This window comes from Heptranchias perlo, chromosome 10 (genome assembly GCF_035084215.1).
Source record: "Heptranchias perlo isolate sHepPer1 chromosome 10, sHepPer1.hap1, whole genome shotgun sequence".
NCBI classification, from domain to species: domain Eukaryota; kingdom Metazoa; phylum Chordata; class Chondrichthyes; order Hexanchiformes; family Hexanchidae; genus Heptranchias; species Heptranchias perlo.
Genome location: NC_090334.1, coordinates 14468881 through 14613059, shown reverse-complemented (window position 1 = coordinate 14613059; position 144179 = coordinate 14468881). Strand labels below are relative to the sequence as shown.

At 46.9% G+C, this 144179-nt stretch overlaps 1 protein-coding gene across 1 annotated transcript; it reads right to left on the bottom strand.

Moving 5' to 3' along the window:
* Window positions 1-41770: 41770 nt before the first annotated feature.
* LOC137326296 (bcl-2-modifying factor-like) lies at window positions 41771-109628 on the bottom strand. The gene is made up of 5 exons (XM_067991247.1): window positions 109539-109628; window positions 83893-84276; window positions 74825-75009; window positions 56431-56540; window positions 41771-46330 (listed from the first exon to the last, which is right to left on the bottom strand). The coding sequence occupies exons 2-5, from the start codon at window positions 84206-84208 to the stop codon at window positions 46327-46329; spliced, it is 615 nt and encodes a 204-aa protein (XP_067847348.1). The 5' UTR covers window positions 84209-84276; window positions 109539-109628; the 3' UTR covers window positions 41771-46326.
* Window positions 109629-144179: the final 34551 nt, after the last annotated feature.

Below are 144179 nucleotides of genomic sequence, written 5' to 3'. Positions count from 1 at the left end.
TGCTCTTTCAAAACTGAGATGAGGAGAAACTTCTTCACTCAGAGGGTGGTCGGTCTGTGGAATTTGCTGCCCCAGGAAGCTGTGGAAGCTACATCATTAGATAAATTTAAAACAGAAATAGACAGTTTCCTAGAAGTAAAGGGAATTAGGGGTTATGGGGAGCGGGCAGGAAATTGGACATGAAGCTGAGTTCGGATCGGTCAATGCCCTGTGGGTGGCGGAGAGGGCCCAGGGGCTATGTGGCCGGGTCCTGCTCCGACTTCTTGTGTTCTTTAGATTTGTGGTTGGGATCAGATCAGCCATGATCTTATTGAATGGCGGAGCAGGCTCGAGGGGCCGATTGGCCTACTCCTGCTCCAATTTCTTATGTTCTTATGTTCTTATAAGAGTAGGGAGGTTATGCTGGAACTGTATAAACACTAGTTAGGCCACAGCTTGAGGACTGCGCACAATTCTGGTCACCACATTACAGAAGGATGTAATTGCACTAGAGAGGGTACAGAGGAGATGTTGCCAGGACTGGAGAATTTTAGCTATGAGGAAAGATTGGATAGGCTGGGGTTGTTCTCTTTGGAACAGAGGAGACTGAGGGGTGATTTAATTGAGGTGTACAAAATTAAGAGGGGCCTAGATAGAGTGGATAGGAAGGACCTATTCCCCTTAGCAGAGAGGTCAATAACCAGGGGGCATAGATTTAAAGTGATTGGTCGAAGGATTAGAGGGGAGCTGAGGAAATATTTTTTCACCCAGAGGGTGGTGGGGGTCTGGAACTCACTGCCTGAATGGGTGGTAGAGGCAGAAACCCTCAACTCATTAAAAAAGTACCTGGATGTTCACCTGAAGTGTTGTGACCTACAGGGCTACGGACCAAGTGCTGGAAAGTGGGATTCGGTTGGATGGCTCATTTTCGGCTGGCGCGGACACGATGGGCCGAATGGCCTTCTTCTTTGCCGTAAATTTTCTATGATTCTATGAGATAGAGAAAGGAGGGAGACAATAATAGATAGAGAGATACGTAAAGACTGAGATAGAGGGCCCGATATTAGGAGTGAGGCAGGTTGGCAGCGGGGGGGGGGGGTCGACCGGGCACGTGGGTAATGCACCCAGTGAAATCGGGGTGCTCCGCACGTGATCGCAGCCTAATTGAAGGTACTTATGTGTGGCTTCTGGGTTTCCCATTGCAGACCTGTGCAGTGGGCGCACTGCACACCCGCACCACAGCCTGTCAGCAGGAGGAGCTCTATTTAAAGGGGCAGTCCTCCAATGCTCCTCCTGCAGCAAAGAACCAAAATAATAGAATGGAGCAGGCCAGAGGCAAGGCTGCTCCAAGGTTCTCTGACTCCTCACTCCAGGTGCTGCTTGATGGGGTGAGGAGGAGGAGGGAAACGTTTTTCCCATCGGATGGGAGTAGGTGGCCTGCCTCTTCCGCCAAGAAGGCCTGGCTCGAGGTGGCCGAGGAGGTCAGCAGCAGCAGCAATGTGTGCCGAACCTGGGTCCAGGGCAGGAAGTGCTTTAATGACCTAACCAGGTCAGCCAAAGTGAGTATACTTACGCATTCTCCCACACTCCGTCTTCCACATCACCTCCACCACCACACAACTCCTTCTGCACGGCCACCACAATGCTCCCGCATCACTCCTCACATCCACTCAACCACCATCCTCACCTTGCCTGCATTTACTCACCGCCCCAGTTCCCATTCGAACACTACCACGCAACCCAATCCTCATACAATCTCATGGCTATGTCTCACACGCACCCTCCCATGCATCTCCCTCACGTTCAACCCCACCCACACCAATGCATGCAGTGGGTCACTGTGCAACCATCACCCTGTGTTTTGCCTTGATAGGAGAAGAGATGGCAGAATGCCCGGGAGAGGGCAAGGACCGGAGGGGGCCCACCACACCAGGTGGTCCTAACGGATGCGGAGCAGCAGGCATTGGAAATAAACTGCATGCTGGGGTGCCTGTCCGTGGCGGACGCCAAGACTGGGAGCGCACAAGCGGCTGGTGATAGAAATCTAACACTCAGCACTCATGATAGTGAATGATCTTAGCATCACTTGGCATCTGCAGCACCTCAACATCTGTCCACATGCTTAATATTGCTTTCTGTTCTCTTGCAGGGCCATCTGTGAATGCCGGGGCTGTGGAGGGCGATTCCTCAGAGGACCTGCCGGCCTCTGAGGGTCCATCGTCACATCTGAGCCATCCACCCACACCTCGGTGGGTCCCTGTCCTCAGTTAGTTGGGGTGGCACATGATGAGTCACCACACACATGTGAGCACGAGTAGACCCTGGTGGCAGGGGCAGCCGTGGAGAGTCCATGTCGGTGGGAGCACTCTTCTCCAGGCTTTGCTCAGCTGGACCCAGATGCTGAACCCTGGGGGCCAGCCATGAAAAGGAGAGTCATCGAGGGGCAGCAGCACATTGCCGAGGGACTGGAACAGTTGCCACGCGCACTCTCCACAATCGCGCAGAGGATGGAGGAGTCCAACTCCTGCATGAGTGGAATACTGTCACAGGGACGTGAAGGCATCTGTGAGATAGTGTCACGGGTAGGTGTGGGAATGTCTGCGATGGAGGAAAGGCTAGCCTCCATCGAGCGTCAAGCACGGCTCAACAATGAGCCCATTCAGGCCCTGACAACGGCCGTTCGGATTCAGTATGAGCAACATTGTGCCGCCTTAAATAGGCTGACAGATACATTACAACTGGCCGTCCAAGGCTTCACACAAGTCCTCCAAATTGTCGTCCAGTAGGGTGGAAGGAGTGATGAGGGCCTGGGCCAGGAGAGGGATGATGGTGAAAGGGGACATGGAAGTGGGGACGCCACTCAAAGCGCTCCCACGTCTCACCCGTTGCCCCCCTCTCAACCAGTATCCGCAAAGCTGCCTCCTCTCCAGGTGGCCAAGTCTGCCCATTGTGTCACTGAAGAGTGGGTGTAGGTGTGGGTGTAACGGGAGCAGCTCGGCATCAAGGAGACTGCAGATGTCCATGACTACATGTCGAGTGACCCTGAGCCTCCGTGTGCACTGCTCCTCAGAGAGGTCCAGGAAGCTGAGCCTTGGTCTATAGACCCTGTGGCGAGGGTAGTGCCTTATGCGACCCATCTCTGTCTGCTGTTGCCCTCCCTCCTGCTGTACAGGTGGATGTGTCACAGCACTGTGTTGTGGAGCTCCACGTGTCAGAGGTGGACGGCGTGGCCGGCGAGGCTGGTGATGCTGCTCGTCCTCCGATGAGGACATGACTGCAGCTATGGCGGCTCCCATCCGGAAGATGTACGTTTGAAGGGGTCCGCAAGGTAGGTAAATGTGTCTGCACACCGGGGTTGAGGTTCCAAGTCTGTGAATTTTATTGTTAGGAGGAGGGTGGTGGAGGCCAAACTTTGTCCAAAGTGATTGAGTGGCCTCCTGCAATGAGTGAGGGTCTCCCCCCAACCTGTCAAATGGACCTTTGCAGCTGCCACAGGCTGGTGGCTGCAACACGTCTGTTTCAACTGGGAGTGTTTCCCCCAGTACGGGAAACACGCTCAGTTGATATGAAAATCCCACCCCTCCTAAAATATCCTTCCAATCAGGTCTGCAAACAACCTGAACTATCAAAATAATCGCTTTAAGTGGGATCCCGCCGCCTTTAATTGGCGGTGGGAGTCCCGCATGCGGGGGCTGCGCACGCATCTAAGCGCGTCATTAGGGAACCCGGAAGTGGGCGGGTTGGAGCCGGGCTCCAGACCTGCCCCGGGAATCCCCAATTTTAGCAGCCCCTCCGCCACGAACGCACCCACTCGACCATCCGAAAATTGACCCCAGAGAGACAAACACAGAGATAGAGAGACAAAGGCAGAGAGACACACAGAGAGATGAAGAGATAGAGGTAGATAGACACGTAGAGACAGAAATAGAGGAAGAGACACACAGCCAGACAAGCTCATAGAAACAGAGCTAGAAAACAGGGAGAGAAACATACAGAGATACAGGGAGAGAGACACAGAGATAGACAATAAAAACAAAAAAGCAGAGAAGCTCAGAGATAGACAGAGAGAGAGACAGCGAGAGAGAGAGAGAGAGAGAGAGTGAATCAGAGAGAGAAAGAGAGAGAGACAAAGGCAGAGTCAGGGATAAACACACAGAGTCAGTGAGAGACAGAGCAAGAGAGAGGGACAGAGACAGCGAGAGAGAGAGAGAGAGATGAGTGACCAAATCCAAACAATTTTTAAGTGAAAAGAATTGCTGAAAATAACATACAGGGAGCACAGCATAATACAAACCACAACATAGCTTGGAACCACCACAGGACAGCCTGTCCTAACAAAACCCACAAACACCTAGCAGTGTTAACTCTTTGAAGGCTGCAGCAGCACATCACTATTGAGATTCAGGTTCTGAGTTATTTTGCACCAGCAAGCATGGCATGGCAAGAATTGACCGGCGTGGGGGAGACCAAAACCAGGGGTCAGGAATATAAGATGATCACTAATAAATCCAATAAGGAGTTCAGGAGAAACTTCTTTACCCAGAGAGAGTAAGAATGTGGAACTCGCTATCACATGGAGTGGTTGAGGTGAATAGCATAAATGCATTTAAGGGGAAGCTGGATAAGTACATGAGGGAGAAGGGAATAGAAGGATGTGCTGATGGTGTTAGATGAAGTAGGGTGGGTGGAGTCTCGTGTGGAGCATAAACACTGGCATGGACCAGTTGGGCCGAATGGCCTGTTTCTGTGCTGTAGATTCTATGTAATTCCAAGTAATTCCCACTTCCCATCATTATAATGACCACCGCCCACCCCCCCCCCCCACCTCCCCCCCCCCCCCCACCCACCCCCAAGCCAGAAATGAGCAAGTGTGAGGGCAGGAACAGGTTATGAGGCCCTCCACAGTTGAATAGACGTCCTGTGCATCGGTGCTGTCCGTGGATCCCCACCCCGGCAAGAGATGGCAATTCAAGAGGGAAAATAGGGGAAGCAAAATTGGCAAAGGAGAAAAATAAATAACCACTCGAGGGAAACAGCTGAAGGTCTCTACAAAGGAAGCGTCTTAAACAAAGAGCTTTAGATTTCAAGATTCTGCTGACGACACAGAACAGAGTGCACCAATACCTCTCCTCCCCCACCTCACTGACCAAGCATAACATCAATGGCTCAAGAAAGCATTGAGAAACACTCTGAGACTTGGCATCACATGGGGCTGATTAAAGTTAGAATCCCTGATGGAGGGCCTCCTTTAAATTTCACAGTAGTAATCTGTACAATTCCCTTTATGGCCTCAGCTCTCTCTCGCTCTCTCTCTCCCTCTTTCTCCTCTCCCCAAATCACACACACACCAACACAGACTGAGCACAACTGCATTGCCCAGGAGGAAGTGCCTGAGTCAGCTTTTCCCTCAATGCCAGATAAAAATAGACGACCTGCAAATCTTTGTCCTGCCTCCCGTTTTGTGATTATTTCAACCATTCAGGCCAAACAAAGCCGGCAGACAACACTGAACAGAAATCTGCCTTGTACACGCATCAATCAGATTTTTGACAAGTGCTACCATCCCTCAGTGAAGTTTGGCAGTGTCTTGTGTTTAGTGAGACGACAGAAGGGCATCCAACTCATCTAGATCACGATTGGGTATTTACAAATTTGAGCGCTTAAGAGATCTCTGCACCACCTACCCCCTCCCGCCCATGGCTCAGTGACTAAATCAACAACAACTTGTATTTATAATAGCGCCATTAACGTAGTAAAATGTCCCAAGGCGTTTAGTCTCACAGGAGCGATTATCAGATAAAATTTGACACTGAGCCACATAATGAGATATTAGGACAAGCTTGGTCAAAGGGGTAGGTTTTAAGGAATGCCATAAAGGAGGAGAGAGTAGAGAGGTTTAGGGAGGGAATTCCAGAGCTTAGGGCCCAGGCAGCTGAAGACACGGCCGCTATTGGTGGGCGATTAAAATCGGGGAAGCACAATTGGAGGAGCGCAGAGATCTCGGAGGGTTGTAGGGCTGGAGGAGGTTACAGAGATAGGGAGGGACGAGGCCATGGAGAGATTTGAAAACAAGGATCAGAATTTTAAAAAGTAGGCGTAACTGGACCAGGAGCCAATGTAGATCAGCTAGCCCGGGGGGGTGATGGGTGAACAGGACTCGGTGCGAGTTATGATACGGGCAGCAGAGTTTTGGATGAGCTCGAGATTACAGTGTCAACATACAGAACGGGCTGGTCCCCCTGTTTGATTCCTGGCGGTGATTTTAGGAGGCAATTGCAGGTGCGTTGACGGCGGGGCGGGGCTCCGAAAATTGCAAAAATCCCGTAAAGCTGGCGGGATGACAGTTAAAGAGTCAAATGTACTTAAGGCACTTTACCTGTGACTGATTAAATACTTAGAAAGATTTTTAACTTACCTGGGCGGCTTGCCCACTGCTTCTGATTCACGCCTGGTGAAACCAGGCATAAAGGGCCAGATCAGGGAAAAAGAAACTTAATAAATTAAATAAAAATACCATGGAAGGAAGTGAAAATACTAAATGAACTTACCTTTGAAACCTGCTCCGAAGTCTGATGTCTCCTGCTCCGATGTCCACTTTTCACCCTCCCAATGCCCCCCCCCCGATCATCCCTCCCCCCGATCTTCCACTCTCCCCCCCCCCGATCTTCCCCTCTCCCCCCGATCTTCCCCCCTCCCCCCGATCTTCCCCCTCCCCCCGATCTTCCCCTCTCCCCCCCGATCTTCCCCTTTCCCCTGATCTTCCCCTCTCCCCCCAGATCTTCCCCTCTCCCCCCCGATCTTCCCCCCTCCCCCCGATCTTCCCCTCTCCCCCCAAATCTTCCCCTCTCCCCCTCGATCTTCCCCTCTCCCCCTCGATCTTCCCCTCTCTCCCCCCAGATCTTCCCCTCTCCCCCCCGATCTTCCCCCCTCCCCCCGATCTTCCCCTCTCCCCCCAGATCTTCCCCTCTCCCCCCGATCTTCACCTCTCCCCCGCGATCTTCCCCTCTCCCCTGATCTTCCCCTCTCCCCCCAGATCTTCCCCTCTCCCCCTCGATCTTCCCCCCTCCCCCCCGATCTTCACCTCTCCTCCGCGATCTTCCCCTCTCCCCTGATCTTCCCCTCTCCCCCCAGATCTTCCCCTCTCCCACCCGATCTTTCCCTCTCCCCCCCCGATCATCCCCTCTCCCCCCTCGATCTTCCCCTCTCCCCCTCGATCTTCCTCTCGCCCCCCGATCTTCCCCTCTCCCCCCTGATCTTCCCCTCTCCCCCCCGATCTTCCCCTCTCCCCCTCGATCTTCCTCTCCCCCCCCCGATCTTCCCCTCTCCCCCCGATCATCCCCTCTCTCCCCGATCTTCCCCTCTCCCCTCGATCTTCCCCTCTCCCCCCGATCTTCCCCCTCCCCCCCGATCTTCCCCTCTCCCCCGATCTTCCCCTCTCCCCTCGATCTTCCCCTCTCTCCCCCCGATCTTCCCCTCTCTCCCCCCGATCTTCCCCTCTCCCCCCGATCTTCCCCTCTCCCCCCGATCTTACCCTCTCCCCCCGATCTTCCCCTCTCCGCCCGATCTTCCCCTCTCCCCCCGATCTTCCCCTCTCCCCTCGATCTTCCCCTCTCCTCCCGATCTTCCCCTCTCCCTCCCGATCTTCCCCTCTCCCCCCGATCTTCCCCTCTCTCCCCCCGATCTTCCCCTCTCTCCCCCCGATCTTCCACTCTCCCCCCGATCTTCCACTCTCCCCCCCCACCCCAGTCTTCCAATCCAGCGCCGGATGACTCTCTCTCTTTCTCGCCTGCACCCCCCCCCTCAGCTCCTGACGGCAGTCAGCCTGTCAATCAGGCTAGCTGCCGGGCGGGAAACCAGGAGAGGACATTAATCACTATCAACGTGCCATCGTGACGGGAACGGTAAGTTTTGTTCATGCGGGTTTGCCACGTGCACCTTCACCCCCCCTTCCCCCCACCCCGCTGCCAACCTGCCACCATGGTAAAATTGAGCCCCTAGTCTGTGATCTCACCCAGGGGCAGGACATGGAAGGAACAAGAAATAAGATGACATAATTACTCCTTGAGTGATGTTGAAACACCTAAGGTTGAAGTTGAAAGATCTCTAGGCATTTTATATCGCTCCTTTCAAGACCTCAGAAGTTCCCAAAGGGCTTCACAGCCAATGAAATACTTTTGAAGAATAGTCACTGTTGTAATGTAGGAAACACAGCAGCCAATTTGCGCACAGCAAGATCCCACAAACAGCAATGTGATAACGAGGGATACCTGTTGGGCAGGACACCGGGGAGAATATTCCTACTCTCCTTCCAATAGTGCCGTGGGATCTTTACGTCCACCTGAGAGGGGGCCTCAGTTTAACGTCTCATTCGAAAGGCGGCACCTCTCACAGTGCATTGCTTCCTCAGTACTGCACCGGGAGTGTCAGCCTAGATTATGGGCTCAAATCTGGGGTGCAAAATGGGTGCAAAGCATACCAATTTAGTAATGGGACAGCCTGGGTCCAATCTCTAAATTCAAGTGCTCCTCCAACTCCACAGGAGGAACATGGGAACAGGAGGAGGCCATTCAGTCCCTCGAGCCTGTTCTGCCATTCAATTAGATCATGGCTGATCTATATGTTAACTCCATCTACCAGCTTTTGCTCCATATCCCTTGATACCCTTACCCAACAAAAATTTATCAGTCTCAGTCTTGAATGCTCCAATTGTCCCCCAGTATCTATAGCCTTTTGAGGGAGAGATTTCCAGATTTCACTCCTAACCCTAACCCTGAATGGCCTAGCTCTAATTTTAAGGTTATGCCCCCCCTGTTCTGGATCGGCACCGGCAGCTCGCGTCGAGTGTGCTAATGAGGCCTGAGGACCAATATCCATCGATCCTCGTGCCTCTTGGTTTGGCCCACACCTAAAACTACCCCTCAGGTTTTGTCAGCATTGAAAGGAGGTGTCTGAGTGGTGGGGGGGTGAAATTGGTCTTTTCAAAACAGGCCAGAGTGTAAGACGGACTGTCGATTGGTCACTGCCCACTCTGCATTACTGCCGAAGACCAAATTCACCACCTGTGATCTTATGGAAGTGTGTAAAATAGTAAACATTACCGAAAAGGTTAATCCAAAAAATTTCTTCAAACTAAAACTGTGATAGTAGGACAAGGGACACAAATTTACAACTGAGGTCAGGATGTTCTTCAGATAATGACAGCTTGCCTTTAATGTCGTAAATGTCTCAATGTACTTCACCGAAGAGAAACAGATGTTGAGCAGTGGTTGGAGAGTCAAGGGAGATAGCCAAAGCCTGGTTGAATTGATAAAGATTGATTGCTATGAAATGTCAGCCATGGCTCAGGGGTTGCACTCTTACCTCTGAGCTAGAAGATCAAGTCCCACTCCAGAGACTCGAGCACAATAATCCAGGCTGACACTCCAGTGTAGTACTGAAGGAATGCTACAGCATTGGAGGTGCCATCTTTCGGATGAGGCGTTAAACCGAGGCCCTGTCTGCCCTCTCGGGTAGATGTAAAAGATCCCACAGCACTATTTCGAAGGTGAAAAGGGGAGTTCTCCCTGGTGTCCCAGCCAATATTTATCACTAAAACAGATTACCTGGTCATTATCACATTGCTGTTTGTGGGAGCTTGCTATGTGCAAATTGGCTGCTGCGTTTCCTATATTACAACAGTGACTACACTTCAAAAAGTACTTCATTGGCTGTAAAGTGCATTGTGATGTCCTAAGGACATGAAAGGTGTTATAGAAATACAAAAGAACTAGAGGTGAAATGAGGAGAAATTCTTTCACACAGCGAGTTGTTCTGATCTGGAATGCACTCTGAAAGGGTGGTGGAAGCAGATTCAATAGTAACTTTCAAAAGGGAATTGGATAAATACTTGAAGGTGAAAAATTTGCAGGGCTATGGGGAAAGAACAGGGGAATGGGACTAATGGGATAGCTCTTTCAAAGAACCAGCATGGGCTGAATGGCCTCCCTCTGTGCTGTATCATTTCAAAATTCTAAGTTCTTTCTTTTTTTGAGGGAAGGAGTGGGCTGTAAACTGGCCACTCCCTCTGCACTGCCGAGAGGCATGTTAAAAGGACATACACTCAGGGTTCTAAGAATGGATCAACTACCTACCTGTGCTCTCAATTTGCTGTTGTCATGAAGCTGGAGGCAGGGGCGGGGAAACCAAAAGGTGGGGGCACCAAGTTTTGCAAGGGGGGGTGGGCGATGACAGGAGTGAAATATTGAATATCTCAGCCCAGGAGATGGTGGACAATCTATAATTGGCCTCAGTATTGGGCTAGTGAGGAGGGGGGACCAAAAATAGCAGCCAGGGTCCCTGGTCATGATCACCATCAGTTGACACCAGCTGGAGAGTGCGTAGGTAGACATGAAAACAGTATTGAGCTTGGCTGCGCTGCCCCTTGCAGACGAATAGCCCATTGACGCTGACTGCTTCGGGTTCGAGCTTAAATGACATGGCTGAGGTGCCAGGAGGACTGCCGCTGCCTATGGAGCTGCAACTCGAGCATGAGCTAGCATCTTCAAGAGAGGACGTGAAGGGAGGTAATGAGACGATGGTATAAGGAAAATAAAGAAAAAGAAAAGAAAGAAAACCTTCAAAAGTGCCTTTCACAACCTCACGATGCCCCAAAGCACCTTACAGCAAATAAAGTACTTTTGAAGTGTAGTCACTGTTGTAATGAAGGAAATTTGCGCGCAGCAAGGTCCCACAAACAGCAATGAGATAAATGACCAGATAATCTGTTTTAGTGATGTCGGTTGAGGGATAAATATCCAGAACACCGGGGAGAACTCCCCCCCTCTTCTTCGAATAGTGCCACATGATCTTTTACGGCCACCTGAGAGGGCAGATAGGGGCCTTGATTTAACGACTCATCCAAAAGACAGAAAAGAAGGAAATTAATATGTTATCAGGGTTATTTCGGTGAAACAACGGGTACTTTCTCAACTGCGTGGAGCTGCTTCTTGTAAACACTTGCCACCTGTGCTGTGGGAAACAGATTGTAACCCCAGCCCATTTATTGAACTGAGAGACATTGCTCATCATATCAGTTGTGGTGCTCAGGGGTCTGGTTGCCTGTTTTGGAAATCCCCCAACATCTCCACATCCACCAGCGTTATTAAGACTGGGTTAACCCCTTCTCACTTGAGTAGTGCTGATAAATTCATTGGCCTCAAACTAACTTGAGTGCACTATCTAGGTTAACTCTGCAAAGGCACTGCCTGAAGATGCCGTTCTTCAGATGAGACCTTAAGCTGAGATTCTGTCTGCCCTTTCTGGTGGATGCTCAGGTCCCACAGCACTACTTGAAGAAGAGCAGGGAGTCCCCCAGCGCTCTGCCCAGCATTATTCCCTCAACCAATACCACCAAAACTTGGCTGTTCACCTCATTGTTTTTTTGCGGGACTTGCAAAGAAGTTCTCCCCAGTGTCCTGGCCAACATTCGTCCCTCAACCGACACCAACAAAAACCGAGCCCCTGTCTGCCCTCTTGGGTGGACGTAAAAGATCCCATGGTGCTATTTCAAAGAAGAGCAGGGGGAGTTCACCCCGGTGTTCTGGTCAGTATTTATCCCTCAACTAACATCACTAAAACAGATTATCTGGTCATTATCTCATTGCTCTTTGTGGGACCTTGCTGTGCACAAATTGGCTACCGCATTTCCTACATTACAATAGTGACTAGGCTTCAAAAGTACTTCATTGGCTGTGAAGCACTTTGGGACATCCTGAGGTCGTGAAAGGTGCTATAGAAATGCAAGTTCTTTCTTTCATCCATGACGCGGTTGATCCGAACTGAGGTGGACCTAGGAATGCTACAATTCAGTATCCCTAGGGAAGGAGGGGGACAAAAATTAGTTAGGGCTCTCAAACCTCATCTCCATCCAGAAACACCTGCTCGAAAGTATGTGTGTCTGGACATCTGCCAAATAGTCTGCTGGCATTCACTGTCACACCTGAAGAATAGTCACTTGGACTGGGTACTGGAGGTCAGCTAGCACGGGAAACCATATCCCAACATGAGACCTGAGCAGAAAGTCGAGAGGGGGGAGGTGAAACATTGATTAAAAATAGCCAGGTTTTTAATTAATATTTCAACCAGGATCGATCCTGGTGTGATCCTTAGAAACTGGCATTGTGCTTCGGCTGCAAAGAATACCAGTATAGTGAATAGTTCTCCAGTGCAATAACAGCAGATTGAATAATTGGCCAGTGCAATAACAGTATGCCGAATAGTATACTGAATAGTTGCCGATACTGTGAATAGTTGTCAAGGGCACTGCCGGTATATTGAATTGTTGTCCAGTGCACTGCCGGTATATTGAATTGTTGTCCAGTGCACTGCCGGTATATTGAATTGTTGTCCAGTGCACTGCCGGTATATTGAATTGTTGTCCAGTGCACTGCCGGTATATTGAATTGTTGTCCAGTGCAATGCCAGTATAGTGAATAGTTGTCCAGTGCAATTCCAATATTGTGGATAGTTGTGCAGTGTAATACTGTTATAGTGAATAGATGGCCAGTGCAATGCCGGTATTGTGAATAGTTGCCCAGTGCAATGCCAGTATTGTGAATAGCTATCAAGTGCAATGCCAGTATTGTGCATAGTTGTCCAGTGCAATGCCGGTATTGTGAAAAGTTGCTCAGTGCAATGCCAGTAAAGTGAAAAGAGTAGGAATAAATGGGTCTTTTTCTGGGTGGCAGGCGTGACTAGTGGGGTACCGCAGGGATCAGTGCTTGGGCCCCAGCTATTCACAGTATATATCAATGATTTGGATGAGGGGACCAAATGTAATATTTCCAAGTTTGCTGATGAAACAAAACTAGGTGGGATCGTGAGTTATGAGGAGGATGCAAAAAGGCTTCAAGGCGATTTAGACAAGTTGAGTGAGTGGGCAAATACATGGTAGATAGGGTATAATGTGGATAAATGTGAAGTTATCCACTTCGGAAGGAAAAACAGAAAAGCAGAGTATTATTTAAACGGTGATAGATTGGGAAATGTTGATGTACAAAGGGACCTGGGTGTCCTTGTACACCAGTCACTGAAAGCAAATATGCAGGTGCAGCAAGCAGTTAGGAAGGCAAATGGTATGTTTGCCTTCATTGCAAGAGGATTTGAGTACAGGAGCAAGGATGTCTTACTGCAGTTATACAGGGCCTTGGTGAGACCACACTTGGAGTATTTTGTGCAGTTTTGGTCTCCTTACCTAAGAAAGGATATACTTGCCATAGAGGGAGTGCAGCAAAGGTTCACCAGACTGATTCCTGGGATGGCAGGTCTGTCATAAGAGGAGAGATTGGGTCGACTCGGCCTGTATTCACTCGAGTTTAGAAGAATGAGAGGGGATCTCATTGAAACATATAAAATTCTGACAGGGCTAGACAGACTGGATGCAGGGAGGATGTTTCCCCTGGCTGGGGGTTCCAGAACCAGGGGTCGCAGTCTCAGGATACGGGGTAGGAAATTTAGGACTGAGATGAGGAGAGATTTCTTCACTCAGAGGGTGGTGAACCTGTGGAATTCTCTACCACAGAAGGCTGTGGAGGCCAAGTCACTGAATATATTTAAGAAGGAGCTAGATAGATTTCTAGACACAAAATGCATCAAGGGGCATAAGGAGAAAGCGGGAATATGGTATTGAGATAGAGGATCAGCCATGATCATATTGAATGGCGGAGCAGGCTCGAAGGGCTGAATGGCCTACTCCTGCTCCTATTTTCTATGTTTTTCTATAGATTGTAAATAGTTGAGGCCCAAGCACTGATCCCTGTGGCACTCCACTCGTCACATCTTGCCAACCTGAAAATGACCCATTTATGCCTACTCTCTGTTTCCTGTTAGCTAACCAATCCTTTATCCATGCTAATATGTTACCCCCAACACCATGAGCTCTTATTTTGTGTAGTAGCCTTTGATGTGGCACCTTGTCAAAAGCCTTCTGGAAATCCAAGTACACCACATCCACAGGATCCCCTTTATCCACGTTGCTTGTTACTTCCTCATAGAACTTTAATAATTTCGTCAAACACGATTTCCCTTTCACAAAGCTGTGTTGACTCTGCTCGATTGCATGGAGATTTTCCAAGTGCCCTGCTATAATCTCCTTAATAACAGATTCTAGCATTTTCCCTATGACAGATGTTAAACTATCTGGCCTGTAGATTCCTGCTTTCTGTCTCCCTCCTTTCTTGAATAGAGGAGTTACATTCACTATTTTCCAATCTGATGGAACCCTTGCAGAATCTAGGGAATTTTGGAAAATTAATACCAATGCATCTACTATCCCTGCGGCCACTTCTTTTAAGACCCTTGGATGAAGTCCATCAGGACCTGACGACTTGTCAGCTATTAGTTCTAATATTTTCTTCAGAACCCTTTCCCTGGTGATTGTAAATGTTTTAAGTTCCTCCCTCCCTTTCACCTCTTGATTCACAATTATTTCTGGCATGTTATTTGTATCCTCTACAGTGAAGACGGACACAAAATATCAGTTCAATTCATCCGCCATATCCTTATTCTCCATTACTAATTCCCCAGACTCTCTCCCTAGAGGACCAAGGCTAACTTTACTTACTCTTTTCCTTTTTAAATACCTGTAGAAACTCTTACTATCTGTTTTTATATTCCTAGCTAGCTTTCTCTCGTACTCTAATTTCTCCCTCCTTATTATGGTACGTCCTTCCCCTAGAGTCTTTCTTTCTCACTGGAATGTATCTTTGCTGATTGTTATGAAATATCTCATTAAATGTCTGCCACTGCATCTCTACTGACATATCCCTTAACCTAAGTTAACAATTCACTTTAGCCAGCTCTGTCTTCATGCCCTCATAATTGCCCACTATAGTGAATAATTGTCCAGTGCAATGTCGGTAGAGTGAATAGCTGCACAGTGCAATTCCAGTACACTGAATAGTTGTCCAGGGCAATAACAGTATTGTGAATAATTATCCAGTGCATTGCCAATAATGCAAATAGTTGTCCAGTACAATGCCAGTCTTCTAAATAGTTGTCCAGTGAAATACCAGTATAGTGAATAGTTGTCCAGTGAAATACCAGTATAGTGAATAGTTGTTCAGTGCAATACCAGTATTGTGGCAATGCCAGTAATGTGAATAGTTGTCCAGTGCAGTGCCAGTATAATGAATGGTTGTCCAGTGCAATACGAGTATTGTGAATAATTATCAAGTGCATGGCCAGTGATGCAAATAGTTGTCCTGTGCAATGCCTTTATTGTGTAGAGTTGTCCATAGTAATGCCATTATTTTGATAAGTTGTGCAGTGCAATACCACTAAAGTGAATTGTTGTCCAGCTGGATGCCAGTAATGTGAATAGTTGTCCAGTGTAATGCTCTTATTGTGAATAGTTATCAAGTGTAATGCCAATATTGTGAATAGTTGTCCAATGCAATGCCAGTATTGTGCAAAGTTGTTGGGTGTAATGCCGGTATTGTGAATAGTTGTCCAGTACAATGCCAGTGTGGTGAATAGTTGTCCAACGAAATGCCAGTTAATTGAATATTTGTCCAGTTCAATGCCAGCATAGGGAATAGCTGCCCAGTGCAATGCCAATATAGTGACTAGTTGTCCGGTGCAATGGAACAACAGTGAATAGTTGTCCAGTGCAACGTTGGTGCAGTGAATAGCTGTATAGTGCGATTGCAATATAGTGAAAAGTTTCCAGAGGAATGCCAGTATTGTGAATAGTTGTCCACTTCAGTGCCAGCTTAGTGAATAGTTGCCCAATGCAACAATAATATTGTGAATAGTTGCCCAGAGCAGTGCCAGTATTATGAATAGTTGTCCAGTGCAATACCAGTACAGTGAATAGCAGTCCAGTGCAATGCCAGTATTATGAATAGTTGTCTGGTGCAATACCAGTAGAGTGAATAGTTGCCCAGAGCAGTGCCAGTATTTTGAACAGTTGTCCAGTGCAATGCCAGTACAGTGAATAGCAGTCCAGTGCAATGCCAGCATAGTAAACAGTTGTCCAGTGCAATGCCAGTATAGGGAATAGTTGTCCAGTTTGATGCCACTATTGTGAATAGTTGTACAGTGCAATACTAGTATAGTGAAGAGTTGTCCAATGCAATGCCAGTATGGTGAATAGCTAGCACGTGCAAGGCCAGTATTGTGAAGAGGTGTCTGTTGCAATGCCAGTATTATGAATAGCTATAAAGTGCAAGGCCTGTATTGTGGACAATTGCTCAGTGCAAAGCAACTGTTGTGAATAATTGTCCACTGCAATGCCAGTATGGTGAATAGTTCTCCAGTACAATGCCAGTATTGTGAATAGATGGCCAGTGCAATGCCTGTATTTTGAACATTTATCTAATGCAATGCCAATATTGTGAACAGCTGACCAGTGCAGTGACTGTATTGTGAATATTTGTCCAATGAAATGCCAGTGTTGTGAATAGTAGTTCAGTGCAATGCCACAAGAGTGAATAGTTGTCCCATGCAATGCCAGTGTTGTGACGAGTAGTCCAGTGCATTTCAGTATTGTGAATGGTTGTCCAGTGAAATGGCACAATAGTGAAAAGTTGTCATGTGCAATGCCGGTAGAGTGAATAGCATACAGTGCAATTCCAGTATAGTGACAAGTTGTCTAGTGCATTGCCAGTAGAGTGAATAGTTGTCCAGTGCAATGGCAGTATGGTGAATAGTTGTCCAGTGCAATGCCAGTTTTAGGAATAGTTAACAGTTCAATGACAGCCTTGTGAATGGTTGTCCAGTGAAGTGCCAGTATAGTGAATGGTTGTCCAGTGAAGTGCCAGTATAGTGAATAGTTGTCCAGGGCAATGCCAGTATTGTGCATAGTTGTCCAGTGAAATGCCCAGGGTTGTGAGTAGTTGACGAGTGCAATTCCAGTATTGTGAATAGTTGTCCAGTGAAATGCCATTATTGTGATAAGTTGTGCAGTGCAATACCACTAAAGTGAATTGTTGTCCAGCTGGATGCCAGTAATGTGAGTAGTTGTCCAGTGTAATGCTCTTATTGTGACTAGCTATCAAGTGTAATGCCAATATTGTGAATAGTTGTCCAATGCAATGCCAGTATTGTGCAAAGTTGCTGGGTGTAATGCCGGTATTGTGAATAGTTGTCCAGTACAATGCCAGTGTGGTGAATATTTGTCCAGAGAAATGCCAGTTTATTGAATAGCTGTCCAGTGCAATGCCAATATAGTGAATAGTTGTCCAATGCAATGTTGGTGCAGTGAATGGCTGTATAGTGAAATTACTGTATAGTGAATAGTTGTTCAGTGCAACAACAGTATTGTGAATAGTTGTCCAGTGCAATGCCAGTATTATGAATATTTGTCTGGTGCAATACCAAAAGAGTGAATAGTTGCCCAGAGCAATGCCAGTATTTTGAACAGTTGTCAAGTGCAATGCCAGTACAGTGAATAGCAGTCCAGTGTGATGCTAGTATGGTAAATAGTTGTCCAGTGCAATGCCAGTATAGTACTAATTGTCCAGTTCAATGCCATTATCATGAATAGTTGTCCAGTGTAGTAACAGTAGATTGAATAGTTGTCCAGTGCAATGCCAGAATTGTGAATAGCTATAAAGTGCAAGGCCTGTATTGTGGATAGTTGCTCAGTGTAAAGCAACTATTGTGAATAATTGTCCACTGCAATGCCGGTATGGTGAATAATTGTCAAGTGCAATACCAGTATTGTGAATATTTGTCCAGAGCAATACGAGTAGAGTGTATAGTTTCCCAGGGCTATGCCAGTATTGTGAATAGTTGTCCAGAGCAATACAATTATTGTGAATAATTATCAAGTGCAATGCCAGTAATGCAAATTGTTGTCCCGTGCAATGCCAGTATTGTGTATAGATGTCTAGTGTAATGCCAGTATTGTGAATAGTTGTGCAGTGCAATACCAATAAAGTGAATTGTTGTCCAGTTTGATGCCAGTAATGTGAGAAGTTGTCCTGTGCAATGCTCTTATTGTGAATAGTTATCAAGTTCAATGCCACTATTGTGAATAGCTATGAAGTGCAAGGCCAGTATTGTGAGTAGTTGTCCAGTGCAATGCTGGTGCAGTGAATAGCTGTACGGTGTAATTACAGTCTAGTGAAAAGTTGTCCAGGGCAATGCCGGTATTGTGAATAGTTGTCCACTTCAGTGCCAGCTTAGTGAATAGTTGTCCACTTCAGTGCCAGCTTAGTGAATAGTTATCCAGTGCGGCACCAGCATTGTGAATAGTTTTCCAGTGCAATGTCAATACAGTGAATAGCTGTCCAGTGCAACTCAGGTATTGTGGAAAGTTGATCAGTACAAAGCCAGTATTGAGAATAATTGTCCAATGAAATGCCAGTATTGTGAATAGTTGTCCAGTGCAACACCAGTATTGTGAATAGTTGTCCAGTGCAATACAAGTATTGTGAATAGTTGTCCAGTGCAATGCCAGTATTGTGAATAGTTGTTCAGTGCAACGCCAGTACTGTGAATAATTGTCCAGTGCGATGCCAGTATTATGAAAGTAGTCCAGTGCAATGGCAGTATGGTGAATTGTTGTGCAGTGCAAAACCACTTTAATGAATTGTTGACTGATGCCGATAAGGTGACAAGTTGTCCAGTGCAAAGCTGGTATTGTGAATAGTTATCAAGTACAATGCCATTATTGTGAGTAGTTGTCCAGTGCAATGCCAGCATTGTGAAAAGCTATCAAGTGCAAGGCCAGTATTGTGATTAGATGTCCAGTATTGTGTATAGTAGTCCAGTGTAATGCCAGTATTGTAAATAGTTGTGTAGTGCAATACCACTAAAGTGAATAGTTGTCCAGTTTGATGGTAGTAATGTGAGAAGTTGTCCAGTACAATGCTCTTATTGTGAATAGTTATCAAGTTCAATGCCAGTAATGTCAATCGCTGTCGAGTGTAAAGCCAGCATTGTGAATAGTTGCCCAGTGCAATGTCTGTTTGGTGAATAGTTGTCCAGTGCATTGCCAGTCTAATGAATAGTTGTCCAGTGCAATACCTTTCTTTAGCTCAATTGCTAAATTTAAATGTGAGATAGATAGCTTTTTGGCAACCAAATGTATTAAGGGATATGGGCCAAATACAGGTATATGGAGCTAAATCACAGATCAGCCAGGATCTTATCAAATGGCGGAGCAGGCACGAGGGGTTGAATGGCCTACTCCTGTTCCTATATTCCTATGTTCCTATGTTGTTCTGAATAGTTGTCCAGCGCAATGCCAATATTGTGAAAGTTAACAAGTGCAAGATCAGTATAGTAAAAAGATTCTCAGTGCAATGTCAGTATTGTGAATAGTTGTACAGTGCAATGTCAGTATTGTGAATAGTTGTACAGTGCAATGTCAGTATTGTGAATAGTTGTACAGTGCAATGTCAGTATTGTGAATAGTTGTCCAGTGAGGTGCCACTAATGTGCATAGTTTTCCCGTACAATGCCTGTATTGTGAATATTTATCCAATGCAATGACAGTATTGTGAACAGATGCCCAGTGCAATGCTTGTATTGTGAATATTTGTCCAATGAAATGCCAGTAATGGGAATAGCTGTCCAGTGCAACACTAGTATTGTGTATAGTTGTCCAGTGTAATGCAAGTATAGTGAATAGTTGTCCTGTGCAATGCCAGCACACTGAATAGTTGTCCAGTGCAATCGGTATTGTGAACAGTTGTGCACTACAATACCAGTATGGTGAATAGCTGGCCAGTGCAAGGCCAGTATTGTGAATAGTTGCCCAGTGCAGTGCTGGTATTGTGAATAGTTTTGCAGTGCAATAGCACTGCACTGAATAGTTGTCCAGTTTGATACCAGTAATATGACATGTTGTCCAGTTGAATGCCAGTATTGTGAATAGTTATGCAGTGCAATGCCACTATAGTGTATAGTTGTGCAGCGCAATGCCAGTGAAGCAAATAGGTGCCCAGTGCAGGTCCATTATTGTGAATGGTTGTCCAGTGAAATGGCACCGTAGAGAATAGTTGTACAGTTTTTAAAAATTCATTCATGGAATGTGGGCGTCGCTGGCGAGGCCAGCATTTATTGCCCATCTCTGATTGCCCTTGAGAAGGTGGCGGTGAGCCGCCTTCTTGAACCGCTGCAGTCCGTGTGGTGAAGGTTCTCCCACGGTGCTGTTAGGAAGGGAGTTCCAGGATTTTCACCCAGCGACGATGAAGGAACGGCGATATATTTCCAAGTCGGGATAGTGTGTGACTTGGAGGGGAACGTGCAGGTGGTGTTGTTCCCATGTGCCTGCTGCCCTTGTCCTTCTAGGTGGTAGAGGTCGCGGGTTTGGGAGGTGCTGTCGAAGAAGCCTTGGCGAGTTGCTACAGTGCATCCTGTGGATGGTACACACTGCAGCCACAGTGAGCCGATGGTGAAGGGAGTGAATGTTTAGGGTGGTGGATTGGGTGCCAATCAAGCGGGCTGCTTTGTCCTGGATGGTGTCGAGATTCTTGAGTGTTCTTGGAGCTGCACTCATCCAGGCAAGTGGAGAGTATTCCATCACACTCCTGACTTGTGCCTTGAAGATGGTGGAAAGGCTTTGGGAAGTCAGGAGGTGAGTCACTCGCCACAGAATACCCAGCCTCTGACCTGCTCTTGTAGCCACAGTATTTATATGGCTGGTCTAGTTAAGTTTCTGGTCGATGGTGACCCTCAGGATGTTGATGGTGGGGGATTCGGTGCTGGTAATGTCATTGAATGTCAAGGGAAGGCGGTGAGACTCTCTCTTTTTGGAGATGGTCCTTGTCTGGCGCGAATGTTACTTGCCACTTATCAGCCCAATCCTGGTGTTGTCCAGGTATTGCTGCATGCGGGCACGAACAGCTTCATTATCTGAGGGGTTGTGAATGGAACGGAACACTGTGCAATCATCAGCGAAGATCACAATTTCTGACCTTATGATGGAGGGAAGGTCATTGATGAAGCAGCTGAAGATGGTTGGGCCTAGGACACTGCCCTGAGGAACTCCTGCAACAATGTCCTGGGGCTGAGATGATTGTCCTGCAACAACCACTACCATCTTCCTTTGTGCTAGGTATGACTCCAGCCACTGGAGTGTTTAGTTGTCCAATGCAATGCCCGTACAGTGAATAGTTGTCCGGTGCAATGCCAGTATTTGCATAGTTGGCCAGTGTAATGCCAGTATTGTGAATAGCTATGAAGTGTAAAGCCAGTATTGTGAATAGTTGTCCAGTGCAATGCCGGTATTGTGAATATTGGCCCAGTGCAATGCCAGTATGTTGAATCATTATCCACTGCAATGCCAGTATTGTGAATTGTTGTCCAATGAAATGCCAGTTTGGTGAATAGCTGTCCGGTGCAATGCCACTAGAGTAAATTGTTGACCAGTGCAATTCCAGTGTTTTTTATTTACTCGTTCATGGGATGTGGGTGTCGCTGGCAAGACCAGCATTTATTGCCCACCCCTAATTGCCCTTGAGAAGGTGGTGGTGAGCCGCCTTCTTGAACCGCTGCAGTCCGTGTGGTGAAGGTTCTCCCACAGTGCTGTTAGGAAGGGAGTTCCAGGATTTTGACCCAGCGACGATGAAGGAACCGTGATATATTTCCAAGTCAGGATGGTGTTTGACTTGGAGGGGAACGTGCAGGTGGTGTTGTTCCCATGTGCCTGCTGCCCTTGTCCTTCTAGGTGGTAGAGGTTGCGGGTTTGGGAGGTGCTGTCGAAGAAGGCTTGGCGAGTTGCTGCAGTGCATCCTGTGGATGGTACACACTGCAGCCACTGTGCGCCGGTGGTGTAGGGAGTGAATGTTTAGGGTGGTGGATGGGGTGCCAATCAAGCGGGCTGCTTTGTCCTGGATGGTGTCAAGTTTCTTGTGTGTTGTTGGAGCTGCACTCATCCAGGCAAGTGGGAAATAGTCCATCACACTCCTGACTTGTGCCTTGTAGCTGGTGGAAAGACTTTGGGGAGTCAGGAGGTGAGTCACTCACTGCAGAATACCCAGCCTCTGACCTGCTCTTGTAGCCACAGTATTTATATGGCTGGTCCAGTTAAGTTTCTGGTCAATGGTGACCCACAGGATGTTGATGGTGGGGGATTTGGCGATGATAATGCCGTTGAATGTCAAGGGGAGGTGGTTAGACTCTCTCTTGTTGGAGATGGTCATTGCCTGGCAATTTTCTGGCATGAATGTTACTTGCCACTTATCTGCCCGAGCCTGGATGTTGTCCAGGTCTTGCTGCATGCGGGCTTGGACTGCTTCATTATTTGAGGGGATGCGAATGGAACTGAACACTGTGCATTCATCAGCGAACATCCCCATTTCTGACCAATTCCAGTGTTGTGAATGGTTGTCCAGATAATTGGCACCATAGTGAATAGTTGTCCAGTCCAACCCAGTTTGTGACAACTTGCCCCGTGAAATGCAAGTAGTGTGAATAGTTGTCCAGTGCAATACCAGTGTTATGAATAGCAAACCAGTTCAATGCCAGCATTGTGAATAGTTGTCCAGTAGAATGGCAGTACAGAGAATAGTTGTCCAGTGCAATGCCAGCACAGTGAATAGTTGCCCAGTGGAATGACAGTATTGTGAATAGTTATGCAGTGCAATGCCACTATAGTGAATAGGTGTCCAGTGCAATGCCAGTGTTGCACATAGTTGTCCAGTGAAATGTCACCATGGTAAATAGTTGTCTAGTTCAATGTCAGTACAGTGAATAGCAGTACAGTGCATTCAAGTATAGTGACAAGTTGTCCAGTGCACTTCCAGTAGAGTGAATATTTGTCCAGTGCAATGCCAGTATTGTGAATATTGGCCCAGTGCAATGCTGGTATGTTGAATCATTGTCCATTGCAATGCCAGTATTGTGAATGGTTGTCCAGTGCAATGCCAGTATTGTGGATAGTTGTCCAGTGCAATGCCAGTGTTGTGAATAGTTGTCCAGCACAATTCCAGTGTTATGAATGGTGGTCCAGATAAATGGCACCATATTGAATAGTTGTCCAGTGCAATATCAGTACAGTGAATAGCAGTAAAGTGCAATACAAGTAGGTTGAATAGTTGTCCAGTGCAATGGAAGTATAGTAATTAATTGTCCAGTGCAATGCCAGTATTATGAATAGTTAACCAGTTCAGTGCCAGCATTGGGAAAAGTTGTCCAGTGCAATGGCAGTATGGATAATAGTTGTCCAGTGCAATACCAGTATAGTGAATAGTTGCCAGTGCAATGCTAGCACAGTGAATAGTTGCCCAGTGCAATGCCAGTATTGTGAATAGTTATGTAGTGAAATAGCACCATAGTGAATAGTTATCAAGTTCAATATTTGCACAATGAAAAGCAGTGCATTGTAATTCAATATATTGACAAGTTGTCCAGTGCAATGCCAGTAGAGTGAATAGTTGCCGGTGCAATGCCAGTATGGTGAATAATTGTCCAGTGCAATGCCAGTATTTGAATGGTTGTCCGGTGCAATACCAGTATAGTGAATAGTAGACCATTGAAATGCCAGTGCAGTGAATAGTTGTCCAGTGCAATGCCAGTATTGTGCATAGTAGGCGAGTGCAATGCAGGTATTGTGCACAGTTGGCCAGTGTAATGCCAGTATTATGAATAGTTATCAAGAGCAATGACAGTATTGTGAATAGTTGCACAGTGCAATGCCAGTGTTGTGAATATTGGCCCAGTGCAATGCCAGTATAGTGAATAGTTGCACAGTGCAATGCCAGTGTTGTGAATATTGGCCCAGTGCAATGCCAGTATGTTGAATCATTGTCCACTGCAATACCAGTAGTGTGAATAGCTGTCCCGTGCAATACCAGTATTGCAAATTGTTGCCAGTGCAAAAACAGTCCAATGAAATGCAGTATAGTGAATAGTTGTGCAGTGCAAAGCCGGTATTGAGCATAGTTGGCAAGAGCATTGCCAGTATTGTGAATAGTTGTCCAGTTCGATGCCACTATCGTGAATAGTTGTCTAGTGCAATGCCAGTAAAGTGAATAGATCTCCGGTGCAATGCCAGTATAGCGAATAGTTGTCCAGTGCAAGGCCAGTATAACAAATAGTTGTCCAGTGCAGTACCAGTCTTCTGCATTCTTGTCCAGTGCAATTATAGACTCCTGAATATTTATCCAGTGCAATACCAGTATTGTGAATAATTATCCAATGCAATGCCTCTAAAGTAAATAGTTTTCCAGTGCAATACCATTATAGTGAATAGTCGTTAAATGCAATGGCAGTATTGTGAATAGATACCAAGTGCAATGCCCGTATTGTGAATAGTTGTCCATTTCAATACCAGTATTGTGAACAGATGCCCAGTGTAATATCATTGTAAAGAACAGTTGTCCAGCCTAATGAGAGTATGGTGAATGGTTGTTCAGTGCAAAGCCAGTATAGTGAATAGTTGTTGAATGCAATGCCGGTATTGTGAATAGATGCCCAGTGCAGTGCCTGTATATTGAATAGTTGTCCATTTCAGTGCCAGTGTTGTGACTAGATGCCTAGTGCAATACTACTATAAGGAATAGTTGTCCAGCCTGATGACAGTATGGTGAATAGTTGTCCAGTGCAATGCCAGTATAATGAATTGTTGTCCAGTTCAATGTCACTAGAGTGAAGCATTGTCCAGTGCAATGCCAGTATTGTGAGAAGTTGCCCAGTGCAAAGCCAGCATTGTGAATACTTTTCAAGTACAATGCCAATATTGTGAATAGTTGTCCATTGCAATGATGGAATTGTGAATAGTTGTCCAGTGGATTGACAGCATAGTGAATTGTTGCACAGTGCAATGTCGGCATTGTGAATAGTAATCCAGTGCAATGCCAGTATAATCCGTTGTTGTCCAGTGCTATGCCAGTATTGTGAATAGCTGTCAAGTGTATCACCAGTATTGTGAATAATTGTCAAATACAACACCTGTGTAGTGAATTGCTGTCTAGTGCAATGCCAATATTGTGAATAGTTGCCCATTACAATGCCAGTATTGTGATTAGTTGTTCAGTGCAATGCCATTATTGTGAATAGTTATCTGCTGCAATACCGGTATGGTGAATATTTGTCCAGTATAATGCCAGTATTGTGAATAGCTGACCAGTGCATCGCCAGTATTGTGTATAGCTGTCCAGTGCAATGCCAATGTAGGGAATAGTTGTCCAGTGCAATGCCAGTGTTCCGAATAGTTGTCCACTCCAATACCAGTACATTGAATAAATGGCCAGTGCAATGCCACTATAGAGAACAGCTGTTCAGTGCAATGCCAGTAATCTAACCAGATGTCTAGTGCAATGCCAGAATTGTGAATAGTTGTCCAATGCAATACCAGTAAAGTGAATAGATCTCCAGTGTAATACCAGTATAGTAAACAACTGTCCATTGCAAGGCCAGCATAGTGAATAATTGTCCAGTGTAATACTAGTAGTGTAAATAGCTGTCCAGTGCAATACCAGTCTTCTGAATAGTTATACAGTGCAATACCCCCAGTATTGTAAATAATTTTCCAATGCAATGCCATTAATGTGCATGGTTCTCCAGTGCAATGCCAGTATAGTGAATAGTTGCCGAATGCAATGCCAGTATTGTGAATAGATACCCAGTGCAATACCACTGTAAACAGTAGTTGTCCAGTGTGATGCCAGTATTGTGAATAGTTGCCCAGTGCAATTCCAGTATGGTGAACAGTTGGCCAGCCTAATGACAGTATGGTGAACAGTTGTTCAGTGCATTGGCAGTGTAGTGAATTGTTGTCCAGTTCAATGCCGCTATAGTGATTCATTGTCCAGTGAAATGCCAGTATTGTGAGTAGTTGTCCAGTGCAATGGCAGTATAGTGAATAGTTATCGAATGCAATGCCAGTATTGTGAATAGATGCCCAGTGCAATGCCAGTATCATGAATAGTTGTCGAATGCAATGCCAGTATTGTGAGTAGTTGTCCAGTACAATGCCAGTAGAGTGAATAGATGTCCAGTGCAATGCTAGTATAGTGACTAGTTGTCCAGTGCAATGTGAACATTGTGATTCGTTTTCAAGTGCTGGCACGGACACGATGGGCCAAATGGCCCCCTTCTGTGCTGCATCTTTTCTAAGGTTCTAAGTGCTATGCCAATATTGCGAATAGTTGTCTGTTGCAAAGCCAGAATCGTGAATAGTTGTCCAGTGCATTGCCAGCATAGTGAATTGTTGCCCAGTGCAATGCTGGCATTATGAATAGTAATCCAGTGCAATGGCAGTATAATCAGTTGTTGTCTAGTGCAATGCTAGCATTGTGAAAAGTTATCCAGTGCAATGCTAGTATTGTGACTAGTTATCCAGTGCTATTCCAGTAAAGTGAATAGTTTTCAGGTGCAAGGCTAATATTATGAAAAGTTGTCCTGTGCAATGCCAGTATATTGAATAGTTGTCCAGTGCATACCAGCATCTTGAAAAAATTATCCAGTGCAATGCCAGTATTGGGATTCTTTTCCAGTGCAATGCCCAGAATTGTGAATTGTTGCCCAGGACAATGCCAGTATAATGAAGAGTTATCCAGTGCAATGCCAGTATAGTGACTAGTTGTTCAGTGCAATGCCAGTATTGTGACTAGTTATCCAATGCCATTCCAGTATACTGAATAGTTGTCCAGTGTCATGCCTGTATTGTGAGTAGTTGTCCAATGCAATGCCAGTACAGTGAATTATTGTCCAGTTCAATGCCACTATAGTGAATTGTTGTCCAGTGCAATGCCAATATTGTGAGTAGTTGTCTATGCAATGCCAGTATTGTGAATAGTTATCCACTGCAATACCAGTATGGTAAATATGTGCCTAGTGCAATGCCACTATAGTGAATAGTTGTCCAGTGCAATACCAGTATTGTGAATAGTGACCAGTGCAATGCCAGTATTGTGAATAGTTGCCCATTGCAATGCCACTATAGTGAATAGTTGTCCAGTGCAATGCCAGTATTGTGAATAGTTGCCCCTTACACTGCCTGTATTGTAAGTATTTATCCAATGCAATGCCAGTATTGTGAACAGATGCCCAGTACAATGCCTGTATTGTGAATATTTGTCCAGTGCAATAATAGTATACTGAATAGTTGTCCAGTGCAATGCCAGTAAAGTGAATAGATCTCCAGTGCAATATCAGTATAGTAAGTAGCTGTCCAGTGCAAGGCCAGTATAGTGAATAGTTGTCCAGTGCAATACCATTAGTGTGACTAGGTGTCCAGTGCAATTTCAGTATGGTGAACAGTTGTCCAGTCTAATGACAATATGGTGAATAGTTGTTCAGTGCATTGCCAGTGTAGTGAATTGTTGTCCAGTTCAATACCACTATAGTGAATCGTCGTCCAGTACAATGCCAGTATTGTGAGTTGTTGTCCAGTACAATGGCAGTATAGTGAATAGTTGTCCAGCGCAATGCAAACATTGTGATTAGTTTTTCAAGTGCTATGCCAATATTATGAATAGTTGTCCATTGCAATGCCGGAATTGCAAATAGTTATCCAGTGCATTGTCAGCTTAGTGAATTGTTGCCCAGTGCAATGCCGGCATTGTGAAGGGTAATCCAGTGCAATGTCAATCTAATCAGTTGTTGTCCAGTGCTATGCCAGTATAGTGAAAAGTTAACCAATGCAATGCCAGTATTGTGACTAGTTATTCAGTGCCAATCCAGTATATTGAATAATTTTCCAGTGCAATGCTACTATAACAAGGGAGTCAAAGGTTATAGTAGGTAGACTGGAAAGTAGGGTTGAGGTCACAATCAGATTAGCCATGACCTTATCAAATGACAGAGCAGGCTCGAGGAGCCGAATGGTCTACTCTTAATTCGTATGTTCATACATACGTATGTTCGTATATTGAAAAAATTGTCCAGTGCAAAGCAAGTATTGGGATTATTTTCCAGTGCAATGCCAGAATTGTGAATAGTTGCCCAGGACAATGCCAGTATAGTGAATAATTGTCCAGGACAATTCCAGTAAAATGAAAAGTTAACCAGTGCAATGCCAGTACAGTGAATAGTTTCCTGTGTAATACCAGTATTGTGACTAGTTATCCAGTGCCATTCCAATATACTGAATAGTTGTCCAGTGTCATGCCAGTATTGTGAATAGTTGTCCAATGCAATGCCTGTATTGTGAATATTTGTTCAATGAAGTGCCAGTAATGTGAATAGCGATCCAGTGCAATGCTAGTATTGTGATTAGCTGTCCAGTGCCAATGTAGGGAATAGTTATCCAGTGCAATGCCAGTGTTCTGAATAGATGTCCACTCCAATACCAGAATAGTGAATAGCTGGCCAGTGCAATACCAGTATATAGAATAGCTTTTCAGTGCAATGCCAGTATTGTGAATAGTTGTCCAGTGCAATACCTCCAGTATTGTAAATAATTATCCAATGCAATGCCACTAGTGCGCATGGTTCTCCAGTGCAATGCCAGTATAGTGAATAGTTGTTGAATGCAATGCCAGTATAGTGAATAGATGCCCAGCGCAATGCTCGTATTGTGAATAGTTATCCATTTCAATGCCAGTCTTGTGAGTAGATGCCCAGTACAATACTACTATAAAGAATAGCTGTCCAGTGTGATGCCAATATTGTGAATAGTTACCCAGTGCTATTCCAGTATGGTGAATAGTTGTCCAGTGCAATGCCAGTGTAGTAAATTGTTGTCCAATGCAATGGCAGTATAGTGAATCGCTGTCCAGTGCAATGCCAGTAGAGTGAATCGATGTCCATTGCAATGCTAGTATAATGATGAGTTGTCCAATGCAATGTCAGCATTGTGAATAGTTATCCAGTACAATGCCAGTATTGTGACTAGTTATCCAGTGCCATTCCATGATGGTGAATAGTTTTCCAGTGCAAACCCAATATTGTGAAAAGTTGTCCTGTGCAAGGCAAGTAATCTAAATAATTATCCAGTGCAATTCCAGAATACTGAATAGTTTTTGTTGCAATGCGAGTATATTGAAAAAAATTGTCCTGAGCATTGCCAGTATTGGGGTTATTTTCCAGTGCAATGCCAGAATTCTGAATAGTTGCCCAGGACAATGCCAGTATCGTGAATAGTTGTCCAAGACAATGCCAGTATAATGAAAAGTTATCCAGTGTCATGCCAGTATTGTAAATAGTTGTCCAGTGCAATGCCTGTATTGTGTATAGTTGTCCAGTGTAACACCGTATTGTGAATAGTTGTCGAATGCAACACCAGTGTATTGAATTGCTGTCCAGTGCAATGCCAGTATGTGAATAGTTGCCCATTACAATGCCAATATGGTGAATAGTTGTCCAGTGCAATGTCAGTATTGTGAATAGTTATTTGCTGCAATACTAGTATGGTGAATATTTGTCCAGTGTAATGCCGGTAATTTGAATAGTTGGCCAGTGCAATACTTGCCAATTGCAATGCCAGTATAGTGAATAGTTGTACAGTGCAGTGCCAGTATTGTGAATAGATGCCCCGTGCAATGCCTGTATTGTGAATATTTGTCTAATGAATTGCCAATAATGTGAATAGCTGTCCAGTGCAACACCAGTATTGTGAATAGCTCTCCAGTGCAATATCAATATAGGGACTAGTTGTCCAGTGCAATACCGTAGTGTGAATAGTTGTCCTGTTCGATACCAATATTGAGAATAGTTGCCAGTGTAATACCAGTATTGGGGATAGTTGTCTAGTGCATTGCCAGTATTCTGAATAGTTGTCCACTCCAATACCAGTATAGTGAATAGAGGTCCAGTGCAATGCCAGTAGAGTGAATAGTTGTCGAGTGCAATGCCAGTATTGGGACTAGTTATCCAGTGCGGTGCCAGTATAGTGAATAGTTGTCCAGTGTCATGCCAGTATTGTGAATGGTTGTCCAGTGCAATGCCAGTGTAGTGACTGGTTGTCCATTGCAATGTCAGTATCGTGAATTATTGTCCAGTGCAAGGCCAACATTGTGAGAAGTGCTCCAATGCAATGCATGTAATCTAACTAGTTTCCAGTGCAATGCCAGTATATTGAATAGTTGTCCAGTGCCATGCCAGTATTGTGAATAGGTATCCAGTGCAATGCCAGTACAGTGAATAGTTGTCCAATGCCATGTCAGTTTAGTGAATAGTTGTCCAGTGCAATGCCAGTATAATGAATAGTTATCCAGTGCAATGCCATTATAGTGAATCTTTATCCTATGCAATGCCTGTATAGTGTTTAGTTGTCCACTGCAATGACTGTATTGTGAATAGTTTTCCAGTGCCACGCCAGTATTGTGAATAGTTATCAAGTGCCATGTCATTATCGTGAATAGTTGTCTAGTGCCATGCCAGTAGAGTGAACAGATGTCCAGTGCATTGCCGGCATAGTGAATTGTTGCCCAGTGCAATGCCGGTATTGTGAAGAGATGCCCAGTGTAATGCCAAAATTGTGAATGGCTGCAGAGTGCAATGCCAGTACAGTGAATAGTTGTCCAGTGCCATGTCAATATAGTGAATAGTTGTCCAATGCAATGCTAGTATTGTGAATAGTTATCCTGTCAATGTTTGTGTAGGAATAGATGTCCAGTGCCATGCCAGTATTTTGAATAGAGGTCGATTGGAATGGCAGTAATGTGAATAGTTGTCCGGTGCCTTTCCAGTATTGTGAATAGTTATCCCTTGCAATGCCAGCATAGTGAATACTTTTGCAGTGCAATGCAAATATTGTGAATAGATGTCCATTGCAATGCCAGTATTGCGAATACTTCTCCGATGCATTGCCGGCATAGTGAATTGTTTCACCATACAATGCCGGTATTGTGAATAGTTGTCCAGAGCCATGCCAGTATCGTGAATAGATATCCACTGCATTGTCAGTATGGTAACTAGTTGTCCAGTGCCATGCCAGTATTGTGAGTAGTTCTCTAGTGCAATACCAGTATAGTGAATAGTTATACTGTGCAATGCCATTATTGTGAGTATTTGTCCAGTGGCTTGACAATGTAGTGAGTGGTTGCCCAGTGCAATGACAGTATTGTGAATAGCTGTCCAGTGCAATGCCAGTATTGTGGATAGTTAGCAAATGCCAAGACAGTATAGTGAATAGTTGTCAAGTGCCATGCCATTATTGTGAATAGTTTTCCAGAGCAATGCCAGTAGAGTGAATAGTTTTCCAGTTCATTGCCGGTATAGTGAAATGTTGTACAGGCAATGCCGATATTGTGAATAGTTGTCCAGTGCCATGCCTTTAATGTGAATAACAATCCAGTGCAATGCCAATATAGTGACTTGTAATTTACTGCCCTGCCAGTATTGTGAATAGTTGTCCAGTGCAATGCCAATATTGTGAATCATTGTCAAGTGCAATGCCAGTATAGTGAATAGTTGCCCAGTACAATGCCGATATTGTGAATAGTTGTCCAGTGCCATGCCAGTATTGTGAATAGTAATCCAGTGCAACACCAGTACAGTGAAGAGTTGTCCAGTACCATATCAGTATAGTGAATAGTTGTCCAGTACAATGTCAATATCGTGAAGTTATCCTGTGCAATGACAGTATATGAATCGTTGTCCAGTGCCATGCCACTATTGTGAATGGTTTTCAAGTGCACTACTGGTATAATAAATATTTGTCCAGTACAATGACATTATTTTGAATAGTTGTCCAGTGCAATGACAATATTTTGAATAGTTGTCCAGTGCCATGCCAGTATTGTGACTAGTTATCCAGTGCAGTGCCAGAATTGTGAATAGTTGTCCAGTGCCATGCCAGTATAGTGAACATTTGTCCAGTGCAATGCCAATATTGTGCATAGTTGTCCATTGCAATCCCGATATTGCGAATAGTTGTCCAGTGCATTGCCGGCATAGTCAATTGTTGCCCAGGGCAACGACGGTATTGTGAATAGTTGTCCAGTGCAATGCCACTAGATTGAATAGTTGTCCAGTGCAATGCCGGTATTGTGAATAATTGCACAGTGCATTGCCGGCCTAGTGACTAGTTGCCCAGTGCAATGCCTGTAGAGTGAGTAGTTGTCCAGTAGCATGCCGATGTGGTGAATAGCTCTCCAGTGGAATGTTAACATTATGAATAGTTGTCCAGTGCAATGCCAGTAGATTGATTGGCTGTCCAGTGCTATTCCAATAGAGTGAATAGTTGTTGAGTGCAATGCTAAAATAGTGAATAGTTGTCCAGTGCAATGCCTGTATTGTGAATAGTTGTCCACTGCAATGCCAGTATAATGACGAGTTGCCATTGCAATGCCGGTATTGTGAATAGTTGTCTAGTGCATTGTCGGCATAGTGAATAGTTGCCCAGTGCAATGCCAGCATTGTGAATAGTTGTCTAGTGCAATGCCAGTGAAGTGAAAAGTGTCCAATGCAACAGCAGTATTGTGAATAGTTGTCCAGTGCAAAGCCAGCATAGTAAATAGTTGTCCAATGCAATGCCTATATATAGTGAATAGTTGTCCAGTGGAATGCCATTATTATGAATAGTTATCAAGTGCAATGCCAGTATTGTGAATATTTGTCCTGTGCATTGCCAGTATCATGAATAGTTGTCCAGTGCAATGTCAGTGTTGTGAATATTTATCCTGTGCAATGCCAGTATGGTGAATAGCTGTCCAGTGCCATGCCAGTATTGTGTATAGATGTCTAGTGCAAAGCAAGTTAAATGAATAGTGTCCAGTTCAAAGACAGAACTGTGAATATTTGTCCAGTGCAATGCCAGTATTATGAATAGTTGTCCAATGCAATGCCGATATGACGAATAACTGTGCAGTGCAATGTCAGTACTTTGAATATTTATGCAGTGCAATGCCAATATACTCAATAGTTGTCCAGTGCAGTGCCAGTATTGTGAATAGTTATCCAGTGCAATTCCAGTATAGTAAATAGTTGTCCAGTGCAATGCCAATATTATGAATAGTTCACCAATGCAATGCAGATATAGCAAATAACTGTCCAGTGCAATGCCAGTACTTTGAATATTAATGCAATGCAATACCAATATACTCAATAGTTATCCAGTGCAGTGCCATTATTGTGAATAGTTATCCAGTGCAATGCCAGTATAGTGAATAGTTGTCCAGTGCAATGCCAGTAGAATGAATAGTGTCCAGTTCAATGACAGTATTGTGAATAGTTGTCCACTGTAATGCCAGTAGAGTAAATAGTTGTCCAGTGCAATGCCAGTATTGTGAATAGTGCAATGCCAGAAGCTTGAATAGTTGTCCTGAATAGTTGTCCAGTGCAATGCCAGTAGAGTGAATAGTTGTTCAGTGCAATGCTAATATAGTGAGTAGTTGTCCAGTTCAATGCCATTATTGTGAATAGTTGTCCAGTGCAATGTCAGTAAAGTGAATAGTATCCAATGTAATGACAGTATTTTGAATAGTTGTCCAGTTCCATGCCAGTATTGTGAATAGTTGTCCGGTGCAATGCCAGTAAAATAAATGGGGGCAAAATTGGATAGTGGCCATTTTTGGCCATAGGTAGCGTGTTGTGTTATTACCGTGTGCCCAATGGCCCTTGCGCAGGCAGGATGCGAGTTTCAGCACAATCTCTTAAAGGGAGGATGTTTCTTAGAAATCTCTTAAAGGTAGCTGGTACCTGTTATTTGCTGAAAATAACAGTCTACTGTCTGCACGGAGTCTGAACGAAGATCAGACATCGAACACGTAAAACACAGATGCAGGTCCCATCCCTATGTTTGCACACTGATTAGTTTTGTTAAAACATTGAATAAAGGTTGCGCACTACTAAATCCCACATCCTCCAATCTGCCTCACCAATCTGCCAATCTGAGTTGGTACCAGGCCTGCGAAAGTGCACGCACCAAGGTTCTCGGCTGATGCACTAGAGACCTTGGTGCAAACAGTGGACAGAAGGAGGGACATCCTATATCCGCTGGGGGTGGGGGGGCAAGAGGCCCTCCAGACATATATCCAAAAGGCAGCGGAGGACAAAGTCATCATGAACATGGATGCAGTGCAGGAAGAAGTTCAATGCTTTGGTCAAGGTGAGTGAGGTCAACTGTCAAGTGACGTTTCATACCAACTGCTCCACGCACTACACCCCCCCATCACCCACATACCAACAAACTCTTTCCATCAGTACTCAACTCTTCCAACCAGATGCTTCCTCTCACCCTTACACATTTCAAGCCGCCCACCCACAACTCACAGGCCACACACACTGGCAGCTATTCAACCATGACAGGCACATCACCCAGACACACGTCCCGCTTTCTTGCAGGAGAAAGTGGCATATATCAGGAGGCAGCAAGTGGCCGTGGCATCTAGCCCCTCGAGCCTGTTCCGCCATTCAATGAGATCATGGTGGACCTGTGACCTAACTCCATATACCCGCCTTAGCCCCATATCCCTTAATACCCTTGGTTCGCAGAAATCTATCAATCTCAGATTTAAAATTCACAAGTGAGCTAACATCAACTGCCATATGCAGAAAGGCGTTCCAAACGTCTCCCACCCCTTGCATGTAGAAGCATTTCCTAACTTCACTCCTGCACATCCTGGCTCTAAATGTTAGGTTATGTCCCTGCATCCTAGTATTCAAGTATAGGAGACCTCCAAAAACAGTTACAAATGTCTTGGCAGCCAGAAGCAATAATCCAGCCATTAACCTGTAAGTCCTGCATGGTCCCTTTAAATAGCGCCGGTGGGGGGTCCTCCAGGCATTCTAAGACACGTTCAGATGGTCGGGATTAAGACTGTGCGTTGAGTTGAGCATTAAGTCCCAAAATGGTGTCTATCGCTTTAAATCAGTGTTGCACACTGATTGAAGCCATTTCTCCCTACTTTACATGATCCCACTGTTCATTATCTGTGCCTGCACTAACTCCCATACCAAGATGGCGTCTGGCGCATGTCACGCTGGAAACGTGCGTGCGCACCCAAGACGCCACCTTGGATGTCGGAAAGGTCATGTAGCACCAAAACAATGGGTGGTACACAGCCCAATTTAGTGCCCAATATGTCCAGTTCAATGACAGTATTATGAATAGTTTTCTAGTGCAATGACAGTATTGTGAATATTTGTCCAGTGAAATGCCAGTATTCTGAAAAGTCATCCTGTGCAATGATGGTATAGTGAATAGTTGTCCAGAGCAATGCTAGTATAGTAAATAGTTGTGAAGTGCAATGGCAGTATGGTGAATAGTTGTCCTGTGCAATCCCAGTATAGTGAATTGTTGTCCAGTGCATTGCCAGCATAGTGAATTGTTGTCCAGTGCAATACCGGCATTGTGAATAGATGTCCAGTGCCATGCCAGTATTTTGATTAGTTGTCCAGTAAAATGTAAGTGTTGTAAATAGTAATCTGTTGCAATGCCAGTATACTGAATACTTGTACAGTGCCATGTCAGTATAGTGAACAGTTACCCAGTGCAGTGCCAGTACTGTGAGTAGTTGTCCAGTGTTGTGCCAGTTTTGTGAATTGATCTCCAGTGCAATGCCAGTATTGCAAATAGTTATCCTGTGCAATGACAGTATAGTGAATAGTTGTCCAGTGCAATGCCAGTATTGTGAAAAGTTGCCCAGTGCAATGCTGACATTGTGAATAGTTGTCCAGTACAATAACAGTAAACTGAATAGTTGTCCAGTGGAATGCCAGTAAAATTAATAGTGTCCAGTTCAATGACAGTATTGTGAATAGTTGTCTATTGCAATGCCAGTACAGTAAATAGTTGCCCAGTGCAATGCCAGTAGAGGGAATAGTTGTCCAGTGCAATACTAGTATGGTGAATAGTTGCCCAGTGCAATGCCAGTATTGTGAAGAGTTGTCCAGTGCAATGCTGGCATTGTGAATAGATGTCCAGTGCCATGCCAGTATTGTGATTAGTTGTCCAGTAAAACGACAGTATTGTGAATAGTTAATGAGTGCAATGCCAGCATAGTGAATAATTGTACATTGCAATGCCAGTATTGTGAGTAGTTGTCCAGTGCCATGTCCATATGCTGAATAGCTCTCCAATGGAATGCTAATATTGTGGATACTTGTCCAGTGCAATGTCAGTAGCTTGAATAGTTGTCCAGTGGAATGCCAGTAGAATGAATAGTGTCCAGTTCAATGACAGTATAGTGAATTGTTGTCCACTGTAATGCCAGTAGAGTAAATAGTTGTCCAGTGCAATGGCAGTATGGTGAATAGTTGTCCAGTGCAATGCTGGCATTGTGAATTGATGTCCAGTGCCATGTCAGTATTGTGATTAGTTGTCCAGTAAAACGACAGTATTGTGAATAGTTAACCAGTGTAATGTGAGTGCAGTGAATAATAGTACATTGCAATGCCAGTATTGTGAGTAGTTGTCCAGTGCTATGCCCATATGGTGCATAGCTCTCCGGTGGAATGCTAATATTGTGGATACTTGTCAAGTGCAATGCCAGTATTGTGAATAGTTTTGCAGTGCAATGCCAGAAGCTTGAATAGTTGTCCAGTGCAATGCCAGTAGAATGAATAGTGTCCAGTTCAATGACAGTATTGTGAATAGTTGTCCACTGTAATGCCAGTAGAGTAAATAGTTGTCCAGTGCAATGCTAATATAGTGAGTAGTTGTCCAGTTCAATGCCACTGTTGTGAATAGTTGTCCAGTGCAATGTCAGTAAAGCGAATAGTATCCAATGTAATGACAGTATTTTGAATAGTTGTCCAGTTCAATGCCAGTATAGTGAATAGTTATCATGTGCAATAAAAATATACTGAATGCCAGTGCAGTGAATAATTTTCCAGTGCAATAGCAGTATACTGAATAGTTGTCCAGTGTAATACCAATATAGTGAATAGATGTCTAGTACAATGCCAGTATATTGAATAGTTAACCAATGCAAGGCCAGTGCAGTGAATAGTTGTCAAGTGCAATGTCAGTATTGTGAAAAGTTGTCCAGTGCCATGCCAGTATAGAGATTATTGGTCCAGTGCAATGCCAGTACTGTGAATAGTTGTCCAGTGCAATGCAAGTGTTCTGAATAGTTGTCCTGTGCAACGGCGGTATGGTGGATAACTGTCCAATGCAATGCTAGTGCTGTGAATAGTTGTCCAGCGCAATGCCATTATTGTGAATAGTTGTCCAGTGCAATGCCAGTATAGTGAATGGTTGTCCAGTACAATGCCAGTACTGTGAATAAATGTTCAGTGCCATGCCCTTCTATGATGACTAGTGGTCCAGTGGAATGCTAATATTGTGAAGTTAGCAAGTGCAATGCCTGTATTGTGAATTGTTGTCCAGTGCTGTGCCAGTGTTGTGAATGGTTATCCAGTGCACTGCCAGTATCATGAATATTTGTCCCGTGCAATGCTGGTATTGTGAACAGTGCTCCATTGTAATGCCAGTTTTGTGAATAGTTGTCCAGTGCAATGCCAGTACTGAGTAGTTATGCAGTGTACTCAATAGTTGTCCAGTGCAATGCCAGTATTGTGAATAGTTATCCTGTGCAATGCCAGTATAGTGACTAGTTGTCAAGTGACAGGCCAGTATTGTGAAAAGTTGTCCAGTGCAGAGCCAGTAAAATGAATAGTGTGCAGTTCAATGACAGTAATATGAATAGTTGTCCAATGCAATATCAGTAGAGTAAATAGTTGTCCAGTGAAATGCAAGTAGAGTGAATAGTTTTCCAGTGCAATGCCAGTAGAGTGAATAGTTGACCAGTGCAATGCCACTATTGTGAATAGTTGTACAGGGAAATGCCAGTAGAGTGACGAGTTGCCGTTGCAATGCCAGTAGTGTGAATAGTTGTCCAGTGCATTGCCAGCATTGTGAATAGTTGTCCAGTGGAATGACAGTGTTGTGAATAGTTGTCCAGTGCAATGCCAGTAAAATGAATATTGTCCAATGCAATGACAATATTGTGATAGTTGTCCAGTGCAATGCCAGTACTCTGAATAGTCATTCTGTGAAATGATGGTATAGTGAATAGTTGTCCTGTGCAATACCAGTAAATAGCCGTCCAGTGCAATGCCAGTAGAGTGAATAGTTGTCCAGTGCAATGCCAGTATTGTGAATAATTCTCCTGTGCAATGCCAGTATTGTGAATACTTATGCAGTGAAATGCCAGTGTAGTGAATAGTTTACCAGTGCAAAGTGAGTGCAGTGAATAGTTGTCCAGCAAAATGCCAATAAAATGAATAGTGTCCAGTTCAATTACAGTAATGTGAATAGTTGTCCAATGCAATGCCAGTAGCGTAAATAGTTGTCCAGTGCAATGACACTATGGTGAATAGTTGTCCAGTGCATTGCCAGCATTGTGAATAGTTGTCCAAAGCAATGCCAGTAAAGAGTTGTCCAGTGCAATGGCACTAAAGTGAATAGTTATCCAGTGCAATGCAAGTAGAGTGAATAGCTGTCAGGTGCAATTCTAGTATAGTGAATAGTTGTCCAGTGCAATGCCAGTAGAGTGAATAGTTGTCCAGTGCAATGCCAGTATAGTGATGAGTTGTCATTGCAATGCCGGTAGAGTGAATAGTTGTCCAGTGCATTGCCGGCATTGTGAACAGTTGTCCAGTGCAACGACAGTATTGTGAATAGTTGTCCAGTGCAATGCCAGTAAAATGAATATTGTCCAATGCAATGACAATATTGTGATATTTGTCCAGCGCAATGCCAGTACTCTGAATAGTCATTCTGTGAAATGATTGTATAGTGAATAGTTGTCCAGTGCAATACCAGTAGAGTAAATAGCTGTCCAGTGCAATGCCAGTAGAGTGAATAGTTGTCCAGTGCAATGCCAGTATAGTAAATAGTTTACCAGTGCAAATCTGGCATTGTGAATAGATGTCCAGTGCCATGCCAGTATTGTGATTAGTTGTCCAGTAAAATGACAGTATTGTGAAATGATTTCTAGAGCAATGCTAGTATAGCGAAGAGTTGGCATCAAAATGCTGGTGTTGTGAATAGTCGCCCAGTGCATTGCTGGCATAGTGAGTAGATGCCCAGTGCTTTGCCAGTATTGTGATTAGTTGTCCAGTAAAATGAGAGTATAGTGAAGAGTAATCCAGTGCATTAGTTGCCCAGCGCAATGCCAGTAGTGTGAATAATTGTCCCATGCAATGCCAGTAAAGTGAATAGTATCCAAAGCAACGGCAGTATTGTGAATATTTGTCCAGTGCAATGCCAGTATAGTGAATAGTCATCCTGTGCAATGATGGTATAGTGAATAGTTTCCAATGCAATGCCAGAAGAGTAAATACTTGTTCAGTGCAATGCCAGTGGAGTGAATAGTTGTCCAGTGGAATGTTAGTATAGTGACTAGATTCCAGTACCATGCCAGTATTTTGATTAGTTGTCCAGTGCAATGCCAGTGTAGTGAATAGTTGTCCAGTGCCTTGCCAACATTGTGAGTAGTTGTGCAGTGCAATGCCAGTATTGTGAATAATTGTCCACTGCAATGTCAGTATTGTGAATAATTGTCCAGTGCAATGCCAATATTGTGACTAGTTGTCCACTGCAATGTCAGTATTGTGAATAATTGTCCAGTGCAATGCCAATATTGTGACTAGTTGTCCACTGCAATGTCAGTATTGTGAATAGTTGTCCAGTGCATTGCTCGCATAATGAATAGTTGCCCAGTGCAATGTCGATATTGTGACTAGTCATCCAGTGCAATGCCAATATTGTGAATAGTTGTCCAGAGCAATGCCAGTAGAGTGAATCGTTGTCCAGTGCAATGCCAGCTTTGTGAATAATTGTCCAGTGCAATGCCAATATTATGACAAGTTGTCCAGTGCCATGGCAGTATTGTGAATATTTATCCAGTGCAATGCCAGTATAGTGAATAGTTGTCCAGTGCAATGCCAATATTGTCAATAGTTGTCCAGTGCAATTCCAGTATAGTGAATAGTCATCCTGTGCAATTACGGTATAGTGAATAACTGTCCAGTGCAATGCCAATATTGTGACTAGTTGTCTAGTGCCATGGCAGTATTGTGAATAGTTGTCCAGTGTAATGCCAGTATTGTGAATCGTTGTCCATTGCAATGCCAGTGTTGTGAATAGTTGTCCAGTGCATTGCTGGCAGAATGAATAGAAGCCCAGTGCAATGCCGGTATTGTGAATAGTTGGCCAGTGCCTTCCCAGTAATGTGATTAGTTTTCCCGTAAAATGCCAGTATTGAGAATAGTAAACCAATGCAATGCCAGTATAGTGAATAGTTATCCAGTGCCATGCCAGTATTGTCAATAGTTGTCCAGCTCAAAGCCAAAGGATCTAGGCCAATACCAATATCAAATCCATAGTGCCTGAGCTCAGATTTGGATTCAGTTACTTGCTCAAAAATCAACATTTTTAGAACAGTTTAAATCACATTATTTATTCCCAGCAGTAGAATTCTCAGGTGCAGGTGCTGACAGTTTAATGGGTAAATGTGCATTGCCGTTTGACACTATGAAGCCCAATAGAGCCGGAAGGCGGCGAGTTTCACTTCCAGGCTTGTGCTGAGTTAACTGAACTCAGTGGGCTGCTAAAATTGGCCTCAGTCCCCGTGTTTGTGAGGAGAAAAAAAAGAACCAGGGGTCCCTGGTCCTGGTGACTCGAATGGCCGACGGCGGGGTGGGGGTCAATACCTAGGCTCACCCATGAAGAATGGGAATAGAAGATTGCCACATGCCTGTTGAACCTTGAGCTAGCACCTTCAGGGCAAGAAGAGAAATTGAACCCACTGACAGTATTATTTTAATAGGAAATACAGTAATAATGAGGTTAGTGGGTTCATGATGAGGTTACAGTGGTTTTTAATGCTTATCTGCAGAACACTGAGAAGAGAAGAAGATTGGTTTGTATATTTATCAAGTTTATTTGAGCTTTTCTACAGTAGAAACAAACATTTGATGCCCCTGCAGTGGAACAGCCTGCCTGCCGGCATGTGAATAACGGGCACTTGTGTGCACTATACAGTTGGGTGACTGAGGCCTGGGCAATTGATGCAACCAGGAATAGGCGAAGCGGGGTGAAAACTGGCAAAGGAAAAATTGGTTGGAAAAGAATCATGTTGAGAAGGGAGTGTGATAGGTTGGGTCATATTGAAATGAACTTCAGTACTTGAAGGAACGTAGGTGGGCTGCTGCACTGGGGAAGAATGGGGTCTGAGGGAGTCGCACGGTGCCAACGAACCATTTTGTATCTCTTCTTTTTGAACCCAAGGTGTCAGCCGTGGCTCAGTGGTAGCACTCTCGCCATGGGCTCGTTTACATCCACCTGAGAGGGCAGACAGGGCCTCAGGTTAACGTCTCATATGTGCTCTAGTCTCTGGAGTGGGACTTGAACCCACGACCTTCTGACTCAGAGGCGAGTCAGAGCCATTGAACCAATTAGACCAGCAAACAAACTATGAAACAACAACTTGCATTTATATGGCGCCATTAACGTAGTAAAATATCCCAAGGCACTCCACAGGAGCATCAGCAGACAAAATTTGACACCGAGCCAAGTAAAGAGATATTAGGACAGGTGACCAGAAGCTTGGTCAAAGAGGTAGGTTTTAAGCAGTGACTTAAAGGAAGAGAGAAAAGTAGAGAGAGGTGGAGAGATTTAGGGAGGGAATTCCACAGCTTCGGGCCCAGGCAGTTGAAAGCATGGCCGCCAATGGTGGGCCAATGGAAATTGGCAATATGCAAGAGGCCAGAATTGGAGGAACGCAGAGACCTTGGAGGGTTGTAGGGTTGGAGGAGGTTACAAAGATAGGGAGGGGCGAGTCAATGTTGGGATTTGAACATGAGGATGAGAATTTGAAATCCTCATGAATTTAAACACTGAAGAATGCACAAGGAAATCTTGTGCAGCTGAAACATCCTCACCGTTCATAGTCAATGGGAGGAAAAAAACCTTCCAGTCATCAGTGGGGATTGTGACAAGACAACAGGACAACATTAAACATTATTCTTCAGTTGATTTTATTAGAAACAAAAGTTTACAAATACTTTACAAACATAAAACTGAACCCATAAGCGTATGAAGGAGAAACACGAGGAGCCAAGCTTCAATATACAGCCATATTGCACGAGTAGAAAATCAGCTCCCATTTTCAACTATTTACAGTTACTGAGTGCACTTCCCCTAGTGTCTCAATAACATACACAATACCCAATAAGTTTGTTCTAAACCGTGCTACATAATCACTGGGTCTCTTGTCCATTGTTGACTGGGATTGTGTAGTTTTCAAGACTTTGGTTTTACTTTTTGTGAAAAAATATATATGTACAAAAAACAAAAGGACAAGTTTTGAGCAGTTCCAGCATTGAATGGATTGTTAGCTGGGAAACTAGAGATTCAAATTAAAATAAGCACACATACACGGAAGCCCATTTGCCAGCTATCGCTGAGTCGGTCGTGTGGGGACATATTGTGTTATGTTAACACAAGGAGCTCCGCTCTGTGTTTCCCCGTGTGTGGAGGCAGGAGTCTGCCACGTGCCTAATTTGCTAGATTGTTATTCATTAACATCCATTTACTGCCCTGAATAGCATGCAACCGGATCAGTCTTTGACAGGTTGTAACTTCATGTATCTGCTTCTGTTCCCAATCTCTTAACTCCTAGAAACAACTCTTAATTTTAATTTCATGTAAAGGATGGAAACCACATCTGTCAAAGCTGTTGAGGCTAGTTCAATTGAAAATTTCAAGACTGGGATTGATAGGCAAGGGTATTAAGGGTTACGGAACCAAGACGGGTAGATGGAGTTAAGATATAGATCAGCCTTGATCTAATTGAATGGCGGAACAGGCTCAAGGGGCTGAATGGCCTCCTCATGTTCTTAACCCCGATGACCTCTGTCTTTACAAGTTGTCAATCAGTCTGATACTGGAGGATGCGATAATACTCACTATCTTGTCTACAATCCTGTGTAGTGGAGGTGGGGGTGGGGGGAGGTGAGAGAAGGGTTATCCCTACACCATCTTTGCCTCAGCATTGCTCACACATCTGACTCCAGCTTAAGTTGCCAACCCTGGAGTCTCCGGGAATTAAAGACTAATCTCCATTAATGATTAATTATTTAATTAATGAGATGAGAATTTTTTTTATGTATCGAGTTTAACTCTAGAGAACATCTCCTCAGTAGTCACAGATGTCTTTGGACACAGAAGCAGACAAGCTAAAAACCCACAAAGCACAAAATCACTCTGAACAACTGCCTTTCTTTTAAAAGGCCAAGGGATGAAAAGGGAAGAAAAAATTAATTATACAATAATACAAAAATGACATTCCAGTGCGTGTTTATATTTTATGCCCCTTCCCTCTGCCCCTGATCTAACATTACAGTCTGAAGCCTTCTCAAATGTGATGGGAGAGCTGTGCCCAACCATAAACCAATGACTTTGAGTGAACCCGTGTAATGGAGTCAGCACCCTTGTCACTTAAAGATCACATACAAAGATCCCTACAATGCTGGGGGGTGTGGGGGGAGGTCCCATGTGTTGTACATTCTACAACCGTTATTAGCTGTGTACAACAGGTCTTTCCTTCATGCAAGTCCTATGGTCCATTGTTCTATGATGACTGCCAAGATGGAGCTTCCCCTCAATGATGGGTAGAAGCATTGCCTAAATTGGAGCTGAGCAATGCAAATCAGGCAAAGCATGGTTTCGACCTCCTGACTGTGTCGCTGCTCTAAGCCAGAATGGTAGCAAGGGGTAATATAATTGGTATCAGGATAAATCAGCCATGGTTCCTTTTTGCTGATTGCTATTCAGTTGACTGGGATCAGTTCCCCATCATACTCCAATAGCCCACTGGAGCTCAAGGTCCATGTGTGAAGACTGTGCACCTGTATGAAGAACCAGAGGGGTGGTCATGGCCCTATGGAATCCTATCCAAAGATGGGCAAGCACCTTAAAATGAGGGGAGGAACATCCTAAACAAGATTGCCAAGCTAAACAGCTGAGGGCAAGATCCTGCACCAACATGGTTGACTCTTAACTGCCCTCTGGAGTGACTTAGCAAGCCACTCAGTTGTGTCAAACCGGTGGTTCAAGAAGGCAGCCCACCACCACTTCTCAGAGCAGCTAGGGATGGGTAATTAACTGCTGGCCTTGCCAGCGATGCCCACATCCTGAGAATTAATTTTTTTTTAAATGCTCCGTTAATCAGGCCCCTCACTGCGGTGGCACATCGTATGAGACGCCTACTTAATCACAAGGTGATGCCACCTTCTCCATGTTTGAACAAGAGGAACCAAAACTCATGGGACATAACAGTCATGAGAGGAATGGAAATAGGAGTCTGAAGTTTGGTTGTATCGCCCTCTGCAAATCTTAATCCAATTACTTCAAGATGGTGTCGTAACCGCTTTTGCACCATCATCCTTAACCCAATAACGTGCTCCCTCTCCATCCATCTCATTTAATACTTGGCATACAGGCTATCCAGTTGACTCTTAACTGCCCTGTGGAGTGACTTAGCAAGCCACTCAGTTATACCAAACCAGCAATTCAAGAAAAAGGCCTACCAGCACCTTCTCAGAACAACTAGGGATGGGCATTTAAATGCAGGCCTTGCTCACCCCAACTGGATCAGATGTTTCGATTATGCAGTTAACTGGTCTGAGGAGACATGAGCAATATTCTTTGTATGTGACCTTTAAACTTGCCCCATTTTTTGTGTGTTTTATATGGAATGATTTTTTTAGCCTATGTACATTATCAGTCACTATCTAAACACTGTCAAGTAGGTGCAGTAACTGTGAACCCTCCCCAACCCTCCCCCTCCCCCCTAAACAACACTACTTAATATAATTCCCCTGAGAGAGGTCTGAATAAGGTGCACTTTCGTGCTGAGGCCTTACAGACGACGTGAGAAGGCCCATTTGACTGTCTTTCAGCGACAGCCTGGCCTGCATTAGCCGTCCCTGGGCTGGCTTTGACCAACAGCCTTTAAGTAGTCGACGGGTAAGTAGTTTGATTAAGAAATTCCCACATGGAAGAGAGGCGGATTTGCAAAGATATACAACAACAAAAAAATGGCACCCAGGAACTCGCAATGCAAGTTATGTCCAAACTGAGGTGTCCACCCGCCCATCCAAGTTCGTCCTAAAACTACGCTCGCCTTGAGACGTGATGGTGACATCTACAAGTTCACAGATCTGGAGATGGTCCTGGTGGGAGATCCACATCGAGCTCCGGTGGCTGCTGGACAAACCACCAATTGTAAGGTCACCGTGCAAGTTAGAATCAGCCGATCGGTATGAAACTTTGGAGAGCAGACAGGCTCCTTTGGGAGAGACTTGGTATCAGGAAGGTTTGTTTTGAGTTCTGCTGATTGGAGAGTTGATACATAAGTACCTGCTCGAAGTGTTGAACCAAGCACCTTTTGCCTTTCACTTCCGTTCTGCATTAGCCCAATCTAAACAGAGTCCTGATGAAAATTAGTCATCGAGATCATACTCCACTCTTCTGTGAATGTATTGATTAACCGGGGAAGAGGAGGGAATACTACAAAGTAGGTTACGTAGCTCTTCCCGCCCTCCTGATTTTCTGAAACCAGCAGTAAAAGCCCACCTGAGGACTCTCAATGTCCTTCTCCAAAACTGGACAGCCATTCAGCACGTCATAGGTGAAGAGACAGCAGTGGGTGTGTGGAGACTTGGACGGTGACGTCTCAGCACTCGATGAAGGCAATTCCATCTCTTTTAAGACGTCACGCGAGCTGTTACGACATCAGGTTTACGACTGTGTCGTCAGAGAGAAAACAATACTCGTCCAACGTATAATCGCCATATCTGTATTATGACAATGGCTAGTTCTGATCCCTGGGCACTCCTCCCCCTCTGCCAACTCCTAAGGTAACCGCCTGAGGAAGGGGAAAGCCCCCGAAAGCTTGTGGGATTAAAAATAAAATCGTTGGACTATAACTTGGTGTTGTAAAATTGTTTACAATTGTTAACCCCAGTCCATCACCGGCATCTCCACATCACAACTCCTAAGGTGCCAGTTTCAGTATGTAATCAAATTGTCCTGTTCCAATTGAGCTGGCACAGCCGCCCCAATGAAACGCAAAGAAATTGCACACTAGAAAAACCAGACAAGACCAGTAATACACAAAATAAATTATACAGAATAAATTACAGAAACAAACGGGAGTCCCTTGCACCTCTCACAGTCTGATGTAGCAGTGATGAGCATCTGTGCAGTTGCTTATCAGTTGTCCATTCCCAAGGCAGTCTTTCTGTGTTAGCTGGCTCAGCGTTCAAAGATTGCAGGAAACGTTTCATTGTTTTTGTGAAAAAGGCTGCACCCACAAAACGCACCCGAACGGTAAAAACCACGAGCAAGTTCCATCGCTTCCCATTCCTCCCGTGCAAACGTTGCAACTCTTCGCTCAGAGTCGCAGAAGGGTCAAGTAGCTTGCGGTCACTTAAGAGTTGTTTTCCTCCCTTGAAGGGGCTTTTTTTTTTAAGGTGAAACCATAAAACGATTCACTAAAACGATGGCTCCATTCACCTGTATGAATATGTATACATGTGAGTATATGCATGTCAGTCTATCTGCATCTGTTCTGGGGAGTTGGGTCACAATAACTGCGCTATAGTTACTACATTCCACATATCCTTCTTTACCCCTACATTCTCACTGTCGCCAATAAGCCTCATTGCACAGTCTTAATCATTCTTTCACGGGACCTCAAAGCTGTGGAACTCCTCATCTCCCTCGGGTCTTCCCTTCCTCCTTATCTTTCAAAACCAAGCTTGGCACCTAGCTTAGAGTAATCTCATCACTACTCCATTTACCTGATCTTCTTAGGGTTGCCAACCCACCAGAGTTCTCCTGGAGTCTCCAGGAATTAAAGATGAATCTCCCGGACACTGCCGTGAGCAAACCCAGGAGAAAAATCATAGGGGCCATAAAAATTAAAGTCTATGCTTTTTAAATTTTTCTTTGAACACTTTCATTTATTAATTATTAAAATAGTGGCGATGGGGGGGCGGGAGAAAGGCTCTTTGACTGACAGTTAAGAATCGTCCAATTGGGTAACAAAGAGTCTGTTCACTTTCCATTTGGCCGTAGGAGGGCGGGGCATCCTGAGGATGGACGTGTCTGATGACCAATGGTGGGAGCGTGGGGGGGGCGGAGCATCGTAAGGATGGACGTGTCTGATGACCAATGGTGGGAGCGTGGGGGGGGGGGGGCGGAGCATCGTAAGGATGGACGTGTCTGATGACCAATGGTGGGAGCGTGGGGGGGGGGGGGCGGAGCATCGTAAGGATGGACGTGTCTGATGACCAATTGCGGGAGCGTGGGGGGGGGGGCGGAGCATCGTGAGGATGGACGTGTCTGATGACCAATTGCGGGAGCGTGGGGGCAGTGCTGTTAGAGGCGGGAGGTCATGTGCCAGAGTTAGCAACCCTAGGCCTTCTGTTTGATAATCTTTTCAACCTAACTCTACTTTGACCGTAGGCTTGCCCCAAGGTATCTCAATTAAAGAAAAATTCTATCTACATAGGCACACTTTGCTAAATTCATATGCGTTAAAATTCATATATCAAGAATAGTCCAAACAAAATGCTTCATATCTGGACACCAGTGTTGGCACCACTTGAGATTTTACTAGCGATCCACTGGTTTTTGCACTATTGTGATAACTTGCATGATGCACAAATTAAAGCAGTAGAGTAAAACAATAAATCGTTAAAATCGGGAATGTTGGCGACAGGAGGTGCCACCATTCCTGACGGTTGGTACTCATCGCAGCGCATTCAAAGAAGGGACATCTTGAGATGTCATCGCTGTGGCGACAGGGTGACCAATCATCAGCTCACTGCATCATCACTTGGCCTGCTTTCCCTTGCAGCCCATTATCACTGGGCTACTTCCTTTCTTCTAAAAGATGACACTGCAAGGCTTTCTGCACATCGAGACTAAGACCATAAGAGCATAAGAGATAGGAGCAGGAGTAGGCCATTCGGCCCCGCGAGCTTGCTCCGCCATTTAATGAGATCATGGCTGATCTGATTTTTACCTCAACTCCACTTTCTCGCCCTTTTTCAAAGGATATGGGGAAAATAAATAAAAAATAATCTCAAGGGTTTTGGCCAATTCTGAATGAAAGGTAACATAGGAACATTAGGAACAGGAGTTGGCCATTCAGTCGCTCGGGCCTGCTCTACCTTTCAATTAGATCATGGCTGATCTGCAGCTCAATCTGTGTGCACAGTTTTTGCCATTCACATTCCCTAAACCTGCTGCACTATCCAAAGCAGTAAGACTGAGCACTCTAACAGTGATTTGTACAAAAGGCCGCAGCCACCTTGCTGCTCCAAGTCCAAGAATCAATATCAATCTTCAGCACATTCAACTGCAGTCGTCAAGTGAAGGCTGTTTTAAGAAAGGATGGGGGGAGAGAGGGAAGGAGTAAGATAGAGAAAGAAGAACGAGAGAGAGAGATCGAGAAAGAATAACGAGAGATTGAGAAAGAAGAACGCGAGAGTGAGAAGGAGAAAAAGGTGGGAGAGAAAAAATAGACGGGAGAGGGAGAACTGGAGATAGAGAACGAACGGGAGAGAGAAAGTGAGAGGGAGGAATGCAGAGAGAACAAATGGGAGAAAGGTAGAGTGAATGAATGAGACATAAACACAAACACACAGGACAGAGAAGCAAGAAACAGATAGGATGAGAGAGCAAGAAAGAGTCCTGGCGAGACACAAAAGAGAACTGGACAGGGAAAGGGGGGGGGAATACGAGAAAGAGAAACCAGATGACAGACAAAGATGGAGCAAGTGCGTGCGAGAGGTAGCGTGAGTCGAAAAACTCAGGTTGTAGCATTAATTGCGACTGGCAAGCTTCAGTGGCAAGGAAGCAGCTCAGAGTTACTGCTTCCTGCTGCACCGGTCCAAGGCCTACTAATTAAAATATCTGGAGCCTTTCATTAGATCTTTCCTCCTCTTCCTTCACTAAAACCTTTTGATTTACTCGAACAACAATTGAAAGATATTGTTGCAAATATAACAGAAGGAGGAGCATCACCACAGTGGGATTAGCCTGCACCTGAATTGAGGGCAGGATAATTACACCAAGTTGAGCTCTCAGTTCCCTTGACTGATGATATAATAACCAACTATAAGTCACCTGAATAAGCAGCTAGCAGATAATTAATGTTTAATTCAAAGCTCTTTAATCTCTTACTGGTGGGCCAATTCCGCCAAATATGATATAGTGGCACGCTGCTCAGTTGGGCTACAGGTTAAGGGTTAGAGGTCACATATCAGCAGACCATACATGTGGAAGTTCAAGGAACTGGTAATGCTGGGGTGGGAAAAAACCCATCTCAGGCGAGTCTGCAGCTGGTGGCCGATACCACATAGCATTGGCAACATCTGCCCACCCCTCCCCCTTTCCTTTATTCCTCTCCCCCCCCACCCCTCATCTATTCTCCCAATCAGCCAAGTGTTATTATCCAGGGTGGTGGAACTAAAGTAAGTCAACAAAAGAAAAGGTAAACAAAGTTCCTTTGATGGGGCAGTAGGTGGGATGTTACAATTGATCTCAGCCACTTTGGGCCAGGGAGCAGAAGAATTTGGTCAGTACAGGGGAGGGCACAGCTGCGATGCCTTCCACAGTTGGATAGCCCACTCACATTCACTGTCCAGAGTTGTACATGGGGTGGGGAAAAAATGGCCACTTGCTCGAGGTACCAAAGGGACCGCCGCAGGCACCTGGGATCCCAACAAGAGTTGGCGCTTTTAGGAAGAGAGGAGAAAATTGGAGGGAAGGGAGGGGAAATAAAAGGTAAACATGTATTGTGGGATGTTAACGCGCATTGCTGTTATCACTCTGAAGAAGAGGGGCGTCATAGTAACAGTTATTAGAGCTTCAGCAGTAAAACCAATTCAATGGTGGAGTACAAGACTACTCTAGTCATTCAGTAAAGCCTTTTCTCCTTCAGGGAAGTCTTCCAAGAGAAGCTTCTGGATGAAGAGTGTAGACTTTGAGCACCAGATCTGAGAACATTGGCTTCTAAGTCCGTCCCCCGCATTCCAGATGCCCTAAGTCCCTTTAAAAAAAAGGGTCTTACATTTATATCGAGCCATTCACGACCTCAGGACTTCCCAAAGCACTTCACAGCCAATGAAGTAATTTTGAAGTGTAGTCACTGTTGTAACGTAGGGCAACAGGGCAGCCAATTTGCGCACAGCAAGATCCCACAAACAGCACTAAGACAAATGACCAAATGATCTGTTTTTAGTAATGTTGATTGGGGGATAAATATTGGCCAGGACACCAGGGAGAACTCCTCAGCTCTTCTTCGAATAGTACCGTGGGATCTTTTACATCCACCTGAGAGGGCAGACGGGGCCTCAGTTTAACATCTCATCCGACAGACGACACCTCCAACAGTGCGGCACTCCCTCTGTGCACTGGGAGTGTCAGCTGAGATTTTGTGCTCAAGCCCATGGAGTGGGGCTTAGAACCCATGACCTTCTGACTCAGGGGTGAGAGTGCTACCCACTGAGCCAAGGCTGGCATGATAAAGTGCTATATAAATACATATATTATTAATTTTTCTAAGAGAATTAACAGTGGCTGACACCACGTTTAAGTGACAGTGAGCTTGCTGACCTTCGGGCAGGAAATTAAAATTAGTTTGAATACAAAAAGGAGGCAACAGGGAAAGCAATGAGCCCTGGCACCAGCATCGAGAGGCCAGACATTCATTTCCTGAGGTCACGAAGGGGCCTCGATAATTACAGGCTCTGTGCGAGCTGGATACCAAGAGGCTGCTTTCAGGCTCCACAGTTCTGCAGGAACCCGCACGGCCAGTGTGTATCTTATCACCAGCCACCTTCAGAGTTTTCTCAGTGTTTACAACCTTCAGCCTGGAGAAGGCTTCGGGTACAGAGGTCATTCCGGCAGAGTGGGCCTAGGGCCTGGGGCACGGGGCCGTGCCCACATCTTCCAGGGCCGCAGAGTAACTCAGCAGGGTCAGACTCTGCTGGGCTGGGTGTTAGATACTCCACTGCCTCCTGTGGAACCAGGTCCATGCACATTGTGAGTCAGCTGTGGCTCAGTGGATATCATTCTCGCCTCTCTGAGACAGGAGGTCGTGGGCTCAAGTCCCACTCCAGAGATTTGATCCCATAATCCAAGCTGACACTCCAGTGCAGTGCTGAGGAAGTGCTGCAGTGTCAGAGGTGCCGCCTTTCAGATGAGACGTTAAACCAAGGCCCCGTCTGCCCTCTCGGGTGGATGTAAAAGATCCCATGGCACTATTTGAAGAAGAGCAGGGGAGTTCTCCCTGCTGCCCTGGCCAATATTTATCCCACAACCAACATCACTAAAACACATTGTCTCATTGCTGTTTGTGAGATCTTGCTGTGCGCAAATTGGCTGCTGTGTTTCCTACATTCCAACAGTGACTACACTTCAAAAAATACTTAATTGGCTGTAAAGCCGTTTGAGATGACGTGAGGTTGTGAAAGGCGCTATATAAATACAAGTTTTTCATTCTTTGTACTAATGTAAAAAGGGAAGATGCTGGGAGAGGACAGGGCAGGCCAGTCAGCATCTGGAAGAAGAAAAGACGGGTTAACGTGTCGCATTGAGGCTCTTCATTAGAGCTGGCAGAGACCGCTCTGATAAAGGCTCAAAACCCGATTGTTAACCTGTCTTATTCTGGCTCTGAAGGGCTCTGCTGTATATTTCTAGCCTTTTTCTGCTTTTATCTAGTAGCATAGGAACATTAGGAACAGAGGGAGGCCATTCAGCCCCTCAGGCCTGCTCCACCATTCTCTGGAAAGGTGAAGACTAAGGTTTCACCTGATAGAGGTTTTTAGAATTGTGAAGGGGTTCGATAGAGTAGACTCAGAGAAGATGTTTCTACTTGTGGGGGAGTCCAAAACTAGGGGCCATAAATATAAGATAGTCACCAATAAATCCAATAATGAATTCCGGAGAAGCTTCTTTACTCAGAGAGTGATGAGAATGTGAAACTCGCTACCACAAGGAGCAGGTGAGAGGACTAGCATAGATGCATTTAAGGGGCAGCTAGATATGTAGATGAGGGAGAAAGGAATAGAAGGATATGTCGATAGGGTTAGATGAAGTAGGGAGGGAGGAGGCTCGTGTGGAGCATAAACACAGCGATAGATCAGTTGGGCCGAATGGCCTGTTTCTGTGCAATTCAATTAAATCATGGCCGATCTGCACCTCAACCCCATTTATCCGCCTTTGCTCCATTTCCCTTGATACCCTTACCTAGCAAAAATCTATCGATCTCAGTCTTGAAAGCTCCAAATGTCCCAGCATCCCTAGCCTTTTGGGAGGGAGAGAGTTCCAGATTTCTACTATCCTTTGTGTGAATAAGTGCTTCCTGATTTGACTCCTGAATGGCCTGCTTCTAATTTTAAGATTACTTCAGAATTTCTTTTTTTCCCCTTAACCTTCCAACACTAAAATAAAACAAAACAGTGCTCTCATATACCATGAAAGTAGTGGCATTCCTTCAAAAACCTGTGTGATGCAACAATGACCTAAAGGGGAAGATGGGGGCTGACAGGATAGGGCACAGGACTGACAAATTCCCTCACGTTTTAACCAATGACGCACCAGGGCCTGCCCTACATACAATCCAACTCAGCCTTATGTATATTCAAACTAACTTTATTGTGTGTGTGTGTAAGGTTGAAACTAAACTCTTTCACTAGGCCGCTTTATGACGGCAGTTTAATGAAAGAACTTCCCCTACTTTATACCAAGAGAGGAGAATACACCCATCGTGTCGTGTGTGTTGTTAAGTGTGGTTGCCATGGCCGCTCTCCTATGGCAACGGCTATGTTACAGTCAAATAACTGTTCGGACAATCTCTTCTGGCGTCACGCACTCCCACATGAGAAGATATTGAGAAAATACGGAACCTCATGGAGCCATCTTTAGTGAAACATTTTCACTACCAATTTTTCCCCCTCCCCCCTCACAAAAAAAAATCCCAACCTTATCACTTGACCTTTACCCTCCTGGGAGTCGGCAGGTCCCACAGGAAGTCTGTAATCAAATCCTCACATTCCTATTGGCTACCTCTGGTAACATGTGACACAAAGAGAAGACACATACTACAGGAGTCACCCCATGAAGCCTATAGTTTCTTTAGGCTAAGCATACTGTTCTACAATAGGTTGTGGAAAGAGTGAGAGAGGAAGGCATCTGCATTAGTGACTGGGCATTACCAAACCCACCAGACCAATTGGCACATTGTACATGTCTATTACCACCAGCCTCCTCCAGGAGTATGGCATTGGTATGATACTGGCAATGCCAAATTGAGATCAATGGATAGCTGGAATTTACTGGGCTGGAATTCGACTGCAACAGGATTTGCAACACCACCTGAATTCCAGCGCCTTACACCCCTGGAAATCTGGTCCCAGATTTTGAGAACTATATGTATTGTTTTACCATTTTCGATGCAGCCGGGCTCAGCACAGGGTATGAGCTTAGGAGACGGGGGCGGGGGGCTCATAGCGACACGGGACCGAGGCTACGAATGCTTGCTGGGATATTGAAGCCAAAGAACGGTGTCACGTGACCAGTTGCATCGAAGGGTCTCGTTTAGGAATTCATCCATTGCTGGCGCGATCCCTCATGCTGCCGGTATAGCTTCAGTACCACTCCCTCGCTGAGTCTATTGCTGCCATCAGTCAATTTCTCATTGAGTTCAGTTGTAAACTCAGGACTCCTTCAGTAACTGCACGTGTTCATGGTCCTAGATAGGTCCCTGTGGAAAGGGGCTTTTCAGCGCCACCTCGTAGACTTCAATGGCTTGGTGTCAGAAATGGGATGCTTTAGGTTGATGTTTCGTTAATTAACGTGGGCCCATTTACAGGAGTGGTCACACGGGTGGTTGGGGGCCTCAAGACACCCACGGTGTATCTCCTCAAACCAACAGGGACCAAGAGCACAGGCCACGCCTGGATATTCTAACCATTCCACCGGGCCTGTACACTGGAGATCTCTCCCGGCACCATATAAAAGACGCCCTGTGGCACAATGGGCACAAGTTGGCATCAGTAATCAACCTCCGATCAGTTTTCAATGTTCATTGGGAATGGAGAGCGCTGTGCAGCGACCTGAGGATTAGGTTTAGGCTCCAACAATCTAAGATCACCATCAGTGCACAGACATCATAGAAATAGCAGCCCTTTACCACACTGGAGGGGGTCTGTAAGAACTCTAGATTCTCTTCCAGTAGCTCAGCGAATTAATCCAGTCAGTAGCGAAGCCCCTTAAAGTCTCAGGTTCAATCTCTGCCTAAAATGTGTTAGCTGATCTCAGCTTTACTGTCCCTTGGCTAGGGAGGAGAAATTAATGCAGGGTTCCAGCTCCTGGCCGCTATAAAGCAAGGCCCGCTGGAGGTGAGTGTTGGGTGAGTCAGGATCCAGCTTGGCTATGGTGCCACAGCTGACTAACCTGAGAAAACTCACGTGAATAATGAGTGTTGAGGTGAAGTACTGGCCAATGCCTGTGGAACTGTACTCCCACCAAGCAGTCGAGACTGTCAATAAAGGAGAGAAAACTAGCAGAGAGAGAGAAAGAAAAAGTAAATAAATGCTCTTGCTGAAGGATCTGAATGGGGAGTGATTTTGTCCAGAGCTGGATTGAATGCCGAAATTAGCATCTCCCTGGAAGCTATGTTTGCCTCCAGTGATTGGCAACACCAGTTAGCCAGAGCTTGGACCTGCAGCAGATAAAGCTGGATCTGGCCAAACTCATGTGCCAATCTATGGCATCTAGCTCCAATTCTCTAAAGGTTTCAAAGCTGACAGATTCATCCTGCAACCCCTTAATTGGCACACAACCCCAGAGTATGTCCAGCACGATCATCAATGGATATCCTTCTGCACTGGATGCTACAATCCCATCACACCTACTGGTACAAATGCTTCAGAAGTTCTCCCTGTGTTACCTTGACAATGTGCCTTGACCTCCAACCTTAGAGGTGCACCCCTTAATCTGCCGTTTCCTTTTCCCGCACTCTTTATTTTTGTGGTACCTCTTTGTGAGGTTGCTGATTCAGTGCCAATTGATGTAAAGAACTGACAGCAGTTTCTGTACAGTGGCCAACTGCACAATACAAGCAACGGCCATGAATTAAAGCCCAGAAGGTCAGCAACCTCTGAAATGGTGAATAAGGGGAGATTTAATAGAGGTGTTTGAAATTATGACGAGCTTTGATAAAGCAAATAAGGAGAAACTGTTTCCACTGGCAGGAGGGTCAGCAACCAGAGGACACAGATTTAAGATAATTGGCAAAAGAACCAGAGGGGAGCTGGGGAGATTTTTTTTTTTAAACGCAGCGAGTTGTTATGATCTGGAATGCACTGCCTGAAAGGGTGGGGGAAGCAGATTCAATAGTAACTTTCAAAAGGGAATTGGATAAATACTTGAAAAGGAACATTTGCAGGACTATGGGGAAAGGGCAGGGGAGTGGGACTGATTGGATAGCTCTTTCAAAGAGCCAGCACAGGCATGATGGGCCGAAAGGCCTCCTTCTGTGCTGTATGATTCTAGGTCCATCGAATTCATCCTGGCCAGAGAGGGAGAGAGGTTGAACGGTCAGGGATGAACATACAATTTCTGCTCTCTGATTCTCGTTCTCTCTCCTCCCTCCACACCACGTTCTCTTCCCTATATGACTAAAACAAAAATCAGGAAAATGATGCAATTATTTTCATGTTTATCCAAAAGTGAAGGGAAAAGGAAACCTCCCAGAAATGAAGCCTGAGCCTCTGTTTGGGCCTATGTGGAGAGTCTACGACCATTGGCTTGCTGGAGAGAGGATACTTTGGGTTTGAGTGCCAACACTTACTCAACAAAGCTATAATCCCAAAAGTGGTCAGAATGTAGTATCCTAAATAAACCATCAACCATCGAAGTTTTCAGCAGAAGGACTATGGGTGCCCGACAGTGGTCTCTGTGGATGAGTGGGTAGAAATATTCAAGGCAACTCAATCTTGGTCCTTGCGGTAAGAATCATCCAGTTCCTGGAGCGGTCACTTGGGGAGGGGGTGGGGGGGGGGGGGGGCGGAGGGAGGGAAATAAGACACAGGTTAAACCTCCAAAGGATCGCACGCAACCAGCGTTGAGGATCCAGTGACACTTGCTTTGCTCAAGTACTAAAGACTCTTTGGTATGACTTTGATGGGTCAATGAGTGGCAAGATGTCTCCATCTTGGTTTTTTTTTCTTCTTCTTCTTGCCGCTGTGCTTTTGTGGGTTTTTTCTGAGGCGCGGGAGGAACAGAGATGGAGGAGCAGAACACATTCTTTGCAGAGTTGAGAGGCGTTTCAGGAGTCCAGCCTTTGGAGGAAAAGGCACTGCTGGCAGATGGCGAGCACGTGATAGCGAACAGCAACAGTTTCTACTGTGGGAAATAATGCTACATTTCCACTGTATATATATATATATATATATATATATCTATAAAAAAAGGTAACACCATCCGACCAGCGGTGTGTATCTTCAAACCCTTTTGTTTTCTTGTTTAGTGCTATTCGCAGTGCACTCTAATGTATGGTTGCACAGTAGAGAGGGGAGGGGGCGATTGGACCTCACCTTTGACCTGCCGCCTCCACATTCTCTTCTGGGTCAAAGATGAAGGCAAAGAGGAGGACAAGAAGCCTCCACCAGAAGGGCTGGTCTGCATGGTTTTCATTCCTGTTACGCTGTGGAAGAAGAATAAAGTCCTTTTAGAGAAATCGCAAAGCTTAGAACCCAGCCCCTTGACATATAACAGAACAGAGACCTGTAATTGCACAGTGCTTACAGCAGCTTTTGAACTACATTTGTTTTAAACGCAACACGACATGGTGAAGTACTAATATCATTTTATTTTGGGAGTCCTCCAATCGTCACAGGTTGGGTGTGGTTGCAGGGGGGGATGGGGGAGGGGCGGTCAGTCATTCCACACACTGAGTGTTGATGGCCATTCATTCAGTCACATATACACACACATATATATACACACTCACATATACACACACATATATATACACACTCACATATACACACACAGATATATACACACACAGATATATACACACTCACATATACACACACACACATATACACACACACACATATATATACACACTCACATATACACACACATATATATACACACTCACATATACACACACAGATATATACACACTCACATATACACACACATATATATACACACTCACATATACACACACATATATATACACACTCACATATACACACACAGATATATACACACTCACATATACACACTCACATATACACACACATATATATATACACACTCACATATACACACACAGATATATACACACTCACATATACACACACATATATATACACACTCACATATACACACACATATATATACACACTCACATATACACACACATATATATACACACTCACATATACACACACATATATATACACACTCACATATACACACACATATATATACACACTCACATATACACACACAGATATATACACACTCACATATACACACTCACATATACACACACATATATATATACACACTCACATATACACACACAGATATATACACACTCACATATACACACACATATATATACACACTCACATATACACACACATATATATACACACTCACATATACACACACATATATATACACACTCACATATACACACACAGATATATACACACACAGATATATACACACTCACATATACACACACACACATATATATACACACTCACATATATATACACACTCACATATACACACACATATATATACACACTCACATATACACACACAGATATATACACACTCACATATACACACACATATATATACACACTCACATATACACACACATATATATACACACTCACATATACACACACATATATATACACACTCACATATACACACACAGATATATACACACTCACATATACACACACAGATATATACACACTCACATATACACACTCACATATACACACACATATATATATACACTCACATATACACACACAGATATATACACACTCACATATACACACACATATATATACACACTCACATATACACACACATATATATACACACTCACATATACACACACACACATATATATATACACACACTCATACTCACATATACACACTCACATACATACACACACACACATATATATACACATGTACATAATGTGTGGCTCAGTGTCACCTCCCAAACCCGCGACCTCCACCACCTAGAAGGACAAGGGCAGCAAGTGCATGGAAACACCATCACCTCCAAATTCCCCTCCAAGTCACACACCATCCCGACTTGGAAATATATCGCCGTTCCTTCATCGTCGCTGGGTCAAAATCCTCGAACTCCCTTCCTAACAGCACTGTGGGAGAACCTTCACCACACAGACTGCAGCGGTTCAAGAAGAAGGTTAGACATCAGGAACGAGGAGCTCTGCCGATTTTTCCTCTCCCCAGCCCAAGTGCACTGAGGCCACCTGTAGCGTTGACTCCAGCCCCAGCTGTGAGCACCTAACTCTGCATATCAGGGATCAAACCCGTGACCTCATTGACCTGTATGGCTCATTACCAGACAAAGCACGAGGCTAACTGTACAACTCGTGAGTGAGAACACTTCCATTAGTCCATTCTACGCGTGCCCTTCCACCGGTTTGCCAGCGTTTGTGTTAAAAAAATCATGACAAGCTTTGACCCCACGGGTTTGAACTTGTTAAAGTCAGCAACTCAAGACGGCCTCTGACGATACTGTGCGTAAGATACACCACCCGAGTACTTTATAAAATTAATTCTTGGGACATGTGCGTCACTGGCGAGGCCGGCATTTATTGCCCATCCCTAATTGCCCTTGAGAAGGTGGTGGTGAGCCGCCTTCTTGAACCGCTGCAGTCCGTGTGGTGAAGGTTCTCCCACAGTGCTGTTAGGAAGGGAGTTCCAGGATTTTGACCCAGCGACGATGAAGGAACGGCGATATATTTCCAAGTCGGGATGGTGTGTGACTTGGAGGGGAATTTGGAGGTGATGGTTCTAGGTGGTGGAGGTCGCGGGTTTGGGAGGTGACACTGAGCCACACAGAGCATAAGGGCCAAGGTTCAATCCCTGCTCTGTCCCCGAGTTAGCTGACCACAGCCGGGCCAGCTGGAGGGAGTGCTACAATTTGGCCTCAAACGTCTGGGCTAGGGAGCGAGATGAGAGAGAAAAAAAAACTAAGTCGGGGTGTGCACTGCTACCCCTGATGGAAGGAGCAGGTGTGTGAACATCGGGTGAGGGTAGGATTGGGTACAGCGGTGATGACTGCCTTGGTCGAGTAGCTTCCAGCGCTCAGTGTCAAGGCTCCCGCGTGAAAGATAGCCGCTTGGGGTGGGGTAAGGAGGGCAGTGGAGGGGCACCAGTGAAATCTTATGTCCAGCCAAAAGGCTTCTGAAGAGGGGAGAGAATCGCAAGGGGAAAATAGTAACAACAAAAATAGTAAAATAAAAAGGAATTATGAGTTCATTTAACAAAGTACTTTGCTCCAATTGAGCTTTGTGGAGAGACTAGAGAAGCTGGGATTGTTCTCCTTAGAGAGGAGCAGGTTAAGGGGAGATTTAATAGAGGTGTTCAAAACCATGAGAGGTTTTGATAGATTAAATAAGGAGAAACTGATTCTACTGGCAGGAGAGTCAGTAACCAGAGGACACAGATTTAAGTTAATTGGCAAAAGAGCCACAAGGGAGATGAGGAGAATTTTTTTTATGCAGTGAGTTGTTATGATCTGGAATGCACTGCCTGAAACAGTGGAAGCAGATTCAATAATAACTTTCAAAAGGGAATTGGATATAAACTTGAAGGAGAAAAATTTGCAGGGCTATGGGGAAAGAGTTGGGGAATGGGACTAATTGGACAGATCTTTCAAAGAGTCAGCACAGGCACAATTGGGATAAAAAGGCCTCCTCCTGCACTGTGTGATTCAATGATAATACCGAAGGAAATCACCAGCTCAACCAGAAACCTGATTCTTTCGACACTTGGCCTGGAGCCGAGTGTTGCCCTGAGCTAACCTCTGTGATAGTGTTACAAAACATTTAGCAGTCACAACAAACTCAATGTTGTTCATCTCAACACCTCAACAGGGAGAAATTCTGGACAGCTCTCTCCTCTAAATCAAAAGTCCCTGTTAACGTCAAACCATAGCATGACTGAGGCTGGGATTGGATACAAAGGCCTTCAGAGGCTTAGCATTGGTTGGGTATATTCCTGGAGATTTCATCACATGAACTCCCGCCTCAAACTGTCCCGCTCCTACACTCCCACCATTGCTCCATCCCACGCCAACTGGAAACAACATCAACTTGCATTTATATAGCACCTTTAACATAGTAAAACATCCTAAGGTGCTTCATAAGATGGTTATCAAACAAAATTTGGCACCGAGCTACATAAGGAGATATTCGGACAAAAGAGATAGGTTTTAAAGAGCATCTTAAAAGGAGGCGAGAGAGAGGTGGAGAGGCGGAGAGGTGTAGGCAGGAAATTCTAGAGCTTGGGGCCTAGTCAGCTGAAAGCACGGCCGCCAATGATGCAGCGATTCAAATCAGGGATGCACAAGAGGCCAGAATTGGAGGAACGCACAAATCGGAGGGTTGTAGGGCTGGAGGAGGTTGCAGAAGTAGGGAGGGGCGAGGCCATGGAGGGATTCGAAAACAAGAATGAGAATCTTAAAAATCGAGGCCAGATCGGGAGTCAGTGTAGATTGAGTTAGGATATGAGCAGCACAGTTGCAAATGGTCTGGTTCAGCTTCAGACAGTGGCCAGGGAGAGGGTTGGAGTCGGTGGCTAAGGAACGGAATTTGTTGTGGGGACCGAAGACAATGGCTTCGGCCTTCCCAATATTTAGTTGGAAAGCAAACAGACTCTTTGTTAACCGATTGAATTAATCTTGACTGTTAGTCAAACAGCCTTTTTTTCCCCCATCTGTAACTAATAACTGAAAGTGTCAAAGTAAATGATAAAAAAAATACAATTTTGTTTAATGCCCCTATAATTATTCTCCTGGATTGCTCGCAGCAGTATCCTGAAGATTAATCTTTAATTCCTGGAGACTCCAGGACAATGCTGGAAGGTTGGCAGCCCTGCTGAAGCAAGGCCCAAGCAGTGTGAAGTTTAGTTCGTAGAGATAAAATCAAATGACATTTAGGAGGATTCCAAGCGTAACTGTCAAACAGGATGTCAATAGCTCCTCCAGTGGCCCACATCTGTACAGACCAGAAGGCTGCCGTCGGGTTCAATCACACGTCTGTGCTCAGTCAGCTGGTCTCAGCACAAGATGATGATTCTGTGGGTAAATACACCACCCGGATACTTAGCCACGCGAAGCGGGAAGGGACAATCCCTGCTCTCTCCCAAGTTAGCGGGAGGGAGTGCTACGATTTGCCTCAGGCCTGTCAAGTGGGATGTCGATAGCCCCTCCAGTGCCTCACATCTGCACAGACTAAAAGGTCCTCAGGTCAATCAGTTCCCCTGGGCTCAGCACAAGACAATTCAGTTCCTCCAGAGCCTCACATCTATACAGGCCAGAAGGCCCCAGGTTGGGGTTGCCAACTCTGGTTGGGCGCATTCCTGGAGGTTTCATCACATGACCTCCTGCCTCCAACAGCCCTGCACAGTCAGACAGCCTTTTTTCCCTATTTCCAATATTTCTATAACTATTAAGAAAAAGTGTTCAAAGAATATGAAAAAAACATAATTCTTGTAATGCCCCTTTCATCTTCAATTCCTGGAGACTCCAGGGCAAGCCTGGAGGGTTGGCAACCCTACCCCGGGTTCAATCCCAAGCCTGAGCTCAGTCAGCTGACCTCAGCCCAGGTGTCCCTGGGCTCGGCACAGGACAAGTCAGCCAGATTTCCCACACCTGTTTACTCTCCAGCACCCTCTGTTGAAACGCACATGTGGGTGGGCATCGGTGGCGGGGGCGGGGGGGGGGGGGGTGGGGGGGAGGTGAGGGGGTGAGGGGTCAGACAGCTTGTGGGTTCATCCGGGACATCGACAACCGTCGTACGGCCCGCTGCCACTCTCTGCCTGGGTGCGTACGTGAAGAAAGGCTATTTGGCTGGGTACAGGGGAGTGGCACAGGGTCAGTGCAGAGGGGAGAGGGCAAAACTGGCATTCTGCTCGACAGCTCAGACAGAGATGCCAACTGAATGAAGGAAACTGGGAACGTGGGATACGAGGAAATGGAACCCGGGGAGGCGGGATCGCTAGGAGCCCATTGGTGAGGACCAATTTCATCCCCAGACCGTATAAATGATGCGATTTGTGCATTGCCAGACTGGAGGCCAACGTAGGTCAGAGAGTAGGTCAGAGAGCATGGGGTGATGGGTGAACGGGCATTGGTGCGGGTTATGAAACGGGCAGCAGGATTTTGGATGAGCTCAAGTTTACGGCTTCACAATTCAGGGCTCAATACGTCCCTTCGGGAAGCAAAGGGTTAACAGGCCTGCAGATGCTCAGACAGCCAGAGCCAGCTACACAAGAGGGGAGGAGTCACCGTTTGCCCTTCAGCAGAGCCCTGAGGCCAAAACACTATCGGAGGCTTTCTTTGCGGAGATAAGGCACACAGTGAAAGTATTATGTGCACAAATGCTCAACTTTCAGACTGACAACACTATTACAGGTGCTACGCACCACTGACAACCATTCCAACCCTCTGCAGCCCAGGCACAATAGAGCAATGAGATCACTTCAAGCAGCAAGCAGACTTTGATTAAAAAGCAACAACCACTTCCTTACAAGTGGGACTGGAACGCTCGCAGAAATTGTTTGCAAAGAATTAAGATCGCCTTTGCTGTCTATTACAATAAAAGATGGGTTCATCATACTTTTTCTGCTTTCACATTAACTACGGTCACAGTGCTAGTCACCACATGTCACACTAGCCATGGTCACTGTGCTTGTCACCACATGCGACACACTAGTCAAGGGCACCATGCTCGTCACCTCATGTGTCACACTAGCCACAGTCAAAGTGCTAGTTACCATATGTGTTACACTAGCCCCGGTCACAGCACTAGTCACCACATGAGTCACAGTACCCATGTTCACTGTGCTAGTCACCACCATGTGTTACAGTAGCCACAGTCACAGCGCTAGTCACATGTGTTACACTGGCCACGGTCATGGTGCTAGTCACCATACCTGTCACACTAGCCAAGTTCACGGTGCTCGTCATCACATGTCACACTAGCCACTGTCACACTGCTTGTCACCACATGCGTCACACTAGCCACAGACACAGTCCTGACCGCCGCATGTGTGCCACATCTGTCACCACATCTGTCACACTAGCCCTGATTACAGCGCTAGTCACCACATCTGTCACACTAGCCCCGATTACAGCGCTAGTCACCACATCTGTCACACTAGCCCCGATTACAGCGCTAGTCACCACATCTGTCACACTAGCCCCGATTACAGCGCTAGTCACCACATCTGTCACACTAGCCCCGATTACAGCGCTAGTCACCACATCTGTCACACTAGCCCCGATTACAGCGCTAGTCACCACATGTGTCACACTAGCCACAGTCATAGTGCTGGCCACCGCTTGTGTCACACTAGTCATGGTCACTGTGCTAGTCTCCACATGTTTCACACTAGCCACGGTCACAGGAATAGTCACCATATATGTCACAATAGCCATAATCACAGCTGGCCACCACATGTGTCTCACTGGCCACGGTCACAGCTATAGTCACCACATGATTCACACTCGCCACAGTCATAGTGCTGACCATGGCATGTGCCACACTAGCTGCGGTGAATGTGCTCGTCTCCACATAAGACCATAAGAGATAGGAGCAGGAGTAGGCCATTCGGCCCCTCGAGCCTGCTCCGCCATTTAATGAGATCATGACTGATCTGATTTTTACCTCAACTCCACTTTCCTGCCCTTTCCCCATATTCTTTGACTCCCTTGCTGATCAAAAATTTGTCTAACTCAGCCTTGAATGTATTCAATGACTCAGACTCCACAGCTTTTTGGGGTAAAGAATTCCAAAGATTCACGACCCTCTGGGAGAAGAAATTCCTCCTCATTTCCGTCTTAAACGGGCGACCCCTTATTCTGAGACTATGCCCCCTAGTTTTAGATTCCCCATGGGGGGGGGGGGAACATCCTCTCAGCATCTACCCTATCGAGTCCCCTCAGAATCTTATATGTTTCAATAAGATTTCCTCTCATTCTTCTAAACTCCAATGAGTAGAGACCCAACCTGTTCAATCTTTCCTCATGAGACAACCCTTCCATACCCGGAATCAACCTAGTGAACCTTCTCTGAACTGCCTCCAATGCAAGTATGTCCTTCCTTAAATAAGGGCACCAGAACTGTACGTAGTACTCCAGGTGTGGTCTCACCAGCACTTTGTACAGTTGTAGCATGACTTCCCTGCTTTTATACTCCATCCCCCTAGAAATAAAGGCCAATATTCCGTTTGCCTTCCGGATTACCTGCTGCACCTGTATGTTGACTTTTTTGTGTTTCATGTACGAAGACACCCAGATCCCTCTGTACCGCAGCATTTTGTAGTATTTCTCCATTCAAATAATATTTTGCTTTTTTATTTTTCCTCCCAAAGTGGATGACTTCACATTTTCCCACATTATATTCCATCTGCCAAAATTTTGCCCATTTGTTTAACCTGTCAATATCCCTTTGCAGACACTTTGTGTCCTCATCGCAACTTGCTTTTCCACCTATCTTTGTATCATCAGCAAATTTGGCCACAAGACACTCTGTTCCTTCATCCGAGTCATTGATATATATTGTAAATAGTTGAGGCCCCAGCACTGATCCCTGCGGCACCCCACTAGTTACAGATTGCCATTTTCAAAATGACCCTTTTATCCCGACTCTTTGTTTTCTGTTAGTTAGCCAATTCTCTATCCATACCAGTATATGACCCTCAACACCATGAGCTCTTATCTTGTGCAGTAATCTTTTATGTGGCACCTTATCGAATGCCTTTTGGAAATCCAAATATACTGTATCCATTGGTTCCCCTTTATCCACCCTGCCCGTTACTTCCTCAAAGAACTCTAATAAATTTGTCAGACATGATTTCCCCTTCATAAAACCATGTTGACCCTCCTTGATTGTATTACAATTCTCCAAATGTCCTGCTACTACTTCCTTAATAATCGATTCTAGCATTTTCCCAATGACAGATGTTAGGCTAATTGGTCTATAATTACCTGCTTTTTGTCTCACTCCCTTTGCAGTTTTCCAATCCGCTGGGACCTTTCCAGAATCTAGTGAATTCTGGAAGATTACAACCAATGCATCCACTATCTCATGTTTCACACCAGCCATAGTCACAATGCTAGTCATCACATGTCACACTGGCCACGGTCACAGGGATAGCCACCACGTGTCACACTAGCCACGCTCATGGTGCTAGTTACCACATGCGCCACACTAGCCACGGTCACGTTAGTCACCACTTGTGTCACACTAGCTATGGTCATGGTGCTAGTCACCACATGCGTCACACTGGCCACGGTCACAGTGCTAGTCACCACATGGATTACATGAGCCACACTCAAAGTACTTTTGAGGTGCAGTCACTGTTGTAATGTAGGAAATGCAGCAGCCAATTTGCACACAGCAAGGTCCCACAAACAGCAATATGATAATAACCAGATAATCTATTTTAGTGATGTTGGTTGAGGAATAAATATTGGCCAGAACACTGGGGAGAACACCCCTGCTCTTCTTCAAAAGAGTGCCAGGGATCTTTTACATACACTTGCGGGGGCAGATGGGGCCTCAGTTTATCGTCTTATCTGAAAGACGGAACCAAAATATTCATGCAAAAGTGCACTTGTGAGGGCTCTGCTGCCGAATAGCCTGCTGGCATTCACTGTGTAAAATCGCACATGGAGAACCCTCTTGCAGCCAGGTGCCAAAGGGGCTGTTGCTGCCAAACAAATTGCACTCCACCAAAACTGGGGGGTGGTTTTCTGAGTTTGCTCCACTGGTGAGGCGTCTCTCCTATTGGCCACACGTTTCTGGAAATCACAGGGTTAATGGGTAGAGAACAGTGGGCAGTGCTGTGCTCGAATTCCCGAGGTACACTGCAGACGTGGTCAAGGGTCCCAGCCTAGGGCATAGACCCAGAACACGAGCCCCAGCTCAACTGTAGGGCAGCGAGAAAAGACCACACTGCCTTACAAAATGTTTTAAACAGAGGCTGACACAGTGACAGGAGCCGCCATTCCTCCTCCCCATTCCATCCCATTCCTCCTCCCCATCCCATTCCTCCTCCCCATTCCATCCCATTCCCCCTCACCATCCTACCTCCTTCCCCCTCCCCTTCCCCTGATCACTCCCTTTTTCTCCCCTTGGCATTCCCCCTCCCCATCCTCCCCACAACTCCCCTCTCCCTGGCCGCTCCACCCTCCCCATCCTCCCCACCACTCCATCTCCTCTTCCCCATCCCTCCCCTTCTCGCCATCCTTATATTCCTTCCCCTCCCCTCTCCTCCTCCCCTCCCCCGATCATGCCCCTCCCATCTCTCCCCATCCCGGGCATCCCACTCCCTCCCCTCCCAAACCATGCCCCTCCCTCCCCCTCTCCCCATCCCCTCCCCTCCCAAGCCATGCCCCTCACCCCCTCTCTCCCCCTCCCCTCCTCTGGTGATGAGCAGAGCTGCAGGAAGGTACAACTGTGGCTCGGAGCAGCAATCTCCAAACTGCAGCCCTTTAGTGGTGTCAAGGAGCTGAAGAGTTAAAGGGTGGCACTGCCTGCAGGACCCTGCTGTGTGATGGGAGGCGTCTACATTGGAGGTCAATCCAGGACACAGCACGGGTCCTGGCTCAGCACGCAGAGGGGAGGGAAAAATCAATCAGCAAGACATTTGGACTGGAGCATTCACTGACGATCCCGAGCTTGCAGTGAGGGGAGTCCTCCGGATTGCCCCTCAAAACCTCCCCCCCGCCGGGCGTGTATCTCCACCAGGAGCAGTGCCCCTGCACACACACACACACACACACACACACACACCGATGTGGAAGCAAGGTAGCGTGGGTAGTCTGGGGCGAGTCATGCTGGCAGCTGCAGCGATGACTCAGCCCCTAAATATAGAGCAGCCTGTAAACACAGACAAGACACGCAGACAGGAGCAGTCACCGCAGGGCTAAACTGTCGCACGCACCATTTACAAAGACATCATTGTGTAAGAGCAGTTATCGAGACCCGCTGCTGATAAGGACTTGCCGTCGATTAAGCAAAGCAGGTTGAAGGACAGCAGGAACCCTCAGCTTGCTCGCCCGCCCGCCCGCCCCCTCGGGACATGGGTGTTTGGCACTGGGCTATTCCCTCGCGTTCAAAATCATCCGGGAGTCACATCACCTCATCCTAACCCTGTCCCCGTGCCCTGTACCTTGCCCTGCCCTCACTCAGGGTGAGATGGTGGGGCTAGTGCTGCAGATTTACAGGGCATCTCGGCCCAGTAACTCTTGGCTGGCTTCATACTCCAAAATGTGGCCCTGCATCAGTCCCACTACACTTCGGAGTAAAGCTTTGGGAGGCTGAGGAAGAGGCATAATCTTCTTCAAAGTACTACCTGACTGTCCATTGAAAAAGGTGTAAAGGTATCTATAAATTTGCTAATATATTTCATTTAGATACATACATATATATATATATATATACACATGATATATATACATCACTAAAACAGATTATTGGATCATTTATCTCATTGGTATTTGTGGGATCTTGCAGTGCACAAATTTGCTGCCGTGTTTCCCTACTTTACATCAGAGACTACACTTCAAAAAGTACTTCATTGGCTGTGAAGAGCTTTGGGACAACATGAGGTCCTGAAAGGCGCTATATAAATGCAAGTTCCCTCTTGGTTTAATACAGGCAATTTTTTTTCAGTAGACAATGGGTCTCTTCTTGTTATGTGGTGGGGGGGAATTAAAGTAATGATCCCAAAGCCAAATTCAGATGTGCTCTGCGGTCATTCCCGGCCCCTGTCTATGTTATCTGGGATTACACATGAAGAATAGGCACCTGGTAAATTTTACTGGTGCAGGTGCCTGTGGAACTGTAGCCCAAAATCAGTCTTCACATTCGGGTAGGTAAGGGAGGAAATCAGGTGGGAGGGAAGGGTACACATCCCACAAGTGTGGGCGAGCGAGACTGTATTATGTGTCTAATTCCATTAACTGGGCAACAAAAATCATGGCAGATGATTCGAGTCACATGGCTTCGTACCACGATGGTTCCCAAAGCTCTCCACCACGAGGGTCTTTCCTCACCTCATGTCTGGGTCTGTTGTAGACTAATTGATAGAGGTTGATTGCCACGATTAGTCGGCAACTCCATTATCATTGTATCATGCGACTACCAGGATGGTAGAAGGCCAACTAGATGGACCTTGGTCTTTCTTCGCCTAGTACTTCCCGTGATCCTATGACAGACCCTTGCGGTCAGTTTATAGCAGACATTGTTTGCAGCATGTACATAAGATTGCATCACACCGAGAGTGACAAATGGTTGGCCGTCAGTTCCAGACAGTAACGCTCATGGTTTATGTACAGGATATACAAAGGGGCTTGATGGTTTACCAAACATAAACCACCAGCTGAGGCTCCTGATTCACTAGTGGTTTTATTTTTCCAACAGTCACTGGGTCCCCTGACATGTTTTGTTTTGAAACATGACAGATAATTCTGCAACTTTATTCAAGTGTACCCTCCTCCAGCCCTGCAACCCTCCGAGATTTCTATATTCCTCCAATTCTGGCCTCTTGTGCATCCCCGATTTTCTTCGCTCCACCATTGGCGGCCGTGCCAACGTTCTTCTAGGTCCCAAGCTCTAGACTTCCCTCTCCAAACATCTCCGCCTCTCTATCTCTTCCCTCCAGTGGCCATGCTTCACGTGTTAGCCTGAGCAGAGAATGTCAGGTATGTTATTCATCTGTTTTAAGTGACCTTAGTAGAGGAATAAATGTTGGCCAGGACACCGGGGACAACTCCTGGTGTCCTCTGCTCTTCTTCGAAATAATGCAGTGGAATCTTTTACGTCCAGCTGAGAGGGCAGACGGGGCCTCGGTTTAACATGTCATCTGAAAGACAGCACCTCCAACAGAGAGAGAGAGTGTTTGTGTGTGTGTAATATAATATACACCTGCACGTATATTTATGTATGTCGACAGCTATCAAGCAGCACTTACTCACCAATAACCTGCTTGCCGATGCTCAGTTTGGGTTCCACCAGGACCACTCGGCTCCAGACCTCATTACAGCCTTGGTCCAAACATGGACAAAAGAGCTGATTTCTAGAGGTGAGGTGAGAGTGACTGCCCTTGACATCAAGGCAGCATTTGATCGAGTGTGGCACCAAGGAACATAGGAACAGGAGTAGGCCATTCAGCCCCTCGTGCCTGCTCTGCCATTTGATAAGATCATGGCTGGTCTGTGATCTAACTCCATATACCTGCCTTTGGCCCATATCCCTTAATCCCTTTGGTTGCCAAAAAGCTATCTATCTCACATTTAAATTTAGCAATTGAGCTAGTATCAATTCCCGTTTGCGGAAGAGAGTTCCAAACTTCTACAACCCTTTGTGTGTAGAAATGTTTTCTAATCTCGCTCCTGAAAGGTCTGGCTCTAATTTTTAGACTGTGCCCCCTGCTCCTAAAATCCCCAACCAGCGTAAATAGTTTCTCTCTATCCACCCTACCTGTTCCCCTTAATATCTTATAAACTTCGATCAGATCACCCCTTAACCTTCGAAACTCCAGAGAATACAACCCCAATTTGTGTAATCTCGCCTCGTAACTTAACCCTTGAAGTCCGGGTATCATTCAAGTAAACCTACGCTGCACTCCCTCCAAGGCCAATATGTCCTTCCGAAGGTGCGGTGCCCAGAACTGCTCACAGTACTCCAGGTGCAGTCTAACCAGGGTTTTGTATAGCTGCAGCATAACTTCTGCCCCCTTGTACTCGAGTCCTCCAGATATAAAGGCCAGTATTCCATTTGCCTTCTTGATTATTATCTGCACCTGTTCATGACACTTCAATGATCTATGTACCTGAACCCCTAAGTCCCTTTGGACATCCACTGTTTTTAACTTTTTACCATTTAGAAAGTACCCTGTTCTATCCTTTTTTGATCCAAAGTAGATGACCTCACATTTGCCTACATTGAATTCCATTTGCCACAGTTTTGCCCATTCACCTAATCTATCAATATCGCTTTGTAATTTTATGTTTTCATCTACACTGCTTACAATGCCACCAATCTTTGTGTCATCGGCAAACTTAGATATGAGACTTTCTATGCCTTCATCTAAGTCGTTAATAAATATTATGAATAATTGAGGCCCCAAGACAGATCCCTGCGGGACTCCACTAGTCACATCCTGCCAATGTGAGTACCTTCCCATTATCCCTACTCTCTGTCGCCTTTCGCTCAGCCAACTTCCTAACCAAGTCCGTACTTTTCCCTCGATTCCATGGGCTTCTATCTTAGCTCACAGTCTCTTTTGTGGGACCTTATCAAATACCTTCTGGAAGTCCATATAAATAACATCCATTGACATTCCCCTGCCCACTACTTTAGTCACCTCTTCAAAAAATTCAATCAGGTTTGTCATAAATCCATGCTGGCTCTCTCTGATTAACTGAAAATTCTCAAGGTGTTCAGTCACCCTATCCTTAATTATAGACTCAGCATTTTCCCCACAACAGATGTTAGGCTAACTGGTCTATAAGTCCCCAGTTTCCCTCTCTCTCCTTTCTTAAAAAGCAGAGTGACATGAGCCCTAGTAAAATTGAAGTCAATGAGAATCAGGGGAAACTCTCCAGTGGCTGGAGTCATACCTAGCACAAAGGAAGATGGTAGTGGTTGTTGGAGGCCAATCATCTCAGCCCCAGGACATTTCTGCAGGAATTCCTCAGGGCTGTGTCCTAGGCCCAACCATCTTCAGCTGCTTCATCAATGACCTTCCCTCCATCATAAGGTCAGAAATGGGGATGTTCACTGATGATTGCACAGTGTTCAGTTCCATTCGCAACCCCTCAGATAATGAGGCAGTCAGTGCCCGCATGCAGCAAGACCTGGACAACATCCAGGCTTGGGCTGATAACTGGCAAGTAACATTCGTGCCAGAAAAGTGCCAGACAATGACCATCTCCAACAAGAAAGAGTCTAACCATCTCCCCTTGACATTCAACGGCATTACCATCGCCAAACGCCCACCATCAACATCCTGGGGGTCACCATTGACCAGAAACTTAACTGGACCAGCCATATAAATACTGTGGCTACAAGAGCAGGTCAGAGACTGGGTATTCTGCGGCGAATGACTCACCTCCTTACTCCCCAAAGCCTTTCCACCATCTACAAGGCACAAGTCAGGAGTGTGATGGAATACTCTCCACTTGCCTGGATGAGTGCAGCTCCAACAACACTCAAGAAGTTTGACACCATCCAGGACAAAGCAGCCCGCTTGATTGGCACCCCATCCAACACCTTAAACATTCACTCCCTTCACTACTGGCACACCGTAGCTACAGTGTGTACTACCCACAGGATGCACTGCAGCAACTCGCCAAGGCTTCTTCGACAGCACCTCCCAAATCCGCGACCTCTACCACCTAGAAGGACAAGGGCAGCAGGCACATGGGAACAACACCACCTGCACATTCCCCTCCAAGTCACACACCATCCCGATTTGGAAATATTTCGCCCTTTCTTCATCGTCGCTGGGTTAAAATCCTGGACCTCCCTACCTGACAGCACTGTGGGAGAACCTTCACCACACGGACTGCAGCGGTTCAAGAAGGCGGCTCACCACCACCTTCACAAGGGCAACTAGGGATGGGCAATAAATGCTGGCCTTGCCAGCGACGCCCATATCCCATGAACGAATAAAAATTTATATATATAAAATATATATTATATATATAAATAAATATGCCCTTCTAAAATGGATCTCATGGGGATAAACACCCAATTTATAAAAGGTTCTCACTCTTGGGTATCCATTATTCTATATATAAACCATCTGAACCCCTCGATTAGATTGTAGCCTGTAACTCACTCCCGGGTATCCATTATTCTTAATATAAATATATTGGATACATCGATAGACAGACAGACCATTAAGGCACATAGTTGTGGAAGTGTAGTGATAGCTGTAATCTGCATCAGGTCAGGAAATACTTGATGCTGACACTGCATTATATATATGTTAGAAAACATATTCTATTCTCCAACACTGGATTAATGCCATAGTGATTGAAATCTTGTCCTTGCGTTTATATACAATATACAGGTTTTTTTTATTAGAAATAAGAATCTACTATTACTACAAGATTTTTTAATGGTTTTTATATTAAAAAAGCACAAATAAACCACAAACTATAAGTTTCATTATGCCTATGGAAGGTAATAAAGACCAGAGAATAAAAATGGTCTCTGTGGTCTCTTTGTTTACCCGCACAGGATACACACTAATCCTACCATCCAGTTTTAATCAATCGTTTCTCTTTGCACGCCAACTGTCCCTGACTGGCACACTGCCCCATGCCCTGGCATGGAGCTGGGAGTATTAGTACTATCTACTAACCTGTTGGCACAGACTGCATGGAGCCTCTCTGCGCCATCATTCAAGTGCAGTTAACTGCACCTCCCACCAACACACACATTCTTCAGGCCAAACTGGAGGATCCAATTACACGAGATGGGTCAGTGAGATACTATGCAAGGCAATTCGTAACTGTCTCTGAGCCGTGACATGAAAGCAAACTCGTTTAGGCAAATGGTCTCACTAAGGGCTAGTCATACCATCTGTTATGTAACTGTTTGGAGCCCCCTTTTAATTCAGCACAGTAAAGGCTATTCACTGTCTAGCTTTTTGGAGAAAAGATCAGACCCCTTCAGGTTTACTCCCACTGAATAGTATTCGAATAGAATTACATAGAATGTACAGCACAGAAACAGACCATTTGGCCCAATTGGTCTATGCCAGTGTTTAAGCTCCACATGAGCCTCCTCCTAGCTTACTCATCTAACCCTATCAGCATATCCTTCTATCCCTTTCTCCCTCATGTACTCATCCAGTTTCCCCTTAAATGCATCTATACTATTCGCCTCAACTACTCCACGTGGTAGCAAATTCCACATTCTAACCACTCTCTGAGTAAAGAAGTGTCTTCTGAATTCCTTATTGGATTTATTAGTAACTATCTTATATTTATAGCCCCTAGTTTTGGACTCCCCCACAATTGGAAACATCTTCTCTACGTCCACCCTATCAAACCCCATCATAATTTTAAAGCCCTCTATTAAGTCACCCCTCAGCTTCCTCTCTTCTGGAGGAACGAGCCCCAGGCCGTTCAGTCTTTCCTGATAGTTATAACCTCTCAGTTCTGGTATCCTTATAAATCTTTTTTGCAGCTTCTCCAGTACCGCAATATCTGTTTTGTAATATGGGGTCCAGAACTGTGCTCAGTACTCTAAGTGTGGTCTAACCAAGGTTCTATACAAGTTTAACATAACTTCTCTGCTTTTCAATTCTATTCCTTTAGAAATGAACCCCATTTGTTTGTATTTTTTTATAGCCTTGTTAACATGCGTTGCTATTTTTCATGATGTGTGTATCTGTACCCCGAGATCCCTTTGCTCCTCTACCCAATTTAGACACTTATTATCCAAGCAGTATGTGGCCTCCTTATTTTTCCTACCAAAATGCACCACCTCACACTTCTCTATATTGAAATTCATTTGTCATTTACATGCCCACTCTGCAAGTTTATTGTCTTCTTGTATTTTGTTGCAGTCCTCCTCAGTATTAACTACACCCCCAATTTGGCGTTCTCTGCAAATTTTGAAATTGTACTTCTGATTCCCGAGTCCAAATCATTTAAGTAAATGGTGAACAACAGTGGTCCCAGCACTGATCCCTGTTGAACACCACTTCCCACCTTTGGGCTGAGTTCGTGATGCACAGAAAGGAGAAGAGAGAGCTTGCTTCAGGAAGGAAAGAAAGACAGAAAGAAAGAAAGACAAGACAGAAAGTCAGAAAGAAAGACAGAAAGAACGAACATTTATATAGCACCTTTCATAACCTCAGGACATCTCAAAATGGTTCATAGGCAATGAAGTACTTTTGAAGTGCAGTCACTGTTGTAATGTAGGAAATGCGGCAGCCAATTTGCGCACAGCAAAGTCCCACAAACAGCAATGTGATAAAGACCAGATAATCTTTTTTAATGATGTTGGTTGAGAGATAAATATTGGCCAGGACACCGGGGAGAACGCCCTGCTGTTCTTCAAATAGTGCAACGGGATCTTTTACGTCCACCTGAGAGGACAGATGTAAAAGACAGTTTAACATCTCATCTGAAAGATGGCACCTCCGGCAGTACAGCACTTCCTCAGTACTGCACTGAAATGTCAGCCTGGATTATGGGATCAAGTCTCTGGAGTGGGGCTTGAACCCACAACCTTCTGACTCAGAGGCAGTGTTAATCCAGTTCCCTCACACTATCACTCAGTCATCACTACCTGCCAGCACCCTGTTACTCTCTACGGCTATTAAACCAGCTCCCTCACACTGTCACTCAGTAACCACTCCCCCAAGTCGGGTTTACTGACACAGTACTTCGCTGCTTTAACAAAGCAGCCCCGGGAGTTCGGAGGAAAACCACCTCCTCCGATGGGTCCCAACTCCTTCGGGGAGCTGCAGCAAAGGAACGGCAATGCAGCACTTCTACATGTACAAGAGAAAGGTGTCAGTTATGAGGGGTGCCTGGAAGAGGCAGAATAAGCAACTGAGCGCCCATTCCAACAGCAGTGAAACACACCTAGATGGGTTCTATCCCCGTGGGTTATCCCTCCCCAGCTTGCAGCATGTAACCTACCCTGTCCACGTAGGAGCTGTGGAACTGGTCCCCAATCTGCTGCAGCTTCTGTCCGATCCGAATCTCCACTCTCTCCTCCGGCTGCAAATCCATCGGGAGCCCATCCGCTCGATCGCAATGCGGTGCTGTGCTGGCCCGCGGCACTTCAAAAACCTCCGGAAAATGCAGCCGATATCCTGCATTCCCTGGGGGGATATCAAATATATCGTAAACCAACGTGGTTATGTTTCTTCCCCCCACCCCCTTCTTTCTCGACCTCGCTTTCTAAGGGATCGTCTCTGAAGGAAAACAATAGAAAATAGTTAAAGGGATGGTTACACTACAACATTTTCATGTGACCCCCCCCAGTGATATAAATGGAGACCTCTGTTCATTCATCAGCATCATCCGAGTATCTCGTCTCCTGATAGTGGGACTTGCGGATGTTGTGGTGTGAGGGCTCAACGCCTGCAATTGCATTCGTTAAGACATCACCGGACTAGGTCACACTGGAGTCTCTCTTCAGTACAAAACAATTGTTTAAATCACTCTCTTTAAAATAGTCTCCTCCACACACACATATACAGACACGTTTAACGCACCCACACACATATACAGACATACACACACACCTGCACACACATATATGGTCATATATACATGCACACATACACACACACGTGCACCCATGAACACACACATATACACAAACATGCATATGAACAAACACACACATATACACACAGAGCACAATAAAAGAGTGCACTGAATCATAGAAATTTATGGCACAGAAGGAGGTCATTCAGCTCATCATGTCCGTGCCAGCCGAAAAAGAGCCACTCAGCCTAATCCCACTTTCCAGCCTTGTAGGTTACGGCACTTCAAGTGTACATCCAGGTACTCTTTAAATGCGATGAGGGTTTCTGCCTCTACCACCCTTTCAGGCAATGAGTTCCAGTCCCCCACCATCCTCTGGGTGAAAAATTTCTCCTTAACTCCCCTCTAATCCTTCTACCAATTACTTTAAATCTATGCCCCCTGGTTATTGACCTCTCTGCTAAGGGAAATAAGTCCTTCCTATCCACTCTATCTAGGCTCCTCATAATTTCATACACCTCAATTAAATCTCCCCTCAGCCTCCTCTGTTCAAAGAGAACAACCCCAGCCTATCCAATCTTTCCTCATAAAATTCTCCACTCCTGCCAACACCCTCGTAAATCTCCTCTGTACACTCTCTAGTCCAATCACATCTGTCCTGTAATGTGGTGACCAGAACTGTACGCTGTACTCTAGCTGTGGCCTAACTAATGTTTTATACAGTTCTAGCATAACTCCCTGCTCTTATATTCTATGCCTCATCTGATAAAGGCAAGTATCCCATATGCCTTTTTAACCACCTTATCTACCTGTCCTGCTACCTTCAGAGATCTGTGGACATGCACTCCAAGTTCCCTCACTTCCTCTACACCTCTCAGTATCCTCCCATTTATTGTCTATTCCCTTGCCTTGTTTGCCCTCGCGAAATGCATTACCTCGCACTTCTCCGGATTGAATTCCATTTGCCACTTTTCTTCCCACCTGACCAGTCCACTGATATCGTCCTACAGACTACAGCTTCCTTCCTCACTATCAACCACACGGCCAATTTATGTATCATCTGCAAACTTCTTAATCATGCCCCCTACATTTAAGTCTAAAGTCGTTGATTTACTGGGCATGTTGTAAAATAAGATTTTAAATGTCTGTTTTTGAATTTTTTTCCTTTTCCTTCTAGTTTCAGTGCAATGGGGGGGAGGGAGAGAGATCAGTTAATGAGGGTAATTTTGACTTTGGGCGATTGTGTAACAGGAGCGATATTGGATCAACTGTCCATTATACAACCGTTGACTTCGATGGAAATGAAAATCGGGAGAGATGTGTAACTGGCGGCTAAGCACGACATCACCCCTTTTACACTGTCGTCCAAAATCAAAATGACCCACAATGAGGGCCATTTAGTCTGATTGAGTTGGGCTTCAAGCTATCTTACATACAGGGAAATCATTTCTCTGCAGATTGGGAGACAACCACCCCCCCCCCCCAAAAACCCTCCCTTTCACCCCCTGCCTGTGAAAATAGCTTTGATGCAGTTTCACTGGGACGTTATTTCCTCCCTGTCTCTCAAATGCAGATCATTTGCCCTCTCCCCCTTCAGTACCTTGCTCGAGCAGCCACTCTTCCTGAGTGGAACTAAACAATCATCCACAAAGGCCTGCTTTCCAGCAGGGAGTCCCTGGGTAGCAAGCTGGCTGATTTGCCCTCTCCTCAGAATAGGGGGAATTTACACAGCCAGACCCCCCTCCCCTACTGTCATCCTGGAACTCAATAAACTCAACACCCCTCTCCCTCCAGCATCGAACCTGGGTCGGTCCAGTCCTTATAGCTCAGCACTATACCAATTCGGCCACTGGGGGAGCTCAAGAGCCACGCAGAGAAGTGGCAAACTATAGGCAAGTACACAGACTGTACCCAAAGCACATGCAAAGAACACACTCATCGCAGATTAAGTAGACATAAGCAATAAATTTTGTTGCCACAGTGACAACTTTAAGTGCCATTCCGCAAGAGGTTTTCCCTCATACTATGAACTGGAGCGTTAAAATTCTCATCCTTGTTTTTAAATCCCTCCATGATCCTCGCCCCTCCCTATCTCTGTAACCTCCTCCAGCCCTCCGAGATCTCTGCACTCCTCCAATTCTGGCCTCTTGTGCATCCCCGATTTTCATCGCTCCACCATTGGTGGCCGTGTCCTCAGGTGTCCAGGGCCTAAGCTCTGGAATTCCCTCCCGAAACCTCTCTGCCTCTCTCTCCTCCTGTAAGACACTCCATAAAACCTACCTCTTTGACTAAGCTTTATCTCCTTATGTGGCTGGGTGTCAAATTTTGTTTGATAATCGCTCCTGTGAAGTGCCTTGGGAAGTTTTACTATGTTAAAGGCGCTATATAAATACAAGTTGTTGTTAGCGTGTAAAACTTCAAAATCTGATGAAATGTGGAGAAAACAATCACAAATACACCAGAATATTGGACACATTTAGATTAATGAGTGGATTTGGAATACACTTGCTCGTATAAATATATCGCTCTGCCAACAGGCTGTTTTGGATGGTGTGTGCAGCTATCATGGATAAAACTCATTCCAAGGTGGCTGGGTGGCTCGTTTCTCAGCCGGGGCGTAGACAAGATGGGCCGAATGGCCTCCTTCTGTGCCATAAATTTTCTATGCTTCTATATGAAGGTCAGCGTGTCACTGGCGATTAGCGAGGAGATCTTTTCCCACGACTTAAACTACGTAAGACTAAGAATAGACTGAATGTTGGGCGGCTCTCCTTTTCCCAGAGAATTGTGAGCCTCTGGAACACATGGCCAGCTGGTGCGGTGGGTGCTGACTCTGTGCCTTCAAGAGGGAGTTGAACCGGTTCCTGACTGGGGCAGAGATCGCATCATATAGAAGGTAAATGTCTTTATAGATAACACTTGGTCCATGTGATCTCCTGGAGGGCTTTCAATCTCCCGAAGGGGTCGGAGAGGAATTTCCCAAAGTATTCTTTCCCTTATTGGCTGCGGGTTTTTTATCTGTTTTTTGCCTCTCCCAGGAGATTACATGGTTGCCCGGAGTGGAGGGGTGGGGGGATGCCGGGGATGGAGAGGAGGGAGGGAGGGAGGGAAGGAAGTATTTGGGGATACTGCAGCCATCATGGTGTTAGGCAGAATTGATGGACCAGCTGGTCTTTTCCCGCCCATCAATTTTGTATGTTCGGAACCAGACATGTAACCATATTTAAAATCTTGGCTCTCACAAGCTGCGATGCAGCAACCCTGATGGCACTAACTGATTAAGGAGATTTATTTGCCTTGCAGATAAAAGGGACAGCCCGTGCAAGGCATCCATTTCCCAAGAAAGAAAGAACTTGCATTTATATAGCACCTTTGACGTCCTCAGGATGTCCTAAAGCGCTTTACAGCCAATGAAGTACTTTTGAAATGTAGTCACTGCGTTAATGTAGGAAACGCAGCAGCCAATTCGCACAGCAAGGTCCCAAAACAGCAATGAGATAACAACCAGATAGTCTGTTTTTAGGTGTCAGTTGAGGGATAAATATTGTCCAGAACACCAGGGAGAACTCCCCTGCTCTCTTCAAATGGTACTATGGGATCATCCACCTGACAGGGTAGATAGAACCTTGGTTTAACGTCTCATCTGAAAGATGGCAACTCCGACAATGCAGCACTCCCTCAGTACTTGCACTGGAAAATCAGCTGGGGTTTTATACTTAAGTCCCTGGAGTGGGGCTTGAACCCACAACCTTCTGATGTGGAAACAAGAGTGCTACCCACAGAGCCACAGATAAAGGAGAGCCAGCTTAGCTTTCGCAAAGGGAGCTAATGTATCTGGAAGGAAATTCGGATCTTATTTTTTGCGCATTTGCTTCCTTATTGAACCCGTTTTGCAGGTAAAACAAGTTTAGCTGGAAGGCAGCAGCAGCCAGCAGCGAGGGAGAGGAGCGCACTCAAGATGGAAACCAGGTGAGAGTTGTGGTCACCTGCACACCCCTCCCCTCCCCTCCACACCCCCTCCTCCATTGCTGTTTGTGGGAGCTCGCTCTGCACAAATTGGCTGCCGCATTTCCCACGATGACTACACTTTAAAAAGTACTTAATTGGCTGTGAAGTGCTTTGGGACGTCCCGAGGTTGTGAAAGGCGCTATATAAATGCAAGTCCGTTCTTATTCTTGCAAATCGCATTAGCTGTAACTTGCAGTATTATAAGGAAAGAACATGTGATGTAATTTGGGAGGGGCTACAAACTGCAATAAATGCAAAGAACTAAAACTGCCTCTGGCAAAACCCCAAAAAGAGATAACTTAACAGTGGGTATATGAGTCAGGGACGAGACTGGGAGCTGAACCCTCCCGTCTCCATAGATCTCAGCACATGACACAACAGAGCACTCCGATTGCATCAGTCGAGTCATCTGGATGTTAAACTGCTTCGCAAAGTTTCCGAGAAAGATCTCGCCCAGCAACAACCAAAATTCTCGAGCTGAGCATCTGAACCCAAACTGTAACTCTTCTCTGATTGGTGAGCATCTCTGCCTGTGAAGTCAAAGGAGAGAGTAACAGGGTCATTCACTCTCCTCTCCCTTCCACTTTAAAATGAAAAGTTTCTTTCCTAACTTTCTAACCTTCTCTACTGGACGTGGGGAGTCGAGCTGGGGGACGGTTCCATGAGCGCTGCCAGCCCTTCAGTGTTTCGCCCAGCTGGCCTTTCTTCACGGACAAGTCAAGTGAGGTGGCTATTCGACCAAGGGGGGGAAACACAGCTGAGGATGACTGTCCTCACCCAGTGCCCGCACACATGCTCATTCAAGCAAGAGTCCTGCATAGTTTCTTTTTCTTTCCTTAGCACAGCAACACAGTGCCCAATTGCGTCCCTACCTCTGATCACTTAACTCAGTGTAAATAAATAAAACCAGTGCCTTCCTGGTCCGTATGGTCAAGTGCCACATTGAGCATGGCGGGAGCTGATTGGGAATGAATCCAAGTTATTGGTGTAATAAATCCCCAATATACCACGGAGCAGTTCCCAAGGCGGTCAGTAGCCTCTGTCCCTTTTTTTTGGGATTTGCGCATGGAACCAATCCTAGTGGGCCATGATCACTGGGAAAGCCAAATCCACTCCTACAAACTCAATGGCTCTTGTTTGCCTTCACAATTTCCTAGGATACTTGGAGGAGATCCTATTGGATCCCAGCATGGGTTGGTTGACTGGGATTTTAATCCGCATCGCAGTACCCCCGTCATGTGCTAACAAAGCCAATCACCATACCAGGCTGCCAAGTCCCAGGCAACCTGGGAGATTTTTCCAGCGGTTTTTCCCTTCTTTCTAGGTCTGTTGGCAGGGTCATGGGCTGGACATCTTAGGATGAAGCAGTTTCAGTGACTGTGGGAGGAGAATTTTAACCCAGCGCCCCCACTCCCCCCCGCCGCCCAGTGGAAACCAGGCAGTGGGTAGTGACCTACCCCGCCCCCACCCCGGGATCCCGCTGCCTTCCTGCAGGAGTGAATTTTAATCTGCTGTTTTCAGCAGGCGCACCCAGGACACCCGCCGGAAGGCTGTGGGGTCCTGCTTTAAATATGCAAATCGGGCCCCGATGATGTCCCAGACGAAACCCTCCCCACTCCTCCCCCAACACACTGATCACCCGCCCCGAGTTAAAACCGACCGCTATGTATCATTGAGGTGGGGGGCGACACACTGGGCTTCGTTGAATGCTGGGGGGCACTGCTCAGGTGTCCAGAATAAAATACAACCGGCACTGAATTTTCAAATCTCGAGGGTTGGTTCTGCCTTGAATTGTTTACGGCTTTGCCCAAAAAGAAATAAGGAACCTGCATTTCTATAGCACCCTTTACATCCTCAGGATGTCCTAAAGCCCTTTACAGCAAAGGAAGTACTTTTGAACCCTAGTCACTGTTGTAATGTAGAAAACGCGGCAGCCAATTTGCACTCAGCAAGCTCCCACAAACAGCAATGAGCTAATGATCAGATAATCTGTTTTAATGATGTTGGTTGAGGGATAAATATGGGCCAGGATACCGGGCCCTGGTATTCTTCGAATAGTGCCTTGGGATCTTTTACGCCCACCTGAGAGGGCAGATGGAGCCTCGGTTTAACATCTCATCCAGTGGTTGACAGTGCAACATACCTTCAGAACAGCACTGGGTGTCGGCCTAGAATTTGTACTCATATCTCTGGAGTGGGGCTTGAACCATCAACCTTCTGACATCTGTCAGCCTGGCCTGTTTGGGTCCTCCTTTTTACGGGGAGCGGGCAGGAAATTGGACATGAAGCTGAGTTCGGATCGGTCAATGCCCTGTGGGTGGCGGAGAGGGCCCAGGGGCTGAGTGGCCGGGTCCTGCTCCTACTTCTTGTGTTCTTTAGATTTGAGGTTAGGACCAGATCAGCCATGATCTTATTGAATGGCGGAGCAGGCTCGAGGGGCCGATTGGCCTACTCCTGCTCCTATTTCTTATGTTCTTATGTTCCTTTCTTCACGGGCACTTGGTACAGAGGGGCTTCTGAAGCTTGCCCATTTCAGAATGATTCTGCACCTTTTAATTGGATCCCATATCTTGCGTTGGTTTTGTCAATGCTGGATGTTGTATAATCACAGTTGTTATTACTATTGGGGCATTGATTTTTAAAAAATTTATTCTGCTCTCTGTGGCCTACAGCTACTACAAAAATCCACAAATACACCTGGATTGTATACACAGGCCTAGAAATTTGGCAACGTAGCACTCGTTTCTGAGGCGTTACGTGGACACCCAAAATGGCGGGCAGGAAGCGTGCGCACATTTCCAGCCGCAAGTGCGTCGCCCGCCATATTGGATCAAGATAAACAAGAAGCAACCTTTACCCATGCCCGAAATAGGCGTTAGCTCCTTTGCATATGCAAATAAGGGGCCTGACGCTCGATTGAGGCCCCTGCCGCAAATCTGGCCTCATGGTAACAAAGTCCGAGGCCCAATATCTGAGGCTCCTCGGGCCGCTTCATTCTGGCGCAGGATATTTACCCTGAGCGGGGGGAGCCCCCATAGATGGCCGCTCCCGAATTTCTAGGTTGTACTGGTTCCTCCTCTTCCAATTGCTTGGCCTGCCCATTGATTCGATACAAATCTCAGTCGAGAAGTAGAAGAGGTACAGGAGGTACAAGTTGGCACTCTTATATCCTCAGCCTATGCGCAACCACTTTTCTTCCAGTTTTCTCCCCTCTTCTCGTTGCTAGGGAACAGCGCCTCTCCCCGGTGGCCATTCTCCTCGTTTCCCCTAGATAGTGTCAGCAGGCCATTCGACCACAGACAGCGTCACAGCCACGCCCATTCCGAGCCCTCATCCGACATCCACTTCCCAGCATGGGGTCACTGGTTACATCCCAGCATCGGAGACCCTAGATGATTTAGGTTTAGGGTGGAGGTTTGCTGAACTTCACTTTGTTTGCATTTCAGGGGGATTTGGCATGTTTTGCATGTCAGGTTTATAAGAACGAAGGAACATCAAAGATTGATGTTTCCTCTCAATCCTTTCCTCCACGTTCCTCGGATGCCCAACAATCAGCCTTCAGCCAAGTTAGATGTAGGGGAAAGCTCCTCCTGCTCTAACCTTGGAAGGCAACCTTGCTAGACCAGCAGACCATTCCATAAGAAATAGGAGCAGAAGTAGGCCATACAGCCCCTCGAGCCTGCCCCATTCCCCATCCCCTTGTGCTGCCTGGACTAATAATTCACTGGAGGTTTGTGGTGTTGGAACTGCCCCAAATTCATTTTATATAGGACCTTTACAGCTGAGAGAGAAAGGGGGAGGGGGGCAGAGGGGAGAGACAAGGGGGGAGAGAGAGGGATAAACAAAGAGAGAGAGAAAAACAAGGTGGGGGGGGAGAAAAACGAGGGGGAGAGGCAGAGAAAAATGAAGGTGAGACAGAAAAGAGGGAGAAAGAGAAAAGGGAGAGATAGAGAGAGAGAAAGAAGGAAGGAGGGACAGAGAAAAGGGGTAGGGAGGAAGAGAGAAAAGGGGGAGGGAAGTAGAGAGAAGGGGGGTGGCAGACAACAGGGAGGCAGAGAGAGAGATAGGGGAGGGAAGGAGAGAGACAAGGGGAGAGAGGGAGAGAGAGAGAAAAGGGGGAGGCAGATAGGAGGGAGAGGGAAGAGGGGAAGGAAAGAGGAAGAGGGGGAGAGAGAGGAGGGGGGAAAGAAGAGAGGGGGAGGGAGAAAGAGGGGAGGCAAAGAGAAAAGGGATGCAGAGATAGACAGAGAGAGGGTTAAGCCAGAGAAAGAAAGAGAGAAAAAAAAAAGGACTTTTATTGCACTGGCCAGGTCCCAGAGGTGAAAGGTCACTGTTTGAACCGACTACACTGCTCAGTCACACACAACATCAATCTTATAGGCAAAACATGCAAATACTCCATTATCTGACACTCTGCTATCTATCCAACCCAAACAAATGAAATAAATTAACTGAGAATGAATCAGATGGCAGAAAAAGATTACCATAAAACAGTCTTTGTGGCTCACTTCCAACTCCGCTTGGTAACATGGGATTGGCTGACTGTGGGTGGACAGGCGGGGGAGTGGAGCTGGAGGTTTGAGTCCCTCTGTCACACTGCTGCTCCCGGCCGCATCCTGCTCCGCAGGAGTGTACCGATTGTGCTGGAGAGAACAACCGGGAGCGGGCTGAGATCCAGGTCGGAGAGGTGCAAGGTGCACAGTTCCCGCTGGTGTCGCTGTAACCACTGTCGGGGGCCATCAAGTCTTGGCCAAACACTTCATCGTCACTATCGAGCTCCTCCGCCTCGCACTGATCCATGTCATCCAACCCTGGCTTTTGAGTTCTGGGGGAGGGGCTTTCTTGGGAGGGCACGTGGAGGAAGGTTCCTGGGAGGAGAAACACAAAAAACTGATAAAAATGACAGGTTGTCACATCCTGTTTCAATCTACAGTTTGTTGACTTTACGTTTCCCATTGCCTTCAACTCCCCACATCCAGGACAAGACAAAGCTGTAATCCTTTATGGCTTAAAGAAACACAATTCAGATCACCAGGGGCAAATCTTCAGATTCCTTTCCATAGGAGCAGGGGAGAGAAGACAAAGCACCAGCTTAGATTGTGGGCTTAAGTCTCTGGAGTGGGATTTAAACCCACAAACCTTCTGACTCAGGGGCAAGAGTGCTACCCAGTGAGCCAAGGCTGGCAGAGAGGTTAATGTAGGCCAGTAACATACAGATAGATATCGGGAGTCCCTACAAATGGTATGTAGAGTGAAGAGTACTATTCAGAGAACAGCTGGCTTCTTACAGTGCCCTCATCCTGCTGCAGATCTGCACAATATAGATTTCTTCAAAACACAAGCTAAAAACAACCACGGGGGAGACAGGACATCTGTGAGAAGCCAACACTCTACTGTAAGTGAAGTCAGTCACTTCCCGGCAACGTCACTACATGTTATTGAGCAAGCGTGGCCTTGTTTACAGAGTCACAGGTGGGTGCAGATAGCGAGAAAGAGCGAGAGAGAGAGAGAGAGACAATCCCACAGAGACAGAAGGACAAGAGGAACACAAACAGAGCCATCAACACAGAGACAGGCCGACACGCAGAAAGAGACAAACACACACAAGGAGGCACACAGACAAAGGGAAGCACAGAAACAGAGAGACACACACAGAAAACAGACAACAACATCAATCTATATAGCACCTTTAAGGTAGAAAAAATGTCCCAAGGTGCTTCACGGAGGCACAATCAGTCAAAAATGGACAGATACACAGAGAACAAGAAACAGATAGAGAGAGAGAAACAGACACACAGAAACAGAGAGAGAAAGAAACAGACTCATACTGAAAGAGAGAGGGAAACAGACACACACAGAAACAGAAAGAGAGAGAGAGAGGGAAACAGAGACAGAGAAACAGAGAGAGAGAGAGAGAGGGAAACAGAGACAGAGAAACAGATACAGAGAGAGGGAAACAGAGACACAGAAACAGATAGAGAGAGAGGGAAACAGACACACAGAAACAGAGAGAGAGAAAGGGAAACAGAGACAGAGAAACAGATACAGAGAGAGGGAAACAGAGACAGAGAAACAGATACAGAGAGAGGGGAAACAGAGACACAGAAACAGATAGAGAGAGGGAAACAGAGACACACAGAAACAGATACAGAGAGAGGGAAACAGAGACAGAGAAACAGATACAGAGAGAGGGAAACAGAGACACAGAAACAGATACAGAGAGAGGGAAACAGAGACACAGAAACAGATACAGAGAGAGGGAAACAGAGACACAGAAACAGATACAGAGAGAGGGAAACAGAGACACAGAAACAGATACAGAGAGAGGGAAACAGAGACACAGAAACAGATACAGAGAGAGGGAAACAGAGACACAGAAACAGATACAGAGAGAGGGAAACAGAGATACAGCAACAGATACAGAGAGAGGGAAACAGAGACAGAGAAACAGATACAGAGAGAGGGAAACAGAGACACACAGAAACAGATACAGAGAGAGGGAAACAGAGATACAGCAACAGATACAGAGAGAGGGAAACAGAGACAGAGAAACAGATACAGAGAGAGGGAAACAGAGACAGAGAGAGGGAAACAGAGCGAGGGAAACAGAGAGAGGGAAACAGAGATACAGCAACAGATACAGAGAGAGGGAAACAGAGACACAGAAACAGATACAGAGAGAGGGAAACAGAGATACACAGAAACAGATACAGAGAGAGGGAAACAGAGACACAGAAACAGATACAGAGAGAGAGAAACAGAGACACAGAAACAGATACAGAGAGAAACAGAGACACAGAAACAGATACAGAGAGAGAGAAACAGAGACACAGAAACAGATACAGAGAGAGGGAAACAGAGACAGAGAAACAGATACAGAGAGAGGGAAACAGAGACACAGAAACAGATACAGAGAGAGGGAAACAGAGACACAGAAACAGATACAGAGAGAGGGAAACAGAGACACAGAAACAGATACAGAGAGAGGGAAACAGAGATACAGCAACAGATACAGAGAGAGGGAAACAGAGACAGAGAAACAGATACAGAGAGAGGGAAACAGAGACAGAGAAACAGATACAGAGAGAGGGAAACAGAGACACAGAAACAGATACAGAGAGAGAGGGAAACAGAGACAGAGAAACAGATACAGAGAGAGGGAAACAGAGACACAGAAACAGATACAGAGAGAGGGAAACAGAGACAGAGAAACAGATACAGAGAGAGGGAAACAGAGACACACAGAAACAGATACAGAGGGAGGGAAACAGAGACAGAGAAAGAAACAGATACAGAGAGAGAGAAACAGAGACACAGAAACAGATACAGAGAGGGAAACAGAGACACACAGAAACAGATACAGAGAGAGGGAAACAGAGACACACAGAAACAGATACAGAGAAAGGGAAACAGAGACACACAGAAACAGATACAGAGAGAGGGAAACAGAGACAGAGAAACAGATACAGAGAGAGGGAAACAGAGACACACAGAAACAGATACAGAGAGAGGGAAACAGAGACACAGAGAAACAGATACAGAGAGAGGGAAACAGAGACACAGAAACAGATACAGAGAGAGGGAAACAGACACACAGAAACAGATACAGAGAGAGGGAAACAGAGACACAGAAACAGATACAGAGAGGGAGGGAAACAGAGACACACAGAAACAGATACAGAGAGAGGGAAACAGAGACAGAGAAACAGATGCAGAGAGAGAGAAACAGAGACAGAGAAACATACAGAGAGAGGGAAACAGAGACACACAGAAACAGATACAGAGAGAGGGAAACAGAGACACAGAAACAGATACAGAGAGAGGGAAACAGAGATACAGAAACAGATACAGAGAGAGGGAAACAGAGATACAGAAACAGATACAGAGAGAGGGAAACAGAGACACAGAAACAGATACAGAGAGAGGGAAACAGAGATACACAGAGAAACAGATACAGAGAGAGAGAGGGAAACAGAGACACAGAAACAGATACAGAGAGAGGGAAACAGAGATACACAGAGAAACAGATACAGAGAGAGAGAGGGAAACAGAGACACAGAAACAGATACAGAGAGAGGGAAACAGAGACACAGAAACAGATACAGAGAGAGGGAAACAGAGACACAGAAACAGATACAGAGAGAGGGAAACAGAGACACAGAAATAGATACAGAGAGAGGGAAACAGAGACACAGTAACAGATACAGAGAGAGAGGGAAACAGAGACACAGTAACAGATACAGAGAGAGAGGGAAACAGAGACACAGAAACAGATACAGAGAGAGAGGGAAACAGAGACACAGAAATAGATACAGAGAGAGGGAAACAGAGACACAGAAACAGATACAGAGAGGGAAACAGAGACACAGACAGAAACAGATACAGAGAGAGGGAAACAGAGACACAGAAACAGATACAGAGAGAGAGAAACAGAGACACAGAAACAGATACAGAGAGAGAGGGAAACAGAGACACAGAAACAGATACAGAGAGAGGGAAACAGAGACACAGAAACAGATACAGAGAGAGGGAAACAGAGACACAGAAACAGATACAGAGAGAGAGGGAAACAGAGACACAGACAGAAACAGATACAGAGAGAGGGAAACAGAGACACAGAAACAGATACAGAGAGAGAGGGAAACAGAGACACAGACAGAAACAGATACAGAGAGAGGGAAACAGAGACACACACAGAAACAGATACAGGGAGAGAGAAGCAGAGAGACACACAGAAACTAATGCAGAGGGAGGGGAACAGAGACACAGAGAACAAGAAACAGAGATAGAGACTTCAGTACGTCAGATGAGTTCAAACAGGAGCTTCTAAGCAGCGAGGTCACAGTGTCGGAAGAAGATGCCCTCTCCATCTCCCTGAGTACCGTGCTTTAGTGTGTATAAATTCTGATAGGCATCGGACTTGCCAACCACCATGAGTTTTCTCAAAAATCCACACAACACCATGTTGCCCCATGTTCAGCTGTCCCATTTCACAGAGGGGCAATGATTTATACCCCCCCCACCACCACCACTGCTCCAAAGAGATCTCCTCACATCCAACTAAAAGAATTGCCTGCAAAACTACTCTGTCATGTCGATCATTTTCCTCCAGCCAGCACTCTACCAACCTGGCATGCTGCTGCCTGCTCATGTCTATCACCAAGATGTGCCAAGCTTTTGCGTTGACCAGTACCAGTAATTGCGGTGTAGATGTTCATACCACACGTGATACTGTCATCATTTCCCTTTGCATTTCATGCATATCACTTCATAGTTAAGGAAAGACTGATCTGCCCCTCCCCCATCCTATGTCCTGGCTCTGTTGGCCAATACACCAACTGGTGTGGCACTGAGCCACACAGGTCAGGAAGATCCCAAGCTTTGCTGATCTCAACCGGGACAATGGACCGGATTCTACAAATTAGGCTGGGAAGCCAACGCATGGTCACCGACCAGTGACCCCTCTCCCGGACAGTGTGGGCGTGGACAAGGACAGGATTGGACCGTGATGCTCCACCCATGACTAGCAGGCTAACGCCTCACTCTCCAGGCTTATGCGTGAAGATAGGCCCGCTCAGTGAGACACTGGACAGCAGCTGGCAATGGAGGTACTGTGACCTCACCGGGCATCAGAAAGAAGGAATGAAAGAAAGAAAGGCTGCATTTATATAGCACCTTTCATCAGCCAGTGCCCTTCACATCCCTTCCCACCTGGTCCAAGGACCAATCCTATACCAATAAAAAGGTGTGGTGTAGCAGCTAATGATTTCTGACGCAGTTACACAACAACACTTTTATCTTGTTATGCAAGAGAGTCTTGTCATTTTGTTTTAAATAATTAAAACAGATACAAAAATGTTCAACAGCCTGCAGCATTCTTGTGCACTGTAATTACACTCAAACTCAGTTTGATTTGTTTAATCAGAGTGTTGGCATAACTTCTGGCTAAATTGAGTTTATCAGCGCAAAACGAGTAGAGATACAATTAGTAACTGAGTGTGAGGGAGCTGGAATAACATCAGTAGAGATACAGTCAGTAACACAGGGTGCTGGGGGGAGGGGTTACTGAGTGACAGTGTGAGGGAGCTGGATTAACATCAGTAGAGATACAGTCAGTAACACAGGGTGCTGGGGGAGGGGTTACTGAGTGACAGTGTGAGGGAGCTGGAATAACATCAGTAGAGATACAGTCAGTAACACAGGGTGCTGGGGGGAGGGGTTACTGAGTGACAGTGTGAGGGGGCTGGATTAACATCAGTAGAGATACAGTCAGTAACACAGGGTGCTGGGGGAGGGGTTACTGGGTGACTGTGTGAGGGAGCTGGATTAACATCAGTAGAGATACAGTCAGTAACACAGGGTGCTGGGGGAGGGGTTACTGAGTGACAGTGTGAGGGAGCTGGATTAACATCAGTAGAGATACAGTCAGTAACACAGGGTGCTGGGGGAGGGGTTACTGAGTGACAGTGTGAGGGAGCTGGATTAACATCAGTAGAGATACAGTCAGTAACACAGGGTGCTGGGGGAGGGGTTACTGAGTGACAGTGTGAGGGAGCTGGATTAACATCAGTAGAGATACAGTCAGTAACACAGGGTGCTGGGGGAGGGGTTACTGAGTGACAGTGTGAGGGAGCTGGATTAACATCAGTAGAGATACAGTCAGTAACACAGGGTGCTGGGGGAGGGGTTACTGAGTGACAGTGTGAGGGAGCTGGATTAACATCAGTAGAGATACAGTCAGTAACACAGGGTGCTGGGGGGAGGGGTTACTGGGGCCGACAGATTTTTAAGTGGAGATCTTCATTGTGAAACTTCTTCCTGAAGATCTGCTTTCTCTCGAATATCCTCATGGACAGGAGGGAATGGAGGTTGGGGGTGGGAAGCAATTGAATGTGGAGCTACTTGCTTTCCAACCCCAGATACTTAACCTCCCCCCACCCCGACCCCTGACCCTAGTGCAGCTTCAGGTCCCTACAGGCCTTGTGTAGATGGACGCCTTCCTGCATCTGATGAAGCCAAAGGTAAACTGCTTAGTCATCTGAGTCCGAAGTCACAGCATGGGTGCCGTGCAGCAGTCTCACTTCCACTCTTCGGGCACTGGTTGATATATTTAGCTAGCACGCGCCCTGCTTCAGCCACTTTGTGGTTTTTGCAGATCTATGAGAAGTCATGTTTACCTCCACATCCAAGCGCAACGAGCCTTGCTTTGGAGGAGGGGGAGAGGGAGGGGAAGGGGAAACGGCCTACCCAATGTGAGCCCAGGGAGCTCCGGCCTTTGGTTGTTTGCCACGCTTCAAAACAGGAAGGAACTTGGCTTTGCGTAGGCCTTGCTGATGTGAAATGATTATATATATATTTTTCAAGACAAAATAAACTACAGGCCTGAGCCGAATCTCGCTTGTCTCTGAACTATAGAAAAAACAAAGGCTTCGGCAGGAAATTATAATGAAATTTTAAGAATGTTCTTTTTATTATAAATAAAAAGTTCCCTGCGGCATTGCAGGTAGTGGAGGCAATCAACTTGGCAATCAACTTGTCCCCTTCCGCTATCAACTTAGCTCCAAAGGGTAGGCCTTGTTTCCTTAGCAACGAGCATCTCTGAGTGCTGTCAACCACCCATGTCTTGAGATACTCAAACATTCACACAGCTACTGTTTGTGTTTGCTCGATATGGAGTGCACACTCTCTCCCTGCAACCCATTTACCCAAACCGATAGAGGTTAGACACAGATTGGGAGGAACCAAGGTTTGCAGACTCTGCCTTCGCCCCCCCCTTCCCCCAAAGGTTCATCGTGGTACAGTCCACTCTTGATTCAAAATCACTTTGTTCGAATTATCTGATGGTTCAAATTTAGATTTGGCATTAAACTCACGGTTTACCTTATTAAATTATTGAATCACTTAATATTTTTTAGCACCAAAAACAATTTTGAATTATTAGGAGCAGCTAAACTCATCAAAGGACAAACACCAGCTGCGGGATTGTACCCTGGAAGAGGTCCAGGTTCCATGGGTGGTTCAGGAGAAGGGAGGGAAAACAAGTGGAGCTATAAGAAGAAGAGGTGGCAGGGATAATGGATACTCAGGCATCATCTAGTCAGGTCTGTGCATAACCAACAGGCCCCCAACATTTACCCTCCATCTGAATTCTTTGCATCATAGTCTAGTGGTTATGGTAAAGGATTAGCAACCTTGATGTTTGTGAGTTCATAATCCCACCATGGTAAGTGGGGAAATTTGTGGGCTGGCATCAAGGAAATTACCATGAATTGGATTGTTGTAAAAAAAACTAACTTGTTCACTAATGTCCACCCCAAACCAGTCTGGCCTACATGTGACTCTAGTCTCACACTATGTGGTTGACTCTTAATGCCCTGAGGGCAACTAGGGATGGACAATAAATGTCACATGGAAAGGATCTACAGGCCTCATTAAGCTTGCTCGCTAGTCCAGAATGACCTTCTGTAGCACACTAATCTTTTGCACTCGGCACATTTAATCTGGGTTGATAGGACGCTGGAGGGTTCATTGAAGTACTGCAAGTTTTTAAAAGTTATTGGCAGTATCTTTTATAAATTTTCATCCAGCTACTCCCTCCTAAATCAACCTGTCTACACCTCAGGTTAGGGAAAAACCACAAAGATTGGAATGGCAATGGGACACTCAAAACCTGACCAAGCAGTTCTCGAAGAATAGTTAAGCTATTGTTTACAAAAAGATGCTCTTTGTTCTTCTCTCCTCTCCCAGCTCCTAGTTCTTGCCTTTTATTGACCCAAAGAGTCTCTATGTCAGAGAAGAGTAATCACATTTCATCTGGAGAGACTCAACAGCAATAATAATGGGATTGTTCTCCTTGGAACAGAGAAGGTTAAGGGGAGATTTAATAGAGGTGTTCAAAATTCTGAGGGGTTTCGATAGAGTAAGTAGGGAGAAACTGTTTCTACTGTCAGGATGGTCGGTAACCAGAGGGAACAGATTTAAGGCAATTGGCAAAAGAACCAGGTCGGAAGATGAGGAGAATTTTTTTACGCAGCGAGTTTTTATGATCTGGATGCAGATTCAATAGTAACTTTCAAAAGGGAATTGGATATATAATTGAAAAGGAAAAATTTGCAGTGCTATGGGAAAAGAGTGGGGGAATGGAACTAATTGGAAATATCTTTCTATAGAAACCATCTGAACCCCTCGATTAGATTCCAGCCTGTAACTCACTCCCAGGTATCCATTATTCTATATACAAACCATCTGAACCCCTCGATTGGATTCCAGCCTGTAACTCACTCCCAGGTATCCATTATTCTATATATAAACCATCTGAACCCCTCAATTAGATTCCAGCCTGGAACTCACTCCCGGGTATCCATTATTCTATATATAAACCATCTGAACCCCTCGATTAGATTCCAGCCTGTAACTCACTCCCGGGTATCCATTATTCTACATATAAACCATCTGAACCCCTCGATTGGATTCCAGCCTGTAACTCACTCCCGGATATCCGCGATTCTAACTCTCAATTGAATCGCAGTCTGAAATCAGTTGCTGTTGACATTATTTCATGCAAAGTTTAATTTCTAACCATGTTGACCATGCATGTGTGACCTCCCATAGTCACTGCCTACAATGAGCCAAGTTGTTTGTCGAGGCCTCAACCAGCACTGCCCTCAAAGATGGGCACGAAGCTACATCTCCCCACTCCGCCACACAGCATCATTGTTATGTTATCGCCTATGGAGATAGTTCTAGGCAAGCAACACCCTAAGTTAGGTAACCGCAAACGTGCTGATTTGACACTTTGCAATGCTGGCACTGGGAGATCCATAAAGCAATTCAACCAAGAGCGAGCACACTTCCACCCTACGCTGCTGAGATCATTAATCCCAGCCTTCCAGCTGTGTAGGCATGCCAGCACCCTGTGGCGTAACCACTGCATTAAACACCCAACACTGCCTTTCCATTAACTCTTTTGGGACTGCAGTGTTTTGGCATCATCATTCGGATGAGACGTTAAACCATGGCCCTCTTCAGGTGGATGTAAAAGATCCCATGGCACTATTTTAAGAAGTTCTCTCCAATATTTATCCCTCAATTAACATCACTGAAACAGATTATCTGGTCATTTATCTCATTGCTGTTCGTGGGACCTTGCTGTGCACAAATTGGCTGCCACATTTCCTACGTTAACACAGTGACTACACTTCAAAAGTACTTCATTGGCTGTAAAGTGCTTTGGGGAGTTGTGAGGTTGTGAAAGGCGCTATACAAATGCAAGTCTTTCTATCAAATACAATGCAGTGAAATACTAGCTGTGCAGGATGCCATGATGGAGGAGGGATTATGATTATCCCTGGTGATGCACTGGGAATGGGTTTATTTTATAAAATGGACCCACGCAAACAAAATGCTCTTGGAAAGATCGCTAATTAGAAGTGACTTTTGAAGATCACAGCAGCTCATTGGTTAATGCACCACATAGCAGAGTACACAGCAGTGTAGACTACGGAGATCTTCTTTCTACCTCTTGTCTGTACTGAATTAGCTGATCGCAGGGTCATAATCGGGGCCCTAAAAGGGGCTTAAGAGCCTCTGGGCTGGACTGGGTTGATCACTAACTACAGCTGAAAAGGGGATGTGCATAGAGGCCGGGTGAGGGCAGGTTAAAGGCCTGGTTGTGATGCCTCCTGTGGCCAAATTACCTGCATTCACTGTCTGGGGACCACCTTGAAGAATGGGCGCTTAGGCAACGCACGAGGGACTGCTGTATCGCAGCAACAGTCAATGCCTTCAGCAGGGGAAGGAAGAAAATAACGGTACAATTGTAACGGGGCAACAAACTCGAGATTTGAAAGGCGCTGACAGTCTTGAAATACCAGAATTAACCATAGCACCGAGTCTTTCAGTTGCCTTATGCTACTGCAGGTCCTGATAGAAGATGATATTTTGTCCTATACACGCTAGTAAAAGTGCTGCTTCAAGCATATAAACTCTTGGCAACCCGAGGTTTTAGCTGTGACCAGGGTATCGTTTGCTCCCAAATTCCCTGCTACCTTCCTAAATCAAAGCCAGCAGTCTGCACAGCATTGAGTCACACTGCCCCCTCCAGCAGTCTGTGGTACTGCAGCCTTCACTCCCTCACGCACAGCCGTCCTGGCCATGTCCACAGGGAGCACTCGGAGCCCCACAGGAGCAGCTGAGGACGAGCAAAGACTTACCGCCCCTCACACCTCTATCAGCTGTCTCCTGGACACTGTTGCCTTTGCAACAATATCCTTGTCTACCTTTGGTTTGGGGCAAAGTGTCTCTTAGACACTGCGTCCACAATGGACAACTGACCTGTACCTTTTATAAATAAATCCACCCATCCACCTGCAAACGTTTAACTGCATAGGCACGATGGGACTAACGGTCTTCTTCTGTACCGTATCATTCTATAATTTTATTAATAAATGTGCCCGATATTTGCAGGGGGTTTCCCAAGAATGTGTTAATATTTGCAGGGGGAGGGGGTTCTCAGGAAGGTGTTAATATTTGCAGGGGGAGGGGGTTCCCAGGAATGTGTTAATATTTGCAGGGGGAGGGGGTTCCCAGGAATGTGTTAATATTTGCAGGGGGAGGGGGTTCTCAGGAATGTGTTAATGTTTGCAGGGGGAGGGGGTTCCCAGGAATGTGTCAATATTTGCAGGGGGAGGGGGTTCCCAGGAATGTGTTAATATTTGCAGGGGGAGGGGGTTCTCAGGAATGTGTCAATATTTGCAGGGGGAGGGGGTTCCCAGGAATGTGTTAATATTTGCAGGGGGAGGGGGTTCTCAGGAAGGTGTCAATATTTGCAGGGGGAGAGGGTTCTCAGGAAGGTGTCAATATTTGCAGGGGGAGGGGGTTCTCAGGAAGGTGTCAATATTTGCAGGGGGAGGGGGTTCTCAGGAATGTGTTAATATTTGCAGGGGGAGGGGGTTCCCAGGAATGTGTTAATATTTGCAGGGGGAGGGGGTTCCCAGGAATGTGTTAATATTTGCAGGGGGAGGGGGTTCCCAGGAATGTGTTAATATTTGCAGGGGGAGGGGGTTCTCAGGAAGGTGTCAATATTTGCAGGAGGAGGGGGTTCTCAGGAAGGTGTCAATATTTGCAGGGGGAGGGGGTTCTCAGGAATGTGTTAATATTTGCAGGGGGAGGGGGTTCCCAGGAATGTGTTAATATTTGCAGGGGGAGGGGGTTCTCAGGAATGTGTTAATATTTGCAGGGGGAGGGGGTTCCCAGGAAGGTGTCAATATTTGCAGGGGGAGGGGGTTCTCAGGAATGTGTCAATATTTGCAGGGGGAGGGGGTTCCCAGGAATGTGTTAATATTTGCATGATGTGGAGATGCCGGTGATGGACTGGGGTTGACAATTGTAAACAATTTTACAACACCAAGTTATAGTCCAGCAATTTTATTTTAAATTCACAAGCTTTCGGAGGCTTCCCCCTTCCTCAGGTGAACGATGTGATATTTGCAGGGGGAGGGGGTTCTCAGGAAGGTGTTAATATTTGCAGGGGGAGGGGGTTCTCAGGAAGGTGTTAATATTTGCAGGGGGAGGGGGTTCTCAGGAAGGTGTTAATATTTGCAGGGGGAGGGGGTTCTCAGGAATGTGTCAATATTTGCAGGGGGAGGGGGTTCTCAGGAAGGTGTTAATATTTGCAGGGGGAGGGGGTTTTCAGGAAGGTGTCAATATTTGCAGGGGGAGGGGGTTCTCAGGAAGGTGTCAATGTTTGCAGGGGGAGGGGGTTCTCAGGAAGGTGTCAATATTTGCAGGGGGAGGGGGTTCTCAGGAATGTGTCAATATTTGCAGGGGGAGGGGGTTCCCAGGAATGTGTTAATATTTGCAGGGGGAGGGGGTTCTCAGGAATGTGTCAATATTTGCAGGGGGAGGGGGTTCCCAGGAATGTGTTAATATTTGCATGATGTGGAGATGCCGGTGATGGACTGGGGTTGACAATTGTAAACAATTTTACAACACCAAGTTATAGTCCAGCAATTTTATTTTAAATTCACAAGCTTTCGGAGACTTCCTCCTTCGTCAGGTGAACGATGTGATATTTGCAGGGGGAGGGGGTTCCCAGGAATGTGTCAATATTTGCAGGGGGAGGGGGTTCTCAGGAAGGTGTTAATATTTGCAGGGGGAGGGGGTTCTCAGGAATGTGTCAATATTTGCAGGGGGAGGGGGTTCTCAGGAAGGTGTTAATATTTGCAGGGGGAGGGGGTTTTCAGGAAGGTGTCAATATTTGCAGGGGGAGGGGGTTCTCAGGAAGGTGTCAATATTTGCAGGGGGAGGGGGTTCTCAGGAAGGTGTTAATATTTGCAGGGGGAGGGGGTTCTCAGGAATGTGTTAATATTTGCAGGGGGAGGGGGTTCTCAGGAATGTGTCAATATTTGCAGGGGGAGGGGGTTCTCAGGAAGGTGTTAATATTTGCAGGGGGAGGGGGTTTTCAGGAAGGTGTCAATATTTGCAGGGGGAGGGGGTTCTCAGGAAGGTGTCAATGTTTGCAGGGGGAGGGGGTTCTCAGGAAGGTGTCAATATTTGCAGGGGGAGGGGGTTCTCAGGAATGTGTCAATATTTGCAGGGGGAGGGGGTTCCCAGGAATGTGTTAATATTTGCAGGGGGAGGGGGTTCTCAGGAATGTGTCAATATTTGCAGGGGGAGGGGGTTCCCAGGAATGTGTTAATATTTGCATGATGTGGAGATGCCGGTGATGGACTGGGGTTGACAATTGTAAACAATTTTACAACACCAAGTTATAGTCCAGCAATTTTATTTTAAATTCACAAGCTTTCGGAGACTTCCTCCTTCGTCAGGTGAACGATGTGATATTTGCAGGGGGAGGGGGTTCCCAGGAATGTGTCAATATTTGCAGGGGGAGGGGGTTCTCAGGAAGGTGTTAATATTTGCAGGGGGAGGGGGTTTTCAGGAAGGTGTCAATATTTGCAGGGGGAGGGGGTTCTCAGGAAGGTGTCAATGTTTGCAGGGGGAGGGGGTTCTCAGGAAGGTGTTAATATTTGCAGGGGGAGGGGGTTCTCAGGAAGGTGTTAATATTTGCAGGAGGAGGGGGTTCTCAGGAAGGTGTTAATATTTGCAGGGGGAGGGTCCCCCACACGGAAGAGTTTGAAAATCACAGACCCAGGCTGACAGTGGTCAGTGCACTGACAAAGGCGTTAAACAAAGTTCTCATCTGACTGTTCAGGTAGCTGTCAACGGTCTTGTGGAACTATTCAGAGAAGAGCGGGGAGCTTTCCAAAGGTGCATTTGTATTGCGTCAGTGCGGCCAGCCTGGTGCCACTTGCCGTGATCCAATGGAAAAGCTGCCTGGACTCACACATTTACCTGAGGAAGGAGGAAGCCTCCGAAAGCTTGTAGATTTCAAATAAAAATCGTTGGACTATAACTTGGTGTTGTAAAATTGTTTACAATGGACTCACAAAGACCAGCAGACCTGCAGACTCTCTGAAAGTGGAATCATCCAGTCGCTGATTGGCTTATGGCCGACTGCACATGACCCTCTTTTCCTGCTGGCACTAGCTCGGGTCTCACCTCGCTATAAAAGCACCTCCAATAGCAGCATATCTATACATATCCAATACCTGGATGTGCACTTGAAGTGCCGTAACCTACAAGGCTATGGACCATGAGCAGGAAATTGGGATTAGGCTGGATAGTTCTTTTTCGGCCGGCACAGACATGATGGGCCGAATGGCCTCCTGTGCCGTAAATTTCTATGATTCTATTAAACATGGCTATCACGGTGAACACCGATGAACTGCTCATTCATCGCACTGCTGCTTGTGGTGCTGTGTTTCTATACAACAAATGTCAGCTGTGGCTCAGTGGGTAGCATGCTTGCCTTGGTGCCAGAAAGTTGTGGGTTCAGTAACTTGAGCACATAATCCAGGCTGACACTTCAGTGCAATACTGAGGGAGTCTGTCGGAGGTGCCGTCTTTTTAGGATGTGATGTTAAACAGACGCCCCATCCGCCCTCTCGGGTAGATGTAAAAGATCCCATGAAAACTATTTAGAAGAAGAGCAGGGGAGTTCTCCCCGGTGCCCCGACTAATATTTATCCCTCATCCAACATCACTAAAGGTGGATGATCTGTTCATTATCACATCGCTGTTTGTGGGATCTTGCTGTGCATAAATTGGCTGCCGTGTTTCCTACATTACAACAGTGACTACACTTCAAAACTTCACTGGCTGTAAAGCGGTCATGAAAGGCGCTGAAATAATGCAAGTTTGTGGAAGAGACCAAATATAAGATAATCATCAATAAATCCAATAAGGAATTGAGGAGAAACTTTACCCAGAGACTGGTTAGAATGTGGAAGTCACTACCACACGGAGTGGTTGAGGCGAATAGCATAGATGCATTTAAGGGGAAGCCAGATAAGTATATGAAGGAGAAAGGAACAGAAGGATATGCTGATCGGGTTAGATCAAATAGGGTGGGAGAAGGCTCGTGTGGAGCGTAAATGCCGGCAGAAACCAGTTGGGCCGAATGGCCTGTTTCTGTGCAGTAGAATCTATGTACGTTCTTTCTTTTTTAGTGCCTTGTGCTCTGAAGTATTGTATTGCGAGTTTCTAAACTCAGCCGGCTCTCCAGAGCCAGGTGCTGAAGAAACAGAATGGAGAAAGTGGGGAAATCACTCCCAAGCTACTCGCAGCTGTTGACAGTGGCACCAGCACAGGCTGGGATCTGGTCTCTCAGTGAAGCACTGTGTGTGTGTGTGTGTGTGTGTGTGTAAGGAAAGGGGAGGAAGAAATGTACTTTTATGAAGTACAAATCACAGTACTGAGTCGGCATTTGTGGCGTGGGCCAGTGCCAACTTTACGTGTGCCAACTTGGCTCAGCTGGTGGTGTTTTCACTGTTACGGTCAGAGGCTCAAGCCCCGCTCTGGAATTTGAGCACACGTAATCTCGGCTAACATTCCAGTTTAGTGATAAGAGGACGCTGAGTCCTCACAAGTGCCATCTTTCTGAGCAGATGTTAAACTGAAGCCAAACGACACTAATCGAAGAAAAAAATGGAGTTGTCCTGGACAACATTCCTCCCTCAGCAAACAGTGCCGGAAACAGATTGGCTCGTTATAAAGCATTGAGACATTATAAAGCACAATTTGAATGCAAGCATTGCTTAGACATCAGCCTTGGCTCAGTGGGTAGCACTCTTACCTCTGTATCAGAAAGTTGTGGGTTCAGGTCCCACTCCAGAGACTTAAGTACATAAACTAGACTGAAACTCCAGTGGAGTACTGCATTGTCAGAGGTGCTGTTATCTCGGTATGAGATGTTAATCTGAGGCCCTGTCTGCCCTCTCAGGTGGATATGAAAGATCCTGTGGCACTTTTTCGAAGAAGACCAGGGGAGTTTTCCCCTCTAGTGTCCTAGCTAATATTTATCCCTCAACCGACGTCACTAAAAGCAGGTTATCTGGTCATTATCACTTTGCTGTCTGTGGAACCTTGTGTGTAATTTGGCTGCTGCTTTTCCTACATTGTAACACTCCCCAAAAAAAAGTACTTCATTGGCTGTGATGCGCTCTGGGGGCACCTGAGGTCATGAAAGGTGCTGTATAAATGCAAGCTCTTTCTTTCTTATGTCTGCCCATCTCCTCCCCCTACACACACACACACACACAAAAAAAGATTCAGCATAATAAAGAGCAGCAGAAACCTTGCTTGCATCTGGTTGCCATTATATTATTGGATAAGTGGAGGAGCAGTAAACTTTGGATGCTCCTCGATATTCCCTCTCCACAGTAGGAGATGCTGAGTGTTTAAAACCCTGGAATGACCTCTGATCAGATCAGTACAGTGTGGCCAGACTGCGCCCGCAGACTCGAGCAGAGAGATGTCCGGTGGACTGTGTGGTGTGGGAACAAGCCCACTGTGTGATTAGTTATCTCTCTGTGGGATACCACACTTAGAAAGGCTCAGCTTTCACCCCAATGAATTATTTCATTACATAATTCAGAGGCCAGAGGCTTTCATAATAGTTTATCTTCCGTGTTTATCCTATCCCCTTGCTCTTCTCCCCAACCCCGCCCCCCACCCTCGCTCCCTTCCTTTTTAAAGTATCTTTGTACCACACACCATTCTGCGGCCAAGACAGAATCGTCCCAGAAATCCAGCAAGAGCTCCCCACGATGGCAAAGGCAGTGTATAACTGGGTCACACAGAGAGAAATGTCGGAGTCAGACCAGAATACAAAAAAACAGAAAATGCTGGAAATACTCAGCAAGTCAGGAAGCATCTGTGGAGAAACAGAGTTAACGTTTCAGGTCGATGACCCTTCATCAGTTCTGACTTGCTGAGTATTTCCAGCATTTTCTGTTTTTATTTCAGATTTCCAGCATCTGCAGTATTTTGCTGCAGAGCAGAATACCTGGGGGTTCAATCATTGCTCACTTAGGCAATCGCAAACAGAGTAACAGTGGGGGAAGGAGACAATACAATTGTCCTAAGAGCCCTGGGCTAGTTAGGGTTCCCAACTCTGGTTGGATATATTCCAGGAGGTTTCATCACATGACCTCCCACCTCCAACTGCCCCGCCCCCACGCTCCCACTATTGGTCGCCCGACACGTCCATCCTGCTGGCACACCGCCTTTCTACGCCAATTGGAAAGCAAACTTGGTTACCTGATTGGATGACTCTTGACTGTCAAACAGCCTTTCTTCCCATCTTCAATATTTTCATAACTAATAAACAAAACTCTTCAAGGAAAATGAAAAAGAATGCACATTTTTAATGCCCCTCTGATTTTTATTCCCGGGTTTGCTCGCAACAGTGTCCTGGGGATTAAACTTTAATTCCTGGGGACTCCAGGACAATCCTGGAGGGTTGACAACCCTAGTTCTATGGAGAAAAAAAATCAGCTATGGATACCTCTCGTATAGCTACTCAGTGACTTGTGCACACATGTGTGTGTCTGGCCATAAGGTGGAGACAGGATTAGGCTTGGCTACACACTCTATTGGAACAATCATGAAGAACAGCCATTTTCACAGCGAGGTACACGGTGGGCACCTGTATCCCAGCAGGGGGAACACTGGCACAGATTAGGACAGTGCCAACATTACCATTCTTGGGTTGGACACTGAGAGTGACACAAGAGCAATTCAACCTCCTGGGAAGCATTTAGGCTTCTGCTAAGTGACTCATCGCCTTCCCCCCCACCTCATCCCCACAGCACACGTAGCAACCAGTCAGGTGGGGAGGGGGTGTACCGTCCAAGCATTAACCATTGCTGGGAATTACAGCCAGAGCATGAGGCACCCAAGCTGACCAAATAGGAACATAGGAACAGGAGAAGGCCATTCAGCCCCTCAAGCCTGTTCCGCCATTCAATTAGATCATGGCTGATCTGTATCTTAACTCGATTTACCGGTTTTGGTTCTGTAACTCTTAATAACCTTACCCAACAAAAATCTATCAATCTCAGTTTTGAAATTTTTTATTGACCCCCAGCCTCAGTAGTTTTTTGGGGGAAGAGTTCCAGATTTTCAGATTTTCACTATCCTTTGTGTGAAGAAGTGCTTTCTGACATCGCCCCTGAATAGCCCAGTTTTAAGGTTATGCCCTCTTATTCTGGACCCCCCCCCCCCCGACCAGAGGAAATAGTTTCTCTCTATCTACCTATCAAATCCTTTAATAATCTTAAACACCTCAATTAGATCACCTCTTAACCTTCTATACTCAAGGGAATACAAGACTAATCTATGCAGCCTATCCTTATAATTTAATCCTTTTAACCCCAGAATCATTCTGGTGAATCTGCGCTGCACCCCCTCCAAGGCCAAAATGACCTGCTCAAAACTGAACACAGTATTCCAGATGGGGTCTGACCAGTTTTATACCACTCTGGCATAACTTCCACCCCTTTGTATTCGAGCACCAATGAGATAAAATCAGCTGATCCACCAATTCTGCAGTAAACTGCGCTCCCACCCCAAGCTCCAACTCATTGCGGGTTTGAGATCTTCTTGTGTGCGGGAATCGCAGTAGAATGCCCGCACTTAACTACAACGTGCTGGGGCACAAAACAAGCACCAATGCTACGTTGCTCATATCTTTTCCTAGATCTGCAGCAAAGACAATACAATTCTGTGATTTATGGCAATCCTTTAAAAATAAAATCTTACAGAAAAAAGCTTAAATAAACCACTGCTGCTTTGTCCAGCACGCATAATACAGACACTAACTGCAAGCACATTGGACTGACATGTATAGAATCATACAGCATGGAAGGAGGCCATTCGGCCCATCGTGCCTGTGCCAGCTTTGAAAGAGCTATCCAATTAATCCCATTCCCCTGCTCGTTCCCAAATCGCCCTGCAAATTTTTCCTTTTCAAGTATTTATCCAATTCCCTTTTGAAAGTGCCTACTGAATCTGCTTCCACCAACCTTTCAGGCAGTGCATTCCAGATCATAACAACTTGCTGCGCAAAAAAGAAATTCTCCTCATCTCCCCCGTTTCTTTTGCCAATTATCTTAAATCTGTGTCCTCTGGTTACCGACCCTCCTGCCAGTGGAAACAGTTTCTCCCCATCTACTCTGTCAAAACACCTCATAATTCTGAACACCTCTATTAAATCTCCTGCTCCAGTTATAATCCTAAAACACTAAACCTCAGAAGCAAGCACGACTGGGTCAAAGCACTATCTGGTCTGGTGCTGGGCTACTAAGACCAGGCAGGTCTCAAGATTCATTTCTCTACCCGAGCACCCGATGATACCTCACCCAATTGGCCTGTCTTCATGGGTGAGCCCAGAGAGTAAACATGAGCCCAGAGAGTAAACATGAGCCTGCCTTCCAAATGCCATGCATTCGCACGGGTTCCTGGAATGAGCTAGTCTTAACTCGGGCCTGTACAGTCGCCCACGCTGCCCCCTTGGGCTAGGAGGGAAGGGTTGCCGTTCTTGATCGCTAATCGGCGACCCCTGTCTTATGAAAGTGGCATGTGTAGATGGGGTGAGGACAGCATCAGACACATGGTCGAATAGCTGGCCAACATTCATCACCTGGGCTCACACAGGAAAATGGGCACTTGGACAAGGTACAAAAGGATGAATAGCACCTAGTATGAACAATGTCTTTAGGAGGTGAAGGGGGACGACTGCATAACATAAATGGGCTATGTTACCACAGTCTCATGTCCAGCAAATTATTTTTTATCTCAATTTGCTACCTTTAAAAGAAATCTATTAAAAAAGTTTCGCACTGTTACCACTTCCATTGAGTGAATGAATGAACCAACGCCTATCAAATCCTCAGGACGTCCCCAAGCGCTTCACAACACACGAGGTACTTTTGAAGTGGTAGTCACTTCTGTTTTGCAGGGAAACGCAGCAGCCAATTAACACACAGCTAGATCCCACAAAAAAGCAAAGGAGATAAATGACCAGTTGATCTGATTTGTTGGTGGTGGCTGAGGGATAAATGTTGGCCAGGACAGTGGGGAGAACTCCCCTGCCCTTCTTCGAAATAATGCCATGGGATCTTTTACGTCAACTTGAGAGGGCAGATGGGCCATCAATTTGACATCTCACCCAAGGGACATCGCGGGGGGTGGGGTTGGGGCTGGGACATCGCTGGGGGGGGGGGGGGGTTGGGACCGGGACATCGCGGGGGAGGGAGTTGGGGCCGGGACATGGGGGGGGGGGGGGGGGAGGGTTGGGGCCGGGACATGGGGGGGGGGGTGGTGTTGGGGCCGGGACATGGAGGGGGGGGGGGGTTGGGCCGGGACATGGAGGAGGGGGGGGGGTTGGGGCCGGGACATGGGGGTGGGGTGGTTGCGGCCGGGACATGGGGGGGTTGGGGCCGGGACATGGGGGAAGGGGGGTTGGGGCCGGACATGGGGGGGAGGGGGGTTGGGCCGGGACATGGGGGGAGGGGGTTGGGCCGGACATGGGAGGGTTGGGGCCGGGACATTGGGGGGGGGTTGGGCTGGGACATCGGGGGGCGGTTTGGGGCTGGGACATGGGGGGGGGGTTGGGGCCGGACATCGGGGGGGGGGTTGTGTCCGGGACATCGGGGGGGGGGGGTTGGGTCCGGACATCGGGGGGGGGGGGTTGGGTCCGGACATCGGGGGGGGGGGTTGGGTCCGGGACATCGGGGGGGGGGGGGGGTTGGGTCGGGACATCGGGGGGGGGGGGTTGGGTCCGGGACATCGGGGGGGGGGGTTGGGTCCGGGACATCGGGTGGGGGGGTGTTGGGGCCGGACATCAGTGGGGGGGGGGTTGAAGTGAGACATCGGGGGGGGGGGGACGGTTGGGGCTGGACATCGGTGGGGTGTTGGGGGTCAGACATTGGGAGGGGGATAGCCATCGAGGTTGGGGTCGGAGACATCGGGGGAGCCATGATAGATCAGAGGGTCAGAGAAATATGTGTGAGAGCGGGAGCTGTGCATAGGGGGTTGGAGACATCAGGGGTTCTCATAAATCGGGGGGGCGGCTGATCTCATGTGTCAGATCGCAGCAGGTAAGCATGTTGGGCCAGAAGGAAATGCTCCTCCTCCTCTAGCCCACAAGCAGTGCAATAAAGGCACTTACCTGTTGATCGGCCCCTTCTCACCTCCGAGAATCAGAAGGCCCAGGAATCCCGACCCCCAGAAGTTAAAAATAAAAAGTTATTAAAATGGAGACCCAGAGCCGCCTTAAAAGATTTTACTGAACCGACCCACCTCCTGAGAGCGGATTGGTTGCCCGCCCCTCGACCTGCCTCCGTTAAAACGGGAAGTGCGTGGATTGGAGGAGGGTTTATATTTTTACCTTCCCACCCGTCCTTGGGGGTTAAATTACCCCTTGAGCACAATATGTAGGCTGACACACTAGTGCAGTACTGAGCGAGTGCTGCACTGTCGGAGATGTCGTCTTTTGGATGAGACTCTTAGGTGGACATAAAAGATCCCACGGCATTATTTCGAAGAAGAGCAGGGGAGTTTTCCCCGATATCATGGGCAATCTTTATCCCTCAACCAACATCACTAAACACAGATTATCTGGTCATTTATCTCATCGCTGTTTGTGGGACCTTGCTGTGTGCAAATTGGCTGCCGTGTTTCCCTGCATTACATCAGTTACTATTCTGACTGTAAATTGCTTTGGGATGTCCTGAGGTTGTGAAAGGTGCTATATAAATGCAGGTTCTTACTTCTTTCTTATCTTTCCCAAAGTAGGAAAGAACTCTACTGATACTACAACAACAACTTGCACTAATATAGCGGTAATCAAAACAAAATAGATGCCGAGGGAAATATTAGGAGGGGTAACCAAAAGCTTAGTCAAAGAGGTGCATTTTATGATTGTCATAAAGGTGGAGAGGGAGGTGGAGAGGCAGAGAGATTTAGGGAGGGAATTGCAGATCTTTGGGTCTAGATGGTTGAAGGCACAGCTGCCAATGGTGGGGCAAAGGGGGAGAGGAATGCACCATGGTCAGAAGAATGGAGAGTTGGTGGGGTGGGTGGGCTGGAGAAGATTATAGAGATAGGGACAGGTGAGACTATGAAGCAATTTAAACACACGGATGAGGTGTTCAAATTTGAGGTATTGGGGAACTGGGAGTCAACGTAGGTCAGTGTGGACAGGGGTGATGGGTGAACGGGACTTGGTGTTAGTTAGGATACGGGCAGCAGAGTTTTGGATGAGCTCAGTTTACGCAGAATGGAAGATGGGAGGCCGGCCAGGAGAGCATTGGAATAGCCAAGTCTAGAGGTAACAACAGCTTGGATGAGGGTTTCAGCAGCAGATGAGCTGAGGTAGGGGCGGAGACGGCGATGTTAAGGAGGTGGAAGTAGGCCGTTTTTGTGATGAAGAGAACATGGGGTCAGGGTTCAGCTCAGGCTCGAATAGGACTTTGAATTTGCAAACCTTCCCAAAAGTAGGCAAGAACGCAAGCAATGCGGTGTTAACAACAATGTTAGACCGTGAATCAATAGTAATTGGTTCATAACTGGCTGCTGTTGACTCGAGTTGTAAATATGAACGACGGGCTCTAGACCCAGGGGCGACCTGAGAGAAAATCAGAAGCAATTGCTTCACTTGAGATCCCCACACGTCGAACCGGCAGTCCACAAACATAGCCGCCCTCCGGCAATGCATCAGCTCAGGGACCAAATTAAAGAGAGCCCAGGGCCAGCGTGTGAGAGAGCAGGAGACAGAAATGTGATAGAAGCTGCCGTCGATAATAGTTCTCTGTCTGCCCTGTTTTTAAAAACCAGGAAACTGATCAGGAAGCTGCTGAATGGGGTGAGAATCAAATCATTTACAAAAAACAGACAGTCCGAGGGGGAAAAGAGTTCGAGTTAAATGAAGAGTTTAATACCCAGAGGACACACCAGGGGCGGACTGGGTAGATGAGAGACTCCGGTACTGACAGACCGACAACAACCTGTACTGTTCACACAGGGTTAACATTAGAGGGAGGGTGTTAAATGGTTAGAGAGCGAAGTACAAAAAAAAGTGAGGGACAGATTGAGATACATTAGATATACAGAATGTAGCACAGAGTTACACTGGGTGACAATTACATTGGATATACAGAAAGTTGCATCAGGTGGTGTGTAACAGTTGCACTAGAGAGAAGTTACATTAGATATACAGGGTGTAGCGCAGAGTTACACTGGATTTACAGAGTGAGGCACAGAGTTACACTAGATATAGAATGAGGCAAAGTTACACTGGATATACAGAGTGAGGTACAGAGTTAAACTGGATAGACAGAGGCACAGCAAGTTACATCAGATCGTGTGTAAGTTACACTGGAGAGAAGCGACATTGCAGATAGAGAGGCCACGTGAGAGACAGGAATACACTGAGTTACGATTCAACGTTAGATACACACAAGGTTACATTATAGATACAGGGAGGATGCCGTAGAGAGCGTGATGGGGAAGTTACACTGGAGATAGTACAGAATGAGTCACACAAAAGTATATGAGGAGCAGTTACACCAGAGATACTGATCCAGAGGGAGGGTGAGGACTGCAGCTCCTCAAGCTTCTCCTGGGTGAGGTCAGTCTGAGATCGTACCACAACTCGGTACAGCTCAGAAATGAAACCCTGCACCCCATACTTCAGACCCCACCCCCGTACCCCAAACAGCTCAGGGCTGACCCCTCCCCCATACAGCTCAGGACTGACCCCTTCCCCCCGTACCCCAAACATCTCAGGACTGACCCCTTCCCCCATACTTCAAACCCCACCCCCGGTACCCCAGACAGCTCAGGACTGACCCCTCCCCCCCCCGTACCCCAGACAGCTCAGGACTGACCCCTCCCCCCCCCCGTACCCCAGACAGCTCAGGACTGACCCCTTCCCCCCCGTACCCCAGACAGCTCAGGACTGACCCCTTCCCCCCGTACCCCAGACAGCTCAGGACTGACCCCTTCCCCCCCGTACCCCAGACAGCTCGGGACTGACCCCTTCCCCCCGTACCCCAGACAGCTCAGGACTGACCCCTTCCCCCCGTACCCCAGACAGCTCAGGACTGACCCCTTCCCCCCGTACCCCAGACAGCTCAGGACTGACCCCTTCCCCCCCGTACCCCAGACAGCTCAGGACTGACCCCTTGCCCCCGTACCCCAGACAGCTCAGGACTGACCCCTTCCCCCCGTACCCCAGACAGCTCAGGACTGACCCCTTCCCCCCGTACCCCAGACAGCTCAGGACTGACCCCTTCCCCCCCGTACCCCAGACAGCTCAGGACTGACCCCTTGCCCCCGTACCCCAGACAGCTCAGGACTGACCCCTTCCCCCCGTACCCCAGACAGCTCAGGACTGACCCCTTCCCCCCGTACCCCAGACAGCTCAGGACTGACCCCTTCCCCCCGTACCCCAGACAGCTCAGGAATGACCCCTTCCCCCCGTACCCCAGACAGCTCAGGACTGACACCTCCTCCCCCATACTTCAGACCCCACCCCCGTACCCCAAACAGCTCAGGACTGACCCCTCCCCTATACTTCAGACCCCTCCCCCATACCCCAGACAGCTCAGGACTGACCCCTCCCCCATACCCCAGACAGCTCAGGACTGACCCCTCCCCCCCCGTACCCCAGACAGCTCAGGACTGATCCCTTCCCCCCGTACCCCAGACAGCTCAGGACTGACCCCTTCCCCCCCGGTACCCCAGACAGCTCAGGACTGACCCCTTCCCCCCGTACCCCAGACAGCTCAGGACTGACCCCTTCCCCCCCGGTACCCCAGACAGCTCAGGACTGACCCCTTCCCCCCCGGTACCCCAGACAGCTCAGGACTGACCTCTCCCCCCCCCGGTACCCCAGACAGCTCAGGACTGACCTCTTCCCCCCCTCCCGTACCCCAGACAGCTCAGGACTGACCTCTTCCCCCCCCCGTACCCCAGACAGCTCAGGACTGACCTCTTCCCCCCCCCCCCCGTACCCCAGACAGCTCAATACTGCAACACCCTTCCTCCGAATCTCCAGGTAGCTGAGTTCCCATCAGGTCAGTTTCAGACCCCTTGGACTCCGACGGGTCAGTTTCAGACCCAAACCCGCGGCAGATCTGAACCGGGCTTGCTCGATGCAACCTGGCTCCTGGGGGCACGCACTGCGTTACCTTCTTGCCAACCCCAATCTGAAGTTTGCATTTCCTCACTGAACCCTAGCACACGATTCCGATCGAAGATAAACAGTAAATGCAAAGTCAATACAACATCGACTAATCAACTCTAACTTGTAAAACAAATAAATCCTGAGCGTCCAGAAAAAAAACCTTTGCCAACAAAAAAAGTTGATGTTTATGTATTTTGCCTCCATCTGCTGCCCTGGCATGTCCCGGAAACGAGAACAAGTGAACTAAAATGCGTTGAGTGCATCAAAAGCGTCCTATACGTTAACATTTCAAATAGCAAAAGTGGGTTTATTTTTGGCCCTTTCTCTGCTACAAGGACACGGCGTTCTTTTGATGAGAAAACTGGACCAGATAAGGAAACTGACAACGCAATTGCAAACAATACTTACAAAGAAACAATTAAGTAATTTTATACGGTTTTCGGCGGACACAATAAAGGGAAGTCCGATTGTACTGTACAGAGATAAAGGAGATGCGCCAGAGAAGGAAATCTGGTTGCAGTAAGGTGCACTTACCCGTAGATAACTGAGCCGTTTTACGCCGAATTGTGCACACTCCTTACAGTACTCGGATTAATCATCGCAATTCGCGCGCCGACCTGCTGTTTACCTCCTGTCTCACCTGTCAATCATAGCTCGTCACAACCATGACATCGCCAATCAGCAGCGAGTTCTCTCCCCACCGAGGAGGCCGTCACTGCCCCCCCCCCCCCCCGACGGGGTCCCGGCGCTGCCAATCATTCAGTGATTAGCCAATCACTCGCCGCTTCCCCGCCCACCCGCAACGTCGGAGCCCCGCCGCCGGCGGCGCTGTTTCCGCCCCGATCCCCCGCGTTAACACCGCCACAGCGCCGCCTGCAGGACAGAGGCTGCCGTTATTGTTCCTGGGGCTTGTGGGACCTCAGCGGCTGCCCGGTTCCCGTGGCAACGCAGCGGCGTCGAACGACCACCTTTGACGTCACATCAGGCACGGTAGAACCAATCAGAAAATGGAAGCGGACTATCACCAAGCGAAAAAGGGTTTGTGCTATCCAATCAAAAGCAGCCATTTGTCCCGTCCCCCCCCGCCCCCACCTCTCCCGCCCCAGCGCTGTCAGATTTGGACACGGTGGCGGGGAATTCCCCAACCAACCATCTTAAAGGAGCCTGTCCCCGCACTCAATGCTAACCGGCATGCACTGAAAACATATTTGAATGCTAAATATCTGTTAACATGCAATGCTTTGCAACTCAAAGACTTTGTTCAAGCTGCTCAGGAAGTTCCCAGGTTCTGCACTGAGTTAGCTGATCGACCATGGGGTGGGGGGGCTACAATTGACCTTGATCCTCCTCCCCCACAGAGATAGAGAGGGCTAAATCAGCCAGGCTGCTCACTTGTGGTCGCTTGGCTGTAATGGCCCCCGCAGTTGGATGGCTTGTGCCCACACTCCCTATCTAGGCTCTTGGACAAAGCACCAGAGGGTGCATGGCATCTGTGGAACTGCAATCTGCCGAGTAGTTAACATCTGGAGAGATAGGGAGAGTCAAAAAGTTCGGCAAGGAAAGAAAACTGCATCCTTTCACCAGTCACAGTGTGAATGTCACTTTTATACGGTAAAAAAAATATATATTTGAATGAACCATATAAATCTGGAACTTGGCTGATGCTCTTTTCATTCCAAGCGGCATGACTGTTAACTTATACAAGCCTGTGGGTGTGGTAAATCTGTAATGGAACTGGTTCCGGTGCTCAACGGTATCTGCCAAAGCCCTTTTGTCAGGTCAACAGGGTTGCACCTATGTCAGACGTTGGATGCTTCTTTGAGATCATTCAGTTTCCTGTGGTTTGCTGGTCTTATATTTCTTATGAACGAGTACCACAGAGGAACCCCAGTGTCTCTGTGACAGATATGTTACACCCAATTCTAACATTTCCTCCATTTCCCTGGCCATGTGCTGTTGCCTCACATTGTATGGAACTAGATAAGTGTATCAGCGTACCGCATTCTGATACCCATCTCTGTACACAAACTGTTGCATATACATAGCTTTGCCTGAAAATAACTGACTGAAAGGTCTGTAACGGCTTACTGAATTACACACAGTGCCACCTCCAGAGACTTGAGCGCATAATCTAGGCCAACACTCCCGGTGCCAGTACTGAGGGAATGCTGCACTGTCTTTCCGATAAGGCTCTGTCTGCCCTCTCAGGTAGACGTAAAAGATCCCTGTAATTTATTTTGTCTCACCAGCAATAGAACTGTCGTGCTTTGGCCTACTCGGGACTTCACATTATTGCTATACCAGTCCTTGCGACTTTGCGCATGCTCGTGATTTTCAGACATCTGTTGTTCTAACCTACTTATGTCATCCCTCAACTTGACCTCATGTTCAAATACCCTTTTATCAGCATTGTTGATTTTCCCCAACTGAGCTCTTTGATTCATGCCAACCCACTGCTCATTCAGCACTTCTACAGCAGTTCAAGTAACCTATAGCTTGTGGCAACTTATTAATTCAGCCCATAGGGCTCTGTTCAGAAAGAAAAACTTGCATTTAGATAGCGCCTTTCACAACCCCAGCACATCCCAAAGCACTTTACAGCCAATGAAGTAGTTTTGAAGTGTAGCCCCTGTTGCAATGTAGGGAAATGCGGCAGCCAATTTACACACAGCAAGGTCCCACAAACAGCAACGTGACAACGGCCAGATAACCTGTTTTTGGTGATATTGCTTGAGGGATAAATATTGGCCAGTACACCAGGAGAATTCCCCTATTCTTCAAAATAGTCCCATGGGATCTTTTACATCCACCTAAGAGGGCAGACAGGGCCTCATCCAAAAGTCAGCACCTCCGACAGTGCAGCACTCCCTCAGTGGTGCGTGGTGTCAACCTACATTCTGTACTCAAGTTTCTGGAGTGGGACATGAACCTACGACCTTCTAATTGAGTGGCAAGAGTACTACCCACTGAGCCATAGCTGTGAATATGTGTTTAGCAAATGCTTCAATGTGCCAGTAAATTGCTACATCATCCTAGATGGGGTGTTACTGGGTCAACTGGAACTTATTTATTTGTTCCTGTTTCCACAGGTGCGGCACTACATGGAACAAAACACTAGCACTCTGATTGAACACAATGGCTTCTGGGAATCTGACCCAAATCAATGTGTGTCACAGAGCAGTGTCTCCATACACTGAAAACTACCATTCCAGATGCTAGATGCCTAATTTACTGTTGTAAATATGTCTAGTTCCCCGGTTTTCTCCTAACAGGTATGAGGCGTGCTGTAACCACGGTCACCCTTTTAAAAGGTTTGTCAATAATGAGCAGAGACTGCAGATGTGCTTTAGTGCAATCCCCCTCCTCCTCCCCCAGTTTCTCTGACACTGGCAACAATCTTCTTATGTATATAGCAAGGGGAATGTGGATATTAAACCCCCCCCACTCCACACACTCAGCCTCAGTCCTCCCATCTTCCTCCAGCTCTTAAGACCAGTGCAAACTCTCTGCTCTTTCAGCTCTGGCCTCCTTTCCCCCCTCAGTCAACAGGTCCCCCCCTCCCTCCTTTCCCCTCTCAGTCAACAGATCCCCCCTCCCTCCTTTCCCCCTTCAGTCAAAAGGTCCCCCCTCCCTCCTTTCCCCCTCAGTCAACAGATCCCCCCTCCCTCCTTTCCCTCTTCAGTCAAAAGGTCCCCCCTCCCTCCTTTCCCTCTTCAGTCAAAAGGTTCCCCCTCCCTCCTTTCCCCCTTCAGTCAAAAGGTCCCCCCTCCCTCCTTTCCCCCTTCAGTCAAAAGGTCCCCCCTCCCTCCTTTCCCCCTTCAGTCAAAAGGTTCCCCCCTCCCTCCTTTCCCCCTTCAGTCAATGGATCCCCCTCAAGTCAACAGATCCCCTCCCTCCTTTCCCACTTCAGTCAACAGATCCCCTCCCTCCTTTCCCTCTTCAGTCAACAGATCCCCCCTCCCTCCTTTCCCCCTTCAGTCAAAAGGTCCCCCCTCCCTCCTTTCCCCCCTCAGTCAACAGATCCCCCCTCCCTCCTTTCCCTCTTCAGTCAACAGATCCCCCCTCCCTCCTTTCCCCCTTCAGTCAAAAGGTCCCCCCTCCCTCCTTTCCCCCTTCAGTCATCAGGTCCCCCCTCCCTCCTTTCCCCCTTCAGTCAATGGATCCCCCTCAAGTCAACAGATCCCCTCCCTCCTTTCCCCCTTCAGTCAACAGATCCTCCTCCCTCCTTTCCCCTTCAGTCAACACATCCCCCTCCCTTCGTTCCCTCATAGAGTCATAGAGTTATACAGCACGGATAGAGGCCCTTCGGCCCATCGTGTCCGCGCCGGCCATCAAGCCCTGTCTACTCTAATCCCATATCCCTCTTCAGTCAACAAATCCCCCCTCCTTCCCCCTTCAGTCAACAGATCCCCCCTCCTTTCCCTCTTCAGTCAACAGATCCCTCCTCCCTCCTGTCACAGATCCCCCTCATTTCCCCCTTCAGTCATCAGATACCCCCTCCCTCCTTTCCACCTTCAGTCAACAGAGGTCCTCCCATCTTCAGTTGACAGATCTCTCCTCCCTCCCTTCAGTCAACAGATCTTCTCCCTCCTTCAGTCAACAGATCCCACACTCTGAATGTTCTCCCTAAACCCCTCCATCTTGCTATCTTTCTTCCCTCCTTCAAAAGCTTCCTCAAAACCTGCCTCTTCAACCATGACTTTGGTCACTTTCCCTAACTCTTATCCTTCATCTATTTTCACCTCTATGAAGCACTTGGAGATGTTTCATTATGTTAAAGGGACTACATCAATGTAAATTATTGTTGTAAAAGTTACTGCTTCTAACTGTTCATCTGGAGATGTCTGAGGCAACATTAACTGCTGGAGCACCTCCAAGGCCCTTTCCCCACATGGATTCACTCTCCAGTGTTGAGATGAAAGCCCCTTTGTTGTAACTGTACAACCTCGCTGGCTCCAGCTGTGCTTAGTTGATGACCCACATGGGCCAAACCCTCCCGGTTTAAGCTCCCTCCCGGCCAGCTGTACGCTGAGCGATGTAGTGTGAGAAATCCTCGCCCTGCTCCCCCCAACAAGATGCAAAGCCACCGTGGGAGAGATCTCCTCCTGCAGCCTTAGAATCATACAGCACAGAATGAGTCCATTCGGCCCATCGTGCCTGTGCCGGCCCTTTGAAAGAGCTAGCCAATTTTTCTTTTGACATTTTCCTTTTGAAGTATTTATCCAATTCCCTTTTGAAAGTTACTATTGAATCTGCTTCCACCGCCCTTTCAGGCAGTGATTCAGATCATAATAACTCGCTGCATTAAAAAAAAATCTCCTCATCACCCCTCTGGTTCTTTTGCCAATTATCTTAAATCTGTGTCCATTTAAAATAATGGATTTTATTTCCTCCCGCCAATGGAAACAGTTTCTCTTTATTTACTCTATCAAAACCCTTCATATAATTTTGAACCGCCCCTTGTCCTGGAGCCTTTTCTCCAGCATAATGCAGTTAGTGGTTGGTTGCACCTTTCCCTTGCTGAGTTTTACAGCCTTTGCCTGACTAAGTGAGCAATCTATAGAACAGGCTCCCTAGGGAGATGGTGGATGCAGGTAGTGTTGATTCTTTCAAATGCAAATTAGATAGATTTCTTGTTGAAAATAACATTTTAGGATACAGTATATACATAATTTGACATGACATGTGGTAAGTGTAGCATGTTTGGGAGGAACGGGTGACTTTGGACCTATGGTTCCCAAAGCTCTCCACCACTGGGGGTTTTCCTCTCCCCATGTCTGGGTCTGTTATAGACTAATTCATAGAGATTGATTGCTATGATTAGTCAACAACTCCATTATCGTTGTATCATGTGACTTTCAGGGTGGTAGAAGGTGAACTAGATGGACCTTGGTCTTTGGTCTATCAATTCCTAGGGTCCTAGGTAATTACATCAGCCACTTCTGCGTCAAGAGTTAATTCATTCTGCGATCAGGCATCACCTGTTGGGGTTTCCACAACTCCTACAACACATTCACTCCTGGAAAGTGGATAATCAGCATCACTTTCGCAAAGGATACACCTTTTCCCTCTAACGTACTACAAATCCTTCCCTCCTGGTACCAATTATCAGTTACTAAATGTGGGTGTACCAATGCAGACCCTTGCCCTGTAATCCAGATGTTGGCTGAGTATTCACGACCACTGGGTATAAGAACAAGCTGTTTGAGCGATCAGGCTTGTCGCACAACTGGCATTCTTAGGCCTAGACTTGGATCCGTGCTTGCTGACCTATATTGGCTCCTGGTCCACCAACGCCTCAATTTTAATATTCTCATCCTTATGTTCAAGTCCCTCCATGGCCTCATCCCTCACTATCTCTGTAACCTCCTCCAGCCCTACAACCCTCCAAGATCTCTGCATTCTTCCAATTCTGATCTCTTGTGCATCCCTAATTTTAATCGCTCCACCAATGGCGGCTGTGCCCTCAGCTGCCTAGGCCCTAAGTTCTGGAATTCCCTCCCTAAACCTCTTTGTCTCTCCACCTCTTTCTCCTCCTTTAAGACGCTCCTTAAAACCTACCTCTTCGACCAAGCTTTTGGTTATCTGTCCTAATGTCTCCTTCCTTGGCTCGGTATCAGTTTTGTTTGTCTGATTACACTCCTGTGAAGCGCCTTGGGACATTTTACTATGTTAAAGGTACAATATAAATGCAAGTTGTTGTTGTTGGATCATCAACCTCTTGTTCCTTGTCCCACCTCATTACAGTGAAAACACCTACAAGCCCATAAAGGTCCTGGGGCTGGGGAGGGCAGAAAGCCTGATTTACACCTGAGGGTAGAGGGGGAGAGAGGCATTGAGGATGCCTATCGCGAGTGGAACCACAACAAACTCGTGGTCCATGTGATTTCCTCGACTGGTTTCAATCACCTGAAGAGGAGTCGGAGAGGAATTTTCCAGAGTATTTTTTTCCCTATTGGCCCTGAGTTTTTCTCTGGGTTATTTTTACTCTCCCAGGAGAATACATGGTTGCATGTGGGAGGAGAGTAGGAAGTGTCTAGTCATGATGCTCAAGCAACCATGAGGAGTGGGGCAGGCTTGATGGGACAGCTGGTCTTTCCTGCTCGTCACTTTCATATGTTCGTATAACACGGCATGAATCACTAATTTTAGGAGACGAGGGAAGAAAACTGAGGGGGAGAAATGCAATTGAGGGATAAAATCACAAATAGAAATGGCACAGTCTGACAGTGTATTGAAAGTTCTGTTAATCATACAATATTAATTCCCTCACCAACCCTATTACCATAATTTAAGCATCTCGCGGTTATACAGCACGTCAAAGGCAGCTCAATCAGGCAGCTGTTCAATCAGAGTTACATGCGGGGGAGTCAGTTCCTATTGTTTCAGTCTGTCCTGAAATTCTGGAGACCGCTGTTGTCTTTTGCTCGAAGTTCCAATCTATTCATATGTTTACGGAGAGCCTCTGCCAAGAGGTCCTGCATTCAGCAACGCATTGCTACCCAACACTTGCACTGTGAATGAGATACTCCCACTCTGTGCACCCACACATTCACCTCCAGCACAGAGCACTGCTTCCACTCTCTATGCAGGCATTACATTTATAACCGGCCTGGGCATAATAGTTCCCAAGAGCGGAGTGAGTCACAAGCCAGTGTAATTGTAGTCTATACAGGGCTTAATTGTAACACAGGGAAAACTAGGGCAGTTATGATGTCAATACTGACGTGTATCATGGGCACTCTTGAAGTAATGCTTCAGTTTTTGATGCATGGGTCATTGTTGAACTAACCACTATGTTGATCCAAGCTACTGCCCCTTCCATAATTTCCACTCACTGTTATGGAACCTTGGCGCTTCTAGTAAAGAGGCCCAGGCATGGGACTAAAAATGTGCTGATGGCATGGTCAGGGGCTTCGTACTCAGAAGGCTTTGTGTTCTGCACTTTGAAAAGAAGGAAGACTTGCATTTATATAGCGCCTTTCACAACCTCAAGACGTCCTAAAGCACTTTACAGCCAATGAAGTACTTATGAAGTGTAGTTACTGTTGTGATGTAGGAAACATGGCAGCCAATTTGCGCACAGCAAGGTCCCACAAACAGCAATGTGATAAATGACCAGATAATCTGTTTTAGTGATGTTGGTTGAGGGATAAATATTGACCAGGACAACGGGGAGAACTCCCCTACTCTTCTTCAAATAGTGCCGTGGGATCTTTTGCGTCCACCTGAGAGGGCAGACAGGGCCTCGGTTTAATGTGTCATCTGAAAGACGGCATCTTCGACCGTGCAGTGGCTGCTCCCCCCCCCCCCGCAAGCCTTGACGGTGAATAGTAACGGGCTATGCAGACCTCCCCCCCACCCAAGCCCGATGCTGTCCTCATGCCAGTTGACGCAAGCACCCGTCCAGTAACAGTGACTGGTCAGCAATCAGGGGTGGGTGCACTGCCCAATTTCCCCTTTATTCCTACCCCACGGCACTGAGGGTGGTTTCTCACATGACCACTGCTCCCTGGCTGGTACCAGCTAACTCAACGTGAACTGGGGGAATCGAACCTGGGATCTTCCTGGTGCCTCTGTTATTCCCTGGATCAACTTGCTGAGCAGATAAACCATCTGATAGTCTCTTTCTTACCACAACCAGAAGGCGATTGCATATCTCTGTGCTAGATAGAATGAGCACGACGGGTCGAAGGGCCTCTACCTATTCCAGTGATTGTTAAGTTCTTCCATCCTGCTCAAGCAATAACATGCTTTATCACTTAAAGGGTTACTTCAAGCAGCGATGCCAAGTGAGCCCCAGGTCAAGGGTCATGTCAGGTCATCCTTTCACTGCCACAAAGCCTTTCACTCATTAGAAAAACAATCAGGAGAACACAGCAACTCACTGCAAACAAATGAACAGAAAAACAAATTAATTCAAGAAAAAAAGCATTTAGCTCAGTCAGTTAGCAGCTAGATCCAACCCCAAATGTAAATAGTAAAATCAGATTCTTTTTACATGCTGTAGTGCATGATGTATATCATGGAATATAGAAGCTTAGTCAATGAGTCAAGCTAGCCTAGACTGTGAAAAGAAAGAACTTGCATTTCTATCACTCCTTTCACGACCTGAGGATGTCCCAAAGTGCTTTACAGCCAATGAAGTACTTTTGAAGTGTAGTCATGTTGTAATGTAGGAAAAGTGGCAGCCAATTTGAGCACAGCAAGATCCCACAAAAAGCAATGTGATAAATGACCAGGTCATCTGCTTTTAGTTATGTTGGTTGAGAGATAAATATTAGCCAGGACACTGGGGAGTAAGTTTTTTTAAATAAAAAAGGTAACTGTTGTTTGGTGACCACTAATTAGGACATAGTAAAGGATGGAAAACCCAAGTGGAACAGGCCTGGCATTTGCTCCACTCAGCACGGCCCAATTTCTGCAAGAGGTCCTTAAACAGGTGTTAGGCCCCTCAGTCACGTAGGCAGCGGGCTGTTTAAGGTGGCTGCCCGAGATGCCTGAATATCAGCCCATTGGCTTCAGACGTATTTCAGGCGTCTTTGAGGCGCAGGACATAGCCCTGCGAAACTGGTCCTTTTTATTTACCACCCTTCATTTTCCAGCCACAAAATGGGGCGTAACGATGACCAATTCCTCCACCTGTAATGTGATAATCAGGGGGGTTTTCAGTGTCCCAGTGGTAATGTGGACAGACCAAGGACAGCCGGAAGGCAGTAAGGAGTGAAAGTGCAAACAATTTGAAAGAGGTAATTGGGGATTATTTGGCAATTAATGCTAGGGTTAGGTTGTGTGTCTTTTGATGGGGGCGTGACATTGCTGTGATGCAGAGATGCTAGGGACCTCAGACAGACCATTTAACAGTCTTTCTTAGCTCAGTGAAGCCATCAAAATGTGATTGTGTATCTCCGCACGAGATAGAATGAATTTGGTGGACTGCATAGCCTTTACTCATTCTACTAATTGTTAAAACCTTTCCTCTGTCCAAGTAATAACAGTTATTACCACTTCAGGACTAACAAAGGCTTATTGCAAGCAACAGTGCCAAGCAAGCCCCAGGTCAAGGGTCATGTCAGACCATTCTTTCACTGCAACAAAGCCTTTGACCTTCATTATCTATGGCAATCTGTGGATAATGGAACAGCGAACAGTCAGGAGAAAGAAACATATTTTAAATGTTTGTAAGAAAAGCAACTTCAAATATAGAGACCCTCGACCGACCTAAAGAAAATGCAAAGTTTGGAACAAGGGTCAATAGGCCGAAGTAGGGTTGCCAACTCTCCAGGATTGTCCTGGAGTCTCTAGGAATTGAAGATTAATCTCCAGGTCACCGCTGCGAGCAAACCCAGGAGAAAAATCATAGGGGCTTTAAAAAAATGTTTTTTTTCATTTTCTTGGAACACTTTCATTTATTAGTTATAAAAGTGTTGGAGACGGGGAAAAAAGGCTGTTTGACGGAGAGTCAAGAATCATCCAATCGGGTAACGAAGAGTCTGTTTCTCCATCGAAAACATCATCTACCATAGCGACCGCATTCACTGCAGCATGGCTACAGAAGCGAACCGAAGAATCGGTCTTCCTCCATCCTTTTCATGTCCAGTCTTCAACAGCACCTGTGGCAAAGTGGAATAGTTAGTCATCAGGCAAAGCCTCCGATCTTTCCCGCTGCCCAACTACTACAATGTCAGCCATGGCTCCGTTGGTAGTGCTCTCTCCTCTGAGCCAGAGGGTCATAGGTTCAGAGAGACGTGAGCACAAAATCCAGACTATTTGAAGAAGAGCAGGAGAGTTCTCCTGATGTCCTGGCCAATATTTATCCCTCAACCAACATCACTAAAACAGATAATCTGCTCATTTATTTCAAAGCTGTTTGTGGGAGCTTGCTGTGTGCAATTTGGCTGCTGAGTTTCCTACATTACAACAGTGATTACACATTGGCTGTAAAACAACTTGGGACATCCTGAGGTCATGAAAGGCACTTTATAAATGCAAGTTCTTTATTTCTTTTACTGTTGTGTCTTGTTTAAATTTGGACTGTTGTGTGATGACAACACAGTCTACACCATGCCAACTGGCAACAACTCTTTCCAGATATCACCATCCAGCAATGGACTGACTAATACACAAGCTGCAACCAGTCGCCATTCTGCTGTCGTATTGTTTGAAGCTGGTTAACCAAATCTCTTTTGACAACTCATGACCATGAGAATGGATGTGACCATGAGGATGACCATATGCTCGTTTGGCTGATCAATGGCTCAAGATTATCAGATACAGCAAAGGAGATTTATTCTGAACCACCTGACGGATATCTTACGAAAGTGTCTGGCCTCAATGGCGTTGATATTAACCCACCATTGGGAGGTGGGAGAGGGTCGGGGGGTAAAAATGACAAAATGGAGAATGCGACCCTATCCCGTTGCGTCCCCCGGGTTTCGTGGCGTCCAGGTGTCCTGCTGTGGAGAGGCAGGATTCTTCATTAACATATTTAAATCAGGCTCCCACAGTGCAATTGGGAGCTCAATGTAAATTTTACAGATGCTGTGCGGGTCTCCCATGGCTCGGGAAACCCAGCAGTGAAAGGGAGGCGGGAGCTGCCGGCTCAAGAAGGAAAGTGCCTTTTACAGCACTCCTTGTGGGCCAGAAGGAGGCCCCCCTGACCACTCAAGGAAGCTGGTGGCCTCCCCTCTGCCCATCGCGGTCCCTCTCTCCCCCCTGCCGTGATTGGAGACCTCTCCCCACTCCTACCCCCAACCCGGATGGCCTCTCTCTCCGTCCAGCCATCCACCATCTCCCCCCTCCTACACTGGCCTCTTTGACCCCCCCCCCCACAAGCTCCAAACACTGACCTTCCCCCCTCCAACACTGGCCTCTCGACCCCCCACCCCCATAAGCACCAAACACTGACCTTCCCCCTCCACACTGGCCTCTCAACCCCCACCCCCCCAACACTCTCTGAACACTGACCTTCCCCCTCCACACTGGCCTCTCTACCCACCCCCCACCCTCACAAGCTCCGAACACTGACCTTCCCCCCTCCACACTGGCCTCTCAACCCCCCCCTCCACAAGCACCAAACACTGACCTTCCCCCTTCACACTGGCCTCTCAACCCCCCCCTCCACAAGCACCAAACACTGACCTTCCCCCCTCCACACTGGCATCTCAACCCCCCCTCCACAAGCACCAAACACTGACCTTCCCCCACCACACTGGCCTCTCAACCCCCCCTCCACAAGCACCAAACACTGACCTTCCCCCCTCCACACTGGCCTCTCTACCCCACCCCCCCACCCTCACAAGCTCCGAACACTGACCTTCCCCCCTCCACACTGGCCTCTCTACCCCACCCCCCCACCCTCACAAGCTCTGAACACTGACCTTCCCCCCTCCACTCTGGCCTCTCCACCCCCCCCCCCACCCCCACAAGCACCAAACACTGACCTTTCCCCCCCTCCCACACTGGCCTCTCTCCCCCCAGTCCCCTCCAAGCCCCGATCTCCTCATGCCCCAATTGCGGCCGACCTCCCCTGCCCCATCCCCAAGCCCCAAACAGCAACCTTCCCTCCTCCCGATGGCCGGGGACCGTCCTCTAGGGTCTTGGCTGCGACCTCCTGCCACTGGTTTTCCCACCTGGCAGCCGGCCAGCCTGTCAATTTGGCCGCACACCGGGTGAGAAACAGAAGAAAAAAATGATCACGAGGTCCTGCTGTTAATGTTCGACAGGACCTCCATGCCCACGGCCTTGCCGAGTTCCTTGGCCTTTTCCGGCCTCCCCCGTACCCCTTCCAAAAATATCGGGGCCTTTGTGTTTCCAGTTCCATTACAAATATACTGGCCATGCGGATCTGATTGATTCATTCATTAAAATTTAGACAATGAAAGTTGCTTCTGATACATCGCAGTGCATGGAGTACGCACAAATGTGGTAGGCCAGATTCATCTTTAGCCCTCCTAGTGCAGAGCACATCTCAGGAATTCGAGAGCACCCTCTGATTTTGTAAATTAATCTTAATTCCTAATTCCTGATACGTGGTCCCAGCAAGTGAAGCTCTGTACTGAGAGGATTAAAAATGGAAATTTACTCGAATGCATTTTTTGGACCCTGTATAAAGCTCTGGTCAGACCCCATCTGGAGTATTGTATTCAGTTCTGGGCACTGCACCTCAGGAAGGTTATATTAGCCTTGGAGGAGGTGCAGTGCAGATTCACCAGAATGATACCAGGGCGAAAAGGGTTAAATTATGAGGACAGGTTGCATTGACTGGACTTGTATTCCCTTGCATGTAGAAGATTATGGAGTGATCGACAGCACCTCCCCTTGTCATTCAATGGCATTACCATCGCCAAATCCCCCACCAACAACATCCTGGGGGTCACCATTGACCAGAAACTTAACTGGACCAGCCACATAAATACTGTGGCTACAAGAGCAGGTCAGAGGCTGGGTATTCTGCGGCAAGTGACTCACCACCTGACTCCCCAAAGCCTTTCCACCATCTACAAGGCACAAGTCAGGAGTGTGATGGAATGCTCTCCACTTGCCTGGATGAGTGCAGCTCCAACAACACTCAAGAAGTTCGACGCCATCCAGGACAAAGCAGCCCGCTTGATTGGCACCCCATCCACCACCCTAAACATTCACCCCCTTCACCACCGGTGCACTGTGGCTGCAGTGTGTACCATCCACAGGATGCACTGCAGCAACTCGCCAAGGCTTCTTCGACAGCACCTCCCAAACCCGCGACCTCTACCACCTAAAAGGACAAGAGCAGCAGGCACATGGGAACAACACCACCTGCACGTTCCCCTCCAAGTCACACACCATCCCAACTTGGAAATATAGTGCCGTTCCTTCATTGTCGCTGGGTCAAAATCCTGGAACTCCCTTCCCAACAGCACTGTGGGAGAACCTTCACCAGACGGACTGCAGCGGTTCAAGAAGGCGGCTCACCACCACCTTCTCAAGGGCAATTAGGGATGGGCAATAAATGCCGGCCTCGCCAGCGACGCCCACATCCCATGAACGAATAAAAACAATTGACCCCATAACTCTGGAATTCCCTCCATAAATCTCTCCACCTCTGTCTCCTCCTTTAAGACCCTCCTTAAAATCTATCTCTTTCACCAAGCTTTTGGTTCACCCGTCCTAATATCTCCTCATGTGGCTCGTATCAAATTTTGTTTGTTAACGCTCCTGTGAAGCGTCTTGGGACATTTTACTGTGTTAAAGGCACTATATAAATGCAAGTTGTTGTTGTTGAATGAGGTTGAGAGTAACATAATGAGATTATTTCAATAATTGGGGTTTGGTGACGTACCTTGCCTGATGTAAGTGAGCGTCGGAAAGTCAGGACTTCAGTTTATTGTCTGATCTGAAAGGTAGTACCTCCGACAAGGCAGCATTTCCCTTAGTCATGTGCTTAAGACATGAGTGGAGATGACACCCACAATATTTACTATGTTAAAGGTGCTGTATAAATGCGAGTTGTTGTTGTTTAAGATGATTAAAGGATTTGATAGGATAGAGAGAAACTCTTTCCTCTGGTGAGAGAATCCAGAACAAGGGGACATAACCTTAAAATTAGAGCTAGACCATTCAGGGGTGATGTCAGGAAGCACTTCTTCACACAAAGGGTAGTGGAAATCTGGAACTCTCTCCCCCAAAAAGCTGTTGAGACTGGGGGTCAATTGAAAAATTCAAAACTGAGATTGAAGATTTTTGTTAGGTAAGGGTATTAAAGGATATGGAGCTAAGGCGGGCAGATGGAGTTAAGATACAGATCAGTCATGATCTAATTGAATGGCGGAATAGGCTCGAGCGGCTGAATAGCCTCCTCCTGTTCCGATGTGCATTGCAGGGCAGTTTGACTTCTCCCCCTGCCCCCCCCCCCCACCTACCTCTGACACACGCTGGGATACAGTTCCCTGGATGCTGACCATCCTTCATTATGCCATCCAAGTTCCCATTCTTTGTGAGTAAGCCACACATGGAGTACCGTGTGCAGTTCTGGTCTCCATACTACGTAAAGGATATTGAAGCACTGGAGAAAGTGAAGAAAAGATTCCCAAGGCTGTTACCAGAATTGAGAGGATGCAACTATCGGGAAAGATTGAGAAGACTGGGGTTCTTTTCTCTGGAAAAGAGAACTAATAGAGGTCTTCAAAATTAGGAAGGGGTTCGATAGGCTGGAGGTGGAGAAACTGTTTCCAGTTGTCGGTGAGTCCAGAACAAAGGGGCAACAGATCAAATGAAGAATTTAGGAGGAATTTCTTTACACAGAGAGTGGTGAGAACGTGGAACTCGCTGAGTGGTTGAAGCATTGATGTATTTATGGGGAGGCTTGATGCATCCATGAGAAAGAAAGGAATTAAAGGATATGGGAGCAGGCTAGGAAGAGGTAATTAGAGTGGGAGGAGGCTCGTGTGGAGTATAAACACCACAACCTGTTGGGCTGAATGGCCTGTTTCTGTGCTGTCAATTCTATGTAATTAATGAGATAAGCTAATTACATTTTGTGTCTGACACCCACTGCCAATAAGAGGCACTACGAATGTTACAGTTTCCAATGTAGCTTACAAGGGCCTCAACTCACTTCCACATTCCACCATTTTGTTTTTTTTCTACCCTGACGCTCACTCATGCTGGGATCTGGTTCTGCCGGCACCGAAAACCCACCCCATCAATTCCTTATACTTATGCCTACACAATGAGTGTTGGCAGGATATTCAACCACGGGGGAGGATCACAGCTGAGCCCGTACCTCTCCACATCCAACACCCACGCATATGCACTTTCCATCAGGGGTCACTGTGATAATGATCAGGAGGGGCCGTACCCCAGGAGTACTGAGGCCAATTGTAGCAGCCATACTCCTGCGCTGGCTGAGATTGGCTAACTCAGTACAATCTGCCGACTGAACCTGTGTCAGTCTTGGTCCTCATAGTTCAGTCCCACACTGGATAGTGTATTTACTAGTTGAGACCTCAGAGGGAACTTTTACTTTATAGTTGCTGGTTCAGTGCATATTGTGCTTGTGGACACATGGATTAGCCTATTGTGGACGTAAGAACATAAGGAATAGGAGCAGGAGTAGGCATTACGGCCCCTTGAGTCTGCTGATCTTCAACCTCATCTGGCTGATCTTCAACCTCATCTCCACTTTCCCGCCCGATCCCCATATCCCTTGATTCCCTTAGAGTCCAAAAATCTATTGATAAAAACATAAGAAATTCGAACAGGAGTAGGCCATACGGCCCCTCGGGGGTGGAAATGAGATCTCCTATCTCTGTAACCTCCTTCAGCCCGATAACCCTCCAAGAACTCTGAGTTCCTCCAATTCTGGCCTCATGCATCCTCGATTTCCTTCGTTCTACCATTGGCAGCCGTGCCTTCAGCTGCCTAGGCCTCATGCTCTTGAAATCCCTCCCTAAACCTCTCACTTTTCCTTTAAGACGCTCCTTAGAACCTACCTCTTTGACCAAGCTTTTGGTCACCGGTCCTAATATCTCCTTATGTGGCTCAGTGTCAAATTTTGTCTGATAATGTTCCTGTGATGCGTCTTGGGACGTTTTACTACGTTAAGGGGGTTATATAAATGCACGTTGTTGTTGTTGTTGTTGTTGTTGAATGTGCATCAGTGAGTCATATGACACAGTGAAGGGGAGCTTAGACCCTGGAGGCCCTCAAGATTAAATTCAGGCTCACAGTGTCAGGCAGTGGCAACAAGATGCTCTGTGGTCTGAATATTTTCAATGCAATTTTCATATTAAAATCATATAACTCAGTCCAACAAGACCCATTTGCAGGCTAAGCCTGTTCAACTATAATGCCAATGTTCTGACGCTGTACTGACAATCGTCAACTATTTTATTGAGTCATAGAGTCATAGAGTTATACAGCACGGATAGAGGCCCTTCGGCCCATCGTGTCCGCGCCGGCCATCAGCCCTGTCTACTCTAATCCCATATTCCAGCATTTGGTCCGTAGCCTTGTATGCTATGGCATTTCAAGTGCTCATCCAAATGCTTCTTGAATGTTGTGAGGGTTCCTGCCTCCACAACCCTTTCAGGCAGTGCTTCATTATCATCCTTGATGTTGGTATATCCTGAGGTAATAAGTCAGGTCCCACCTCGTAGAAAGGAAAGAAAGAATGATTTGCATTTATAAAGTGCCTTTCATGATCTCAGGACATCCCAAAGCATTTTACAGCCAATGAAGTACTTTTTGAAGTGTAGTTACTGTTGTAATGTAGGAAATGCGGCAGCCAATTTGCACACAAGGTCCCACAAACAGCAATGTGATATTGACGAGATAATCTGTTTTAGTGATGTTGGTTGAGGGATAAATATTGACCAGGACACTGGGAGAACTCCACTGCTCTTCTTTGAATAGTGCCATGGGATCTTTTACTGAGATCCCACCTGAGAGGGCCGACAGGGCCTCACTTTAAAGTCTCATCCAAAAGACAGCACCTCTGACAGTGCAGCACTCCCTCAGTACTGCACTGTGAGTGTCAGCTTGGATTATAGGCTCAAGTCACGACCTTCTGACTCAGAGGCAAGAGTGCTACCAACACAATAGCTGCAGGTATCCTTAAAGCAGATGGGACAGCTCTGCAGCCGGCTCCCTGCTGACCCGAGCACCATGAAGGCAGCTCCCCATGGTCATTGCCAGATGGGTGCAACAATGACTGCAAATATAGCTGGTAGCATGTCAGCAGACAATCAGGCTTTGCTGATGGATGTTCACCCTGGTATGCAGTACCATACCAAGTATGATGTGCTGTGGTTGGGGGGACTTCTGAAGGACCATCCACCCTAACAGTCAGTCATGCCTTTTCACATACCTGTGCTGTCACGACTTTCCTTCAGAGTCGTAACCTCCTCATACATCAATCAGCTGCCAAAGCAGGGTATGTTCACCTTTCTGAAGATGCAGGTTGATTTTTTTTATGTTCATTCTCGGGGTGTGGGCATCGCTGGCAAGGCTGGCATTTATTGCCCATCCCTAGTTGCCCTGAGAAGCTGGTGGTGGGCCTTCTACTTGAAACGCTGCAGTCTGTGTGGTGATTCTTTGTAGCAGTTTGATAAAACTGAATGGCTTACTAGGTCACTTCAAAGAGTAGCTAAGAGTCAAACACATTGATGTGGGACTGGAGCCACGTATAAACCAGATCAGGTAAGGACAGCAAATTTCCTTCCCGAAAAGACATTAGTGAACCAGTTGGTTATTATGACAACCTGATAGCTTCCAATGCAAACCATCCAATGAAAAGCAATAAAAAGTGATTAGAAGAATTTGATCATCTATTCTCTGGTCAAGAGGGCAGTGAGGAGACTTACAGAACTCCCCCAATAGCTCCCCCTTTGGCTGGAGTTAGTAATCATAGAATCATAGAATCATAGAAGTTACAACATGGAAACAGGCCCTTCGGCCCAACATGTCCATGTCGCCCAGTTTATACCACTAAGCTAGTCCCAATTTCCTGCACTTGGCCCATATCCCTCTATACCCATCTTACCCATGTAACTGTCCAAATGCTTTTTAAAAGACAAAATTGTACCCGCCTCTACTACTGCCTCTGGCAGCTCGTTCCAGACACTCACCACCCTTTGAGTGAAAAAATTGCCCCTCTGGACCCTTTTGTATCTCTCCCCTCTCACCTTAAATCTATGTCCCCTCGTTATAGACTCCCCTACCTTTGGGAAAAGATTTTGACTATCGACCTTATCTATGCCCCTCATTATTTTATAGACTTCTATAAGATCACCCCTTAACCTCTTACTCTCCAGGGAAAAAAGTCCCAGTCTATCTAACCTCTCCCTATAAGTCAAACCATCAAGTCCCGGTAGCATCCTAGTAAATCTTTTCTGCACTCTTTCTAGTTTAATAATATCCTTTCTATAATAGGGTGACCAGAACTGTACACAGTATTCCAAGTGTGGCCTTACTAATGTCCTGTACAACTTCAACAAGACATCCCGACTCCTGTATTCAATGTTCTGACCAATGAAACCAAGCATGCCGAATGCCTTCTTCACCACCCTATCCACCTGTGACTCCACTTTCAAGGAGCTATGAATCTGTACTCCCAGATCTCTTTGTTCTATAACTCTCCCCAACGCCCTACCATTAACAGAGTAGGTCCTGGCCCGATTCGATCTACCAAAATGCATCACCTCACAAGTAATGGTGGACCTAGATCAGTAGGTCCCAGGTTTGCTGAGTTAGCTAATCGCAACCAAGGCGCCCAGTGAAATCAGTCAGCTCCGCGCCCAATTACAGGATAATTGGAGCCACTTACCTTTGGTTCCGGGTTTCCTGCTGCTAAGCTGCGCGTCAGGCGGACTGCGCATGCGCAGTAACGTCTGACAGCTGGAGGAGCTCTATTTAAAGGGGCAGTCCACCAATGCTCCTCCTGCTGCAAACAACGAATGCGACATCATGGGGCACTCCAGGGGGAGGTCTGCCCCAAGATTCTCGGACTCCTCACTCCAGCTGCTGCTGGATGGGGTGAGGAGGAGGAGGGAAAAATTATTCCCATCGGATGGGAGGAAGTGCCCTCCCTCCACCACGAGGAAGGCATAGTTGGAGGTGGCAGAGGAGGTCAGCAGCTGTGGCAACGTTGCACGAACCTGGGTCCAGTGCCGCAAGAGATTTAATGACCTAACCAGGTCAGGCAAAGTGAGTATACTTACGCATTCTCCCACACTCAGTCTTCCACATCACCTCCACCACCACACAACTCCTTCTGCACTGCCACCACAACGCTCTCGCATCACTCCTCACATCCACTCAACTATCATCCTCACCTTGCCTGCACGTACTCACCGCCCCTGTCCCCATTCGATCACTACCACGCAGCCCAATCCTCATACAATATCATGGCTATGTTGCACACGCACCCTCCCATCCATCTCCCTCACGCTCAACCCCACCCACACCAATGCTTGCAGCGTCTCACCATGCAACCATCACTCAATCACACCTCTGTGTTCTGCCTTGATAGGAGAAGAGATGCCAGAACGCCCGGGAGAGGGCACGGACCGGAGGGGGCCCGCCACACCAGGTGGTGCTAACGGACGTGGAGCAGTAGGCGTTAGAGATCAGCCGCACGCTGGAGTGCCTGTCCGTGGCGGATGCCAAGGCTGGGGCTGCACAAACGGCCGGTAACAGAAAGCTAACACTCAGCACACACGATAGCAAATGATCTTAGCATCACTTGGCATCTGCCGCACCTCAACATCTGTCCACATGCCTAATATTGTTTTCTGTTCTCTTGCAGGGCCATCTGCGAGCGCCGTGAGCGTGGAGGGCGATTCCTCAGAGGACCTGCCGGTCTCTGAGGGTCCATCGTCACATCCAAGCCATGCATCCACCAGCGCAGATACGTACACCTCGGTGGGTCCCCGTCCTCACTTAGTTGGGGTGGCACATGGTGAGTCACCACGCACACGTGAGCACGAGCAGACACTGGTGGCAGGGGCAGCCGTGGAGAGTCCGCGTCGGTGGGAGCACTCTTCTCCAGGCTCTGCTCAGTTGGACCCAGATGCTGAACCCTGGGGGCCAGCCGTGAAAAGAAGAGTCGTTGAGGGGCAGCAGCACATTGCCGAGGCGCTGGAACAGGTGCCACACGCACTCTCCACAATCGCGCAGAGGATGGAGGAGTCCAACTCCTGCATGAGGGGAATGGTGGCACAGGTACGGGAGGGAATCTGCGGGATAGTGTCGCGGGTAGGTGCGGGAACGTCTGCGGTGGAGGAAAGGCTAGCCTCCCTCGAGCGTCAAGCACGGCTCAACAATGAGTCTATCCAGGCACTGACAATGGCCGTTCGGACTCAGGGTGAGCAACATTCTGCCGCCTTAAACAGGCTGACAGATACATTACAGGTGGCCGTCCAAGGCTTCACACAAGTCCTCCAAACTGCCGTCCAGCAGGGTGGAAGGAGTGATGAGGGCTTGGGCCACAAGAGGGATGATGGTGAAAGCGGACATGGAAGTGGGGACGCCACTCAAAGCGCTCCCACGTCTCACCCATTGCCCCCTCTCAACCAGTACCGCTGCCTCCTCTCCAGGTGGCCGAGTCTGCCCCTGCACAGGTGCAGGTGGAGCAGTCTTTGGAGGGGCCCTCACGGGCACTGAAACCCAGAGGGCGTCGGCCCAAAGCATCTAATCGGTCAGGGCATGAATAAGAGCAACCTGCCACCACCTCTGCTGAAGCCACAGGGGTAGCACCACATAGGGGTTCTCGGAAGCGCAAGGCGAAGGTGTTGTGAGCACAAAGGGAATGCACAAGGGTGTATGACGATTTGTCATGTTTTTATTTATATTTGTTTAGTTCACATCGACAATAAACCCCATTGTTATCACCACTACTGCCACGTCTTGCCCATTCTTGACCGGCTTGTGCAATAGGTCCCTTTCGTGGGGCTCACCATGAAGACGAACACCTGGTTCCACCCATTGGGTCATACTACAGTGGGTGTAGTTGTAGTTGCACCACTGTTCCATGCAGGGGGCAGGGGAGGGGGCTGGTGTGGCCGCTCCTTTATCCAGGTGATGAGGACTGGACTCTTCAGACAGTCTGATGTTAGGAGAACCGTTCACATATCAGTGCCTCACTGGCCTCACAAGCAGCCAGGTGAGCCGCTGTTCCGCCCATGGGTTGTTCCTCCTCCTCAGCCCCCTCCTCCTCCTCGTCCTCCTCCTCGTCCTCAATATGGGTGGCAGATGTGGATGGGGCCTCCTCCAGCGGCACCCCTCTCTGTTGTGCCGTGTTGTGCAGGGCACAATAGACGACTATGATGCGTCCCACTCTGTCTGGTGCGTATTGAAGTGCTCCCCCAGAATGATCAAGGCACCTGAAGCACATCTTGAGCAGCCCTATAGCATGCTCAATTGTAGACCTGGTAGCGATGTGGCTGTCGTTATATCGACGCTGTGGCTCGGTGGCGGGGTTCCTCAGAGGTATCATAAGCCACGTGTGCAGGGGATATCCCTTGTCCCCGAGGAGCCAGCCCTTGTGGGTGTTCGGTGCGTGGAAGAGGGGCGACACGGTGGACTCCCTGAGGATGAAGGAATCATGGCAGCTGCCAGGGTATCTGGTGCACACGTGTAGGAATCTCTAGCGGTGGTCACAGATGAGCTGAGTGTTGATGAACTGATAGCCCTTCCTGTTGACGAACAGTCCTGGCTCGTGCGGAGGTGCTCGTATTGCTATATGGGTGCAATCGATTACACCCTGCACCCGTGGGAAGCCAGACACAGCGTGAAATCCCACTGCCCTCTCCATCTGGCTGAGGTCATCCATGGGGAAGTTGATGTAGCAAGGCCCTGTGAAACAAGCCGTCGGTGACCTGCCTTATGCACTTGTGTGCAGACAACTGAGAGACGCCGGTGATGTCCCCGGTAGCACCCTGGAAGGATCCGGAGGCGAAGAAGTTGAGGGCAGTGGTGACTTTGACAGCGACAGGTAAGAAGATGCTGCTTGGTCCATCCGGGAGCAGCTCCTCATTAAGGAGGCTGCAGATGTCCGCAACTACCTGGCGACTGACTCTGAGCCTCCGTATGCACTGCTCCTCAGAGAGGTCCAGGAAGCTGAGCCTCGGTCTGTAGATCCTGTGGTGAGGGTAGTGCCTTCTGTGACGCATCTCTCTCTGCAGTTGCCCTCCCTCCTGCTGTGCAGGTGGATGTGCCACAGCACTGTGTTGTGGAGCTCCACGTGACAGGGGCGGACGGCATGGCCGGTGAGGCTGGTGATGCTGTTCGCCCTCCGAGGGGGTCATGACTGCAGCTACGGCGGCCCCCATCCGGAAGGTGTACGTTTGAGGGGGTCCGCAAGGTAGGTAAGTGTGTCTGCACACCGGGGTTGAGGTTCCAAGTCGGTGAATTTTCTTGTTAGGAGGAGGGTGGTGGAGGCCAAACTTTGTCCAAAGTGACGGAGTGGCCTCCTGCGATGGTTAAGGGTCTCCCCCCACAACCTGTCGGATGGACCTTTGCAGCTGCCACAGGCTGCTGGCTGCAACACGTCCATTTGAACTGGGAGTGTTTCCCCCAGTACGGGAAACAGTCTCTGTCAATTGCAAAATCCCAGTCCTCCTAATATAACAGGTCAATCAGGTCTGTAAACGACCTGAAATACCAAGATAAATACTTTAAGTGGCACCTCGCCAGCTTTAATTGCCGGCGGGAGTCCCACATGCGGGGGCTGTGCGCGCATGTCGGCGCGTCTGTGGGAAACCCGGAAGTGGGCGGGTTGGAGCCGGGCTCCCGACCCGCCCTGGGAATCCCCGATTTTCGGACCCCCCCCCCCCCCCGCCAGGAACGCACCCGATGGCGGGTGCTAAAATCGACCCCCAAGAGTGGCAGGAAGGGGATTAGAGTTGGCTTCAATGCCCCCTGAGCTAGGGAAGGGAAAATCTGCCAGGGCTATTCCTGTCCAGTGCCTTCCGCTTGTTAGAGTGAATACCAGGTGAGGACAGTCAGGCTCAGCTGTGAAACCGCCTGCAGTTGAATAACTTGCTGACATTCACTGTCGAGGCTCATATGTGAAAAATGGCCATTTGGACATGATACCAGAGGGCAGTGGGTGCCCGTGAAAGTGTGCCCCAGCAGGTCAACAACCACAGCATCTCCCAAACCAGCGACCTCCACCACTTAGACGGACAAGGGCAGCAGAAGCATGGAAAGACTATCACCTCCAAGTTCCCCTCCAAGTCACACACCATCCCAACTTGGGCATATATCACCTGCCATTCCTTCATTGTCACTGGGTCAAAATCCTAGAACTCCCCATCTAACAGCACTGTGGGAGCACCTTCACCACACAGACTGCAGTGGTTCAAGAAGGAGGCTCACCACCACCTTCTCAAGGGCAATTGGGGATGGGTAACAAATGCCAACCTTGTCAGTGACACCCACATCCCAGGAATTAATTAAAAAGAGAGCAGAAAGGGAAACATTTAAGAAAAATGAGAAGAAAAGCTCTGTGACCAGAGTTGAAAAACCCAGCTTCTAATATTAAAGTTGGTTTCTTCATGAATGAATGGAGTTTCATCTGTCATCCTCCACTGCACTCTGGGTAGGATGACATCAATGTGGTCAGATTGCAGCTGTTACTCCTAAAACTGTAGTAACCTTTCCGCGGAACAGGATGACCCGTAGAACAGCTACTTGTTGTTTGTTTATGGCCAGAGCAGAGTTTAATAGCACAGCTGCAGAGGACAGGCTGGCTACAGTGATGTCATCCCTCCCAGCATGCACTGCGCGAAGCAGGAGAAATGGTGTCCTCTCAGTGCCAGAAAAATTGTAGCATTACAAGTTGGATTCCTGCGGCACATACGGTTCAGAATATGAGAGCACATCAAAGCATCGATATATTCTCAATTAAAAAAATTAAGTAACATTTATTTAGCGCCTTTTACGACCTCAGGACCTCCCAAAGTGCTTCACAGCCAATGAAGTACTTTTGAAGTGTAGTCACTGTTGTAATGTAGGAAACACGGCAGCCAATCACAGCAAGGTCCCACAAACAGCAATGAGATCATGACCAGATCATTTGTTTTTAGTGATGTTGGTTGAGGGATAAATATTGGCCAGGACAACAGGAGAACTCCTTTGCTGTTCTTTGAATAGTGCCATGGGATCTTTCAAGTCCATCTGAGAGGGCAGACAGGGCATCAGTTTAATGTCTCACCTGGAAGATGGCACCTTCGACAGTGCAGCACTCCCTCAGTACTGCACTGCATTGTCAGCCTAGATTGTATGCTCAAGTCTCTGGAGTGGGATTTGAACTCACAACCTTGTGACTCAGGTGGTGGGAATGATACTACTGAGCCAAGGCTGACATCTTTGGACCTACAGACCTTGTAATATGCCTCATTAAATTGAATGATTTTACCCACGGTCACTGTGAGTTTAATGTAGTTCTTTTGGCACGTGTAATAGTGCAGACTGCTTCGTACCACAGCATTAAACACCTGCCTGAATCAGGCACAGAATTATAACAGAACAAATCCCTCCCCATTCACCCCTAATATGAACCAGGCCACCCAATAGCAGAGTGGGTAAATAACAACAACTGATCTATCTACAGACATCTTAGAGTACTTTACAGGGCAGTGGATAACAAGTGAATACCAATCAGGAGGGTCAAGGGGGTCTTAAGGAGGCTTTTGAATGTAGCGAGGGGATACTGAGAGAGAGGGTTCTGTATCTTTCTGGATGGTTAATAGTTTGTCTGCCCCCTGTGCTCACTGACCTACATTGGCACCAGGTCCAGCAAAGCCTCGAATTTTAAATCTCATCTTTGTGTTCAAATCCCTCCATGGCCTCACCCCTCTCTATCTTTGTAACCTCCTCCAGCCCTACAATCCTCTGGGATCTTTGCATTCCTCCAATTCTGGCCTTGTGTGCGTCCCCCATTTCCTTCACCCCACCATTGGCTCCCTTGCTTTCAGCTGTCTAGGCCCAAAGCTCTGGAATTCCCTCCCTAAACCTCTCTGCCTCTGGATTAACGGGTTTTGACGTGAATTAGGATACGGGCAGCAGAGCTTTAGATGAGCTGAAGTTTACGGAGGGTGGAAGATGGGAGGACGGCCAGGAGAGCATTGGAATAGTCAAGTCTGGATGTAACAAAAGCATGGATGAGGGTCTCAGTAGCAGATGGGTTGAGGCAGGGCGGAGACGGGTGATATTACGGAGGTGGAAGGTAAAAAATATCAATAGAGGAAGGAGTAAGGGAACGAGTAAGTGAGGCATGGGGAATTATAATATGATAATCACAGGGGGGTTGGCAATATCCTAGAGATAAAGTGGACAGACTTGGAACAACTGGGAAGAAAGTGGAATAACTGGGGACTGATTCATATAAAGCAAAGAGGTAGGGCAGATGTTATAACAGACTTAGTATTGAGCAGTCCATCAGAAATGATTAACAACCTGGAAGTGCATGAACATTTTTTTCTACTGATCATTGTGTGGTTAGATTGGATATTGTAACGAGCACTGAGGCCAAAAATAACAATTCAGAGGAGCAAACTTTAGGACTATGAGAAAGGATTTAGGGAGGCTTAAATGGAAAGTACAAGGAGAAAAAAGCAAACAAGAGAAAGTGGATTTCTTTCGGGGACTTCTTTGAGGGATGTGGAAAAGAAATATGCGAAAAGTAGAAAGACCAACACAACAGCAGCTGTATTCGTGTTCAAATCCCTCCCTGGCCTCACCCCTCCCTATCTCTGTAACCTCCTCCAGCCATACAACCTCCGAGAACTCTGCGTTCATCCAATTGTGGCCTCTTGTGCATTCCAAACTTCTTTTGCCCCACCATTGGCGACCGCGCCTTCAGCTGCCTAGGCCCTAAGCACTGGAATTTCCTCCCTAAACCTCTCCGCCTCTCTAACTCTCTTCCTTTAAGACCCTCCTTAAAACCCACCACTTTGACCAAGCTTTTGGTCACCCGTCCTAATGTCCCCTTACGTGGCTCGGTGTCAAATTTTGTTTAATAACGGTCCTGTGAAGCGCCTTGGGACATTTTACAGTGTTAAAGGCACTATATAAATGCAAGTTGTTGTTGTTGACTGATGTTGAGAGTAACATAATGGTTAAGAAGAGATTATTTCAATAATTGGGGTTTGGTGACGTACCTTGCCTGATGTAAGTGAGCATCGGAAAGTCAGGACTTTGGTTTAATGTCCGATCTGAAAGGTAGTACCTCCGACGAGGTAGTATTCCCCTTAGTCATGTGCTCAAGACATGAGTGGAGATGACACCCACAACATTCTAACTTGAGCTGACAACATTACGAAGTCGAGCTGAAAATCAGTGTAAAATCTTTATTGTGTTAGGTCAATACAGAGAAAAATGAAAAAGTTAAAACAGCCATTAAAGCTCCTTAAAGATAAGACTAAAATAGCATTCACTTGAAAAACAGCTCACAAGATAAGCTAATTACATAACGTGTTTGCTTCCAGACTGCCCGACCTCTTTGACCAAGCTTTTAGTCATTTGTCCTAATATCTCTTTATGTGGCTTAGTATCAAATTTTTATCTGTTTACACTCCTGTGAAGCGCCTTGGGATGTTTTACTGCGTTAAAGGCGCTATATAAATGCAAGTTGTTGTTGTTAAAGTTGCCAGTGCTAATTACATGGATTTTGACCCTGTTCCACATCCCACAGTTTTGTTCCATTTTTCTCCCCATTTCTGGTGCAGAAAGTGGAGCCATTAGATACCACACAGTTGGAGGAACTGTGAGAAAAAGATGGAGTCTTTGAGGTAAACAGGATGAGGAATTGTTGTGGGAATCTGTCAGAGGTGGAAAGAAGGAAGTCCAGAAAGAGAAGGGAAAAGTCTGATAAGAACCACAAAAAGGTGGAAGCATAATCAATTAACATAAAATTGCATAGGATTTTACAGCTCAGAAACAGGCCATTCAGCCCAACTGGTCTTTGCCGGTGTTTATGCTCCACAAGAGCCTCCTCCCACCCTACTTCATCAAAAGGCCTTTGATAAGATACCCCATTGTAGCCTCATGACTAAAGTCAGAGCATGTGGAGTCAGGGGACCCATAGCAGAATCGATAGCAAATTGGCTACAAAACCGAAATCAGAGAATAGGGGTTAAGGGTAGCTACTCAGACTGGCAAAAGGTGGGAAGTGGTGTTCCAAAGGGATCGGTGCTGGGACCACTGTTGTTCGCAATTTACATTAACGATTTGGATTCGGGAATTGGAAGTACAATCTCAAAATTTGCGGATGACACCAAATTAGGGGGTGTTGTTAATACAAAGGAAGAATGCATCAAAATGCAAGAGGACATTAATAAACTTGCAGAATGGGCATGTAATTGGCAAATGAATTTCAATATCGATAAATGTGAGGTGGTACATTTTGGTAGGAAGAATAGGAGGCCACATACTGCTTGGATAATAACAGTCTAAATGGGGTAGAGGAACAAAGGGATCTAGGGGTACAGATACACAAATCACTAAAAGTAGCGACGCAGGTTAATAAAGCCATAAAAAAAAGGCAAATCAAGCACTTGGATTCATTTCTATAGGGATAGAATTTTAAAGCAGAGAAGTTATGTTAAACATGTATAGAACCTTGGTTAGGCCACACTTGGAGTACAGTGCACAGTACTAATCTCCATATTATAGAAAGGATATAGAGGCATTGGAGAAGGTGCAAAAAAGATTCACAAGGATGATATCAGAACTGAGAGGTTATAACTATCAGGAAAAGATGAACAGGTTGGGATTTTTCTCTCTAGAAAAGAGAAGGCTGAGGGGTGACCTGAAAGAGGACTTTGAGATAATGAAAGGGTTCGATAGGGTAAACATAGAGGAAATATTTCCGCTTGTGGGGGAGACCAAAACTAGAGTCATAAATATAAAATAGTCACTAATAAATCCAATAGGGAATTCAGGAGAAAATTCTTTACCCAAAGAATAGTTAGAATGTGGACCGCAGTACCACAAGGAGTAGTTGAAGAGAATAGCATAGATACATTTAAGGGGAAGCTAGATAAACATATGAGGGAAAAAGAAATAGAAGCGTATTTTGATAGGGTTAGATGAAGTAGGGAAGAAGGAGGCTCGTGTGGAGCATAAACGCTGGCATAGACCAGTTGGGCCGACTGGTCTGTTTCTGTGCTGTAGTTTCGATGTAACTCGATGGTAGTAGATATAGACTTGTTGTGGTGATGTTGATAGAAGAAATGGAGAGTTCATAGATCATTCTGGTGAAGAATGGAGTTTTAGAGGGACTGGATGCCCATAGAAAGATGAAATAATTGCAGCCAGAAAAATGAAATCGTCAAAGCAATGGAGGGTACCAAAGAGTCATGGATGTAGGTGGGTGGAGAATGGACAAAGAGGGAGAAAATTAAGTCAAAACAAATGGAAACCAGTCTGACAGGACATGAGCAAAATGAAGCAATGGGTCTTCCAGATCAATGCAGTTTGTGAATCCTTGGAGGGAAGGTGGAAATGGGAAGTGTAGGGTCGAATAATGAGGAGATTGGGCGGAGTGGGGTGGGGGGAAGACCGTTGGAAAAGATGAGACAAGTGACAATCTGGGAAATGATGGCATCCATAATGGAAAAGTGTTAACTAATTTACATTCAACCTCAGCCAGGCTTGATGACAATGTCTGGGTTGGAATAAGTAACAGAAAACTAGAACAAAAGCAAAATACTGCGGATGCTGGAAATCTGAAATAAAAACAGAAAATGCTGGAAATACTCAGCAGGTCAGGCAGCATCTGTGGAGAGAGAAACAGAGTTAATATTTCAGGTCGACGACCTATTGCCAGAACTGGAAGAAGTTAAAGATTTAACAGTTTTTAAGCAAGTACAAAGCCAGGGAAGGGGGTTAGGGGAGTGGGTGAAGGACACAAGGGAAGGTCTGTGATAGGGCGGAGGGCAGGAGTGATTAAATCACAAAAGGATGATAGTGCAAGACAAGGAGGGTGGTAATGGGACATGTAAAGAAACAAAAGAGCCAAGAGGAGCTGTGAATGGCAACAGCGGAACCATTACCAGAACCTGCTGTCCGATAAAATGGCAGCAGTGGTTATGATCTGAAGTTGTTGAAATCAATGTGGAGTCCGGAAGGTTGTAAAGTGCCCAAACGAAAGATGAGGGGCTGTTCCTCGAGCTTCCGTTGTGCTTCATTGGAACAGTGTAAGAGGCCGAGGACAGTGGGGTCAGAGTGGGAGTGGGATGGAGAATTAAAATGGCAAGCGACTGGCAGGTCAGGGTCACGCTTACGGACAGAGCGGAGGCGTTCAGCAAAGCGATCACTCAATGAGCTTTTGGTCTCCCCATTGTAGAATCATAGAATCATATAAAGGTTACAGCACAAAAGGAGGCCATTCGGCCCATTGAATCCGTGCCAGCTCTATGCAAGAGCAATCCAGCGAGTCCCACTCCCCCGCCCTATCCCCGTAGCCCTGCAATTCTTTTCCTTTCAAGTATTTATCCAGTTCCCTTTTGAAGGCCATGATTGAATCTGCCTCCACTGCCCCCTCGGGCAGTGCATTCCAGATCACAATCACTCGCTGTGTAAAAAAAGTTTTTCCTCATGTCACCTTTGATTCTTTTGCCAATCACCTTAAATCTATGTCCTCTGATTCTTGACCCTTCCACCAATGGGAACAGTTTCTCTCTATTCTGTCTAGACCCTTCATGATTTTAAATACCTCGATCAAATCTCCTCGCAAACTTCTCTGATCCAAGGAGAACAATCCCAGCTTCTTTCCATGTAACTAAAGTCCCTCATCCCTGGAATCATTCTTGTAAATCTTTTCTGCACCGTCTCTAAGGCCATCACATCTTTCCTAAAGTACGTTGCCCAGAACTGGACACAATACTCCAGTTATGGCCGAACCAGTGTTTTATAAAGGTTCATCATGACTTCCATACTTTTGTACTCTATGCCTCTATTTATAAAGTCCAGGATCCCGTATGCTTTTTTAACCGCTTTCTCAACCTGCCCTGCCACCTTCAACGATTTGTGCACATATACCCCCAGATCTCTCTGTTCCTGTACCCCTTTTAGAGTTGTGCCCTCTAGTTTATATTGCCGCTCCTTGTTCTTCCTACTGAAATGTATCACTTCGCATTTTTCTGTGTTAAATTTTATCTGCCATGTGTCCGCCCATTCCACCAGCCTGTCTATATCCTCTTGAAGTCTATCACTATCCTCCTCACTGTTCACTACACTTTCAAGTTTTTACATCTGCAAATTTTGAAATTGTGCCCTGTACGTCCAAGTCCACGTCATTAATATATATCAAGAAAAGCAGTGGTCCTAGTACCGACCCCTGGGGAACACCACTGCCTCCCTCCAATCCGAAAAACAACCGTTCACCACTACTCTCTGCTTTCTATTACTTAGCCAATTTTGTATCCATGATGCCACTGCCCCCTTTATTCCATGGGCTTCAATCTTGATTACAAGCCTATTATGCGGCACTTTATCAAACGCCTTTTGAAAGTCCATATACATCACATCAACCACAATGCCCTCTGTTACCTCATCAAAAAACTCTATCAAGTTAGTTAACATGATTTGCCTTTAACAAATCCATGCTGTCCAAGTGACTGTTAATTCTGTCCCGGATTATCGTTACTAAAAGTTTCCTCACTGCTGAGGTTAAACTGACTGGCCTGTAGTTGCTGGGCTTGTCCTTGCATCCTTTTTTGAATAAGGGTGTAACATTTGCAATTCTCCAGTCCTCTGGCACCACCCCTGAATCTACGAATGTTTGAAAGATTATGGCCAGTACCTCCGTAATTTCCACCCTTACTTCCCTCAGCAACCTAGGATGCATCCCATCCGGACCGGGTGACTTATCTGGTTTAAAAACAGCTAGCCTTTCTAGTACCTCCTCTTTATCAATTATTAGCCCATCTAGTATCTCAACTATATCTTCCTTTACTGAGTCTCTGGCAGCATCTTCCTTGGTAAAGACAGATGCAAAGTATTCATTTAGTACCTCGGCCTTCCCCTCTGCCTCCATGAGTAGATCTCCTTTTTGGTCCCTGATCGGCCCCACCCCTCCTCTTACTACCCGTTTACTGTTTACATGCCTATAGAAGACTTTTGGATTCCTTTTTATGTTGGCCGCCAGTCTATTCTCATACTCTCTCTTTGCCCCTCTTATTTCCTTTTTCACTTCCCCTCTGAACTTTCTATATTCAGCCTGGTTCTCACTTGTGTTGACATCTGTCATACGCCCCTTTTTTCTGCTTCATCTTACTCTCTATCTCTTTTGTCATCCAGGGAGCTCTGGCTTTAGTTGCCCTACCTTTCCCCCTCGGGGGAATGTACCTAGACTGTACCCGAACCATCTCCTCGTTAAAGGCCGCCCATTGTTCAATTACAGTTTTGCCTGCCAATCTATGATTCCAATTTACCCGGGCCAGATCCGTTCTCATCCCACTGAAATTGGCCCTCCTCCAATTGAGTATTTTTACTTTAGAGTGGACCATGTCCTTTTCCATAGCTATTCTAAACCTTATGATACTATGATCGCTGTACCCTAAATGTTCCCCCACTGACACTTGTCCACTTGGCCCACCTCATTCCCTAGAACCAAGTCCAGCAATGCCTCCTTCCTCGTTGGGCTGGAAATGTACTGATCAAGAAAGTTCTCCTGAACACACTTCACAAATTCCTCTCCCTCTTTGCCCCTTATATTATTATTATTATCCCACTCTATATTAGGATAGTTAAAGTCCCCCGTTATCACTACTCTATAGCTTTTGCACCTCTCTGTAATTTCCCTGCAAATTTGCTCCTCTATAACATTCCCACTAGTTGGTGGCCAATAGAATACACCCAGTAGTGTAAGGGCACCTCTATTGTTTCTTAACTCTAACCAAATAGATTCTGTCCTTGACTCCTCCAGGACATCCTCTCTCTCCAGCACTGTGATATTCTCCTTAATCAATACTGCCACCCCCTCTCCTTTCTTCCCTTCCCTTTCTTTTCTGACGACCTTGTATCCAGGAATATTTAGTACCCAATCCTGCCCTTTTTTGAGCCAGGGCTCCATTATCGTCACAACATTATATTCCCATGTGGCTAATTGCGCCTGCAGCTCTCTGATCTTATTTACCATGCTTCATGCATTTACACACATACATTGTAAACCAATCTTAGACTTTCTGGTACTCTCTCTTATTCTGGTCCCATCTCCCACTATACCATTTCTTGCTCCAGTGCTATCTTTCTCTCCCAATTCTTTGTGCACCTTGTTTCTCCTTTCCAATGCTACATCTTGGAGCCCATCCCCCTGCCAAATTAGTTCAGACCCACCCCCACAGCACTAGTGAACCTCTCCACGGGGACATTGGTTCCAGCTCCGTTGAGGTGCAACTCATCTGGCCTGTACAGGTCCCACCTCCCCCAGAACCGGTCCCAATGCCCCAGGAATCTAAAGTCCTCCCTGCTGCACCATCTCTCCAGCCACGCATTCATCTGCTCTATCCTCCTAATTCTATACTCACTGGCGTGTGGCACCGGGAGTAATCCGGAGATTACTACCTTTGAGGTCCTGCTTCTTAATCTCATTCCTAACTCCTTAAAATCTGCCTGCAGGACCTCATCCCTCTCCCCATCTATGTCGTTGGTACCGATATGGACCATGACCACGACCTCCCCCTCCAGAATGTTCTGCAGCCGCTCAGTGACATCCTTGACTCTGGCACTAGGGAGGCAACTTACCATCCTGGAATCACATCTGCGGCTGCAGAAATGCCTATCTGCTCCCCTAACTATAGAATCCCCCATCGCTATCATTCTCTTGACCTTCCCCCCCCCCACCCCACTCCGTACACCCATGGTGCTATGGTCTTGGCTCTGGCTGCACTCCCTGGGGAATTCTCTCCCTCACCAGTAATACTGGTTAGAGAGCGAGATGCCCTCAGGGGATGCCTGCACTACCTTCCTGCTCCTCCTTGTCTGTCTGGCGGTCACCTAGTCCCTCTCTGCGTGCACTTTCTTAAACTGTGGGGTGACCACCTCCAGAAACATGCTACCCACATAACTCTCAGCCTCGTGGACGCACTGCAGTGACTCCAGTTGCTGCTCAAGCTCCGAAACCCGGAGCTCGAGCTCCTCCAACTGACGACACTTCCTGCACCTGTGGCTGTCCAGGACATGGGAAGCGTCCTGGAGTTCCCACATGGCACAAGACGTGCATTCGATGGGAGTGAGCTGCCCTGCCATGACTTGATTTATTATATTATTAACTAAACTTAACTAAAGACCTAAAAAAAAACACTCACCAGCTACGCACCCATCAGCTCCTTCCCTTGTGCTGAAGTCACTTTGGGTTTTTTATCTCTCTCCCTGACGTTCTGCTTCCTCCGCCGTCCCTCTCCTCCACTCCACCTCCTCAGACGCTCTCAGGCCTCCGACTCCCGCCTTTTTATGGGCTGCTCCCTCTCCTCCACTCCACCTCCTCAGCCGCTCTCAGGCCTCCAACACCCGCCTTTTTATGGGCTGCTCCCTCTCCTCCACTCCACCTCCTCAGCCGCTCTCAGGCCTCCGACTCCCGCCTTTTTATGGGCTGCTCCCTCTCCTCCACTCCACCTCCTCAGCCGCTCTCAGGCCTCCGACTCCCGCCTTTTTATGGGCTGCTCCCTCTCCTCTGCTCTGCCGCCTCAGCTGCTTTCAGGTCTCCAACTCCCGTCTTTTTATGGGCTGCTCCCATGTAGAGGAGACTGCATCGTGAACAGCGAGTACACTAAATTGAAAGAAGTACAAGTAAGTTGGTGTTTCACCTGGAAGGAGTGCACACCCTCAGTACTGCATTGGAGTGTCAGCCCAGATCATGTGCTGAAATCTCTGAAGTGGAGCACAAACCCACAACCTTTTGACCCAGAGGCGAATGTGCTACCCCAAAGACTCCGATCTCTCCCCATCCCCCCAATCCAAACCCCAAAGACTCTGATCTCTCCCCATCCCCCCAATCCAAACCCCAAAGACTCCGATCTCTCCCCATCCCCCCAATCCAAACCCCAAAGACTCTGATCTCTCCCCATCCCCCCAATCCAAACCCCAAAGACTCCGATCTCTCCCCATCCCCCCAATCCAAACCCCAAAGACTCTGATCTCTCCCCATCCCCCCAATCCAAACCCCAAAGACTCCGATCTCTCCCCATCCCCCCAATCCAAACCCCAAAGACTCCGATCTCTCCCCATCCCCCTCCATCCAAACCCCAAAGACTCCGATCTCTCCCCAAACTCCCCATCCAAACCCCAAAGACTCCGATCTCTCCCCATCCCCCCATCCAAACCCCAAAGACTCCGATCTCTCCCCATCCCCCATCCAAACCCCAAAGCCTCCGATCTCTCCCAATCCCCCCCATCCAAACCCCAAAGACTCCGATCTCTCCCCAAACTCCCCATCCAAACCCCAGAGACTCCGATCTCTCCCCATCCCCCCATCCAAAGGCAAAATACTCGGATCTCTCCCCATCCCCCCATCCAAACCCTGAAGACTCCGATCTCTCCCCATCCCCCCATCCAAACCCCAAAGACTCCGATCTATCCCCATCCCCCCATCCAAAACCCAAATACTCGGATCTCTCCCCATCCCCCCATCCAAACCCTGAAGACTCCGATCTCTCCCCATCCCCCCATCCAAACCCCAAAGACTCC

What these genes read in the sequence shown, in the direction of transcription:
- LOC137326296 (XM_067991247.1), bottom strand. Translation starts at nt 84,208, where the DNA reads ATGGATCAGTGCGAGGCGGAGGAGCTCGATAGTGACGATGAAGTGTTT. An exon ending in GCCACAAAGACTGTTTTATG is followed by an intron (nt 75,010 to 83,892) that starts GTAATCTTTTTC and finishes ATATCCCCCCAG; the next exon opens with GGAATGCAGGATATCGGCTG. An exon ending in ACAGCTCCTACGTGGACAGG is followed by an intron (nt 56,541 to 74,824) that starts GTAGGTTACATG and finishes CTTCTTCCACAG; the next exon opens with CGTAACAGGAATGAAAACCA.